General features: G+C 43.6%; 3 protein-coding genes across 4 annotated transcripts; 1 reads left to right on the top strand and 2 right to left on the bottom strand.

Annotated features, from left to right (window-relative positions):
• Positions 1–13,437: 13,437 nt before the first annotated feature.
• ZNF629 (zinc finger protein 629) lies at positions 13,438–47,828 on the bottom strand. Its single transcript, XM_087714686.1, has 10 exons — positions 45,175–47,828; positions 42,518–43,738; positions 39,570–39,696; positions 37,880–37,993; positions 35,466–36,103; positions 34,825–34,925; positions 30,843–31,078; positions 20,144–20,242; positions 17,815–17,884; positions 13,438–17,320 (listed from the first exon to the last, which is right to left on the bottom strand). The coding sequence occupies exons 2-10, from the start codon at positions 43,544–43,546 to the stop codon at positions 14,056–14,058; spliced, it is 5,679 nt and encodes a 1,892-aa protein (XP_087570812.1). The 5' UTR covers positions 43,547–43,738; positions 45,175–47,828; the 3' UTR covers positions 13,438–14,055.
• A 6,591-nt stretch (positions 47,829–54,419) lies between these two features.
• Positions 54,420–89,586, bottom strand: BCL7C (BAF chromatin remodeling complex subunit BCL7C). Of its 2 annotated transcripts, XM_087714104.1 has the most exons (7): positions 89,501–89,586; positions 74,624–74,708; positions 68,904–68,982; positions 68,720–68,816; positions 65,847–66,008; positions 59,305–59,390; positions 54,420–57,096 (listed from the first exon to the last, which is right to left on the bottom strand). In XM_087714104.1, exons 2-7 carry the CDS (start codon positions 74,650–74,652, stop codon positions 56,944–56,946), a joined length of 606 nt encoding a protein of 201 aa, XP_087570230.1. In that variant the 5' UTR covers positions 74,653–74,708; positions 89,501–89,586; the 3' UTR covers positions 54,420–56,943. The 2 variants fall into 2 exon arrangements, with proteins under 2 accessions (XP_087570230.1, XP_013932134.2); XM_014076659.2 differs by lacking the exon at positions 89,501–89,586 and having other exon boundaries at positions 74,624–75,434.
• Positions 89,587–90,833: 1,247 nt separating this feature from the next.
• CTF1 (cardiotrophin 1) lies at positions 90,834–102,818 on the top strand. Its single transcript, XM_014076661.2, has 3 exons — positions 90,834–90,849; positions 97,989–98,110; positions 99,550–102,818. Exons 1-3 carry the CDS (start codon positions 90,834–90,836, stop codon positions 100,000–100,002), a joined length of 591 nt encoding a protein of 196 aa, XP_013932136.2. The 3' UTR covers positions 100,003–102,818.
• Positions 102,819–118,345: the final 15,527 nt, after the last annotated feature.

The raw sequence follows: 118,345 nt of genomic DNA, 5'->3' as shown, positions 1-118,345 counted from the left end.
GATGGAAAACAGACCAGATAAATAGAATAGAATGGAAAATATGGAATAGAATACACTAGAATAGAAAAATGGAGTAGAATAGATTTATTTATTGGCCAAGTGTGATTGAACACACAAGGAATTTGTCTTTATAGATGCAGTGATTCATGAATGAGTTGCTTAAAGGTAGATGTTTACAATGAAATATGCTTTATTAAAACTCTTTAACAAAAGCTCGTAGGTACTAAAATCCTTAAATTTTGCTGTTCTTTTTTTTGTTTCAATTGTTTTAGCAAAATAAAGTCAATTTTTATTTAAGTTATGTGTGTGCCTAACATAATCTACATATAATCAATGGCTGCCCGTATAATTACATATACTTCACATACAATTTAGCTAAGTCTCATGTCCTGCATGGACAGGAAAGCTCATACACTATTTTTCGATCTTCCGATTGTAGAAAGTTAGCACCCATCCCTCAGAAGAATGAAAAATTTTGGGAAATACTAAAAAAGGCAGAATATTATATTTCTCCAAAGGGAGAAATGGAGAACATGTTTCTTCAGAGGCGAAAAGCAGCCTGCACTTTTCTTAACAGCCCACACCCGATGTCAGCACTTAAGACACAAAGAACTTATTGAAAGAAGCAAATTATTGAGATAGCTCTATTCATAAGCAAATCAAACACTCCAGGCAGAAATCTATTTTGAAACACCCTGCAGGAAAGTCCAAACAAAAGTAGAAGGATAAGATTAGAAGCAGCCCCTTAATAGGAATTGCCCAACATCCTTTCAGAACACAAGCCCCTTCATTGCATTACCCTAGATTTGGATTGCATAATCCAAACTTCACCTGGGAGCTCAGACAAACAATAAGCTAGAGGCTGACCAAATTATCTCACACAAACACCTAGGATTTGCAATTCCTCTTTTGCCTTTAGAGCCAGCTATAATTCCTACATATTCACATAGGAATCTGACAACAGCCAATAGGATACATATCCTTGCACTGGAACAGGAAGATCAAGTGCAAAGCCCAAAGAAGGTATAAAAACCTTCCATTCTCAACTTCATTTGGGCAGTTAGCCAGAACCGCAAACCTATGTTGTTCTGCTTCATGAATAAATCCTCTTTCCCTTCAGCCTCCATGTTTCCAGTGCCTTTCTCCCGGCTTGGAACTGAATCAAATGGATTTTTCTTCCCACACGATGCATTACCCTCATCAATATTATAGGATACCAGATATTATTGGACTTTGAATACAATAAAAGGACACCCAATTGTTGAAGATTTGGCTTGAAAGTAAATATGTGTCAGTCTCCCCGTGTATCCAAAATACACTTTTGAGCTATCCAAAGGACATAATGGCTAGCTGGCTTTAGACATTATCCTGCAGCATAACATGGTTCTGTTGGGATCTTGTTTAGTTGGCTGCAGGAACAAAATCACTGCAATTTGAAAGCTGGGTATGAGGTGTACTTGCAGAAGCCGCCATGCCGCCCCAACGCCAGAAGCAAAAGCTGCCCTGCCGCTGTGTCTGACATAGAGGCGGGACGCCTCTATGGCGGACACAGCGCCAGGCATCCAAAAGCCCTGCTTCTGTGTCCAACATAGGGCGGCTTTTGCCCGCTTGCCTCACCAGCCATAAACCTCACCACACATCACTGCTTACTATTAATGTACCACAATTCTCATTTGACTACAATTATTTGAACATGCTTTTACCTCAAATCATTCATACTTAAGGACAAAACCACATAATGGCATTCATTAGCTATTTCAAAAAAATCCTCCAATAACATTACACCTTTATAGCATCTTTTAAGTAAAAGTCAATTAATAAAGTTTCTAAGCCTCCCCCCCCTTTTCCCCAACTCACTGATTAAAATTTATATCCAAGTTACTTTTGCCAATACCATAGCATGTATATATTGTTAAAAATGGCCATTAACATTTCCTTGTTATTAATATGATTGGCTAAAAATCGTTTACTATTTATCTCCCATCGCCTCTCGTTGAGACCCCCCCCCAAAAAGAAAAAAACTTACAGCTTTATAACAAGATCTAAATAAAAATTTGTTAATAAAATTTTATAGGTCTTTTTCCCAAGTCACAATTGCAATTTATATCCAAATTTCTTTTACTAGATTACCATATATATATATATATAATTAAGTTGTATCCATTATCATTTCCTTTTTGTTATTATAGTTAATTGTTAGCAAATAAACATTTGATAACAATCTAAAACAATCTAAGAGTTACAAAATTCCTACTTATTAATCACCAAAATCAACTAATTTTTTATTATCAACTTTCATTGTCAACCTGTATCTTTCTAGTAACAAAACAGTTGTCAACTTCTAAAGCATTGCCATAACTATTATCAGGCTGGCATGGAAAGGAAAATTCCATGCATGCCTTCGGTCGGAGTCAGATCTCATGTCTACAGCCTAGTTGGAGAATATGGATTATGAAGCAGGACAGAAGGGAGGAGATACAGGGGGTAAAGTTCAAACCCAATTAAGTGAAAGCAGTTTTGGCCCCACAGGAATCCACGCCAGAATGTCAATCCTAATAAATGATTGGATTTCTTTTGAACTTTGTCTGGAGGCTCGTAAATTAATTAGGTCGCCTTCTGGGAACTTCACAACAGTTTTATCTCTCTTGCCAATTGTGGTGTCAGTCTTCTTTTTATCTCCTTTATAAGGTTTTTATAGACTTCTCTCCGCACTTTGTTGCTTGAAGGGTCTCTCACATAATCTCGCTGAATTTTGTTATGAGGTAATCAGCCTGGATATTTCTACTTTTCACCCAAGATGCTTCCGATAATGGGTAGCCCTTCCACTTGATTAAATACTGGAGTTGTCTCCTGTGCCACCTTGAATCGAGGATTCGTTAAACTTCATAATGGGTTTGCCCCCCTATGACCATAGGGTCCAGGGGCTGCCGGGATAGTGGTCTCACAGTGGATCCGATCAACAGAAATCAAAGAATCTGGGGCCAAAGTATGTCGGTCTTTCCCTATTGTGAAAATCATTAATCCTGTTTCTGTATGATTGGACTTATCAAAGCATCTTAAGCAGATTTATCCTGTGTTTCATGTAAACCTGTTGAAGCCAGAGCAACTTCTTCTTTCCGTGCGCCCCTATCTGCACCCTTAGCCCTCTTCTTATTGAGAGAGAACAACATTTTGAGGTTAAGGAAATCGTGGACTCCAGGAAACATAGGAATCGAATTCAATATCTAGTATCCTGGAAGCATTTTCCCCCCTCCCAGGCTGAGTGGGTTGATAAATCTCATGTTAGAGCTCCTAGACTATTACAGAAATTCTACGCTAAGTACCCCAATAAGCCTTGATTATATTTGAAATATACAATCTTATGTTGTCTTTTCTATTGTTTTATTTTCTTGCAGAGATTACTTCTTTCCCTGAAGGAGGGCCAGATGTCAGCCTCTGTTTCGCTATTTGCTTTCGACAGCCATTGAAATGGGGAGGGGGGCTGGTATTTGGGAGGGGAAGTTTCAGTACAAGAGAGATTTTTGTCTCACCGTCTATTGTACATGCTGGAGATTAGTGTTTGGTGTCAGTCAAGGCCGTCTTGCATACCAACATGATGATGCTCCCTGAAGATGGAACTCACATGACACCTAAGGGATTTGCAGATTGGACAGTGGGATGAAGGTTACCAGGGAAAGGGGATTTGGTCACATATTGATATGTATGATTTCGCGCGCTTTTGCCTCAGATCTTGCTTTGCTTAGCTGCTATCTTTTCATAACCAGTAAAAGTACTCTTAATTCTGCAAAATGGAGTTAAGTGGTTTCTTTCTTGGTTGCTGAGGGAGGCCGGCTTGACAGTTGCACCCAGATTTTCAGCCTTTTTTAAGGGAAAAAGTTCCATCTTATACTCCGAAAAATACAGGTATATGTGGAAGAGGTGATAGAATCATGTGCCATTTTAAGATAGTTGAGCTAGAATTAGCAATAATCAAAGTCAAATCATCCCTCCACTAATCTTTAGGGCAATTCCGTGAACCTGTATCAGTGGTGATCCAATTCCATCTGAGCAGGGTTCAGTCCTAATGAGCCATATTTAGGGAAGATGAAATATTCTTTGGAAAATCCAAGATGCCGATAAATCCAATCATGCTACAGGAGGATTCCTAAAACAATGTGAATGAAATATTTTGTCTTTTAAATTCCTTCCCCTATAGAAAATGTCCAAAATGATTTAATGGCATTAAAATTTGGGTTTTTTTTGCAGAGATCAAAAGGCATAATGAAACCAAATTTACCACTGTTAGAAAATGTAAAGTGGGGGCGGAAAGAGTTCACTGGAACCTAATTCAATTTCAGCTAGTCCTCGACTTACGACTTGTCAGAGTTTTGGCAATGTGACTAGTATTATGAGATAAACCCCAGGAGCACAGCACATAGCACACAAAGCCTTACTACAATTAATAGTAGTTTATATACAAAATATATACAGACATATACATGCAGAGATAAATCCCTTAACAGCTATGAACACAAGGAGAGAAAGAGATACACTATGAGAGAGAAACATCCTCTAATGACCACCTATCTATGTAGACTTGTGTGGGCCTCCCATCAGTTTTAAAAGGGTTATACTAGTGCTGCCATGAATCAGCCTCATTGCATCAGCCACATTGCATCATATTACAGATTACATTTTACAACCTTTCATCAGCTGGCAGCTATTAAATCCTCAGTACCCTGACACTCCTCCCATTTAAAGCTGTACAGCTGGTAAACCAAATGCTTTCACATATACTTTATACTTTTCTTACACACAGTTTTGTTAACGTATTTCATATAAGTTTCTCCTTTACAGCTTCTCTCGCCTTACAGTATGTCTACATTACATTAACATTTACATCTTTCACATTTACATATCTTGGGTATTACTAATATGTCCTGGTACTGTTGGGGTTCATACCTAACACTGTATGGTTTCTATTTCTATTGTGTCCTGGCCTCCTGCTTCAATTACTACTCTCACTGCTACAAGCACCACTGGTAGCATTACTACTATTGCTTCTTCTACGTTCATTATCTACCGACTCTGTATACTCTGTCTCATTAACCTCCATTACATCCTGTTTACCATCCCTTGGCTGGATATCTTTATTTTCTCTTTTTACTAGCTTAATCTCCTCGGTTTGGCTTATCTGCCTGCCTGTCTTTCTCTTTAACCCCGGCTTCCTCCATTTATCTCGTTGCTCCTTATGCAATGACCATAACTCCTGGTGAATAGGGAGTTCATTATGAATACCACCTACTTTAACCCCACTTGCAGTGAACCGCTCAGGAGGTACAACTTTCAGGCACCATTCAGGCCTCCTAGATGTAACACAGTTTGCTTGCCTTGCGTTTTTCCTACTCACAGGATACACCCTGTATTGTGCCTCCTTACAAACAGCGTACTCTAAATACCTCTTACACTGCTTGCTACGGCTTATGCCACCTAGCTGGGTCTGGCAACCCTCTGACCCTCACATGGTCCACCCGCCCCCATGCAACAGATGTACACAGTTGCTATGTGTGTGAGCATTTGTATAAGTTCGTGCACCACAATTATCATACCTTCCTAGAACATACGGACCATCCTTTTTAACCCCTTGTGCACATACCTGTCCACTTTTCTTAATGGTATACAGTCCCTCAGCAAATACAATTTCATAACCCTGCCTGTCTAACATGGATATACTTAACAAATTGTGCTCTAAAGCAGGTACATATAACACGTTGTACAATGTAGCATCTATTTCTGGTACATACACATTACCTTCCCCTTTTACAGCAGCTCTCTGTTCATCACCCAGACTAATCCATGTTTGCCTAGATGGTTTCAAACCTGAAAACACGTGTGAATCATTAACAATATGCTGGCTCGCCCTACTGTCCAACAACCACATATTCCTGGTGCGTTCAGTTGTTGACGCTGCTGGGGAAAACGACATTGGAGAACCGCTCCATATTTGCTGCTTAGATCCGCACCCTTGTCTCGCTGCTCCTCTGTTTCATCCTCTCAGGACATGTCTCTGGAGATGCTCAGTAGAACCACACATGTAGCATCTCTTCCCAAAATTAACTCTTTCAGGTTGCTCTGCCGGCATACTGGACTGTTGCAGATGCTGGTCTGTGCTGAACGCTCTCTCCTCCTTTTGGTCTCCTCTCCAGCTGTTTCTGCTCCTCCTCCAACTGACCAGTTAAATCTGCCATGTTTAAATTCTGTTCTTGCATGGACTCTAGTCACAAAAACATCCCATGAATCTCCAAGGAACTAAGCACCACATACACCTTGTGTGCTTCAGTAAATGTCATCCTCCTTTCTTCCAACTCAAGGAATGTCCTTCTCATATTCTGCAAATATGTGGACATACTCTCCTGGCTTCAGCTGTGCCTTATAGAGCCAGCAACTCTTTACTGCCAGCAATCTCTCACGTACACACTGCGCAAGGCCTCCCAGCAATCTTCCGCAGACTGGAGCCCTTTCACATGTACCAGCTAACTGTCTTCTAAAGCAAGAATTATGCTGGCTAATGCTTTTTCATTTCTTCTCTGGTCACCATCATCCAGGGCTGCTAGTGGATTAGTGACAATTGTCCACAACTTCTCCCTCTGCGGGTACATCTCCATCTTCACATTCCAGGAGAGGTAATTTGTCTCATTCAACAGAGACACCAGGAAACCTCCTCCCATTATGCCGATGGAGGTCATGCTGCCTGCTAATCACTATTTAAACCATTTACTCTGGTGCAAGCTCACACGGGGTTACTTCTCTAAGCTCTCTAGTCACTCTGGCCCTCCCTCTGGACTGGGCCCATAATCTGTCAGAGTTTTGGCAGTGTGACTAGTATTATGAGATAAACTTCAGGAGGCTAACACAGCACACAGCGCCTTAATACAATTAATAGTGGTTTATAAACAAAATATATACAGACGTATACATGCAGAGATAAATCCCTTACCAGCTATGAACACAAGGAGAGAAAATGAGATACACGATGAGAGAAATGCCCTCTAATGATTACCTATATATATAAATTGTGTAGACCTCCCATCAGTTTTAAAAGGGTTATAACGTAGCCTTATTGCATCAGCCTCATTGCATCACCTTACAGATTACAGATTACAACCTTTCATTAGCTGGCAGCTATTAAATCCTCAGTACCTTGACACGACTGTAATTTCTGTTTCTAAGCAAGGGAGTTGTTGAATGAATCACCCAATTTTATGACTTTTTTGCTAGTTAAGTGAATCACTGCAATTGTTAAGAGAATCAGGTAGCCGTTAAGCAAAGAGCCGAGGTGGCGCAGTGGTTAGGGTGCAGTACTGCAGGCCACTTCAGCTGACTGTTATCTGCAGTTCAGCGGTTCTAATCTAACTGGCTCAGGATTGACTCAGCCTTCCATCCTTCCGAGGTGGGTAAAATGAGGAGCCAGATTGTTGTTGGGGGCGATATGCTGACTCTGTAAAACGCTTATAGAGAGGGCTGAAAGCCCTATGAAGCGGTATATAAGTCTAACTTAAAAAAAAAAAATCAAGATCCCCCATTGACCAGTCATAATCCACTTTTTTCAGTGAGTTAACTTCAACTAGTCGCTAAGCAAATTGTTTGTAAATCAAGGATTATTTAGTACTTTATCCCTTTCAGGAAAACTTAATTTTTTTCTCCCACACTGTCACATTTGAAATTTTGAAAGTTGAAGTCCAGATGTCTTAAAAGTTGCCAAGAATGGATACCCCTGTCCTTTTATATGAAAAAAGCTAAATGACTGTTTTGTAAATAGCTGTTGTAAGAGAGTTCTTTTAGACAATTTCTATATGCCCTTCTATTTCAATAATGTCCTGGGCAGCACTTATTCCATAGTCTTAGAATGCCTAACTTATATAAATATATACATCTGCTAAGATTCACCCGCAAATTTTAGAACTGAATGCCAGGCCTAGGCAGATCCCTTTGGCAAGTCACAAATAAAATCTACCTTTTCCTCTTGTTAAGTATGTCCCTTTGTCTCGAAATCTTCTGGCTGGCAGTTGTTTTCCACCACTATGCATGTATTCCTCTTTGTGACACGTACAACGAGAGGGGAAACCATCCAGGAATTTAACAATTTTCACCCACTGAGCAGTGCTTTTAAAGGAATTATTTTCTATGGCTGACAATGTTATACTGGAGATAATCAAGGCTTATTGTGCATTTTTTCAGAGTATACGATATGGAATATTGGATTTAAGTTATAGGAAGGTAGATTCCAGCTAAATGTCAGAAAACAATAATATAGTAATAGAACCAATCCTCTGGAGAAATTGTGGCCTTCTATTTATTGCATGAGTCCAGTGGAAGTTGGAAAGTCATGCCCAGGTTGCTTTAGTTAGGATTCCTTTTTTGAATAGAGGGTTGGACTGGATGACCTCAAGCTTTATAATTCCACAAAGAAATCACTTGTGTGTTCGGACTGCAAGATAGGCACCATCTTATCCTCAATTTGTAAGAGACATACCTGAATATTCCTTACACCTTAGGGATAAATATTTGATTGACTCATGTGTATTTATGGTTTTTAAAGTGTAAACTCATTGTTCTTGCTTATAATGCTACATTATTATTTTATCTATCAATTTCTTTGGCAGCCATCTACAGTTTAAAAACATATGATGAAATGCCCAGTGACCTAAGTTTCATTGATTTCAATAGATTTTTCTTTACATGGAAACAATTGAGGAGGAAGGATAGATGGATAAAAATGCCAAAAACAATCTAAACATCTGATCGATTGTGCAATCAACCATAATAATATCCCAAATATATCAAAGTTGAAAGATTATGGAATAAACCATCTGAGGCAGTCCAGTGGTTATCGACACACAGGGTGCCAAACCAAAATACCTTGGATAAAATTTAGAAAAATTGATCATTGACAAAATTTACATCTGTAAATTGCAAAATGCAACACTGCTTAGATAAGAACATATATTATGACAATGGGGGAAGAATTCAATGCGTGTGAAGGCAAATACCAGCTAAAGAACTGACAGCCATGATTTCACATTGTTGGCTATATAATAATAACACAAAACAATTGAATAAATCAGTTTTCAGTTTGTATTAGTTCCAGGTTTGATCATTCTTAGTTTTACAATGAAAATTTGATAGGAAATCAATTCATTAAACAGAAACCAGAGGATTGTGAAAAGAAAAATAATATTATAGCTCCTCCAATAACTAAAATCATATTTATATCGGAAAAACTCCAACTATTACCACTTGGATGCTGAAGAAAGGTTTTTTTTTAAATTTATAGATATTGGATAAGTGGAGATTTGAGGAAAATAATATGTTAGCCCTGAGTTACAAAAGACAAGTGCTAAAAATAATCATTTTGCAAATGCTTATAAAGAGGAAATTTGCTGAATACAATGAATCTTGCTTCTGAGTAAACATACAGGTTGTTTTTTTTCAAATTTAAGGTCAGAAATCCAGTTTTCAGTGAAGCAGAGACCTGGAAAAAAAAACAATAGAGAGGAAGAAAAGGGAATGGGAAAGGTAGATAAAATTCAAATTGAATATTAGAACATCATTACAGCAGCACCCGGCAGATCAAGAGAAACTAGGCTGAACAGAAGTATCTGGAACATAGATGGAAGAACATAGATGGAACATAGATCCAGATATCCAGAAATGGAAGCAGGGACATACACCCAAAAAGCACCTTTGAAGTTTCCATGATGGACCAGTTCCCCATTGCTTCAATAAAACTGCATAGATGTTCCAGATAGTCAGATAAGGTAACACTGAAGTTTTCCCTTTTTTTTTTTTTACAACATTATCTACTATTTGGCTTCCTGGGGGAAGGGGAGTTGTGTTTGAAACAAGAATGGCTGAGGTTTGGTTTATTTGATTTTTATCCTGCCTTTATTACTTTATAAATAACCTAAACTGGAGAACATATTTAGTACTCCTTCCTCCTCCCATTTTCCCCATAACAACTCTATGAGGTGAGTTGGACTAAGAGAGAATAACTGGCCCAGTCACCAAGTTGATTTTCATGCCTAAATCAGGATTAGAACTCACAGTCTCCTGCTGATTGGCCCAAAATCTGTCAGCTAGCTTTCATGCCTAAGGCGGGACTAGAACTCAGTCTCCTGCCGATTGGCCCAAAATCTGTCAGCTAGTTTTCATGCTTAAGGCGGGGCTAGAACTCAAATCTCCTGCCGATTGGCCTAAAGTTATCCTGCCAGACTTCGTGCCTAAGGCAGGATTAGAACTCGGTCTATTTCTAGGCCTACACCTAACCACTAGACCACACTGGTTCTTTGGTTTCCTTGACCTCCTTAGTACGATGTTTCACATGGAGGCCACAAAGTTTTGGACACTTTCTTGAAGCACTTTAGTATCTGAGATACCTTCTCAGTTCACCTGTATATTTTTATCCACCCTTAACCAAGCAAATTAGATTTAATGTTCCCATTGATGGATAAAGGAATGTTCCTGGATTTCTGGCATGCCCCAGCCTTGGATAGGACCAGGAAAAGCCAGTTTCACATCCAGCCCCAAATTTTGATCCAATAATTCTTTTGCTCCAGCCGATTTCATAGGGTGATTTTTGTGAGGATAAAATAAAGGAACATTCAGACCACTTGAGTTCCTAGAGGTAACATGGCATATCAAAACCATAAATAACATTTTTTTTAAAAAAAACAAATTGCTATAGCCAAAAAAGAAGCACTGATACTATGCTTTGGGTTAAAACATTAATCCTGTGGTTAGAGTGTCACCAACAGAAGCAACCAGCCAATTTAGCAGTTTTTCAAAACTACCAAACCAGCCAAAGCCAAACCAGCTGAACCAGTTAAGAGGTATGAAATGGAAGCAGTCCCATAATTTGAGATCATTAATTTAAAATAATAATTATGTGTGATCAGATGTTATGAAGAGGATTCACCATCATGAAAAAATAATAATTGGAAGGTTAGAAATTCTGTATTAGTCTAAATTGAACAATTTAAGCCCTTGTTAACAATTATTCTGTTTCAAATGCTTTCTCTATGAATAGACTGATTTACAGTTCTTTCTGTGTTCTACTGCTTCTGCTGTGGCAACAGGTATTATATGATCTAACTTAAGATTGGTAAATTAAAGAACCAGTGGCTGTTTAATCTAAAATGTTTTCATAGACCATAAAATTCTATTATAAATTTAACAAGAATCAATAACTACGAGAATCCAGAGGATGGAGAAAGAAATATGAACATATGACTTGAAAAACTAAAAACTAGTCATCCGATCTCATAAGCAAAACATTTCCTCAGCTACAGGGGGAAACAACCCTACATAACAGACATCTATCCTGAAATTTCAGCCCATCTATTTTAATTCTAGACGTATTTCTTCTTTAAAAGTGTTTTTCAATCTTGGCAGCTTGAAGAGGTGTACTCAACTCCCAGAATCCTCCAGGCAGCAAAGTGACTGGGGAATTCCGGGAGTTGAAGTCCACACATCTTGAAGTTACCAAGGGTGAGATTAAAGGTTCCCCTCGCACATATGTGCTAGTCGTTCCCGACTCTAGGGGGCCGTGCTCATCTCTGTTTCAAAGCCGAAGAGCCAGCGTTGTCCGAAGATGTCTCCATGGTCATGTGGCTGGCATGACTAAATGCCGAAGGCAAACGCTGTTACCTTCCCACCAAAGGTGGTCCCTATTTTTTCTACTTGCATTTTAACGTGCTTTCGAACTGCTAGGTTGGCAGAAGCTGGGACAAATAATGGGAGCTCACTATGTTACACGGCGCTAGGGATTCGAACCACTGAACTGCTAACCTTTCTGATCAACAAGCTCAGCATCTTACCCACTGAGCCAACGCGTCCCTTATAAAGGGTGAGATTACACTGCTTTAAAAAATAAAAAGCCAAGTTGACTTTGTAGCAGCCTGAAATCGTATACAGATTATCAAGTTGTCTTGGGCCAAAATCAGTTTTTGTCCAAGATCACTCATCCATTTCTGGGGGGAGGGGGGAATTTAAATCATAACATTGACATTGCTTCCTGTGATTAGATTGACTGTTCCAATATTATTATTTTAAAGACCCACTATATTCATCAACTTTTAATTATAAATTCTGACTGCTGTACACTTGGATCAAGGGTGAAATGCTACCAGTTTGGACTGATTCGCCCAAAATGGTAGTAAAAATGCTACTGGTTCGCCTGAACTGGTAGTAAAAAAATGTTACCAGTTCCAGCAAACCGGTATTTCTGACGATCAGCTAATATATAGTTATATTAGCTAGAAAGCAGCATTTCCTGATTTCTACTTAATCTAAATTGTGTGGCACAGCGGATTTCCTGCCCCCTTGCTGTCCGCTTACATTTGTAAATACGTTCGGTAGCAGGCTCCGCCCACCTGCCCGGATGTCATCACGCCCATTTTTGACACTCTGCACATATGCATGGAAGGTCCTGCATATGCGTGGAGGTGGCCCATCCAAGCAATGTGAGCGTGCGCACATGTGCTCACATTGCTACCGAACCAGTAACAAAGGTAAGTTGATTTCACCCCTGACCTGGATCCAAATGAGGCATCCACCATATCTCTGAAACTGTCTGGAATAAGCCAACCATCATTTATTTACCATCTCTACAATATGAGACTGGCAATATAGAAAGACTGGAATATTCAGAACTTCATCAAGGAGATAAATCGTAAATGCTGCCTAGACCTACCCCTTTCAGCAAACAATCAGCATTCTTTGCTATGTAAGGTTTTATTCCAAGGAGCAGAAATCTATGGTGTGGGAGATGTGTTTATTTATTAAATGTATATATGCTGCCCATCTGGCTAGAAGATGCGTGCATCTGAGTATTCTGATTTATAGATACCATCTGGTGGCATGGAAGTAGCAACATAATCTTTGTCGAAACCTCCAAATTGCCATCAAATGTACAGTAAAACAAACCCGATCAATATAGAATGCAAAATTGCCAATGACAGGAAGCCATCATTTGGCGAGAAAGGGCAATTTTCATTTGACCAAAAGGTCTCTCTTTGTGATTTTCAAGAAATCTGTTTGCAGTGGGATAGGTTTTTCTGAGAAGCACTAAAATATGCCAGAAAAAGAAATGGATTCTTGGGGGGGAAAACTCATTTTCTTTTTCTATCAATTTTTTTCACACCCAGGGTTTTCATGGACTTCAATTCCCAGGATTCAATTCTGGGAGTTAAAACCCACAGATCTTAAAGTTGCCAAATTCGAAAAAACACTGCTCTAAACTGATCATGAATCCCAGTTTCAAGTCATTTCCACTTCTGTTCATCCATTACAGATGACAGAAATTTGAGTTCACATCATTCTTGAGTTTTTTGCCTGTTGGGAAGGAGGGAGGGAGGAAGATAGGAAGAAAAAGATAGAAGGAAGGAAGGAAGGAAGGAAGGAAGGAAGGAAGGAAGGAAGGAAGGTTGGAGGGAGAGAGGGAGGGAGGGAGAGAAGGAAGGAAGAAGATAGAAAGGAAGGAGGGAAAGGGACGAAGGGAAGGGACGAAGGAAAGGGAGGGAGGGAACGAAGATAGGAAGGAAGGGAAGAAAGGAAGGAGAGTGGGAGGGAGAAAATAAAAGGGGGAAGGGAATGAAATGGAAGGGAAAGGAAAAGGGAAGGGGAAAGGGAAAGGAAGGGGAAAATAAAGGGTAAAGGAGGAAGGAAAGGAAAGGAAATTTGCTTTATTTTATGGATAGAGAAGTATTATAAGGGTTTCTCATCTTGCATATCTGCCAAACAACACATTCTCTTTCAGTTCTGTTTTATCTCTACATCCCATCCATAGAGTAATGTCTGTGTCTTATCTCCATCAGAAGCAACCTTCCTCAACCTGGTGCTCTCTGGGACTATGGTTCCCATAATTCCTAGCTGACAACTGTCCTCTGATTGGCAGACTTCAAAAACCACAACTGCATCGAAGGGCCCCACAGCTCAATAGGCCTGTGTGCCAGGAGGGAAAGCATGAACATGGCCACTGCTACAAGTCATACTGACATGACCTGCAATTGCAGGGCATCAAGACTTCTCCACCGTGTGGTTCTGGAGATGGTGCAGCAGAAGTGAACTGTTTCTGGAAATCTTCCTGGGCTCAGAACGCACAAAATATCTGCCTTTATCTGGTCGTATGTGGTGCTGGGTCAACAGACCACCAGAGCAGGGAGATTTACCCAAGTCAAGATTGAAATAGGACTCTGAGGTCTCCAAGGCATCAGCCAAGGTCTGCTTTCCATCAGCTCCATGGTCCTTGGGCCGTAGCAACATGCTCCTTTCAGAGATATGGTTCTCTCTCTGCAGAAGGATGGCTGAGAACCCTGTGAAGTTCTCCCCAAGTTCTGGGCTCCCCCTGTCTTTGCTACAATTCTCTTTTGGGGATGATGATGGGTCATGGGCCCCTCTGTGTTTCTCCACCCTGTGGTCCATCTGGTGCTGGATCAGAGCCCACCTTTCCGGGAAGCCCTGCCCACATTCAGGGCACTTCAGCAAACGTTCCTTTGTGTGGCCGATCTGGTGATGAGACAAGCCGGAGGCAGCGGCAAAACTCTGCTCGCACTCGTGACACTTGTAGGGCTTGGTGCTCGACTGTTGGATGAGGGCAGTCATTACTGTTGATACCGGAGAAGACTTGTCTAGGATTCTACTCTTTGGAGAGATCCGAGCACGGATAGAGGCTTCTTTGAAAGAAGAAACATCTAAGGGACTCTTGACTCTACAGCCATCCTGTGGGTGCAAGCAGGACTCATCTTCTTGTAAGGAAGGAGATGAATGGCTCTGTGGAAGCCCACCAGAGGGTCCCACGGGGATTCTCTGAGGTTTATTGTTGGAAGTGTTGTCATCCGTGATGGTTCCTTGGTGGGCAGAAAGACCTGAGGAGCAACAGAACAGCTGACCTTCCAGTGGTTTTCCCTGATTGAAGCTAGAGAAAGCACTTTCACTGGAAGACTCTTCTTCTGTGAAGACTTCTTGAGGGTCAATGAGAGCTGTATCAGAAGGCTCCTGGGTCTGATTCTTCTGATGTACAGCAATGTCTAACTCAGGACTGGAAGCTTCTTTGGGTTGAAGACGTTCATGAACTTTGTCCCCCAGCTGCCTCTCCTGGCGGAGTGTAAGAGCTGAGGTGTCCACCACAGGCTGACCACACTCCAAACACTGATCCAGATTCCCACACTTCTGTTCCCTCTGGTGGCAAGTCAGGGCCAACACATCTCCAAAATCCTGTTCGCATTCAGAACATTGGTACAATTTCTCTTGCCTGAAATTGACCTCACCATGCCCTTGTTCAGAGCAGACAAGAGATCTCCTGTGACTCTGCTGATGACTCCCTAGGATTGAGACATCCTTGCAGCTTTTCCCACATTCAAGACGAACCCAAGCTCCCTGGGCTTCCTCTGGCTCCATGAGGTCTCTCTCCGCAACCTTGGAATTGATGCATGGCAGGACCTTGGGGGGTTCTTGGACCAACGAACGCTTCATATTTTCCTTGCCCTTCCTGCTTCTCTCATGCTGCCCCTCTCTTTTGCGGTCAATCAGTTTCACCCTACATGGCCTACTAATGGGCAGTGAATGGGTTTCTTCATGCTCAACCAGAGCCACACTATCCCTGCACATCTGTCCACATGTGCCACATATCCAAGATTCATGATCCTCCTGATGGCAAGCCAAGGTTCCGGCATCATCGAAGCTCCTCCCACACTCCGTGCAGATATAAGAAGTGTGGCTCTCCTCGTGCTGTGCTAACGTTTCAGCATCTTGGAAGCTCTGCTCACAGATATTACAAAGGTGAACAGCATGGCGGCTCTGAAGCTGCTCCACTCCTCCAGCATCTTTGCCGTCCAGACGACACATGGCACATGTTACGCTGCTGTTTTCTGAATGTTCCTGCATGGGGGTATCATCCTCAGGACTGCTGCCATACAGGTCCTCTACAGAGGAAACACTTCTGTCTGGTTCTTTGGCCTTTCTTTTCTCCTTGCACTTCCCATTCTCTTCCTGCTGGTGGCGCTGCAGTTCCTCCTCCAGAGCAAAGCGCTGCCCGCAGCCATGGCAGATGTGGGGCCGTTCCTCCATGTGGATGCGCTGGTGAGTGATGAGGTTGGAGCTTTGGGAGAAACGCCGGCCGCATTCCTCGCAATGGTACGGCCGTTCACCAGTGTGCGTTCGGCGGTGCTGGGTGAGGTGCGAGCTTCGGACAAAGGCCTTCCCGCAGTCCAAACACGCGTAAGGCTTCTCACCCGTGTGGATGCGCTGGTGGCGGATGAGGGTGGAGCTCATGCCAAAGCACTTGCCGCAATCGGCACATCGGTACGGTTTCTCGCCCCGGTGGATACGAGCGTGCAAAGTGAGGTTGGAGGCTAAGGAGAAACTCTGACCACATTCCCCGCAAGCGTACGGGCGGCTTTCGCTGTGGCACCGCCGGTGGCGCTCTAGTGCAGAGCTGAGTCCAAAAGTCTTGCCACAGTCTGCACAGCGGTAGGGCTCCACCCCCATGTGCAGCCGCTGGTGCTTGACCAGGGTGGCACCATGGCCAAAGCGTTTGCCGCATTCCTGGCACTGGTAGGGCTTCTCCCCCGAGTGAGTCCGCTGGTGCTGGATGAGCTCCGAGCTCTGGATGAAGGTCTTGCCACAGTCATTGCAACGGAAGGGTTTCTCTCCAGCATGGATCTTACGATGTTTGACCAAGTTGGCGCTCTGTGTAAATCCTTTCCCGCACTCTTCACACTTGAAAGGGCGTTCGCCGGTGTGTGTGATCTGGTGTTGAATGAGATCGGAAGAGCGGTAGAAGCTTTTGGGGCACTCAGGACAACGGTAGGGCTTCTCGCCGGTGTGGCTACGTTGGTGCTTGATGAGGTTGGTGCTCTGCGAGAAGGCCTTGCCGCACTCCCGGCAGACATACGGCTTCTCCCCAGTGTGGGTGCGCTGATGCTGGGCCAGGTTGGAGCTCCAAGAAAAGGCCTTGCCACAGTCCTGGCAGACGTAAGGCTTTTCGCCCGTGTGCGTCCGCCGGTGCTGAACCAGGTGGGAGCTCTGAGTAAAAGACTTTCCACAGTCTGTGCAGGTGTTGGGACGCTCGCCTGTGTGGATACGCCGGTGGCGCACTAGCTTGGACCACTGGCTGAATGCCTTCCCACATTCGCTGCAGGGGTAAGGGCGCTCTCCCTTCCCTCGGGAAACAGGGGCTACATTGACTGCAGGCACGTCGTCCTGTTCCATGTGGCTGCTGGGCTCAATGCTCAGGACAATCTCCCCTTCCTCTTCATTCAGGGGCAATGCTATAATCCACGGCCTGGGGAAATGTAAAGACAAGACCAGATAAAAATCAGAAAAACAGCAGTCTCGGCAAATTTAAGTTTTCCACATCCAACTGTGTGTCATCCAGAAGACCAAGCTGACTTGGCTCTCCCACTAGGGTGAGGACATTCTGGAGCAGAAGTTGCCTTGAACAGTCAGGCTCAGCACTATCTGCTAAAAGCCATAATGATAGCAGAACAGCGACTGGTGCCATCGTGTCATTCCACAAAGGACATAGATTTTCAACTGTGTCATGATAAAGCTAGTACATAAGGTGCGCCCTTTGCAAGATGACATCATGACTCATGTCATAATTTGCTCAAGTAATCTAGATTCCCAAGTATTGGGTATTGGTCTTTCTATACCAGGGGTCCCCAAACTATGGTGAACAGGCTGAATATAGCCCGCCAAAGCCATTAATTCAGCCCGCGCAGGACCTCGAGGCTGTCCTGCCCACATCTCCCCACCTACCCACTGGCCCCCACCCACCTTCTGGGGACCCAAGTATGGTATTCTACTTGTTTGGACTGGTAGCAGAAATTGCAGATGGCTCTGCGGCCTATTTAGGCCATTAATTTTGCCTAAAGCACATGCGTGGAAATGTGAGTCCACGCTCACATTTGCGAACCGATACAGAAGGTAAATGTATACTACCCCTGCCGAGGAGGCCAAAAACGGGATGCATGGAGGTGTCAGGGGGCCAAACACAGGCCTGCTTTTGGGTGGCAGAGTGGTTCTGGAGGCCTCCACATGGTGGGTGGGGGCCGGCGGGTAGATGGGGCAACGTGGGTGAGGCAGCCTCATGTCCTATGTGGGCTTGTTTAATAGAGTTAATCCAACCCACAAGGGATTAACTCTGCTAATTAAGTCCCTCACACACACCCCAAGGCAGCCACCCCCCAAAGTAGTCACATGCCTTCACTAACCTGCTTCCCACCCCCAGGAGCATAACAAATTTAAGTTTAATTTGGGTGTATTGTTTAATGGACTGCTACAGTGGCCACGCCCACCAAGTCACATGGCCACCTAGCCATGCCCACCCAGTCAGTCCAGCCCCGCTAAGTGTCTGAGGGACCATGAATTGTCCCCCTGTTTAAAAAGTTTGAGGAACCCTGTTCTAGACTGTGGCCGACTTGGGAATTCTAGGAGTTGAAGTCCACATGTCATTAAAGTCATAAAGTCATAAAAGTCCATAAATCATAGAGGGCTCATGGTTCTAAGACTCTAAGATTCTTCTGAATCAGCGTTTCACAATCTTGGCACCTTGAAAAGATGTGGACTTCAACGCCCAGAATTCCCTAGGAAGATGTGGGAGTTGAACCTCACATTATCTTCATGTCACCCAATTTGAGAAACATTGGTCTGAACACTTATAAGGCAGGGTAAGAGAAAGGTAGAGACCGGAGGTGGGTTCCTACCAGTTCGCACCTATTCGGTAGAACCGGTTCGTCAAATCTACTGAACCAGTTAGAAGAGGTTCCACCAGTGGACCCGGAAGCAGGCCACACCTACAGAAGAGGTTCCAAAAATTTTTGAAACCCACCACTGGTAGAGACAGTTGGTATCCAAACCCTTCCTTCAGTACCCGTAAGATTCCTGGTCATCTCTCCTGCATTTTTTAAAATACTATTTTAATTTTTAGAAAACAAAACATGAAACTGGTATGCTGCCAGATAAATCACTATGCTCGACCATCAGATTCATTTATAGAAATGGTCCATTATAGGGCAGAAAATATTCAGGATTACTCCAACTTCTGGTAAACAGAAATCTTACACCTTACAGTGATGACCATGGCGGCCATTTTATGAACAAATAAAACTTCCACAGCAACTGTTGTCTTTCAGTAGCCACCAGTTAAAATTCCAAACATGCTCTGACTCCTCAAAGTTGCCTCTGTATTGTGTTATTGTGTTAAAGAAGGTGCCAAGTTTGACAATATTAAGACTTGTGGACTTCAACTCCGAGAATTCCTCAGCCAACAAGGCTGGCTGGCTGCAGAATTCTGGGAGTTGAAATCCACAAGTTTTAATGTTGCCAAGGTTGGCAGCCCTGTGTCAAAATGACTCCTAACTAGACATTTGAAACCCAATTGTGTTTTGATCCACTGTTCTTGAAGTACCAGGCATCCAAGGCCACATAAAACACTCAACTCAGCGATTGTGTCTCATTCTGATTGGCTGCAGCTGCTCTCTCATCTCAGATTTAGCTCTTACTCATCTTCTGGTGGAACCTCTTCCAGCTTCATTCTAAGATAGATATAGATAAATAGATATAGCTATAGCTATATATAGAGGTAGGAGAGATATCTATCTACCGTATTTTTCAGAGTGTAAGACACACCTCCCCCCCCCGCCCCTAAAAGAATGTGGAAATATTGATGCATCTTATACAACGAATACAGCCATTTTTGGCCTCCTGAAGCCCCACCCCCACATCCCATTTTTGCAAAAATCGGGCTGGTGTTGTTGTTTTTTTGCAAAAACAGAGGGGTTTTTGCCTTCCTCCTGGCCCCAGAAGCACTCTGCAGGCTTCAGCAGGGCTGGAGCAAGGCAAAAATGCACATGTTTTTGTGAAAAACAGGCCATTTTCTGCAAAAATGGGAGCAGTTTTGCCTTCTCCCCCAGCCCTGCTGAAGCCTGCACAGTGCTCCTGGGGACCGGGAAGGACAAAACCTTTTTATTCCTACTTACCTCTTCAAAATCTTGTTGCGTCTTGTACACCAGTGCATCTTATGGTTCCTAAAATACGGTGTTTATCTATCTATCTATCTACCTATCTATCAATTTCCCCACCCCACCGTCTCTTTCTTTCTCACCTGCATAGGGGATTCTCAGGGATTCCTCTGTTTCCAAACTTCTAGGATCAGTCAAGTCTACCTTCTGGGATCCTGTGCAAGAAGCAATTTCTAGAGGAACTGGAAATACACAAGCAAAATGGTAAACTTGAAGCTTAACCAGGAGACTGACCAATACTCTTAACAGTTGGTCAAGGCTACATTGTGCCCTGAGAAGAGACCAGCAAGAATATCCCAAAGGTGCTTTTTCAGGAGGCAGATGGACTTTCTGGTCTTTCTTTGAAGACATTTCTCTTCTCATCCAAGAAGCTTCTTCAGCTCTGACTGGATGGATGGTGGGGAGATGGATGAGAAGCGAAATGTCTTCAAAGAAAAACCAGAAAGTCCAGTTGCCTCTTGAAAAAGGACCTTTGGGGCAATGACCAGGATGACTGAGAATCTCCATAGACATCAGCAAGAATAGAAACAAAGTCCCCTGTGGGTTTTCTTCCTACTATACAGCTGCAAGGAAATCTGGGCGGGTGCAGGAAGGGTGAGGGGCTTGGTTTTATTATTTATTTAATGCATTTCCATAATACTTCCTTGAAAAATGTAATTTCCAAGCACTTTCCAAAACTCACTCACTCACTCAATCACTCACTCACTCTCCCTCCCTCCCTCCATATATATATATGGTTGTCTGTCTGTCTGTTTATGTGTGTGTATGTGTGTGTGTGTGTTTTTCAGCATAACTCTGGAACGCCTCGAGCAATTTCAACCAAACTTGGTACACAGATGACTTACTCTCTGGGAAAAAAAATATTGTGGGGGTAAGACACCCCTAACATCGCTTGGGATGTGTATTCTGTTAAAATAGAGCCTGCTGGGCCTTAAAATGGCTTCTACCGTACTGCCATAAAACGGTTTCTACTGTACAGCGCCATGGAGTTGCCATGGTAACAGTTTCATAGTACTCCATAAGGGGGCTCCTTCTGGAAAGGGGGAAAAGTCAACATTAGAAATTACGTTTGGTCTAGACATTTTCAACAAAATCAGGGCTTTTCCTGTCTAATACAAGATTAGGATAAATCAGCTAGTAAAAAATAATATATGCTGTATCAAAACAATACAAAAACCACTCAATTAAAAAGGTGAACATGAGAGCCATTCATCTAATATTCATCAATGGGATATGGTCTTCATAGAATCATTGAAATTCTTTATTGGCCAAGTGTGATTGGACACACAACTTCTCTCTGGTGCATAAGCTTGCAGTGTACATACAGGTAATCCTCGACCTACGACCACAATTTAGCCCAAATTTTGTTTGTTAAGTGAGACATTTATTAAGTGAGTTTTCCCCCACATTTTAATAACTTCTCTTGCCATGGTTGTTAAGTGAATCAACCCACTTGATAAGTTACTAACCCAGTTGTTAAGTGAACCTCGCTACCCCATTGACTTTGTGTTTTCGGGAGGGGTGGGGGCTGCACCAAGGGAGGCTCATTCAATTTCATTGTACACATGTTGTGCATTGACAATAAAGGTTTGCTTTGATTTGTCAGAAGATCCCAAATAATGTCCCAGGGACACAACAAAAGTCATAAATATGAACTAGTTGCCAAGCGTCTGAATGTTGATCCCATGATCTTGGAAATGTTGCAAAAGTTGTAACCAGTGGTGGGATTCACTTACCTTCACTACTGGTTCGCAAATGTGAGTGCATTCACTAAAAAAATGACGTGACCCTTTTTCAATCTAACGACCCTTGCAGAATCCCTATGGTCACGACACTTAGTTACCTGCATTTTCTTAATCTACTTCTCTTCTCTTTCCCTTTGTTGTGGACCGCCAGCTGCCAGCAGAACTAGCGGCAGACTCGGACGATGAGGAGGTTGGGGAGGAACTTGGACCCATTCTGGGGAAGGCTCTGATGAATGTTCTGCATTGGACGCAGAGACAGAGCCAGGGCTGGAGAGGCAGCTGCCTTTGGAGGCTGATATAAGTGAGGAGGAAGAACAGCTGGGGCCTGTTCCAGATGCACATATGCACAGAGCAGAGCAGTTAGAAGAGGTGAGCAACGGAAAACAAAAGAATCAACTCGGGAAGCGAAGCACACGTGGATGCTGAATGGCCCTTCCCTGGCTGGGGAATAAATAGAAGGAAAGGGGAGTGGTTGTCATAGGAGACAACAGTTAGTATTTCTGAAGATTTTGCTCATTGTGTTTAGAGTCACAAAAACTCCGGCAGGCCTCAGCTGTTCCCCCCCCCCCCCCCGCGGCCCTAGCCTAGCGCAGCAGGCCACAGGCCAAATAAATTTCTTCTGCTGCCCGGGGAGGGCATAGTTTGAGGCCAGAGGGGAGTGGCGGCATGCAGGTGGAGCCTGGAGCAAGACCCAAGACGATTAATGGAGCATCCCTGGCCCCTGACCCAAGGGGAAAGGAGAGCAGGCGGCATTCTTACCTTTGCTGAGCTGAGCGGGCAAGGCACGGAGGCAAGGCGTGGGGATTAGCTGGGCTGTGTGGCAAAAGCAAAATATATAGGGCGGGGTGGGATGGGCCAGCTAGAGGTGGTATTTGCCGGTTCTCCAAACGACTCAAAATTTCTGCTACCGGTTCGCCCGAACTAGTCCAAACTAGGCTGGATACCACCTCTGAAGTAGTTCTACGCACATTGACTTAATTTCCTTTACAAAGGGCAGGATATAAATCGTACCAATAAATAGAGAACCTTTTGAAAGACAAATAGAAATAATCCCATGGGTCTTTTTTTTTTTTTCATTTTTATTTTGTAGATTGAATGATCAGTAGGTCTTAATTACCTATGGAGATTCTCAGCCATCCGGCTTACGGTTGTCCCAAAGGTGCTTTTTCAAAAGGCAATTGGACTTTCTTTGTTTTTCTTGGATGAGAAGCGAAATGTCTTCGAGGAAAAAACAAAGAAAGTCCAGTTGCTTTTTGAAAAAGCACATTTGGGACAGTAGGTCTTAAATTTCCTACGATCACAATCCTGGAACTACCAGATCTGCCTTGCAAAATAAAAATAAAAAAATATCCAATCACCAACATCCATGAGATATAGAAAACTATGTCTTTGCTGCCCCCAGTGGTTGGATGGATTTTTGCAGGTATGGTCATCCTAAACCCATGATAGCAAACCTATGGCACGTGGGCCAGAAGTGGCACGCAGAGCCATCTCTCTGGGTACGCGAGCTGTCACCCGTTGCTCTTCCGGATTCCAGTGTGCCGGCCAACTAGTCTTCACATGCGCAGGAGCGCAAAAAAACCCAGAAAACTAGCATCCGGGTGTGCATGCGCACACTGGGAAAATAATCTTCTGATTTCCTACGTGTGCATGCATACTGGCCATCTGGTCTTTGCATGAGCATGCATGCCAGAAACCGGAAACCCAAGTGGCCGGTGCACATGCACGTACCAGAAATCAGATCATCTTCCCAGCGCGCACATGTGTAACGGGCGGGTGCTCTTTTAGTTTCTGGAAAACGCACGCATGCGCACTCCCGTTACGGCACTTGGTGCCAAAAAGGTTTGCCAACTGTCCTAAACTCTTCTAAACATTTTTGACAGAAGCCAACATAGCTGACCTCTGTGCCCCTTGCCCTCCCTTTGCTGCAAGGTAAGTACTTAAATATAATAAACTACTGGAGGTAAATACATGCACAAATCCACAGGAAGCCCAGAAAACATGACAGATGGGAGGCCAAATGCTAGTGACATGGGAAGTTTTATCTCCCTGCCATGGTGCAATTCAGCAGAGCACTTTATTTCCCATCACAAGAAATCTTAGAAAATAATTAAAAGGATGTCATTTCAATTAGGGTGACATTAAAGAAATCCTTTGTTTTTTTTAAAAAACCTCCCTAGGTTTCTTCTTCATTTTCAGATACTAGCTTTCCACCATGAAGTTATGTTCAGAGTAGCTCAAAGCATAAAAATAATACAGGTAGTCCTCAACTTACAACAGTTCATTTAGTGATGATTCAAAGTTCAAGTGTGAAAAACAATTATAAGTCAGTGATGTTGTAGCACTGACTTATAATTGGTTTTTCACATTTGACCGTTACAGAATCCCCATGGTCATGTGATCAAAATTCAGACCCTTGGCAACTGACTCATATTTATGACGGCTGCAGTATCCCAGGGTCATGTGATCACTTTTTGCAACCTTTTTACAAAGCCAGTGGGAAAGCTAGATTCAGTTTACAACCATGTTACTAACTTAACAACTGCAGTGATTCACTTAACATCTGCGGCAAGAATAGTCCTAAAATGGAGCAAAATTCACTTAACTGTCTCGCTTAGGAAGAGAAATGTTGGACTCAATTGTGGTCGTAAATCGAGGACTACCTGTAATATACAAGTATAATAAAGTCTAGTATTAAATATGACAACATTGGGAACAGGCATTTGTTTTTAGGATATGTGTATCTAGCGAAAGTAAAGGTAAAGTAAGAAAAATACCATGTAGGTATCTTAGTCAGCAGTTTGGGTGTGGCTTTTCAACTGCCTATTTCCCAGAAATTTGTTTAATTCTGCAGTCTAATCGGGGGTTTTCCCCCCTAGTGGTCTCCCATCCAGCCCTGCTTAGCTTTTAAAGATGAGCCAAGATACACAGCATTTTCCATCTATTCAGTCTAAGCCAGAAATACTTGCATATTCCATTCCATCTTTTTTTAGACTTTTTTAATCCCATATTTTTTTATAAATAACTCAAAGCAGCGAACATACCTAATATAGGTTGTCCTTGACTTGCGACCATATTTGAGCCCCAAATTTCTTTTGCTAAGCAATAGAGCTGTTGGGTTTTGCTCCATTTTACAACCTTTTGTGCCACAGTTGTTAAGAGAATCACTGCACTCGTTAAGCTAGAAATTCGGTTGCTAAGTGAATCAGGCTTCCCCATTGCTTGTGAGAAGGTTGCAAAAGGCGATATGACCCCGGGACACTGGAAGCATCATAAATATGAGCTAATTCCAAGCATTCGAATTTTGATCATGTGACCATAGGGGACGCTGCAACGGTCATAAGTCAGTTTTTTCAAAGCTGTTGTAACTTGGAACGGTCACTAAACAAATGGTTGTAAGTTGAAAGCTACCTATACTCCTTCCTCTGCCTATTTTCTCCACAAAAACCACCCTGTGAGGTGAATTGGACTGAGAGGAATGATTGGCCCAATGTCACCCAACTGCTTTTTTATGCCTGAGGCAGGATTAGAACTCAGTGTCTCCTAGTTTTTAGCCTGCTGCCTTAACCACTAGACCAAACTGGCCTTAAATCTATATATATGTAATGGCTGTGTGGATGTATGTTCCAGCATAATTCTGGAATGCCTCAAGCAATTTCAGCCAAACTTGGTACACAGATGATTTATTCTCTGGAAACAAATACTCTGGGGATAAGATATCCTTAATGCTCTTCGGAGTGTGTGTTCTCTTAAGATAAAGCCTGTTGTGCTTTAAAATGGCTTCTACTGTACTGCCGTAAAATGGCTTCTACTGTACAGCGCAGTAGAGTTGCCATGGTAAGAGCTTCATGGTACTCCATAAGGGGGTTCCCTCTGGTAAGGGGGAAAATCCAACATTATAAATTATGTTTGGTCCGGACATTTTCCCCCTATAAATAAATACCCGGGCAACGCCGGGTTATCAACTAGTAATAAATAAATCTTCCTTAAATAATCCAATTGCCTCAGCTTAAGCAACTCAAAATAGCAAAAAAAGTCCTCAGCAAAATAGATGCACAAAGTCATGTCAGCTAACTCTTCAAAGGATATACAGTTAACAAGATTGTCCTCTTTCCTGCTTCTGTTTAGGAGGTTATTCTTAAAAGGGAATTGCTGCAAGCGAGATCTGTTGTTAATTTCCTTAGTAGAAGAGCCAAATCCAGATAAGGCATACCCAATTTTTAACACTGGAAGTAACTGCTGACAAATTCAGTTAATATCCTCCTTAAGAGTTACAGAAATGATTCTCAATAGTGCCATGAATGAATGTTAGAAGCAGATTGGAATGATTTTTCAAGTTTGGGAACTTTTAAGATCTGCAGATCCAACTCCCAGAATTCCCCACTATGTATGCAAGCAGTTTTGACTGGCTGCTCCTAGGGAATTCTGGGAGTTGAAGTCCATACCTCTTAAGGAGACACTGGTTTGAGGAGACAACAAGGGCAGTTACAGAAAGTTTAGTTAAATCCTTAAAGCGGATTAAAAATAACAGGATGCCTGTAATCTTTAGTGGATGAAGAGGGTTCCTCTTATGATGGGGGATGCAAATTATCCAACCCACCGCCTCTGTGGAACTTAAAGCAGGAAGGGTTTGCACTCTTAGCCTTTAGTCTAGCCCCACTTTGCAAGCAGAGGAAACAAAAATGAATCAAGCTGTCCCAGGGAAGAACAGCAATCATAAAAAGATTAGAAGGGATATAGGCAAGCAGACCAAGAGTCAGCCCGTCCCTGAATTTTGGCTTACTGGACCCCTGAACCCCATGCAACAGGTCTTAAAGGAAAAGAGTCTTGAAGACAACACGCCCCTCTGGAAAGCAGGGCCTCAGACTGAAGATTTCTCAAGCCCTGGCATCCAAAATATTTTGCAATTGGACTTTCTGGAAGGAAAACAGGGTTCTTTCAGCCTCTCCAAACAATCAAGACAGCAAGGTAAATGTAAAAAAAAAAAAAAAGCTGGATTGGCACTAATTGCAAGAACTTCACTGATCATTGAGCAAAGAAGGTAGTGCCACTGAAGGCACTGTCCTAAATTTTAAGTGTCTTAAGATTTGTTGTTCTTTTTAAATTTTATATTCATGTAAATGTATAAATTTTAACAGCAAAGAAAAACCCCAGAGAAAGAAAGGGGGGTGGGGTTTGAAGAAGCAAGAATGTTTAGGGATCCGACAAGCAGATCCTTACAAATGCTTATAATCCCGAAGGGTTTATATAATTGTTGGTGTGCAATCCCCATTTCAGTTAAAATTAAAGCAACATACTTTACAAACACCAAAAGCCCTCTAAAATTTATAAAACTTCAGAATCCGTACAGGAGAGAGAAACAAAATAGCCTTAGACACATACTATCAGTTACTATGAAATACAAAATTTTCTTAAGCAGTAGTCAGAAATCTTGCAAAAAAAAAAAAGTGCCCAAACGAGTTGGTCTTTTAAGTGTCTTCACTCCCACCCACCACCCACCCCCACTGGTCCCTGTTCACCAGGAACAAACATCTCACACCTAGGCGACCTCGCAGATTCCAGCAACTTCAGAAGCTGCCCCCAAATTTTCCTCTGTCCGTCTGTTGGGTCATGCCGTCCTGTCCCTTAACTATGCCATGGCACTGAAGTCAAGGGCAAAAACCACAGGTTATAAATCCCTTCGGCAAGGCACGCAACGGGGGGAAGGGAAGAAGGCTCCTTAATCCTTGCTAAGAGAACCGCTTCCAATCTCCTTCCTGCCAACTTTTCTTACAACGTCGCAACCGAGAAACCAACCTATTGTTTTCTTCGCTTCCTCTGCAATTTAACCAAGGGGAGCGCCGCCCCGACGAGACAGCCTTCTAGGCCAAACCCCCGTTGCAAATAAAAAACCGTGTACCCATTTCGCAGCTCTTGCAAAAAGGCTCTAATCTGACCCTCGCGGCTGCTGTGGCCCAAGGATTTGCACCGCTTTTGCAGAGATGCAACCAGAGGATATTCCCCGCATTTCTGCAAACTAGCCCTCTCCTCTTTTTCTTCCTCTACCCGCCGACCAGCCCTCCCCAAAAAGCACCGCTCGATGCAGACACCGATCTCCGCTCACCAGCAAGCAGGCTCAGGGTGACTGGGAGGGAGCGAAGGAAGTGCTTTTGGCAGCGGAGCTCCCCTCTTCCGCCGCTGCCGACTGCGAGGGGGAAGGAGCCCTTCTCTATGGTGTTTAACCATTTCCCCTTAAAGAGGCAGCGGACGGGGCTGCAGGACACGACGCTCCGAGCGCCACCGAAGCCGAATTGTGTGTGGGGGGGGTGTGTGTGCTCGCCAGGCTCCTGGGGAGGCTGTGCGTGACTCACCGCTCGGGTGGTGCCTCGAATGCACGGATCGCGAATCATTAAGGGATGCTTCATAAGGAATAATGGTGTATCATCATACCTACGGTCTGACCTAAGCGTAGTACACAAAATTGTCTGCTACAGTGTCCTGCTACTTCAGCTTCAACCACAATAATACACGGGCAAACTCAAACTCAAGGTAAACCACTCCAGCTCGATTGCAGAAAATACGACTTCAGCAACAGAGTGGTTAATGCCTGGAATGCTCTACCTGACTCCGTTGTTACAGCCTCAAACCCTCACAGTTTTAACCTTCAACTGTCTACTGTTGACCTCATCCCATTCCCAAGAGATCTGTAAGGGGCCTGCATAAGGGCACCAGCCTACCTAATTTATTTGTATCCATTCCCTCTGTTCTTATTCATGTTTATTCTTATTCCTGTTATCTTGTACACGAGTGACAAACTAAATAAATAAAAATAAATAAATAATGCATGGAAACTGATCATGGGGAGATTCAACCTAGAAATAAAAGAAATTTCCTGGCTGCGAGAACTATCCATCAAATGAGCAGCTTGCCTTTGTGGGAGCTTCATCACTGGAAGAAGAGACTGGACTGCCATCTGTCAGAAATGATGTAGTTGGGTCTCCTGCTTGGACAAGGGGTTGGATTAGATGGCCTACAAGGTCCCTTCCAACTCTCTTAAAGGTAGCGAAAGCATTGTGGGAAGAGGCACTGTGATGCCGGCGGGGAGAAACTGATCCGGGAGTGAGGCTTTGTGGAATGGAGGCTTTGAGATCTCAAAGATTCAGTGCCGACGCTTTTTGTCATTCCTATCCAAATCCAAATTGGAAACTCTGCTTGTCTCTATTCCATGCTTCTACAGGTGGCACGATATCACTGACCTTGGCAGTTCTCAACACAAGCTAAGCAAAGTCAGATCAAGTTATTATCTGGATGGAACACCACCAGGAGATCCTGGGACCGTACCGTATGAGCTGTTCTCTGAAACGCCCAAACTATTTTCCAAGGCATCTGAAGGCAGGATAAGAAGCAATGGATGGAAGCTAGTGAAGGAGAGAAGCAACCTAGAACTAAGGAGAAAATTCCTGACAGTTAGAACAATTAATCAGTGGAACAATTTGCCTCCAGAAGTTGTGAATGCCCCAACACTGGAAGTTTTAAAGAAGAGATTCAGACCACTTGTCTGAAATGATATAGGGTTTCCTGCCTGAGCATGGGGCTTGGACTAGAAGACCTCCAAGGCAGGGGTAAAATTCAGCCAGTTCTGACAGGTTTTGGAGAACCGGTAGCAGAAATTTGAATAGTTCAGAGAACCGGCAAATACCACCTCTGGCAGGCCCTAGGGTGGAGTGGAATGGAGATTTTGCAGTATCCTTCCCCTGCCATGCCCACAGAACCAGTAGTGGCAAAAAAAAACTGAACTTCACCCCTGCTCCAGGGTCCTTCTATTCCATTCCCACTCCATATTCCATTCTACTTTAGAGTGGTGGAATTCTGGGAGTGGAAGTCCACACATCTTAAGGTTGCCAAACTTTAAAAAATTGGAAGGTTGGTGTTATCATTGTTTTGTGGAATCATACTTATGTTGAGATATGTGATTGTTATTTAGCAGAAACATAAAGGATCTTGGGCCCATATTTTTGCAACTGTTTGGCATATAAATTGACTAATAAATATGACTTCTGGATATCATCAAATTCTGCTCTGTGACTATAAGGTTGCATCTTGTATAGGCCTTTATGGTTGGTTATAGAGCCATATTTGACTGGATGTGGCATTTTTGTCCATCAGTCGAGTCCTTCTCAATGCCCTAAGATAGGCAGATCTTAATAATATTGAGCTATTGCAGGATCTAAGCTGTTCCAAGAAAAAAGTACCCTTTGCAACTGATTATTCTTGTTATTTTACAGTTGCCTAACTACCAGAAGCAATTTATAGACCAGACTTTTTGAAGCAGATCAATGGAAACAGTCTGGAAACAGATACCCCTGTTGGATTTCTGGCTATTATCACATATGTCAGAGATGGAGAAGCAGAGATGCTTTCCGGGAGAGAGGATCTGCTGAATCTCCCTTGTTTGACTGGGTTCATGAACCAAGGTGAGCCATAATTTAACTGCAGTTTGTTGGAAGGAATAATCACATCAAATTAAACCATATTTGAACCTAAAGGTTGGGATTAGCCTTTCAGCCTGCTCCTCCTATAGTTTACCCGTGGGCAAAACCTATTTTTATCAGTTGATCAACGTGATATAGCATCATTTACATGTTTCCATTTTGAGTGTTAAAAACTGCTGTACTTTAAATATGTATCCCCAGGCTCTTTGTGTGTGTGTGTGTGTGTGTGTGTGTGTGTGTGTGTGTGTGTGTGTGTGTGTGTGTGTAGAAACTAATTTGTAATTACACAATCACATCTATAAGCACTCTCCAAGAGCATTTAATTATATTTTTACTTGATAAGCAGTTTGCTTTACACCAATGCCAAGGATTTCCAAACCCCAATGTTTGGCGAAAATACCTGTTTGACTCCACCCCTAACATTTTCCTAAATGCAGTGATTCGCTTAACAAATGTGGCAAGAAAAGCCATAAAATGGAGCAAACTCACATATCAAATTTCTCACTTAACAACAACATAAATGTTGGGCTCAGTTGTGGTTGTAAGTTGAGGACTTCCTGTATTGCCTTGAGTATCATCACTAGATGGGACCTCTGCTTGACGTTCTTCCAACAGCCATTGCAAATAGGAGTTGGTGGAGAGGGCTATGATGTCACCCTGCTTTAGTGGATTTTCTGATGTAGCACCAAGTGTATCCTCCTGATAGACAATGCCTACCATCCAGGTGCTGAAACAGATGCTCACTTGCACAGGTCTGAGGTTGCAAAATAGGTGAACCAACCCCAAAGATTTTGAATTGGAGCTATCATGAAAGACCATGGCATAGCCATTAGGCATAACCGAATCCAAAGGTTTTGCAAGAACTAGGGTGGTGCAGTGAAGTACTTGCAGGCTACTTCTGCTGTCTGCCAACACAAATCTCACCACGCTCAAGCTGGATTCAGCTTTCCATTTTCCCAAAGTGGGTAAAATGAAGACCCAAATTGGTGACTCTAAACCGCTTAGAGAGCTCTGTGAAGCACTGTAATGCAGTATATGTCTAAGTGCTATTGCTATTATAAGCTTTCTGGTTAGAGGCTGCGATTGCACACTGCGTCGTGAATTGTGTCACACAATTCATCCATTTATGTTACAGGTCAGCCTTAGCCTTCCTGCTTCTTCCAGAAAACTCATGGAAGTGAACCCAAAAAGTTTTTTTTTATTTTTCTTGTATATTATTAACTAGCCTAGAAACATCATTATTCCAAAAATACAAAATGTCAATTCTTCTCCATTTGGCTAAAACTGGATATAATTTACAGTACATAAAGCCCAGTCTGAGAGTACTTGGGGCCTTTTCATTGATGACCTCTGGCTCCACTAATACAGAAAGCAAGCTGGAGAGAAACAGTATGCAATACAGAAATATTACTGCAATGTACTCCTCCAGTATTTTTTTATAGTTCTAAAAAACTCCTCATTTGCATAAAGACCAGGAAGTGGCTGGGGAAGGGTAGCACTGCATAGACAATTGACCACTTTTCATTACCTTTTCTATGCACATTTTAAAAAACCCTGCAATTTTCCCAACCTTTGAGAGAACAGTAACAGTAATAGCATGGTTATACAGTCTGTGCAAACAGGAAAGGGCCTTCCTCAATATGCATTCTGTATTAGGACCCCTGACACAGGAAGTATTATGTGGCACTTATCCCTGTTCATATCATTTATTCCAGCGGTCTCCAAGCTTTTCAACTTGGCGGACCAGAGAGGTAGCAGCAACGTGGAAAGGGCTGGCTTCGTGTGTCTGCGCTCATCACTTTCACAAATGCAACTTCGTGTATGCACACACGGACTCGCCCACCATTCTGTAGTCCGGTACCAAATGGGCTACAGCCCAGCACTGAGTCACAGACCGAGGGTTGTGGACTCCTGACTTATTCAATCTGCCAAAACCTACACAATCAGTAGAGGGCAACAAGGAGATATAGAAAACCCTTGCTGCCACCTAGTGGCCATGTGGATGTTACAGTCCAGTTATGAAATGTTGACCTCACATCCATGTAAAGCTTAGTCTATATTTATTCAATGCTGGGTGTCTGAAGTCTATGGCGTTATGAATATTCTAACTGAAGACATCCGTGGCCTAAAGGATCTTGATTCTTTTCCCCATTTTATAGGACTGTCAACCAAGCTCCAGAGGTGACTTATGACAATCTTCCTCCAATTCTGATGGGAGAAAATAACAGTAAAACAAGTGATGGAAGTCACCTGGGTATTACAGGTTGTCTAATCAGGAATCTCCCACTGTCATCTAAACGTGAAGCAAAGGGTTCACCGACAAAAGGGCGAACGACAAAACTGCGCCCGACTAAACCGCGGTGACAAAACCGTGTGTTCTAAAGCGCTCCGACAAATGAGCGCTGAATCATGGCGACAACAGCGCGACGACAGAGCGCACTGTAAAACTAAACCTAACCCTAAACCTAACCCTAAATCTAACCCTAAACCTAACCATAACTCTAAACCTAACCCTAAACGTAACGCTAACCCTAAACCTAACCCTTACCTTAACTTAAATCGCTCCTCTGTTGACTGAAATCGCCCTTCTGTCTCTGCACTGTTGTCTCCACGCGGCTGTCGGCGCGTTGATGATGTCGCATTTTTAGCGATGCATTTTAGTCAGCGCGGTTTTGTCGTTCGCCCTTTTGTCGGGTCATGGAAGCAAAGCATGAACCAAAAACAAAATCACAAGATCTGGGACCACTGCCTGTTCCTTGAATATCTGAGGATGAACCTGAATAAATCTTTGGACTAGGAAACTATATACAGATTATTACAAGTGGGGGCACCTAGATTTTTAAGCTATCTGTCTCCTTTTTCCATTCTGCCGCTACTGAAGCAATGCTTTCTCAAGTCTAAAGATAAATATTTTCACAGCAGCAATTTTTAAAAATTTGCCATCAACCCACAAATCAAAATCAGTGTGGGTCAACCTAGACCAGGGGTCAGCAACCCATAGATCAAGAGCCACATTTAGCTTTCATCCCTCTGCTGCGGCTCCCTCCTTTCATCCCTCTGCTGCAAAGAGAAACGGCGATGGCCGATTCTCCAGCGCCTCATCCCTTGCTGGGACTCGTGAGTGTTTCTTCTGGCCCTTGTTGGTGCTGGGCGCACCTCGGGCACTTGGGGAAACAAGCAACCTGCTCTCCACCCTGAGACCCTGCCCGACCCTGCCACAGCCGCTGCCACCTCCATGACCTGCCGGCTGCTCTTGCAGCGTAAGAGTGAAATTTAGTGCGTTTCACAATGGGGGAGATGGGTCCCCTTCTCTTCTTGCAGCCCATTATGAACCGAAGCCACAATGCAGCCCTGGCCCACTTGCCCCTGGCAACAGCAGCAGGATTAGCTACGGCTCGGGTTGGGCCAGTCTCTCAGGGCAGAGAGCAGGCTGCACATCTCCTCGTGCAACCAAGGCACGTCCAGCACCAACGAAGGTCAGAAGCAGCTGCCCACTGTTTCCTGCTGCAGTCTGTCAAGCAGCTAGAGACCCAGCTAGAGATGAGGTGCCAGAGAATCAGAATCAGAGAGAAAGAGGAGGGACGGGACAAAGAGAGAGGCAGAGACAGAGATAGACAGAGAGAGAGCTACAGAAAGAGAGACAGAGAGAGAATGATTGAGACACAGACAGACAGAGACACACACAGAGTCAGAGAGAGAGAAGAGACAGAGTAAGACAGAGAAAGAGAATGACAGAGATAGAGTTAGTGAGACAGAGATGAGAGACTGAGAGAGACAGAGACAATCACACAGAGACAGAAACAGATACACACAGAGAGAGAAACAGAGACACAGGGAGACAGAGACAGAGAGACAGATACAGACAGACACACAGAGAGAAACATACACAGAGACACGAGACAGAGAGAGACATAGATAGAGACAGACAGAGACAGGGATACACAGAGAGAGGCAAAGACACAGAGAGACAGAGAAACTGGGAGGGATAAGGTGGGCCTGGGCAGAGCAAACAATTTAACAACCAGTTCTCTGTCCTAATGACCGGCTGGGTTAGGTGTGGCTGGGGGCAGATCATGCAACTGGGTGGGAATGAGTGACGCTGAGTTGGCCACGTACACCTAGTCATACCAGTTGTTAAATTATTGCCTCTCGGCATTTTCTTTTCTGTGGGAAACAAGTCCAAATGCCTCTTTGAGTGCTTAAGGTTGCAGACCCCTGAACTAGATCATCCATGTCAAGTATTTCAAGCCTATTATAACCAAGACTTCCTGAAGTCTAACTTGCCCAGAATCTTTTCACTAGTCGATAGGTTACCACAGTGTTTCTCAACCTTGTCGGTTTTAAAAGGCTGGCTGGAGATTTCTGGGAGTTGAAGTCCACACATCTTAAAGCCACCAAGATTTAGAAACAATGAACTACAAGATCATTGGCACAGATTCAGGTGAGAGGACAAAGGTATTCTGTACAGAAGCAAATGTCAAAACATGGAACTAGTCTTAGGCTTACTAGTGCTAGAATAGTCTCTGCAGCTTTATTCACATTTGTTACCACCAGAACGGATATTTGTCCATAGAAATCACTTGATGGTCCTCTAGGTTCTCAATGGTCATTATTTGAATACTGACTAAAACTTTGCAGACAATCCAGACCTGCGTAGTACAGTTGGACAAAAACACAAGCAAACTGATCCTGGGTTGCTAAGTTGGACAAACTAAAAGAGCGTCAGCATTCCCGAGATGCTTCAGGATGTTTCCTCATTATGGGTTGCCTGGCCTTGAGAAAAGCTGGAGTTCCTTACTGAGCATCTGCAGAGGATTATTCAGAAGATTCTCATGAGTGGATTGGAGATTTAGATTAGAACATTCACCCAATTGATCTGGTGCAACAGCTCTCCATCCTGGATGAGTCAAGAGTCATCATCTCCACCATCAAATCTCTCGCTCCATCTGCAATCATGGCTTTAAGATGTCAGGCATAGTCAGGTTCCTACAGCGACCCACAGATCAACACTCAGTTTATTGGGGAGGGAGGGGGGGGAGCAGACTCTACCCTTGCAGGAAATTGTTAGGAAGAAAAATAAATTCTGCCATCATCACTATCCCCTACCCAAAGCTCACCAACCTCTTTATTTCAGAGAACCCCAGCTCTGCTGCTATGCGCAATGCCCAACCTGACCCTCCATCGCTTCATTGGGTTTGGCCTCCCGGGTAAAGGAGCACCTCCTGCTTCCCTTGTGGCTGCCACTGATGTATCCGAGAATGCTGGATAAGGTTACAGCGGCGAGTGAATTGCCTACCACAGTCAGGACAGTGAAAAAGGGAATCTGCCGTGGTTGCTGGCTGGTTCTGGTTCTGGCGCAGGTTGTAGTTAAAATAGAAGCCCCTGTGGTGGCGGTGGAAAGGCCGCTTGGCAGAATGGATCGCTTGGTGGCGCGCCAGGCCAAAGTCATCCGTGAAGCGCTTCCCGCACTTGGAGCACTGGCACTCTCCGGGCTGGCGATGTTGCTGCTGGGCCAGTTGAGAGGGCTTGGCGAAGCTCTTGGGACAACTTCCATGCTGGTAGGATTGCTTTCTGGCATGGTGCCACTGGTGTCGAGCCATGTCCGAGTTGCTAAAGAACTTCTTGCCACAGTCTGGGCATGCAAAGCCTGGCATGGTTTGCTGCAAAAGGGACCTTGCCCTCTGCCTTCTGGGAGAGTGACCCTTGACAGTGGCATCACAACTCTTGAGAGGTCTTGGAGACGTTGGCGTGGATGGCAAGACATCTTTCATATCCTTTTGTGTCCGGGTTGCCAGCTTTTCCTTTTCATTTGAAAACTCCGGCTCTCCTTTAAAGGGGGAGGAAAAAGTAGGAATTATATTCAGCCTGGAGTAGTTTTTCCATTGGTTGATACTCTGAAATTCCAGTCAACACGAAACTAGATCCTGCTAGACCTCTACCTTCACATGCATGCAGTCCTCAACTTATCACCAGTTGCTTAGTGACCATTCAAACTTACGACGGACTTACCAAGGGACTACTTACTACTATTATTCTCAATTTCGAAGGTCACCCCTCCTTGCAGTTACGTGATTGAACTAGGTGCTTGGCAAACAGGCTGCATTTACAACTGTTTGCAGAATCCTGAAGTCATGTGATCTTTGTAAAGGTTCTGACTTCCTCAAAGAACTTCTTTAGTGGGTAAATCATATTGGCAAACTTTGAAGGGAAGCCAACTCTGACTCCCCCTCCCCCCAGGTTACAGTATAGTTAAAACCAGTAATGACCCCTTTCCCGTGTCATTAATCACATTGGCCAATTAAGTTAATTGGCAGGCTTCTCCTGTATTCCTTTCCTCCTTCCTCCATCGCCAAGGAGATAACCTTGGTTCTCACAAGAAAGCTCTATGTTGTGTATAGTAATACATTCCAACCTCCTCCCATACAGTGTGGCAAAGCTGAATCAGGAAAGGTTCAGTTCAGCATTGACAACCTCTTTTTACAACAGTTTTGCTGAAAACCACCATACTGTTCGGCAAAACACTGCCGGTAGCAAACCATTAATTTTAAAAAAAACTAGGCTCTACAATCTATCAATGACTATCTGTCATTTGAGAGCTTAAACAGGAAGAAAAGCAGTTAGTTCTCCAACTACGAAATAAAGGTAAAGATAAAGATTCCCCTGGCGCATATGCGCTAGTGGTTCCTGATTCTAGAGGGCGATCCACATCTGTTTCAAAGCCAAAGAGCCGGTGTCGTGGTTCCTATTTTTCTACTTGCATTTTTACGTACTTTCGAACTCCTAGATTGGCAGAAGCTAGGACAAGTAACAGGAGCTCGCTCTGTTACGTGGCGCTAAGGATTCAAACCGCCGAACTGCCGACCATTTGATCAACAAGCTCAGCGTCTTAGCCACTGAGCCGCCACGTCCCTTAACTAACAAATAGTGTGCTTAATTGGATAAATGCCCTGGATATTAATATATAGAAAACTTATTATATTCATATGAATCAGTATATTTTAAAATCTAATCTATGACTAAAGGAGCATCTTGGCACTCATGGTTAGGATGGTTGGTTGGAGGTTAGCAAGCCCGTGTTTTGAGACTTGTGTGATGCCCTGGGGTAGGATGAGCTCCCATCTTTGCTCCAGTTCCTGCTGGGAACATGAAAGGGGCCTCTGACTGTGCGTCTCAAGGGCAGCCATAATGATCCTTTCAACTAATCCTTTGAACTCAGAGGCACTTCCCGCTTCTGACACAAGTGCAGTGTGATCTATAATTTATATTTAATTTCTTGAATTCTTCAAATCTTACCAAACTGGTTACATATTTCCATCATACGTGTACCATGGCATTATGGGTGCCTTCTGTATAATTTTATTACTGTTATCTATGTGCTCCATGCCATACGCTAAATAAATATCAATTGCTTTGAAGATTTTTCTCCTGGAAGAGGTGCCATGCCCTCATGTAGCTGCTACACGTTCCAGTGGGGGTGGGCTTCCCGGTGTTGAGAAACTCGCCTGCTATTATACATTGTTTCACAAAGGAGCCCCATGCCCATTCCCTGATTTTGGGCACAGAAGCAAATCAAATCAAGAAGCAGAAGCAACCTTTTCCTCACCCGTGACTTCTGGAGAAGCACCTTCTTCAAGGTTCTGAATTTTATCCATGTACAGTTCATTGTTCTTGTTTCTCCCCATTTTGAAGACGAGATCTGGATTGTTGGTGGGAAATCCTACCAATAAAAAAAGAGAGGGGAGCGTGGGGGGGAATAGTAGAATTATTATTATTTTTTTTAAAGCAAATCATCTTAAAGACCATAATCCAGGAGAACAACTTACACAAAACTCAAACCTGCCTGCATGTCAAATTAAAATGTTTCAACAGCACAAATTAAACTCAGGGATGAAATGCTATCAGTTCGGACCGGTAAAATGCTACCACTTTGCCTGAACTGGTAGTAAAAAAAATGCTACCAGTTCAGGCAAACTGGTTTTTCCAAAATCAGCTGTGATGCGCAATTTATATTAGCTAGAAAACAAGATTTCCTGCTTTCTAGCTAATCTAAATCACGTGGCGTAGCGGATCCCTTCCCCACTGTTCGCTTACCTTTATAAGCCCGCTCGGTAGCAGGTTCTGCCCACCCGCCCAGACGTCATTTTGACGCTCTGCGCATGCCCAGAAGGTCCTATGTGCGCTCACATTGCTACCGAACCGGAAGCAAAGATAAGTGGATTTTACCCCTGGTTAAATCCAACTTCTGGTTTTCAATGGCAAGACTAGCTGTAGGGCTCAAACTTATGGTGAAGGAACCAATCAGCAGTTTCTCCCTTAGAACAGGGATCCCCAACCCCCAGGCCACAGCCCACTACTAGGCCTTTGACCATTTGGAACCCGGCCATTGGAAGTAGCGGGCGAGCGTGTGGCATCCCCACTTGCAAGAGCAGCAGGCAAGCACATGGATGCGTGCTCCATTCGCATGAGCGAATGCCCATTGTTTGTGCAAATGGAGCAGCCCGCACATGAGTGCCATCCCCTTCCCCATCCCGAAAAGGGGAATTGGGGAATTAGAAGGTATCTGGCTATGGTTTGCGGCTCAGTGATCTTATTATTATTGTGATGGTAAAAGATAGGCTATCATATATTTACTAATCAAATCTCAGAGAATTATAGCTCCTATGTTAACCTAGTAGGAAAGGATAAATAAATTCCATGGGAGGCTTTATTAAAAGCCTTTCAAACTTAGCCTGGTTAAACCTAATTTACACACTCTCTATCTTGTCTTGTGTTCATAATATAACAGGCCAAAGCTACATAAGCTCTGATTCTGCTTTTGCTTAGGACTGGTCACAAATGGCCAATGCTTTGCAGAGAACTAAGCCTACGCTGAACGTATCTGCATGCTTAATTTGTTATTAAGTGATTTGGTTAAGTGAGCCAGGTTTAGGCCACAAACATTATATATGACATAAGTCTCTTTCTGACAGTCCTTCAAAGTAGTCCCGATCAGGTAAACATTACTAATACTGTTCTAAGCTTTTGTGAGGTCATAGTAACAGAAACTTGCAAGTGCTTCCTTCCTTCCTTGACTTTGCATTCGAGGGAATGCAGAAGGATCAATCCTAAGAGACTTTCTCCCACGCCTGCCTTGGACTTAGGTTTCTCTGGCTGGGGAATTCTGGGAGTTGAAGTCCACACCTCTTCAGGTGGTCATAGTTAAGAAACACTGGTGTAGGCTTCAGCCCTTCCTCCTGTCCCTCAGGTTTATTCTCCCAGCCCATTACACTTCCCCAGTCCTGTCCAACTCTCACCCAATTCTCGGACATTCTCATAATTCTCCATCATCACTTTTGTGAAAATCTTCCTCTGAGATTCATCTAGGAGTCTCCATTCTTCCTCTGAGAAATACATGGACACCTCTTCAAAAGTCACCAGAGCCTGAAACCATTCAAATGTTGAATAATTGAGACCCCATCCTGTACAGATAGCCCTCGACTTACAACCAATTGGAGATCGTTCAAAGTTACAACAGTACTGAGGGGGGGAAAAACTTAGGACCGTTTTTCATACTTACGACCTTTGCAGCATCCCCAGGGTCATGTGAACAAAATTTGGCTGCTTGGCACCTGGCTCATATTTATGACAGTTGTAGTGTCCCAGGATCATGTGATCCATTTTTTAAACTTTCTGAAAAACTTCAATCAAGGGAGAAGCCATTCGCTTAACAACCGTGTTCCTAATTTTACAATTGCAGTGGTTCACTTAATAATTGTGGCTATAAAGTCATAAAATGGGGGGAAACTCACTTAACAACTGCATTGTTTAGCAATGCAAATTTTGGGCTTAACTGTTGTCGTATGTCAAGGACTACCTGTGCTTCCAAAGGAAACTGCTGAGAACATCTCAGGGGCTGCTACAAAGAAGAGGGAGTCAAGGTATTCTCCAAAGCACCTGAGGGCAGGACAAGAAGCAATGGGCGGAATGACCGAGAATCTCCACAGACATTTAGCAATGGCTGGAAACTAATCAAGGAGAGAAGCAACTTAGAACTAAGGAGAAAATAATCTGACAGTGAGAACAATTAATCAGTGGAATAACCTGCCTCCAGCAGTTATGAATGCTCCAACATTGTAGGTTTTTAAGAAGAGGTTGGATAACTATTTGTCTGAAATGGCATATGATTTCCTGCCTAAACAGGGGGTTGGATTAGAAGACCTCCAAGGTCCCTTCCTAAGTCGGTTATACTATTCTATTTTAACATGGGAATGATAAGTTGTTGCAGTTTGTCTTTGATTTACGACAATTGGGACCCAGATTCTCTGTTGCTAAGCAAGTGGATTGTTAAGTCGCACAAAATTTTATGATTTTTTTACAGCCATGGTTGTTAAACAATTCACTTTTTTTTAAAAAAAAGTTAAACTAATTAAATTGAGATCATGGATGTACAATGAGTTATGCTAAAAATGTCTGTGAAACCTTAAATGGCAAGAAAAAAATAAGAAAAATAGATGGATTACTCAGACCAGGGAATAGGAGAGAAGAGAGTAACAGAGGGTTTAATTGAAGAACAAGAATATAGAGGAAAAAAGAACGGAAAATGGAAAACAGCTAGAGGTTTTCATTGGAGTAAAATAGTCTAATAGATCAAACAGGGAATGATAACTTGGATTAACTTTGAAGGGGCACTTAAGGATATTGTAGATTTATTAAAAAGGAAATAAGGGTAAAATGGAAAATATGGAAAGAAAACAATAGAGCTGAAATTGGAAAAGAATTATGATGTAAAATGGATTGTGTACATGGTAAGATGTAAAAAAGAAAAAAAACACTGGACAACGTTTTGTTCATAAAGATGTATGTGTAACAAACAAACAAAAGGGGGGAGCCATGGTCGTTAAGCAATTAACTGCAGTTGTTAAATGAAGCACATGGTCGTTAAGTGAATCTGGCTTCCTCCATTGACTTTGCTTGTCAGAAGCCAGCTAGGAAGGTAACAAATAGCCATTACATGAGCCCAGGGTGTTGCAACCATCATAAATACATGCCAGATGTCCAGCACCTGAACTTCAATGTTACTGTTTGGATCGTATGACGGTCATAAGCATAAGGATTGATCTAAGCCCCTTTTTTTCAGTGCTGTTGAAACTCTGAACAGTCACTAAACAAATTTAGTCACAGACATGTCATTCTTTGAGAAGGCAGAAACTACGACGTTCCAAATGACAAAGATGTGATTTAAATCTTGCATTCAAATTAAGGAATAGCATGTATATTATTTATACTAAGACAGAATTACTAAATCATGCATATTTCCTCAAATCATTTCAATGACAAAAAATAGGAATATTGACAGAAGTCCAAAGAATACATATTTATCTATTATAGTCCTGCAGCATGAGAAAGGGAGAAAAACCCCTTAATTTTCAAACAATGTCATTTGTTTATGAATTTATTAAACCATCTCAGTGAAGGCTACTGTAAGCATCAGCGCACCCATCTGTTATATCAGCTAATTGGTATTCTGCTTTTATAAATACTTCAAGGCCGTGAACATATCCAATACGCCTTCATCCTCTTATTTTTCCTACAACATCAACCCTCCAAGGTGAATGGCTACTCATCCTTATTTCAAGAATCAATTGTTAGAAATAGGATGATTTGCCACAAAATGTTTTTTCTTCTCCTGCTTAGGCAGGGTGGGTGGGTGTTGGACTTGATGACCTACAAGGTCCCTTCCAACTATTAATCTCTGTGTGTGTATGTGTGTGTGTGTTTTCCAGTATAACTCTGGAACGCCTCGAGCAATTTCAACCAAGATGACTTACTCTCTGGAAACAAATACTGTGAGGATAAGACACCCTAACACCTCTCAGAGAGGGGGTGTTCTGTTAAGATACAGCCTGCTGTGCCTTAAAGTGGATTCTACTGTACAGCGCTGTGAAGTTGCCATGGTAACAGCTTCACAGTACTCCGCAAGGGAGGTCCCTCTGGTAAGGGGGAAAATCCAACATTAGAAATTATGTTTGGTCTGGACATTTTCCCCTTATAAATAAATACCTGGACAATGCCAAGTTATCAGTTAGTCTGTTAAAATTGAAGACCTGATCTTTGTTCTTTGGTAATTCGCTTTCCTCATAGATAAGTTGTTTTTCAACCTCAAATAGTGATTCTAACACCATCACCCCCTAAATATTGGGGACTTAGTGGGTCAATATTGAGACACTATGCCTCACAGTCAATAGCCTTTAAGATCCCTCACCTTTTTCCCATGTCTCTCAAGCAAAGAAAGTCCTGTCAGAAAGTTTTCCACCAACTCGACAGCCTGACCGCAACTTTCCGGGTGCTGCTGCCATACCCAATTCTGTATTTCTTTGGGCAAGGTAGCCAAAAATTGTTCCAGGACCAGCAGTTCTAGAATCTGTTCCTTACTACGTCTCTCTGGTTTCAACCAATGGTGGCAAAGGTCCAATAGTTGCCTGTACGCTTTTCGGGGTCCCTCACCTTCTGGGTAACAGTACCAGCGAAAACTCTGGCGGGCACTCTCCATGGCAATGCCTCCTTCTTTCAAGATGCTTGTCACTTCTCCCTCTTCTCCAGCTGTGAGATTATTACAAGCTGCCTCTTCAAGTTCTCCTATTCTGTCAGGTTCTGTTAAATGGATCATCCCTTCTTCAGAATCTCTTGGTTTGTTTTGGGAAATCACATTGGCCTGGTGATTGCCCCGTAAGGTGTCCTTGGATCCTTCTGCCTTCTGAATATAGTCCTCACAGATCTTAGCCATCTCCATCTGCGTGACTTCAGTTTGAGTGGCCTTTTCAACTTTGGAGAGGCCTCTACCTTTAACAGGTTTTGTGAAGTCCTTAGTCTTCCCTCCATCTGTGGCCATTAATGGGGCCTCATCTTGTAATTCTGGCACGGTGCAAATCTTGATATCATCTCTGAGCTCAATCCTAGATTCTGGTGAGGACTTCCCTTGGACTTCAATTTCTTCTTCAATAGTAATCACGCAATCAATTCCAACTTTCCCTTCAGTGTTGGCCTCCTTCTCTTTAAAGGAATCAGAAGAATTTTCAGAGGAAACCACACAAACCTGAATGTCATCCAGCATTATCTTAGGAGGGCTTGCATCTGTCTCTTTGTGCTGTGGACTCGGAAGGAGGACCTGCTGCCAGACTTCCCAGTACTGGGGCTTCACAACCGTTCCATTTAGATCCACACGGTCTTTCCAGGATGGTGAGCAACTTAGGAATTCCTTAATCGTCCCAACAGGAGGCGAACTCTTCTCCATTTCTACTTTAATTTAGATTTCTGGCTTTGGAAATGCGGAGAAAAGAAGCAATCGGCTTAGAATCTAATAGGAAGTCGGATTCCTCGAGAAGCCGTCGTAGTCACCTCTTGCTGATTTTTCGGAACTTAGTTTATGTTCGCCCCATGAACAGACATCCTCCAGAAAAGAGTTAAAGAGGATTCTTCCAGCCAGCTGAAAGGGGGGAGAGGGGAGAAAATGTACCTGGTCAGAAAAAGTTGGCAATTGTGAATCAAAGAAAAAAAAAATACAGGCAGTCCTCAACTTACAACAGCAATTGGGCCAGAATTTCAGTTGCTAAAACAATGTGGTCATAGAGCAAGACAGGGAAGGAGTAAGACAACGTGAAAGAGTGTGACAGAATGCATGAGAGGCATAGTGCAGGTTGGAGAGGGGGTGAGACCGTTCGGGGGGGGGGGGGCTGTACAAAAGATGCAATCCAGACCTGGGAGGGGGTACATGAGGAGCATGACAAAGGTTAGGAAGAGTGCGAGGGACGTACAAGAGGTGCAGGGCAGGTTTGGAAGGATGCATGAGAAACACAATGTGTTGGGAAAGGTGTGAGAAAATGTGCAAGAAGGTGTGATGCTGGTCAGGATGGCTGCACGTTGGCCACACAGGGCTGCAAAGATCAGGAAGGTGAATGAAAGGAGTGGCGTGGGTCAGGAGGAATACACAAGGGGTGTGGAAGAGGGACGGTGAGAGTCAGCAAAGGATGCATGAAAGTGCAGGGGAGCCCATGAGAAGAGGGTGAGTGAGACTGCATGGAGGTACACAAGAGGCACAAAGCAGGTTGAAAAGGTGCCATGAAAGTCTGGTGTGTGTGTGTGTGTGGTGTGTGTGTAAAAAAGACACAGCTCAGGAAGCGCACCAACCCAAAGATTTTGAAATGGTTTCTCTCCAGGGTGGAGCTGTCATGAAAGACCACTGGTGTAGCCATTAAGTAGAACTGAATCTAAAGGTTTTTGCAAGAGCTACAGTGGTTAGAGTGCAGTACTGCAGGCTACTTCTGCTGACTGACTGTAATTTGAACCTCACCAGGCTGAAGGTTAACTCAGCCTCCCATCCTTCTGAGGTAGGTAAAATGAGGACCTAGATTGTTGGGGGGGCAAAAGGCTGACTCTGTAAACAGCTTAGAGAAGGGTATAAAAGCACTGTGAAGAGGTATGTAAATAAGTGCTATTGTTATTGCACATGCTGAACGCATATGATAAAACTTAAAATGCCTCGAATCTGCCTCTTTTTAGCAGCCTTCTGATCTGGAATCCAAGAAACCCATCTCCACTCACAAAAAGCAATGTTTCCTTAAAGGCAATAGATCACTGATAGGTGTGAATTTGGCACTGGAGCCAATCAACATTTAAAAGCCTTGAGAATTTAGCACCTCTGCCTGCCCAGGAAGATCTTTTCTGATGAGGGAGATAACAGACAAAATATTTTCTAAGTCCTAAGACCATAAAACTATATCACACCTGGATTTCCTGTTTCTCGGTAACTATAAAACTTATACATCACACTCTTGTGAGCTCATATCTTAACACAAAGGATTTCAAATGACACAAAACCCCCACTAAAGTACCAGTCTGGGGTCAGTGCCCCCAAAAGCAAACCTTGTATTGTTTTTGGAATAATAAATCTTTTTTTTTTCCAAAAGCAGCCAGCCTCCGCATCTTGATTGCTTCCCAGCTCAGAAGGAACCCAGTGTCAGGCCTGGAAACCATCTTTTGCATTGGGCCTGCAAAATTCAATGCTGTGGGAAAATGGGAGGGGGAATTATATGGAGTATGGGAGATATATAGTCATAATAAAATTTATTTTTCAGACAGTCAAGGACATCTTATCTTGCACATGGAGGGAGGCATCTCCAGTTGGGACAGTGCCTGATTGGGCCATGTGATGGACATGTGAGTGCTGGACAGGGATTTGAACTTTCACTTGTGTGGGGAAAACCTGGAAACTTTAAGATTCGGATTTCCCCAGAGATGCCAATATGACAGCTCTAATAAAATGGAACTTTGAGGAAATCCAAGCCTCAGAGTTTTCTTTTGTTGGGGGTGTTACTTGGAACCCTGGCAGCCGCCTTATGTGGTTGTCTGCTAAGCGGTGACAAACTGCCAGGAATTCTGGGGAGAGGGAATTGTTTGGGGAAATGAACATCCTGCCTCACCCTATCACCCAGCTGGAAGGGGGGAGCCACATACCAAACTGCCCTTGGACTGAACGTTATAAAAACATCTTGCCTGAACCCAATTGGTTACACTGGAATGGACAAAGAGAGAGAGAGAGTTAAGGGAGGGGAAAGTAGAACTTAAGAATTTTGGCATGTGATTCTCAGTTCTGGCTTTGCAATATAGATAGTCCTGGGTTTAACAACAATTTAGTTTAGTGGCCATTCAAAATTACAATGGCATTGAAAAAAGTGGCCTGGGACCATTTTTCACAATGTGATTTACATTCAGATGCTCAACAACTGGTTCATATTTATGACGGTTGCAGTGGCCTGAGATCATGTGATCCCCTTTTGCAACCTTCTGACAAGCAAAGTAAAGGGGGAAGCCAGATTCACTTAACAACAGCATTACTCATTTAACAACTACAGTGGTTCACTTAACAAATGGGGCAAAAAAGCCATAAAACGCGGAAAAACTCACTTAACAAATTTCTCACTTAACATAAATTTTGTGCTCAATTATGGTGGTAAGTCAAGGGCTACTTGTACCACAATACACTTAGCCTCTAATAAACTATATCTTTCTCAAGAAATGGAGCCAAGGATCGTGTCAGACCGTGTAATCTTTGTGTGAGAATACTCAGATCTAGTTTTACTTTTGCTGTAACCACTTAACTTTAGTAAAAAAACCTAACACTTGGAGTCAAGAATCTTTCCTAAATGTCTAAGTCGGAGCAAGTCTATCATTAAGTTAGATCTGAGTATTCCCATGCAAAGGTTACACATTTTTCTCTTTCCACGGCCTTTCACTCTTGACCAGTTTATCAGTGTCCAATAGTATTCCTTTTCAATGTTTTGGGAACAGCTCTGATGCTAGGCACTTCTTGATGTAGTTTCCCATTCTATTCCCAGGCTGTGTCCTTGGCAACCGACTTATTCCACTTTTACACCTCTAGTCAGCTTGTCTCCCCACCACCACCACACACACACACACACACACGTCTACTCAGTCCCATGTCCAACCTTTGCTTCCCCCAAATTCCCCCCCCCCTTTTATGGCAGGATGCCAGCGAAGCGAAAGAAGCTGAAAATGGCAGACCTGACAGATCGTTTCTATTTACAGGTTTAAGTTGTGGTAGGTCCGACATTTTGCTTTGCCTGCCTTGCTTAGTGATTTGTACTTCTAGGTGGGCAAAGAAGCCCCTTTGCAAAGATAAAAGTCTCTCTCTCTCTCTCTAAATTCAAGGATCAAGTTCTTATTAACTCCACACCGGGGTGGTCAAATTTGAAGGCAACAAAGGGACCGGAACCAAAAAAATGGGTCAGCTCCAGAGAAAAACTAAATTTAGTAGCAGATGAGAAAATGCAAATGACATGGAAATCCCGACCTTAGCAACTGCTTTCACAGGAAAAGGAGGAGTCCAAGTTAAGATACACACAGAGAAACACATACACATACAAACACGCACATATATACCCTTAGCCTGATCTCAAATAATCAGAATAGAGCTGGAAGGACCTTGGAGGTCTTCTAGTCCAACCCCTTGCTCCAGCAGCAGATTCTGCCTATAACGTTTCAGAAAAGCGGCTCTCCAGCCTCTTCTTTAAAAAAAAACCTGAACGATCTCAATGGTCAGTTTCCAGTATTGCCCCCTGCGAAGTGGGGGGGAGAGGTGGGAGACGGGAAGGTAGGAAAGGGGAAAGAGGCTCGATTCCCGATCCAACATGAGATGAGGAAAGGGGCGAAGAGGGCGCAACGTCGCGTGCGGAAAAGCGGGCAGGGGACGAGATTGAGCAGGCGCCGCCGTTTCTTCTCCATTGGAGGAAAGGCGAGGCGGCGGGAAAGGCGTCCCGGTTCCTTGCTTTCATCTCCGCCCGATTCCGGGGAGGGAGGCGCGGCTGGGCGATCGCAAGCTTGGGATTCCGCGTGGGCAACGAGCCGTCCAAGCCAGGGGATGGGCAGGCGCGGGAAAAGGGAGCCTTGGCAGTAATGCCTCTTGCGCTCCTGGGATTTCTCTTTTCCAGCAGCCTCGGCGCTGACGGCTCCTTTCTCCGCTGCCTGCCACGCGAGCCCGCGCATTCCCTCCCGCGCGTCCCCGTGGGGCTGGGAGGGGGTGGGGGATGGGAATGAGGTTGTACCTGCGCCGGAGGAAAGCCGGAGTTGCTCACCTTCCCTCCTCCCCCTTGGAAGACGGGAGACTCCTTGGGGACCGGTGAATCATGCTCAAGCCCGGTCTTCTCTGCTTGCGTCGGGGGCCGCAGGAAGGGAACTCCCCAATCCCAGGAAATGCGCAATGGCCCCCCTCCGGATAAGACGCGGCCTGCCCTCCCCTTCCGTCTTGCTGCACGTGGGAACGGGGGTGGGATAAGTGGAGAAGAGGAAGGGAGGGAATGTCAGGGGTTAACTATTCCCGGGCTGTTTTGGTTTGCGAAAACGGAGCCGATCCGCCAAGGGTCCTTTTTCCTGCAAACCAGCCCCAGCTCATCGCTTCGCATTTTTGAGCGGTTCCTAAATTGCAGCTCCAAACGTTCACTTTCTCGGATCCGCAATTCAACCGAGATGATTCATATGGCCGGTTGCGAAAGTAATTTCTCAGAAATCAGACACACAAACAAACAAACAAACACAGATAGAGACACATACACATACATACACTATCAAGTTCTCTATCTCTCTCCCTCTCTCGTGCAAGGCAAGCCGTCATCGGTAGATGGCACCCTCGGCCTTTCCTGATAGAATAGGATTCTTTATTGGCCAAGTGTGTTTAGACAAGGAATTTGTCTTTGGTCCAAATGCTCTCAGTGTAGTAAGGAGAATAAAATACATTTATCAAGAATAAAAAGGTACAACACTTAGTGATAGTCAAGGTTACTAATAAGCTATCAAATCGTACTAGGAAACAAAACCTATAGAATTGAAAGATATAAGCAATGTGGTTATAGTCATAAGTGAGGAAATACTAGGAAGGAAGAGACCAGTAATAGCAATACATTCTTAGTAAATTATTGACAATGTTGTGGGAACTAGTTGTTAAGCAGAGTGATGGTATTCGGAAAAAAGCTGTCCTTGTGTCTAGTTCCGTGATGGTGAACCTATGGCAAGTGTGCCACAGGTGGCACACAGAGCCATTTCTGAGGGGACACAAGGCATTGCCCTATCACCTGCAGCGAGCTGATTTTCAGCCTTGATTGTTGGCTGTTTTTTGCCCTCCGGAGGCTTCCTAAAGCCTCTGGAGGGTGAAAAACCGCCCAACACGCAACCCAGAAGTTTAGGAACAGAACTTTTGGCACCTGAGGTGAAAAAGGTTCGCCATCACTGGTCTAGTTGTTCTGGTGTGCAGTGCCCTATAGTGTCGTTTTGAGGGCAGAAGTTGAAACAATTTATGTCCAGAATGTGAAGAGTCCGTAGATATTTTCACAACCTTCTTTTTGACTCGTGCCATACACAGGTCCTCAATGGAAGGCAGGTTAGTAGCAATTGTTTTAATGTCTATGGAGATTCTCAGTGATTCAGGTGATGATTGTCCCAAAGGTGCTTTTTCAGGAGGCAACTGAAGTCTCTTGTTTTTTTCTTTGAGGATGTTTCTTTTCACATCCAAGAGGCTTCTTCAGCTCTGACTGGATGGTGAGGAATGGAAGGATTTACATTCCTTGCAGACAGATGGTTGTTTGTGTTCTTTTTAGAGAGTTGTTGAGGCCACTTGAAGGGTTGTCTGTGTTCTGAGGGTCACTTGAGTGATTCAGATGAGTGTGGAACCTTCTTGGAACTGCTGAAAGCATTGTGTTGTGGAGGTATGTTTTCTGCAGGTTGTTTTCTGCCCTGTTCTCCATTGTTTAAAGAGTGCTTTGCCATTACATTGTACTGATAAAGGAGAACATTTGCAGCTCAGGGTTGACATAAGGGGTCCTTGGTGCTCTCTTAGCTTGGTTGTTTTTTGCAAATGTTTCATTATTCAACTAGGTAACATCATCTGTGCTGGCATCAGTGATAAATTTAACTAGTTGGCTAATGAAAGGACTGCAAGAAAACAAGTTTCCTGCCTAGGCAGGGGGTTGAACTAGAAGACCTCCAAGGTCCCTCCCAACTCTGCTATTGTATTGTATTGTATTGTATTACGTTCAGAAACCGCCAAGAGCCCCATATTACACCATAGTCTAGTTCAGTGATAGCTAACTTTTTTGTCGTGGCATCCCTAAAGTGCGTCGTGTACGACAGCATGCCAGCACGCATGCCAGCACTCATCATGCTATGGATGTGTGATACAACCTCCAGTGCCTGGCCCCACGTGCATGTACGGACGACCTCCATGGATGGGTTCCGGCTCTTTTTACTGCCAGTTCGCTCATGGATGCACTTGGGTGCACTACATGCACATGGTCAGTAGGTTAAAAAAATGCTTCTCCACATACGCAGAAGTAAAAAACAAGATGGCGGTGCCTATGGCAGTGCCGATAGAATCGGTTCAGGGGCGTGGCCAGCCAAACTGGTAGGAATTCACCTCTGGCGACCCCCCTATATTCCCCGCCCTCTCACACATGCATGCATGACCCACACACACACACCTTGTTTTGGGCCTAGCAGGCCTCCCTGTAGCCTCCTGAGATCAAAAATGAGCCGGGGGTGTGCTGCATTCCCCCTGCCTCCCACACATACACACACAACCCCATGCACCTTGTTTTGGGCCTAGCAGGCCTCCCTGCTGCCTCCTGGGAACAAAACAGGCTGTGGGGTGTGGTGCCACACTTAGGCCTCCTGGGACCCAAAACAGGGTGGGGGGTGCCACATCCCCCACCCCTCCCCCAAATATACCCGTGACCCCCCTGCACCTTATTTTAAGCCTAATAGGCCTCCCTGTAGCCTCCTGATATCTCAGTCAAAACAAGGCACATTCCAACTGATATGCCCGAGGTCGTCTCCACGGAAACCCACAGTGACTGGAGGGAGTTCCTGCAGTCTTTTCGGTTGTCCTGGGGCCTTAGCTCAGCTTTTCATCCGACTACCAATTTGGGGGGAGGGGAGAGAGAGGACATTTAAACGCCATGATAGAGCAGTACCTGAGGTGTTATGTGAACTATCAGCAGTCCAATTGAGTGGACCTCTTGCCTTTCGCTGTTCACAGTAGCATGGGCCTAACCATTCAAAATAGTGAGTGGCATGGACTTTGTCCCAATGCCAGAATACCCAAGGGATCCCCCCCCCTCAATTAAATTGACAGGGTCTTTTGACACTAAAAGCAGTATGGGGAAATGTCAAAAAGGCGCTAGCTAAAATGGCACTAGCTAAAATGGCGCAGACCTATAAGAAACAGGCAGACAAACACTGAGTCCCACAACGACCATTCCAGCAGGGGGTGGAGTCTACCTTTCTACAAAATACTTGAGGTTAAAACTCCCCAGTAAGAAGCTGGGGCCCAAGTTCATGGGGCCATTCCCCATAGTGGAAATCATAACCTAATCACTGTGCAATTAAAATTGCCCCAATTGCTAGGAAAGATATACTCAGTATTCCATAGCAGCGTCTTAAAACCCGTGGTCATGCCAACCCTGAGACCACTACCCCATGAGTCTCCGGACCCGGTGGTCATAGAGGGACAAACCCATTATGAGGTGCAATGAATTCTCGACTCGAGGTGGCACAGGAGACAGCTGCAATACCTATTCAAGTGGAAGGGCTAACCCTTATCAGAGGCATCTTGGGTAAAGAGTAGAAACATCCAGGCTGACCGCCTCATAGCTAAATTCCACGCGGACAACACAAACAAATCTGGTGTGGAAACGCAACCCTAAAATCTATACCTGTACTTGAACCGTCTTTGTTTTGGACAGGAAGTGAGGGGAGCTGAATGTCAACTCTCAAAGCATCCATGACCTGCTCTCGAGTTGCCATAGGCAAGGGGGATGAGAAAGTGAACCTTGCAGCTGCATCAAGGAACTGGTATCGGAGTGAAAACAAGCCACATTCCAACAGATACACAGAGGTCGTCTCCACGGAAACCCAGTGGCCAGTGGGAGTGACTTTTACAACCTTGCTACTTTGGGTAATGTGAGTGACGACACATATTGTGGGGAGGGGGAAACAGGATCGGAGGCAAAGAACGAATTAACTAAGATCAGATTTGAATCCACCTGGTCTGTGCCAGCATGAAGCTCCTAATAAACCTTTGAAGCTTGGATTGAGGTTCATGATTTAATTAGGGAATCTGAACCCTGACGTAGTGTCTGCATAATGTCTCCTGATAAGAGAAAGCTTGTTCGCACTAATTTTGCATCTGGTTAGTCTTGTGAACTGCAGACAACTTTTTGCTTTTTAATATCCTAAAATGTATGCCCCTTCTGTCATCATTTTATGATGACAGAACATGTGTGATATTATGGGATGCAAATATATAACCTGTTTGACTGCATGTAATTGATTATCTTTGCAAAGGAAAAGTTACTTTTGTTCTGTCCAATCAACTTTTCTCTTGCATTTTCTCTGATGTCTTAACTATAAAAAGGAATGTAAGATGGGTCTTGAAGTTCTTCCTTTTCACAGGGCGATCCTACTTTATTAGAGTACTAGATGATAACCCAGGTATTTATAGACTTCAAAGCTTTTGTCTGACAGAACCATTGAAAGGGGCCTTTCTTCCCGCTACCCCAGTGCCCATCATCCCTGCCCTCTCCCTTCTTCCTCCCATGCGCTCTTCTTTCCTGCCTTATCTACGGTTCTTGGAGGCAATAGTGCAGCAATGAAATCTATTATGAAATGCAATCAAGTAAGCTAAGGGAAAAAACAAAATTGTTTCGTTAAAATTATGAAGTAATTACATCCATTTAGAAATTTAAAACTTTATTAGAAATTTTTATTTTTCACCTCTTCCCAACAGAGCTACACTATTCCTGAACTGTCTGGTGTGCTCGGTATAAAAATGCAGCACCCTTTTGACATCCAAAAAATGCCAGAGCCGTTCTTTAGAGTGGACAGGGTTCGGGGCACAACAATAGGAAAATCTGCCACTACCACCCATTTTACCATTTTCTCAAACTGGGCCTGGGACTGGAACATAAATCCCTGAGCTGGGCCATGCTGCACCTCCTCTACCCCCTGCTGAAATAGGCCTGGGTCTCCTCCGTGGCCTCCATACCTGTTTCGCCTTGGTTGGGATGGTCCCGTCCTTCACGGCGATGATTTGGGGCGAAGGACGATCCTGGGAACACCGGCCAAAGTTATGAGGTAGGGGCACACTCAAAGGCCTCTGTACTGGCCTAACCAAGCTCCCTTCACTTCGTAGGCCGACTGTGTGAGGGAAGCCTAGGCCTAAGTTTGGGTGAAGGATGATCCTGGAAACACAGGCCGAACCTGTTTCCTGTGAGATTGAGCTGCCGCGATGAGGTGGGAGTGTGCGATCCGCTTAGGCTGTGGCGTGTCTAATCAAAGGCCTCTACTGGTGTAATCAGGCTCCCTTTGTTTCGTAGTCGTACTGTGTGAGTGAGGACTAAACCTTAAAGGCCCACTGTGTGAAGGAGCACAGTCAATCAAATGCCTCTGTACTGGCCTAATCAGCTTCCCTTCATAGGACTAGTGTGTGAGGGAGGCCTAGTCCTTAAAGGCCCACTGTGTGAAGGAGCATGCTCAATCAAAGGCCTCTGTACTGGCCTAATCAGGCTCCCTTCGCTTTGTAGGCCTACTGTGTGAGGGAAACCTAGGCCTGAGTTTGGGTGAAGGATGATCCTCGGAACAAAGGCCAAACCTGTTTCCTGTGAGATTGGGCTGCTGCGGTGATGTGGGGGTGTGCAATCCGCTTAGGCTGTGGCATGTCTAATCAAAGGCCTCTGTACAGGCCTAATCAGGCTCCCTTTATTTCGTAATCATACTGAGTGAGGGAAGCCTAGGCCTTAAAGGCCCACTGTGTGAGGGAGCACAGTCAATCAAATGCCTCTGTACTGGCCTAATCAGTCTCCCTTTGCTTTGTAGGCCTATTGCGTGAGGGAAGCTTAGGCCTGAATTGGGGTGAAGAATGATCCTGGAAACACAGGCCAAAGCTGTTTCCTGCAAGATCAGGCCGCCCCAGTGAGGTGGGGGTGAACAATCTGCTTAGGCCATGACATGCTCAATCAAAGGCCTAAATCAGGCTCCCTTCCCCCCCCCACATGACATCATGAACAATTACCCCTCTAGGATGCCATACTCGCTCTCCTGAAAGGCCCAGGCTTTCCAGAGTTATGCTGGAACACGCGCACACACACACACACACACACACACACACACACACACACACACACACACCAAGGAGTGTTGGGGCGTCTTATCCCCACAGTATTTTTCTCCAGAGGGGTAAGTCATCTGTGTACCAAGTTTAGTTGGAATTGCTTGAGGCCTTCCAGAGTTAGAGGATAATAAATTGCTTTTAAATGATCTTCCAACTTGGTTACTTATTGGAAAAGGTAAACTGAGGCAGAACCTAGGGTCAGATTGGGCCATCACCCTCTAGCTATCCCTAAAGGTCCAAAAATGGAGTTTTATGACGGAGCTCACCCAGGCCCTGCGAAATATGGCCTACCTATTCCAGAATTTGAGAAATGAGAGGTCATTTAAAAACTAGTCTTGGCAAAATATGTTCCATGCATGCAAAAAATGTTGGTTTTAAGAAATACACACTTTTTCTTTCAAGACAAAAAAAAATCACCACAGATTTCTGAATGAGGAATAAGAGTTTATAAGTTGTGAAAATTACAATGTAAAATTAAACACTTATAAAATCATAGATATAAAAATGCTAGCATGTTATTGCTAAATCAAATAATACTGCACTTTCACTAGCTAATACTGCCTTAACCTTTTATGAATGAATATCTTCATTCATGATGTGTGAATGACTTCACACATGAAAAACCTCCATTGAGAACTCAGGTGCATTTTAGAAATTATGCAACTATGCCCTATGGGTCAAATTGAATGGATACAATGGCATCTCTTCCTTCAGGCAAATCCACAATTGGTGAATGACTGCCTAATGCCACATACATTTGCACACAAGTGTATCTCGTCTATATGGATTGTCAGTGTGGATTGTCACAATTTCTGGATCATAGTGTTTCAAACATGCTTGGAGAAAATATATACACTTGAAATTTGGCCAATCTTAAGAAGAGAAAGCCCGAAGGACAAAAATGCATTCACATGAATTCTAATGAATATTGTATGCTTAGTAAGCAATCTACAAGGTTCTTTTTCCTTTCTAAAATGTTAGAAAGCATTACTATTTTTATTCTCCAGTTGCAACTCTGCACCACTAGTATCTGTGAGAGCTGTATGACATCACACGTCATGGTGCTTTACAGACAGTGCTCGACAAGATTATGCAAGTAGTCCTTGACTTATCTCCACAATTGTACCCAACTTTGCTGTTGCTAAGCAAAACAGTTGTTAAGTAAACTTTGCCCCATTTTATGACATTTCTTCCCACAGCTATTAAGTGAATCACTGCCGGTTAAATTAGCAACAGGGTTGTTAAGTTAACCTGGCTGCCTCATTGGCTTTGCTTATCAGAAGATAGCAAAAAGTGATCACATGACTCCAGGAAACAGCATTATCATAAATATAATAAGCCAGTTGACAAGCATCTGAATTTTGATCATGTGACCATGGAGATGTTGCAACAGTCATAAGTGTGAAAAGCAGTCACCGTTCAGTGCCATTGTGATTTTGAACGGTCACTAAATGAATAGTTGTAAATCAAGGACTACTTATACTAGAGTGTGAAATTTCTCTCATAAGTCAAGGACTACCTGGTTGCAAATGATTCGAATGATGCAGTTGGTGCAAATGACATAATTACAGCATGACACTATAAACATGGCTCTTAAACATGCCTCAGCCCTACATGTTCATTTGGCTGAAATTATCCCTTAGGAGAAACCATAAGCAAACTTGATTTTGCCTGTTATTATCCAACAAATTATAGCTTTGCACATTTCCCCTGGGATCCTTCATCTCCTGAGCAAAGGCCAGCTGTTGGTCTGCCTTGTTTGCCTTTATGTACCAAATTAGTCTTTGCAGTGGGCATAAATGGGGCATCTTTGAGATGGCAACTGAATCAAAGCAGGAAATCTTTCTGTTATAAGTGGGTTAGTGTTTTTTTACATTCTACAAGACTCCTGGATTTTCTAATTACCCCAACCCCAAGTTTTCAACAACAGAAATAACTATAGGGGGAAATTTCTCCTCAGAATATAAAGCCCGGTGTCCCAGATGCATACTCTATAAAAAGTCTTTAGAGCAGTGTGGGCAGCTATAGTCCCTTTTTGGCCTATAGACTTCAATTCCCAGAATTCCTACATGTCTGGCTCAGGAATTCTGGGAGTTAAAGTCCATGGTTCATAAAGGGGCCATAGTTGCCCATTCCTGCTTTAGAGCAAATGTTAATCATTTCAATTGAGGCTTAATTCCAGGCCTCATTTGGGCCTTCACATCAAAGTTCAATCTGTTTTCTCTGCTGGCAAAGCAGCATTGGATTTGTCATCTGCAAACAGAGAACATAGAATAATAGAGTTGGAAGGGATCTTGGAGGTCTTCTCATCCAACCCCCTGCTCAAGCAGGAGATCCTATGCCAGCCAAATGGCTGTCCGTAAGAGAATCCTATCTTGCATGCCTTTTCCAGTATGTTTTTAAAGCTTCCTGAACCCTAAGCTTTAGCATTATTAAATAATTAAATTGTGCAACTTGCTCTTTTCCCAAAATATGTGTTTGGTGCGGCAAAATTTGGATTTGGAATGGATATAAAATTTTAGCCTTGCTTTTAAACTACAGGCTACTCTTTCATGCTGAAAAAACTAGGCTAGAAGGTAGAATCTAGGAAGTTTTTGACCTTCCTAATGTGTGCTTTAAAACAGACCTTTACTTTTACTCACTCATATTCCCAATATATAAATCACATTTCTGCATAAGTAAGGTAAATAGCATTTTTCTCATTTCTGCAAGTCTACGTGATTTCTTTTGGTTCTAGCCCTCCCCTCCTACAACCATGTTTCATTTCCATGCATGCATAAAACATGAATGCTTCATGTAAACAGTGTTGTCACAAGGGGGCAGCAGGAAGTACGATAGCAATCACATGTTGCAGACAGGAGGTTTGAATGCACCATATTTAGCTAACATTATGTCATGTTCTCCCACATAGATCCATCTATCAGAAGAAATGGGAAGGACAGGCCTGAAACTTGAGGTTAAACCTCAGAAGATGGGGTAGGCTGCAAAGCTTGTTCCTCTGTACGGGTCCGCTTCGGGGAGGGACCTTCTAACAAGAAAGATTCCTCCACTTCAGATGTTCGTTTTTCCACAGCTGTGGTGGGTTCCAAGCAAGTTGCTTTGTCCGTAGCCTGGAAGACAAGCAAGGTAAAGTAAAGGTAAAGGTTCCCCTCACACATGCATGCTAGTCGTTCCCAACTCTAGGGGGTGGAGCTCATCTCCGTTTCAAAGCCAAAGAGCCAGCGCTGTCCAAAGACGTCTCCGTGGTCATGTGACCGGCATGACTAAAAACCTATACTTGCATTTTTACATGCTTTCAAACTGCTATGTTCGCAGAAGCTGGGACAAGTAATGGGAGATCACTCCGTTACACGGCGCTAGGGATTCGAACGGCTGAACTGCCGACCTTTTTGATCGACAACCTCAGCGTCTTAGTCACTGAGCCCACCTCGGCCCAAACAATCCAGCAATTCTGAGACGTTCAGCTCTCTCAAAGAACTGCTTTATTGAGTGTGTCATTTCGGCACTTTTGAAATGCCAAACCAGCTCTGTCTATTTCCCACACTTTCAGTATTGCTAAAGAATAGGCAGCTCCCTCCCTCCTTGTCACAGGTCACATTGTCCAATTAGGTGTTGTGGTGTTTCCTTGGTAACCCCTTCCAGTCTCTGGCTAGCACCCGTTGGGATGACCTTGGTTCCCACGAGATAGTAAGTTGTTGATGTCTGGTCCGACATTCCAAAGCTTTCTCCTCTCCCACAAAGTGCGTCAAGCTGAGAAACGGAGAAAATGGCTCCAACAAGCCAACCCGTTTCAAAGTTGACGGTCACCTTCTATCTCAGATTTTCCAGCCTAAACATGTCTCTCAGATAAAGGGAAAAACCACAACATTGTGCTCAATATCTGATTCCACATTTGTGCATCTCGAATATTCAGAAATTCTGCTTTGGAAATTCTGTGGGAAGGGATTCTCTTCTTTTATTTTTTCAGGAAAACAAGAGAAAAACTGGAATATGCAATTCTGGGCCATGGGAGTACAGGTAGTCCTCAACTTATAACAATTTGTTTAGTGACCATTCACTAAGAACCATGGTGGCGCAGTGGTGAGCAGGCAGTACTGCAAGGCTAACTCACTGCTCACTCCAGGAGTTCGATCCTGACCGGCTCAAGGTTGACTCAGTCTGCCATCCTTCCAAGATCAGTTAAAGTGAAATGAGGATCCAGATTGTTGAAGACAATATGCTGACTCTGAAAATTGCTTAGAGAGGGCTGTAAAGCGGTATATAAGTCTAAGCTCTATTACTCTTCAAAGTTACAACAGCGTTAAAAAAAAAGTGACGTATGGCTGTTTTTCACACTTGCAGCTTCCCCATGGACACGTGACCAAAATTCAAATGCTTGGCAACCTGCATGCATTTATGATGGTTGCAGTGTCCCAGAGTCATTTGATCCCCTCTTTTGACCTTCACACAAGCGAAGTCACTGGGGAAGCCAGATTCACTTCACAACAGTGTTGCTAACTTAACAACTGTAGTGATTCGCTTAGCAACGGTGACGAGAAAGATCATAAAATGGGGAAAACTTACTTGCTTAGCAACAGAAAAGTTGGTCTCAACTGTGTCATAAACTATCATAAGCGAGTTGTATAGAATTCAAGAGGGCGTTAAATATTTTAAAACACCAAAGTGGTAGATCTCACTGATCATTTTTAATTTTTTTTAAAAAGTTTTTAATTGTTAAAATTGTAGGATGCAAAAGAAAGCAAGAAAATGGCTAAGACAGAACAAAGAATACTGTATTTGAAAGACACCTGATCAGAGATGAATACAGGTGATATTCAGTCAGTTCTGACCGGTTCTGGTGAACCTGTAGCGGAAATTTTGAGTAGTTCCAAGAATTGGCAAATACCACCTCTGGCTGGCCCCGCCCCATCTATTCACTGCCTTCCTAGTCCCAGCCGAATGGAGAACGGAGCTGGAAAGCGGATAAGTGGGTTGGGGAGGGAATGGAGATTTTGCAGTATCCTTCCCCTGCCATGCCCACTAAGCCATGCCCACCGTCACACCATGCCCACCAAGCCATGCTCATAGAACCAGTAGTAAAAATTTTGAATCCCACCATTGGATGAAGTGCAATACTGTATTGTAGCCAAGAGATGGTTTTGCTTCATTGTGAGTACAAATTTCTGATAGCATTTTGTTCATAATAATTTCCTCATTTTCACACATTAAAAAAAGGCTGAGGCTTTGATAGCGTGGTGATGGCCATCTTGAAGTTTTTTATTTCCTCCGCCCCCACTTCCCCAAATTCTCAGGTTTTTTTCCACAATCAGCACAATTACCTGGAAATCAGATGCCATGAGATCTGGTTCTTCTTTATTAAGCTTGGGAGGGTCATCGGTTCCCTCAAGAAGGGGCACTCCAGAATCTGTACGCAGAAAAAGAATCAATCAAAAACAGGCAAATCCCAGTACATTTTCTGAAAAATATAGCCTTTCTTTCCCCTGTCCTCCATCATCTTATGAACATCCATCCTCAAAATTTACTTTTTGCAGACTTTGGAGAAGAGATTTATGCTAAGGTTCAAAACTGAAAATTTAGCTAATCAGTAGAAAAGTTGGATAGGATAACACAGTAAGAAAGAGAGTGTTGTGGACTGCCAATGGCCAGTGGAGCTGGCAGCAGATTCGGACATGGAGAAGGTTGAGGAGGAACATGGCTAGTCCTGGAGTCTGGGGAAGGCTCTGATGAGGGCTCTGCATTGGAGGCAGAGATGAGAGATAGGGCCAGGGCCATCTGACAGTTATCAGCTGCCTTTGGAGTCGGACCAGAGGTGGGTTGTTCCCAGTTCGGTTTGGATTGAGCAAACCAGTAGTAGTGGCGGCGGGAGGCTCCATCCACCCATCCAGATGCTTCTGCCATGCACAGAAGTGTCGCGCACATGCAGGGGATCACGCCCGAACCAGTGGTAAAAAAATTGGCAACCCACCATTGAGTCAGACATCAGTGAGGCAGAAGAACAACTGGCGCCTGTTCCTAGTGTGTGCAGGCGCAGAGCTGCCAGGGGAAGAGAACAGCTAAGGAACAAGGGTCGACTTGGGAGTAAAGCCACAGGTGGACAATGAAGGGCCCCTCCCATAGGGAATAAAGAGAAGCAAAAAGGAAGGGGAGTTTGTAGGAGACAATTACTTCAATTCATTAGGATGAAGATCTGTTCCTGACTTCTTACCAAGTATTGTCTGCTACAGAGTGGTGTTGGGAGGATATCAGCCTGGAAGCTCTCCAAGCCTGATAAAGGTCTGCAGTTGTGAAATCTCTTGAAAGACTGTTGGACAGGACTTTGCTGGAGAGGAATTCACTTTAAAAGGGGTTTTATCAGGACGAGGAGTCGGCTTTGTGCTTTTGGGAAGCTTAGGTCAGAACAGAGAAGCTTAAATATAGCTGTGGAACAATATAGAATTTTATCAGAGCATAATTGCATTCTCGCTAAGCGTTAAAAATTGGGAAGAACTTCTGGAGGAAGGGAAAATGAGTTACAGGTTGTCGACTTACAACTATTCGCTTAGAGGCTATTCCAAGAAGTTACAATGGCACTGAAAAAAGTGTCTTAAGACTACTCACACTTTACAGGATCTGTGTGGCCACATAATCAAAAACTCAGATGTTTGGTAACCAGCATGTAGTCACAAGGGTTTTGGGTTACAGGATCATCATTTGTGACTTTCCCTCTGACAAGCAAAGTCATTAGGGAAAGCTAGATTCACTTAACAACCACAGCAAACATGGTCATAAAATTGAGCATGCCTCACTGAACAATTTTGAGGGGAGTTCCAGGCTCAATTACGGTTATATTGTCAATGAATACCAGTACACAAAAAAATTGTTCTGACCTAGGCTTCCCCAAAAAGCACGAGGCAGAGTCCTGGTCCCAACAAAACCCCTTTTATTAAACAAATGTGAATTCCTCTCATTCACATTCAGCAAGGACTGGCAAACAGCCTTTCAAAGGAATATTTATGACTACAGACCTTATCTATCTTGGAAAGCTGCCATGTAAATATTTCTCAAATGGGGTGCTGTGCAAGACTTGGCACAGAGTCTCTGACATTCACGGACAGATTTTCACACTGCTGAAACGAATCTAACGACCGACCGACCGAATTATTTCCTGCAAATGCCCACTCCCCTTTCACTCCGCTTTTATTTTGTATGGGAGGAGACAATCATCTTCCACCTGTGGCTTTATTCCCAAGTCTACCCTGATTTCTGAATCGTTCTTTTCTTCTGGCAGCTCTGCGCATGCACACACTGGGAACAGGTTCCAGTTGTTCCTCTGCCTCACTGCTGTCTAGCTCCATAGGCACCTGATCACTGCAAGACAGCCTCGGCCTTGTCTCTGCCTCCGATGCACAGCCCTTGGCTGAGCCTTCCCCAGCCTCCAGGACTGGCCCATGTTCCTCCCCAACCATCTCACTGTGCGACTCTGCTGCCAGCTTTGCTGTTCACCGGCAGGCCACAACACCTATTTCTCAAAGCATCATGCCAGTTTACCACACGTAGAAGGTTTTCTGGGCCTTCTGCATATGGAACTCCAGAGATAGGCAAACAAAGGGCACAAATTTTAGAAGCAAATAATCCTTTTTACCTAAAACTAAAGACAGCAATGGAAAATTAGCCATAGGCTTAGCCTAGATGAAGACCAGAGTTTTAAAAATAGAGAAATGGATTGTGAAAAGGTCAGAATTTGCTGAAATAGCAAAGATAACTACTGGGTCAGAGGAGAAAAAAACAAAGACCTTTTTTTTTAAAGGCTGGAAACCATATAGGGATTTTTCTGTTGAAAGGAGGAAAAAAATAATATGGTGATTTATGGCTTTGAAGCTGGAAAAATGTGGATTTAAGTGTGGGACTGAAGGGATTTGTATAGCATCCAAGAAGGCGGAGAGGCGATAAGATTGTAAGATTGTCTACTGAAAAGAAGGGGGGTTATTCCATTTCATACCTTTCTTTTCTTTTCTTTTTTTAATTATGCACTTTTAAAAATTGTTTTTCTCTCTTTAGATCAGTGGTGGGTTACAGGCGGTACACCCCAGTATTGGCGTACTGGAGCCTGCCTGGAGCACCGGGTACCGGGTGCCTGCCCGCCCAAGCTCCTTACCTGTGCTTTAAGCCTTTGGCAATAGCAATAGCAATATAGCAATAGCAGTAGACTTATATACCGCTTCATAGGCCTTTCAGGCCTCTCTAAGCGGTTTACAGAGAGTCAGCATATTGCCCCCAACAATCTGGGTCCTCATTTTACCCACCTCGGAAGGATGGAAGGCTGAGTCAACCCTGAGCCGGTGAGATTTGAACCGCTGACCTGCTGATCTAGCAGTAGCCTGCAGTGCTGCATTTAACCACTGCGCCACCTTGGCTCTTGGCACTTCCGTGCGTGTGCATGCCGTGTAGGGCGCCTGCGCAACGCTCTGCCGAGCAGCTGGAGCGTCACAGAGGCTTGCGGAAGCAACACAGGCAAGTACGACACATACGCGCACCGCACACATCCATGTGGGTGACGCCGGGGCCGTTTCAACCGTACCAGTTGGAACAGAATTCGGAACCCACCTCTGCTTTAGATATTTTTACATAAGGTCTGAGGTGGGATTCACTTACCTTCCCTACTGGTTTGCAAATGTGAGTGCACTTGTGTACTGCCTTATCTGCGTATGCGCAGTGCTCATGCATTACAGCGAAGCGGGTGGGTGGAGCCTCCAACAGCCACCGCTACCGGTTCGCCTGAACTGGAGAGAACTGGCTGAATACCACCTCTGCTGTAGGTACGATTCTCAATGCAACTAAAATGATTTTTAAAAAAGACCAGGGATCCAATAAAAGGGGGCAAAATAAAACATGGTAGAATGCAGAGTTTGAAGCACAGCAAGGAAAACAGCTGAGCTGAGGTTTGAAAAGTTGCTTTTGAGGGGGAATACCCCAAATTCCTGGGATTGGAGTCTATTCTCCTGCTAGCCTCATTTGGAAAAGCAGGGATATCAGCCTGGTGACCAAATATAGGTTAGTCCGCTCTATCGTGTTCTCTGTAGCTACCTATGGTTGTGAAAGTTGGCCCTTAAAAAAGCAAGACAGGAAGAAAATCAGCTTATTTGAGCTATAGTGCTGGAGAAGGCTCCTGCATATTCCTTGGGCAGCAAAGGTGACTAATAAGCAAATATGGGAGAGTATAACACACCAGACATGTCAATGGAAGGCCAAATTATGAAACTGACTTCACTTACTTTGCCCACATCATACAGGGGAATTCCCTTGAGAAAGAAATTATGTTTGGAAGAGTTAAGGATAAAAGGAAACTATGTCATCAACCAGTGGTGGGTCCGGATCCTATTGCAACTGGTATGGTGCAATGGGGCCGGGCGTCTACCACATTCACATGTGCAGCACATGCACAGCGCGCACATGCGTATCTACTGCCTGTGATGCTCCAGCTGCTCAGCAGAGCGTTGCGCAGGCACTGTACACTCCGTGCGCATAAGCCCCGATTGGCTCAAGTACAGGTAAGGAGGGCAGGCAAGCGGGTGGGTCCACCAGAGCACCGTACCAGAACGATACCTGGTGCTCCCAGTAGGCACCACCACTGCTGTCAAGGAGCATGGTGGCTGGATTACCATCAAGACTAACAGCAGGAAAAGCCTACAAAACTCAAAGAAGTAGCATAAGATTGGAAGACATAGAGAGACCTGGCCCACAGAATTGTGAAGAGTTGAACATGATTGAAGAGATAATAACCTCATCTATCCTCCAGAGCTCAGCCTTATGGATCCTCAAAGTATGATTTTGCTTGAGGCGGGATGGCTGCTATCAGTGGGTGCAGGCAGGGAGTGCTGGGGGGCTTGCTGGGTCAGCCAGGATAGATCACTAGCTTCAATCTTGGTCAAATCACGAGGACTACAGGTAGTCCTCGACTTACAACAGTTCATTTAGGGATCGTTCAAAGTTGCAAGAGCACTGAAAAAAGTGACATGACCATTTTTCATACTTAACGACCATTGCAGCATGCCCCTCAATTTGGATTCTTGGCAACTGGTTCATATTTATGACCTTTGCTGTGTCCCAAGGTCATGCAATCCCCTTTTGGGACTTTCTGACAAGCAAGGTCAAAGGGGAAGCCAGATTCACTTACCAAACAGGTTATTTATCAACTGCAGTGATTCACTTAACAACTGAGGCAAGAAAAGTCATAAAATGGGGCAAAACTCACTTAACAAATGTCTCACTTAACAACAGAAATGTTGGGCACAATTGTAGTTGTAAGTCGAGGACTACCAGTGTTGTGCCCAGATGCTCCCAGCTCTATAGTTGCCTTGCAAGGTAGTCCACACAAGAAGCACGCCCAGAAGTATTAGCTCTAACTTTAATGTAAGATTACTGTCATAGTTCCGACTAACAAATCCAAGCAAATCAGAACTCTGATGCTAGAGATTTCCTGAAATAATTTCTCTATTGGATACATCATATTGGCATAATCCAATGCAAAACCAACCCAAAATATTTCCTGTGGTTTCAGTATAATTAAAATAAGAAATAACTCCCTCCCCAACAGTCTCAGATAATATTGGCCAATTGGCAGGCTCTCCAGGCACTCCTCCTCAGCTCTATCCATCACTTGTAGAGATGACCTTGGTTCTCACGAGAAAGATCTGTGTTTTGTCTAGCAAAGCATTTCATCCTCCTCCCCCTCCCAGCTGTATGGCAACCGGGGAATAGAAAAATGGCTTCTGCCAGCTTTGATTTGAAGTTGACAGTTATATTAACAGAATCTTGAAAGTCTGAAAGTATGCTTCTTTCCCCTTGCCTTTACAATGAAAGTAACTAGGGAGGGTCCCTTCTGAGACATTTTCCACAGATCCATTTATTCTGCAGACTCAGCTGCCTGAAATCTAACTTTTGCATGGCGCTTTCTCCTGTCTCCCAAAGGTATTAGACTTTACCTCAGAGTTTCTCAGTCTGGGCAACTTGAGGTGTGGACTTCAACTCTCAAAATTCCCTAGCTTGGAGAATTCTGGGAATTGAAGTCAAACAAATCTTCAAACTGCAAAGGCTGAGAAATCCTCTTCCTCCTCTCCTTCCCATTCTTCTCTACCACCATCACCTCCTCCTCCTCTCCCTTCCATTTCTCTTCTCCTCTTCTCCCTCCCATTCCTCTCCTCCTCCTCTCTCTCCCATTCCCTCCTCCTCTTCCTCCCATTCCCCCCTCCTCCTCTCCCTCCCATTCCCCTCCTCCTCCTCTTCCTCCCATTCCCCTCCTCCTCCTCTCCCTCCCATTCCCCTCCTCCCCGTCCCATTCCCCTCCTCTTCTCCCTCCCATTCGCCTCCTCCCCGTCCCATTCCCCTCCTCCTCCTCTCCCTCCCATTCCCCTCCTCCTCCCTTCCATTCCCCTCCTCCCCTCCTCCCCTTCTCCCTCCCATTCACCTCGACTCCTCCTCCCTCCCCTTCTCCCTCCCATTCCCCTCCTCCCCCTCCCATTCCCCTCCTCCTCTTCTCCCTTCCATTCCCCTCCTCCCCTTCTCCCTTCCATCCCCCTCCTCCTCTCCCTTCCATCCCCCTCCTCCTCTCCCTCCCATTCCCCTCCTCCCCATCCCATTCCCCTCCTCTTCTCCCTCCCATTCGCCTCCTCTCCCTCCTATTCGTCTCCTCCTCCTCTCCCTCCCATTCCCCTCCTCCTCTTCTCCCTTCCATTCCCCTTCTCCCTCCCCTTCTCCCTCCCATTCGTCTCCTCCTCCTCTCCCTCCCATTCCCCTTTTCCCCCAATAAGTCCAGCAAGACCATAACACAAGGCAACGTGGGCTGTTGCTTAATGCCACAAGATCTATCCTCAGATGAACCTACCTCCCTCTTGCCCCAACAGAGGTGGCTGCAAGTCTTCTGTCTTCAGCTCTCCTAAGAGGGTGGGAGTCACCGTCTGGCTTCGATCCGGGGTAGGGGTGGGGCTGGTGTCACCTCCTTTCTGCAGGGACGTCTCCGAAAGAGAACTCTGGCTGCTGTTCTCATCTGGTGGAAAACAGAGACAGGGCCATGAAAAACTCTGTCTGGAAATTGGGGAAAAAAAATTTAAATCACTGCCTGGAGACTCCAGGTCCAGAGGCAGTGTACATTGGATGTCTTATGAGGGCCTGAGTATCCACTGATGGAACCAAGAGGTGGAATGAAAAAGGGTGAAACTCTGTTCTGAGCAGCAATGACCAAGTGAGGCAAACTGTAATTTAAGTTAAAGGTTCCCCATGCACATATGTGCTAGTCATTCCCGAATCTAGAGGGCAGTGCTCATCTCCATTTGAAAGCCAAAGAGCCAGCGCCATCCAAAGACGTCTCCGTGGTCATGTGGCCGGCATGACTAAACGCCAAAGGTGCACGGAACGCTGTTATCTTCTCACTAAAGGTGGTTCCTATTTTTCTACCTGCATTTTTACATGCTTTTGAACTGCTAGGTTGGTAGAAGCTGGGACAAGTAATGGGAGCTCACTCCATTACGCAGCGCTAGGGCTTCAAACTGCCAACCTTTCTCATCAACAAGCTCAGAGTCTTAGCCACTGAGCCACCGCATCCCTTCAAAAACTTCCGTTTAGCGGCATTTAAAAATCCAAAGGATTCAGAACCATAAAGCAGAAATGTACAGGTAGTCCTTGACTTACAGCCAAAATTTCTGTTGCTAAGGAATACAGTTGCTGAGTGAGTTGTGCCCAATTTTGCTACCTTTTTTTTGTCAACATTGGCAAGCAAAACACTGTGTTGTTAAGTGAATCACAGTATTCTTAATGTCACACCTGCCCCAGTTTGCTCTCTCAGGAAAGTAAAACTTGTGACTCCATTTATTTGAAGCATAGGAACTTTTACTGAAAGAAACTGATTGCAGCAAAGTCAGGCGGAATCAGGTGTTTACGTGCAAAATAAATAAAACTATCCTTTCCAACTCGCAATCTCTCCCCCTCATGACCAGTCCCCTGGTCAGCCAACGCTGACGTGATGTTTTGAGAAACTCTGTGGTTTGAAACTGATAACATTCCATTCTCAGGGTAAACGGCCTTGAAGATTCTAGTATAAGCCGGTTTGGTGATCTAGTCTACTTCTGTTATCACCTCCCCATTTCCCACCATTAGATACAAAGTTGTGGATTGCCCCAAATGCCTCCCCCACTCCCTTTCCCTTTGAGGGGAGGGAACCCAGCAAGGCGCCAGGCCGAAGATAAGGATCCTGACAGTTAAGCAAATCTGGCCATTGACTTGTCAGAAGCCAGCTGGCAAGGTCGCAAATGACGATCAGATGACCCCAGGACAGTGCAACCATTGTAAATACCGTATTTTTCGGAGTATAAGATACACCATTTTCCCCTCTAAGAGTGTGTGGAAATGTTGGTGCATCTTATAGACCAAATACAGCAATTTTTGGCCTCCTGAAGCCCTGCCCCCGCATCTCATTTTTGTGAAAAATGGGCAGAAAAAGACCGTTTTTCGCAAAAACAGAGGTGTTTTTCCCTTCCTCCAAACCCCAGGAGCATTCTGCAGGCTTCAGCAGGGCTGGGGGGAGGGGAAAATACTTCCATTTGGCGAAAAATGGCCCATTTTCTACCCATTTTTCACAAAAACCCATTTTTGCCTTTCCCCAGCCCTGCTGAAGCCTGCAGAGGGCTCCTGGGGGCCGGCGAGGACAAAAACTTTTTTTTCTTACTTATCTCTTCGAAATCTTGGTGCGTCTTATACACTGGTGCATCTTATAGTCCATAAAATACAGTACATGCCACTTGCCAAATACCTGAATTGATCGTATGACCATGGGGATCTTGCCAATCATCAAAAGTACACGTTCTAAATTACATTTTTTGTGCCATTGTAACTTTAAATGGTCACTAAACAAATAGTTGCAAGCCGATGACTATATCCATGATAGAGAACCTGTAGCATGCATGCCACAGGTGGCACATGGAGCCCTCTCTGCAGGCACATGAGTTGTTGCCCCAGCTCAGCTCCACTATGCATGAGAGCGCACGCCTCCTGCCGGCCAGCTGATTTTGGGGTCTCTGCCACGCACGGGGGGGGCACATGCAGGAGACGCATGTGCATGCATGGGGAGGTGGCGGGCTTGTGCATGCATGCATGGGGGGAGCATGGCAGGGGGTGTGCTCTGATGCCTCATTTTTGGTCTGAGGAGGCTTCAGGAAGGCCTGTTAAGTCCAAAATGGGGCATGGGGGTGATCACGGGTGCACGCACAAGGGGGGAAGGCACACAAGGGGTGTCACACGCGCATTGCATTATGGGTGTGTGCATGTGTGCATGTGCTTTCGCTCATCCATCCATGCGTGCATGCATGCTTTTGGCATGGGACGACAAAAAGTTAGCCGTCACTGATCTATATCATAGTCGAGTTGAAAGCCAGACGCTCGGCAACTGTTCATATTTACGACAGTTGCAGCATCCTGAGGTCATGTGAGGATCCTTTTTTTGTGCTCCTCTGATGAGCAAATCTGGGGAAGCCAGATTAACTATTGTATTGCTAACTTAATGACTGCAGTGATCGACTTAACTGTGGCAAGAAAGGTCATAAAGTGGGTCAAAACTCACTTAACAATTGTCTCACTTAGCAACACAAATTTTGGGCTCTGTTGCGGTTGGAAGCCAAGGTCTGTATCCTGTACATTAGGGAAGGGCTGGGATGCCAAATTTGACAAGGCCCTTGTCAAAATGCTCTTTCCTGTCCCAAAATCTACCGTTCAGGTCCAACATGAGCAGAGCAGGGTTGCTTCGAGAAAACCTTCTCTCTTTGGTGGGCTGCTGCTCTTTGCTACCTCCCAGGTGTCTTTTCTCCTGCAACAGAAGAGAAGGAAACAAAACAAAAACTAGAAGTGCTAAAGGCGAAAGTCCTCATGAGAAACCAGCCAGCCTCTTTCTCACCTCGTCCCGAGGGTCCATAATAGGTACCCACTTGTAGATCCGTAAAGAGGTGTCTCCCACCGTCACCCAACGCTTTTCCCTAGAAAGAGAAAAATGGTAGGATAAAATGAGACAGTTTGCATGGATTCTCCACTTGTGACCTTTGGACAGTGGTGGGATCCTGCCGGTTTAATAACCGGTTCGGTGATCACATGCTCCGTGCGCATGCGCAGTTTTAACAAAACTTACCTTCTACTTTGCTTCTGGGGAATAAAACAGTGGAGGCGTGGCAATCCACTCTGCTGCACGAACCAGCTGAGAGGATGTAGGCAAGTAAAGCGCAGGGGCGTCTGGGCGGACCCCCCCTGATTGTCGGAGCAAACCGGTTCACTCCCAGCTACCAGTTTGCCCGAATCAGTCCAAACCAACTGAATCCCACCCTTGCCTTTGGCAGCATTGGATTTAAAAAGGAAAATCTTTTCTGAACCAAGCTTTATAAAAGGTAAAGTTTTCCCCCTGTCCAGTTGTTTCTGATTGCGGAGGGGGGTTTGCTCATTTCTATTTCCAGCGAAAGGAGACAGAGTTGTCCTAAGACACTCCCATGGTCAAGTAGCCAGTGTGACTATGCACTGAGGTACACCAAACACTGTTACTTTCCCAACAAAGTGGTACCTATTTATCTGCTCGCATTTCCATGGTTTCGAATTGCTAAGTGAGCAGGAGCTGCGACAAGAATGGAGCTCATCCCATCACGCAGTGCTTGGGTCTTTAACTGTCAACCTTTTGGTCAACAAACCTAGAATCTTAACCGCTAGTTGCTGATAACTTTGTGATGTTGATGTTTATTTTATTTATATGCTGCCCTTTTCCCCCAAAGGGGACTCAGGGTGGCTCACAACTCAACTAAGGGAGGGGGATACAGACAAAAATATTAAAACAACGCGCAACAATACATAATTTAAAACACACAACAGTCATACCATTCGAGAAGGGGGTAGAAGCTTTTTAGCCACAGGCCTGTCGGAATAGCCAGGTTTTAAGGGCTTTGCGGAAGGTCTGGAGGGTGGTGAGGGTTCGAATCTCCATGGGGAGTTCGTTCCAGAGGGTCGGAGCGGCCACAGAGAAGGCTCTCCTCCGAGTAGTCGCCAGTCGACACTGGCTGGCGGATGGAATTCGGAGGAGGCCTAATCTGTGGGATCTAATCGGTCTAGAGGAGGTAATTGGCAGCAGGCGGTCTCTCAAGTACCCAGGTCCAATACCATGAAGGGCTTTATAAGTGACGACTAGCGCCTTGAAGCGTATCCGGAGACCAATAGGCAGCCAGTGCAGCTCGCGGAGGATAGGTGTTTTGTGGGTGAACCGAGGTGCACCTACGATCGCTCGTGCGGCTGCATTCTGGACAAACTGGAGTCGCCGAATACTCTTCAAGGGCTGCCCTATGTAGAGCACGTTGCAGTAGTCCAGTCTAGAGGTCACAAGGGCGCGAGTGACTGTAGTGAGGGCCTCCCGGTTCAGGTAGGGACGCAACTGGTGCACCAGGCGAACCTGGGCAAATGCCCCTCTGGTCACAGCCGACAAGTGGTGTTCAAAAGTCAGCTATGGGTCCAGGAGGACTCCCAAATTGCAAACCCTGTCTGAGGGGCGTACTGTTTGACCCCCCCAGCCTGAGAGATGGAACACTTGGCCAATTAGTAGGAGGGAAACACACCAGCCACTCGGTCTTGTGAATGCAATCATGTAGTATTGTCAGAATGAAGTCATTCTCCTACTTTTGTCTTCTTTCAGAAAATCCCCCCCCCCCTCAATTTTCCAGACTAGCTAAGACTCCTGTGATTTTCTAGTGGAGTCCTATTCATTCACTAACCAAGTATTTATTTATTTTATTTATTTATTTTATTTGTCAATCGTTTACAAGATAATAGGTATAAGAATAAGCATAAGTATGAATGAAATGGGTACGAATAAATGGGGACAGTAGGACAGGGATGGTAGGCACGATGGTACGCTTATGCATACCCCTTACAGACTCTTAAGAATGAGGTGGGGTCAATAGTAGAAAATCTAAGGTTAAAGTTATCGGGATTTGAAGATGTAACAAGGGAGTCAGGTAGCGCATTCCAGGCATTGACCACTCTGTTGCTGAAGTCATACTTTCTGCCATCAAGTTTACATTGTGTTTGTATCTGTTGCGTGCTCTTATATTATTGCACTTGAAGCTGAAGTAATCTTTGACTGGCAGGACGTTGTAGCAGATAATTTTGTGTACTACGCTTAAGTCCAACCATAGGCAGGGTAGTTCTAGTATTCAATAATTGGTCTGGCAAAGGTTTTGTATGCCCTAATTAGCAATACAATATTACCGAAAGAGAACCTTCGTAAGATTAGGTTAACAACTCTTAATGCCTTTTTGGCAATGCTGTTACAGTGAGCTCTAGCGTTTAAATTGTTTGCTATGAGTACTCCAAGATCCATGACAAAGTGAGGGTTGTCTACGAGGTCGTATCTGTCTAGCTTGTATTTGGTGTTCTGATTTTTTTTTAACCAATATTTAGGACAAAGCATTTGTTGATTGAGATTTGGAGTTGCCACTGTTTTGACTATTCAGATACAAAGTCAAGGTCGCTTTGAAGGGCAGTAGCATTGTCAGTCTTGTTGTATATTTTTACTTCATCAGCGAAGAGGACGCAGTTGCTTATAAGACGATCTCAAAGGTAATTTATGTAGAGCATAAAGAGTGTGGGTCCTAGAAAGCTGCCCTAGGTGACACTGCTATTAACTGGTGCATGGTTTGATAGGGCGCTCCCTATTTTGACTATTCATTGTCAAATGCAGGAACACAGCAATCATACTGCAATTTCTTTGGGGTGTTTTAAAATATTATCCTAATGTTATATAACTTCCCCAACAGCATACAAATCCTCTTCCATCTATCTTGATTTTCCAATATTTTTCTGACAATCCAAGGATAGTGTGGGAAGATACCTTTCCAGGGAGAAGATGAACCTGATCAACACACTGTTTTTAAACCTTGGCAACTTGAAATGTGGACTTCAACTCCCAGAATTCCCCAGCCAGTCTCCTGGGGACTGAAGGCTAAAACATGAAGACTGGTTGCAGGAACTAAATATGTCCAGTTTAATGAAGTGGAGGACTAAGGATAACAGGATAGCAGTATTCCAATACCTAAAGGTAAAGGTTCCCCTTGCACCAGTGACATGCAGTCAGGGGAGGCAGAGCCTCACCACTGTCATCATGAAAAGAAAAATAAATGTAAAAGGAAAAAGGCAAGAGCTGAGGTCAGGCTGAGCTAGTTGCTGCCAGAGTCACTATGGATGACTCTGCTTAGTGCTTAACTGTTTTAAAAAGCTTCTAAAAAAGCGCCTTCTACAGGAGAAGGCAGGAGAATTAATTGCCTCATCCAGTCTGACTTTTGGCGTTTTATGATCACTCGTGCAGAGTTAAGCAAGGATTAAAAGCCGAAAAATTCCTGACATAGATGAGGCACGTCATTCTGCCTCCTCGTGTAGAGAGTGCTTTTTAAGAGGCTTTTTTAAACAGTTAAGCAGTCATCCATGGTGACTCTGGCAGCAACTAGCTCAGCCTGACCTCAGCTCTTGTCTTTTTCCTTTTACATTTTTTTTCTTTTCATGATGGCAGGCAAGAGCAGAGTTGAAATCCTCTCTGAAATAGCTGGAAAAGGTATGTGTGAGTCGGAGGGAAGGGGAGAATTCAAACTTCATCCTACTGGTGTGCGGCTTTGGGCAAAGGCTGGAGGGAAGTGCTCTCCCTCCCCAAGTGTAGTTTGATTGCAGGCAGAGCCACTGTCTTTTCAAACCTGTAATCAGTGAAGCTGGATTGGATCCTTCCTGAGGAAAAGTGTGTGTGCTCCATTATGGCTCTTTGACTGGCTTCCTGCCTCCTCCTGTGATCTTCCTGACTCCCTCCAATCCAACTCTGTGTGTGTGTGTGTGTGTGTGTGTGTATTTGAGAGGGGGGAAGGGAGGGAGAGAGGGAGGAAGGAGGGGAAGGGAGAAGAAAAAGAAAGAAGGAAACTTATTTCGCAAAGGAGAAAAACAAATGCTGCCGCTTTAAATCGGAACTGAGCATGTCTGGCTGTGGAATTCTGGGAGTTCAAGTCCACAACTCTAAAAAAAATTGTGTCAGTGCCTCACCAGCCATAAACCTCACCGCACGTCACTGCCTTGCATATATGTGCCAGTTGTTCCCAAATCTAGGGGGCGGTGTTCATCTCTGTTTCAAAGCCAAAAAGCCAGCACTATCCAAAGACGTCTCTGTGGTCATGTGGCTGGCATGACTAAACGCAGAAGGAGCACAGAACATTGTTACCTTCCCACCAAAGTGGTCCCTATTTTTCTACTTGCATTTTAACATGCTTTCGAACTGCTAGGTTGGCAGAAGCTGAGACAAGTAACGGGAGCTCACTCTGTTAGGCGGTGCTAGGGCTTCGAACCACCAAACTGCTGACCTTTCTGATCGACAAGCTCAGCGTCTTAGCCACTGAGCCACCGCGCCCAATATCTAAGCAGCTGCCAGAAGGAAGAGAGGGTTAACCTATTCTCCAAAGCTCTTGAGGGCAGGATAAGAAACAATAGATGGAAATTAATCCAGGAGAGAACTAAGGAGAAATTTCCAGAGAGTGAGAACAATTGATCAGTAGGATGACTTGCCTCCAGAAGTTGTGGGTGCTGCATCATTGGAGATTTTTAAGAAGAGATTGGACAACCATTTGTCTGAAATGGTATAGAATCTCTTGCTTGAGCACGGTGTTGGATTAGAAGACCTCAAAGGTCCCTTCCAACTCTTATTCTGGAAGTTGAAATTCACATCTTCAAGCTACCAAGGTTGAAAACACTGCAGTATATCAATACCACTTCATGGCCCGTCATCTTATTCCTTTAGCTTTCTTTCCTCTCTCTCTCGCCTTCCTGGCAAACTGTATGGACTTCATAGGTCATGTGAAATCATGACAAAGCTGAAGATCGCATTTACCAGAAAGCAGAAACAAACAATTTTGATAATTTCAGATTCAATAGAAACAGAAAGCAGCCAGACGATATTCTCCCATAGCCGGAAAAGCTGCTGGCTTTCAAACCGTTATGTGGCTGCAGCTAACGCCTCTCGCGTGACAATTTGATGAGGAAAGGGGAAGCATCACGCAAGGCAAAATTTACCCAAAATATGACATCAGGCACTTGGATCAGCTGCTCGGTGGAAAAGGGAGAAGGAGGAACCATTTCTAGAGATCCCTTCCAGGACACAGTAACATTTGACCAGTCATCCGGGGTGCAACCATCCTACCCCACCTTCCTGGGCAGATAGCACTGAGATCAAAGCTATAGAAAAACATCTGGCTGTCTAAATTGCTTTCAGCACACCTTCCAAACCATCTAGATTAGTGTTTTACAAGCTTGGCAGGTGGGCTTCATCTGGGAATTGAAGTCCACCTGTCTTAAATTTGCCAGGGTTAAGAAACACTGATCTAGAAGTACACCTGCTGTGCAGACGTGGTGGAAAGACCCATAATCAACACCCCAAACCAGCAGTCGCTTCCCCCCAAAACAGGCCTTCGTGGTACCCTCCAAATGTTTTGAGATCACCCACCCTGTGCCATCCTGGGACCTTCCTAAAGGCAGTCAGAACTGCACGGGGCAACCTGTTGCTTTCTCCCCATAGTCCTCCCCCGGTTACCCACCCCCCCTCAATCCCCAAATTGTTCTCACCATCTCCGGACATGTTCAATAGCAGCCATCACTTTCTTGATGTCATCTTTTGCCCGGCTCCTCGTCTCGGCTCGAATGGCACGTCCTGACATGAGATCAGAAGTTTGGAGAGTCGGAAAGCTGCGATGGATGGAGAGGGCAGACGATCGGGAGCTTTCTCTTTGGGCTGCTAGTTCTGAGTTGTGCTCTTTTGTTCTCCTTATCCCATTTCTCTCCCTCTTTCTTTCTTTGATCGGTTTCTCTGCACCCCCTATCTTCTTTTGCTCACAGAGATGATTGGATGCTGGAAAGATTCTGAATGCACATCCCTTTGCTATTAATCCATCAAATTTTGCCTGCCACCTGTCTCTGTCTTGCCATCCATCAATCTTCCTGCATCAGTTTATTTCAGTTGTTGTTGTTTTTCCCTCTGCCCTTGTTTTCTAGTGTTTCCTCCTTTTTTTCCCTTCTCTCTATCTCTATCTTTCTTATCTCAGCCTTCATCTACTTCTTCCCTCTGTTGGGTCTCCACCATTCTTCGTCTCTCTCTGTGTGTGTTCGGCTTCTTTGGCTGTTCTCCTTTTGCCCAAATAAAAGGAAGAGGAGAAAGGAGGGGTAAAAAAAAAACGGAAAAAAAGCAGTTCGCCAACGGAAGAACTATAATATAGTTCTTTCAGGTTGCTTTTTTTTTAAAAAAAATAGATATTTCAAACTTCGTGAGCGCCCTCTAGTGACTGGGAGAGCTGGAAAGTGTACAGTAGGAACACAAAGTTGCATCTTTTCGAGAAACGGCCTGGTGTCCTGAGAAATGGTAGGAAGTTGGCAAAACAGGAGAACAATCAGTGTAAAACAAATTTTAAAAATCAACGGAAGGAGATTATTTTACATTATCATCTTCCTTGGGGATCCAAAGAGGTGACATATTTGAGCTGCGTGCTTTATGGGAAAATTCACTGGGGGTAAAAAATTATGTTTATTAGAACAGAAGGATCAATTAGCAATACAGCAAAATCGTTCAGTAGTTTTACCATCCAAGAGTGGGGATCTTCTTTGGGTAAATCTACATTATTGTTTTAAAGTCAAAATGATAAAATAATTGCTTATTATACATATCTACCCTAGTGTCCTGACTACAAAAATATTTTTTTAGAAAAACAAAAAAGGAGAAAATAAGAAGGAAGGTTAACCAGGGCAAGTTTGCCCATAACTTGGAAGTTGGCCTGAAGTTTATCTGATGCAAGATAACGTGTTAATACCATTTGGTAAGGCCACACTTGGAATACTGCATCCAGTTTTGGTCGCCACGATGTAAAAAAGATTTTTAGACTCTAGAAAGAGTGCAGAGAAGAGCAATAAAGATGATTAGGGGACTGGAGGCCAAACCATATGAAGAACGGTTGCAGGAATTTGGCATAGCTAGTGTACTAAAGCGAAGGACCAGGAGAGACATGATAGCAGAGTTCCATTATCTCAGGGGTTGCCACAAAGAGGAGGGAGTCAAAACTATTCTCCAAGGCACCTGAGGGCAGGACAAGAAGCAATGGGTGGAAACTAATCAAAGAGAGAAGCAACTTAGAACTGAGGAGAATTTTCCTGACAGTTAGAACAATTAATCAATGGAACAACTTGCCTCCAGAAGTTGTGAAGCTCCAATAGTGGAAGTTTTAAAGAAGATATTGGATATCCATGTGTCTGAAGTAGTGTAGGGTTTCCTGCCTAGACAGGGGGTTGGACTAGAAGACCTTCAAGATCCCTTCCAACTCTGTTATTCTATTCTACTCGACTCTATTCATTTCCTACTCTCTTTTGGTCAAAAACATCCAACCTTTGTTAGTTTGAGGATCTCACACCAATACTGGGTGGGTCCAGGGCCAATTCTGGAAAGCTACAGTTAGTCCTTGATTTGCAACCACAATTGAGCCCCAAATCTCCGATGCTAAGCAAGACAATTGTTAAGTGAGTTTTGCCCCATTTTGTGACCTTTCTTGTACAGTTGTTAGATGAATCACAACAATTAACAAATTAGTAACATGGTTAAGTGAATCTGGCTTCCCTGTTGACTTTGCTTCTCAGAAAGTCATAAAAGGCCATAAAACACCAATCATCACACATACATTCCAGTTACCAAGTGTCCAAATTTTGACCATGTGACCATGGGAATGCTGCAAGTGTGAAAAGGGTCATAAGTGTGAAAAGGGTCATAAATTACTTTTTTAAAGTGCCATTGTAGCAATAACCATAGTGGCACAGTGGTTAGAGAGCAATAGCAGTAGCAATAGCAGTTAGACTTATATACCGCTTCATAGGGCTTTCAGCCCTCTCTAAGCGGTTTACAGAGTCAGCATATTGCCCCCAACAACAATCCGGGTCCTCATTTTACCCACCTCGGAAGGATGGAAGGCTGAGTCAACCCTGAGCCGGTGAGATTTGAACAGCCGAACTGCAGAACTGCAGTCAGCTGAAGTAGCCTGCAGTGCTGCATTTAACCACTGCGCCACCTCGGCTCTATGTGAGCAGTACTGCAGGCTACTTCTGCTGACTGCCACGTGCCTGCAATTTGGCAGTTCAAATCTCACAAGGCTCAAGGTTGACTAGCCTTCTATCGTTCCAAATGAGGACCCAAATTGTTGGTGGCAATATGCTGATTCTGTAAAACGGGGCTGGAAAGCGGTATATAAGTCTAAGCACTATTGCTATTGCTAACAGCACTTTTACTTACATACAGTTCTACAATGCTTTACAGTGCTCTCTAAATAGTTTATAGCAGTACCAAAATGGGAACATGTATGTGTGTGCATGTGCATGCCATAAACCAGAAGAGCATGCATGTGTGCAGAAAGACCAGCTGGCCAGTGTGTATATGTACACTGGAAACCGGAAGAGCAACAGAGGATCTTCCAGTTTCTGGCCCACCTGCGCGCAGGAAGACCAGATGGCCAGTGTGCTGGAATTTGGAAGAACAACAGGCGACAGCTTGCATGTCTGGAGAGATGGCTCTGCATGTGACTTCCAGCATGCGTGCCATAGTTTCGCCATCACAGATTTATAGTGTCAGCATCTTGCCCCCAACAATCTGGGTCCTCATTTTAGCAACCCACCACTGAAACTAACAGTTGTACTTGGACTCCCTGTACTTGAGGACTTTTAAAGGACAAAGTAATGTGTCTTTTTTTAAATTGTTTTAAATAAACAAAAACACACAAAAAAGAAACATCCTTCATTACATCCTGTCAAAAGCGTGTTGATTGGTTACAAACAGTTTTATTGCGTTTCTATCATAATTATTCTATATATTTCCTTCCCATTGAATAGTACATTTTACATCAAAAATCTTCATGTATTTTACTATCAATACACCGCCATTCTCATTTAACTGAAATTATTTAAACGTGCTTTTATCTGATATCATTTGCATTAAAAAACACAACCACCCACTGGCATTCATTGACAATCTCAACAAATCTTCTGTAGCATTACATCTTATCACATATTCTAAAAGAAAAAATCAATTAATAGAATATCTAAGCATTCCCCCCCCCACACACTTTTCCCCTCCTCCAAATCACCATTTAAAGCTTTTAGTAATGGGTGTCTTAAGCGTCTGGGATTGACTATTGTGTCGTGTAAAGCTTTCCAAACTCCAAAAATGTGACACAGGGCCCCATTTTTCCCCTCTCTGTTGAAGTACTCTAAGGACCACAAAGGATAGATACATGAGATCCTTTTTGTTCTACAGTCTTAAGTAGTTTCTTTTGAGGGATTCCCCTCACCTTCCTAGCCATAGGCTTTTACTACAATATTCAGATTAACTGCTTACTGCAGATAGTCCTCAACTTACAACCACAATTGAGTCCAAAATTTATGTTGCTAAGTGAGAAATTTGTTAAGTGAGTTTTGCCCGTTTCTTGCCATGTTAATTAAGTGAATCACTGCTGTTGTTAAATTAGTAACACAGTTGTAAAGTGAATATGGTTTCCCCATTGACTCTGCTTGTCAGAAGCTTGAAAAGGGGGAATCACATGACCCAGGGACACTGCCACTGTCATAAATGTGAGCCAGTAGCCAAGCATTTGAATTTTGATCATGTGTCCATGGGAATGCTGTAAAGGTCATAACTTTGAAAAAAAAGTCATGTCACTTTTTTCAGTGCTGTTCTAGGTTTGAATGGTCACTAGGCGAATTATTGTAAGTTGAGGACTACCTGTATATCTAAGGGAGAAAGAAAAACTGAATGAGAAGCTGAAATTCCCAATTCTTCAGTTTGGGGCAGTCTTAGAGTCAAAATAACTCAGCTAAACTCTTAGATGAACTTGCAAAGCAAGTTCCCCTGAATCAGAGGTGATATACAGCAGGTTCTGACCAGTTCTGGAGAACTGGTAGCGGAAATTTTGAGTAGATCAGAGAATGGGTAAATATGACCTTTGACTGGCCCCACCCCATCTATTCTCTGCCTCCCGAGTCCCAGCTGATCGGGAGGGAATGGAGATTTTATAGTAACCTTCCCCTGCCATGCCCATCAAGCCACACCCATCAAGCCATGCCCATAGAACCGGTAGTAAAAAATTTGAATCCCATCCCTGTCCTGAATGTGAAATGTACATCAGAGCAGACAAATGGAGTGGAGTGGAGTAGAATAGAATGGAATGGAATAGAATAGAATAGAATAGTTGGACCTTGGAGGTGTTCTAGTCCAACCCCCTGCTTAGGTAGGGAAACCCTACACCACTTCAGACAAATGGTTGTTTAATATTTTCTTCAAAATTTCCAGTGTTGGAGCATTCACAACCTCTGGAAGCAAGCTGTTCCCCTGATTAATTGTTCTAAATGTCAAGAAAATTCTCCTTAGTTCTAAGTCGCTTTTCTCCTTGATTAGTTTCCACCCATTGCTTCTTGTCCTATTCAGATCTCATCATCCCTGACCACCAGTCCTAGCAGGAACTGGTTAAACTGGGTTCTGACAGCATGCTAGGCTTGGCCAAGTGGGTAGTTTGTGGATGAGCAAAGTATGTGACGTCCTCATCCCTTTTTTTGCAGATTTGTGATGTAGCCGCTGCATTTGTAAAGCTGTTTTTAAAGGGTTTAGCAAGACTTGGGAGTCTGCCTTTGATCTCACTCCCATATATTCTTCCTTTGGAATCAGCCCCTTTTCACCCAGAACAAAACTGGATTAATTTGCAGGAGAGGGCGCTGCTCATCCAGTTATTTTGCTAAATGGAAAAGAGACTACTGGCCAGGACAAAGGCATCATTATGGCTTTGCCCTGAGGGTTTATGCGTTTCTGCATGTTTTGAAAATACAACTGCAATTAAATCTGTCTCTGGCCCTGATAAGAATAAATAAGCTTCCTTATCAAAGAAGGAACAAAGCTGAAGGAAACACAACCTTCCTTGTATTACCAAAATAGAAACCAATTGGAATAGTCTTAATTAGCCAGCAGAACTGTCACAAAGTTTCATTATTAAGTGTTAGAAGATCGTTCAAATTTTAGATCTTTCCTAGCTAGGAATTATACTTCAAGACATACCAGGCAACACAACCTGGTAACTCCTTCAGTGGAGTGGATCAGTGTAGGTCTGGGTGAACTCATCACAAAACTTGATTACAGTCACAGAGCAGAAAGCAGAGGAAAAATCAACATAATGGCAATTTTGAAATAGTAAAACTATTACGTATAATCGGAGAGCATAGCAAAAAGCAGAGATATCACCTTGCTGTCTATATTGTCAAAGTTATGATTTCCCCAATAGTAATGCATGGCTATAAGAGTTGGGCCTGTTGGAAGAAATGTCCATCCGGGTTCAGTTCCAAGTGGGAAGAAAGACACTGGAAACATGGAGACTACTTGGAAAGATGGTTTAATGGTAGACAGGGTTACATGGTTTGAGGTTTGAGGAGGGGGAGAGAGAGAGAGCTTTGAATTTGGGCTTTGAATTTGAGCTTGTATTCTGATTGGTTGTCAGACACCCATGGGGCCATGCAGGGGCAATTCTGTGGGCTGTCCTGAGTCCCAAGCTTGGTTGACTTTTGCTGGGTCATGTTGTAATGAAAGGGCTTTGGGCAATTCCTATTATGGTTCTGTCTGAAGAAGGTAGATCTTTGTTATGTAGAATAGAGTGACCCAGGTCTTAATGGCCCATTAACAAAGGGGAGGGGGCTGAGTTTCTGCCTCCGTTTTAAAAGAAATATTCTGCTCTCTTAATATTTCCTAAAATATTTCATTTTTCTGGGAGAGGGGTGAGTATTAATTTCCTACAGACAATAAGGAAGGTTGAGCACAAAAGAAGTCATGCATTCAAGTTGTGGTGGTGGATAAGACTCGAGAGTCCCTTGAATTGCAATTCTATTTTTTTCTGGAGTATAAGATGCACCAGAGTATTCAATGCACCAAGATTTTGAAGAGGCAAATTTTAAAAAAAGCACTCTGCAGACCTCCCAATCTCGGCCCTTTTTGAGGTGTGTCTTATGCTCTGAAAAATACATGTATATCAAATCAGTCAATCTTAAAGGAAACCCAACCCCGACTGTTGTTTGGAGGGACAGATCCTGAAACTGAAGCTCAAATAGTTTGGCCATGTAATGAGAAGGAAAAGATCCTGCTTTAGTGAAAGAGAGAAGACAAAAGGAGAAGGGAAAGTCAAAAGATGAGATAGTTAAATAGTGTTACCCACGCGATGAACCTGAATTTGGGCAAAGTTTGGGAGATTAGGGGACTGGAGATTAAAACATATGAAGAACGGTTGCAGGAACTTGGTATGTATATCTAGTCTGATAAAAAGAAGGACTAGGGGAGACATGATAGCAGTGTTCCAATATCTCAGGGGTTGCCACAAAGAGAAGGGAGTCAAGCTATTCTCCAAAGCGCCTGAGGGTAGGACAAGAAGAATGGGTGGAAACTAATGAAGGAGAAAAGCAACTTAGAACAAAGGAGAAATTTCCTAAGAGTTAGAACAATTAATCAGTGGAACAACTTGCCTCCAGAAATTGTAATTCTCCAACACTGGAAGTTTTTAAGAAGATGTTGGATAACCATTTGTCTCAAGTGGTGTAGGATTTCCTGCCTAAGCAGGGGGCTGGACAAGATCCCTTCCAACTCTGTTGTTTTATATATATTTTATTTCTACAGTGTGGGACAAGGGAACCTGGCCTACTATGGTCAATGGGGTCACGAAATGTCAATAGCAATAGCAATAGCAGTTAGACTTATATACCACTTCATAGGACTTTCAGCCCTCTCTAAGCGATTTACAGAATCAGCATATTGCCGCCACAGTCTGGGTCCTCATTTCACCCACCTCGGAAGGATGGAAGGCTGAGTCAACCTTGAGCCGGTGAGATTTGAACCGCTGAACTGCAGATAGCAGTCAGCTGAAGTGGCCTGCAGTACTGCACCCTAACCACTGCGCTACCTCGGCTCTAAGTCAAACGTGACTTAGTGACTGAACAACAAGAACAACAACAATCACATCCACAGCAGGTCATTTATCATTGTCCCATTTGTATTTGATCTTTCTTGTCCAATAAAAATTAACATTTCTACAGCACATCATTAAGCACCTATGGGAATCTCACACATATAAAAAAGAGATGGGCTTGGATCACACAGGTGTGGCTGCAATCTTGACTTTTTTGACCTTCCCAAGGACATTCCTCTGAATGACTATCCTTATTTCTGCAGCCTAGAAGATCTGGAGAGTCCACGATAAAATTATACTTATTATTGTTGAGGAATTGACATCACATTCTCAAATCCTAAGAGGGGAGATTTTCCTAAAGGGAAATGATTTGGATCAGAAGGTTGAATATTCTTTTATGTTTTTATAACCTATAAACCAAAAATATAAATAGATAGTTGCTAGTGTTACTATTTTATAAGTAGAATGCTTTGGCTTTATCTAAAACAATTAAGCAAATTGCTAGATAAAGAAACAATAGAAATAGTTTCAATATTTCACTTTCGTTTCTTGGTTAAACAGCTTCTCAGAACTTTTTCCAATGTAACAACGTAATAAAATAATTTCTCATAAGAAACTAAAGATAAAGTTATCCTCCAGTTGCAACCATTACTTAGTGTGACCATTTGAAATGACAATGGTACTGGAAAAAGTGACTTAAGACTATTTTTCACACGACCATCACAGCATCCCCATATTCACATGATCAAAATTCAGGTGCTTGGCAACTGGCGTGTACTTATGACAGTTGCGCTGTGCCGTGATCATGTGATCACCATTCGTAACCTTCCTAGCTGGCTTCTGACAAGCAAAGTCAATGGGGGAAACCAGTTCCACTTAACAACTGCATGATTCCTTTAAAAACTGCAATGATTCACTACAGCTTCAACTGTAGCAAAAAAAAAAAAGGTCATCAAATGAGGCACAACTCACTTAACAACTTCCTTGTGTAGCAACAGAAATTTTAGAGTCAATTTTAGTTGTTAACCGAGAACTACCTCTATATCTAATCCCTCATTTGGGGATAAGCCTTAAAAAGCCAACTGGCTGAATTTAATATTACCAAAATCTCCAGTTATCTGCTTCAGGCCATTCAAATTTAATTGCTTTAGAATAAGTTGCTCAGATAGGGAAACAACAGAGAAATAGGAATTTTAAATGTTCCCTGGAGAATGAGATCAAAAGTGCTACCAAGACAATCCACAGGATGCGTTCCCTTCTTGTGGGGTAACATTGGCAGCTTTAGATTCAGGCCTGAAGCCCCACTGAAGTTTTTCTGGGTTCCCAAGAGGACTGCTTGGTATTATCCAAGAGTTGACACGCATAAATGTCGAAAGCATGTGTCTTGATCATCCTTGATCAATTAACAGAGTTGGAAGGGACCTTGTAGGTCATCTAGTCCAACTACCCACCCAAGCAGAAGACCCTATACCAGTGATGGCGAACCTTTTGTGGCTCGCGTGCCAAAAGCAGCGGGAGCGCAGGAGGGTCGTGCGCGGGCATGCCACACCCATAATGCTATGCACACGACCCCAGCACACAAGCACGCACAACCAGCGCTCCCCCCATTTTTGATGTGCTTTTTTGCCCTCCCCAGGCTCCAGAGGTTTTATAGGAGCCGGGAGGGGCAAAAACACTCCCCCAGAGGCTTCAGGAGCTTCCCTGAAGCCACCGGAGTACAAAAAACCGGCCCTAGGGGCAAATTGCAAGTTCAGAAATGTATTTCCAGTTTGCTCGTAGGGCCGGTTTTAGACCTTCAGAGCCTTCAGAGCCCTTCAGGAAGCTTCCCTGAAGGCTCTGGAGGGAAAAAACAACAACTGTACAAACAACCCTGAAGTGACTTTCGGTTTGCTTGTAGGGTCATTTTTTGCCCTCCGAAGGCTTCAGGGAAGGCTCCTGAAGGCTCCAGAGGGCTAAAACCAGCCCTACAAGCAAACCAGAAGTATGTTCCCAAACTTCCGGTTTGCCCATAGGGCTGGTTTTTCACATTCTGGAGGTTTCAGAGAAGCTCCTAAAGCCTCTGAAGGGCGAAAAATAGCCTCAAAAGAAGGCCAAAGTCAGCTAGCTGACAGTGCAACACCTCACATGCCTGGACAAATGGCTCCATGTGCCACCTACACAGCCCTATACCATTCCTTACAAATGGCAGTCCAATCTCTTCTTGAAAGCCTCCAGTGATGAAGCTCCCACAACGTCTGAAGGCAACTTCTGTTGCATTGGTTGATTGTTCTCACTCAAAATTTCTCCTCATTTTCAGATTGAATCTCTTTGTTCGGTTTCCATCCATTATTTCTTGTTTGGCCTTCGGACACTTTGGAAAATAGCTTGACCCCCTTCTCTCTATAGGTCCTTAAGGCAGCCTGAGATTTGTATCTTATTTATTTGCTTGTACAGGTACTCCTCAATTTACAATAGTTCATTTAGTGACCGCTCAAAGTTACAATGGCACTGAAAAAAGTGATTATAGACCGTTATTCACAGTAACAATCTTTGCAGCATGTCTATGATCATACGATCAAAATTCAGATGCTTGGCAACTGTGTCAAAATATTCATGAACCAGCAGAGACATGGTAACAAGGTCAGCCAATGAATAGGGCTTAGTAACAAGGTCAACCAATTGGAACTGAAACAGTTTGAAGCCTGGGGATGGTTTAGCCCTGAAGCTCTGAGTGCTGTGCTGAGAATTGAAACTGAAACCAGTCTGTCTGCTTTCTGAACTCTGAACTATTACAATCTTTCCTCTCTACCACGTTGGAAGAATCTGCTATTGGTATTGTACATTTATTTTTTATGTATATAGCAATAGCAATAGCAGTAGACTTATATACCGCTTCATAGGCCTTTCAGGCCTCTCTAAGCGGTTTACAGAGAGTCAGCATATTGCCCCCAACAATCTGGGTCCTCATTTTACCCACCTCGGAAGGATGGAAGGCTGAGTTAACCCTGAGCCGGTGAGATTTGAACCGCTGACCTGCTGATCTAGCAGTAGCCTGCAGTGCTGCATTTAACCACTGCGCCACCTTGGCTCATATAAAGAGTTAATGAATCCTGCTGAATCAGTTATCTGTGTATGCTTTCCGGATTTGATTTCTATTGCAAACACTGACAAACTGTTTCATACTTATGACCATTGTAGTGTCCTGGGGTCATGTGATCCTCTTTTGAGACCCTCTGACCAGCAAAGTCAATGGGGAAGCCAGATTCACTTAACAATTGTGTTACTAATTTAACAACAGTGGCAAGAGAGATCATAAAATGGGGCAAAACTCACTTAATAAATGTCTCACATAGCAACATAAAGTTGGGCTCAATTGTGGTTGTAAGTCAAGAACTACCTGTATTCCAGTGGATTTTGGATGGTGAACAGTTGCCCAAGGGAAAGAACCATGTTATACAAAGACTGGGAGATGAATGGGCACCCTCTGTTCCTCCATTCATATTTCCACACTCAAATCTGAAGTGCTGCCCAGCAGGATGGCTGAATTCTTCATGTTTTAATGCATTTAAATTTAAATTAAAGAATCATTTCTTAGAACTGCTCTCCTGGTGTCAGTCTATCGGCTCTTTTTTGTTTGAAACTGTTTTATTTCATTTTCATTTTCCTTTATATACAATCACTTATATACTGTGCAATTAAAAAAGCAATAAACACAACTCATCTTCTATTCCACCATGGAAAACCAACATAACACTTCGATCCTCCATACACCCTTTCTTCTCCCCCTCCAACTTTCATTTCTCCCCTCCAGCATTCCCCTCTTCTACTTCCCCTCCCCCTCAAACATTCCTTTCTCCCCTTCCCTCCATCTCACCCCCCTTACATTCCCCTCTCATTCCCTCTTAACTCCTCCCTCTTCTTTCCCTCTACTCCTCACTTCGGTGTATTTCTACTATTCATTAATCTATTCAATTTGTATTTTACACTAAAATTATAAGAAAAGAGAAAAAAAAGGGAAAAGAAAAGGAAAAGAAAGAAAAAAGAGCAACAGTATACAAGTGCATTCTTATTGTTTTGAAAATTGAAACTATCTCTCCACCCTCCCCCCCCCCATGAACCCCCCCTCCCTAGCCCCCTTCCGACTTCCCAGATCCCATTCCCGGCATAACTCTTTATCAAGCACAGTCTGGAGTATATTAAGACCAAATAGATTAAGAATTAGAAGATTAAAAATAAAGAAAAAAAAGGAATAAAAAACAAAAAACAAAAAAAGAAAAAAAAGGGGAAAAATCAATAAACTCTCTACATTAAGCTCAGCTTCCCATCATTATTAAAACTTAAGCAATGTGCATCATTCCTAATCTCAGTTAATTTATTACTTGCAGGATTTCAAACTATGTTGAAACCAAGTGAGTTAATCAGATAAAATTCTACTGTAGCTAGGGGCCTTATCTCTTTATCTAAATATGTGTCCATTTCCAAACCTTTAATTTGTCCCTTTTACCTCCTTCTCTATAAAGCAATTTAAACACCTCAAATATTTCTCACGGTTTCCATTCTAACTCCTCTCATCCTGCCTCTAGCCATGTCCATATATATATTTTATATCATCTGTACTCCTCTCATATTTGCTCCGCCTTCCTTCAAACTCCCTGAGTATATCCTTCCAAGCATTATATTCAAATACCATGACAATTTCTATAAAAATCAACACTTTCTGGCTCCGAATCTCTAATTGAACCTTCACTACCCTCCCGTCTGCACCACACTTCCCAACTCCATTCAACCTAAGCCACAATCCAGAAACATCACAATCTCCGCCCTCCTCACCCTAGAGAATAAATCATAAACAATTTATATAAAAGTTCAAAGTTATCCATCAAGTCTTTTTTTTTTAAGTCCCATACAGTATATTTTCCGAGAAAATCAGCATCATTTCTTTCAACCTTAATGTCTCTTCATCGGTATATCACTATATCATTTTATATAAGACAGAAGTCACAAAGTATTATTCAACTTAAAATTAAGCAGATGTTTTGGAAGCAAAACTAAATCCTTGTTCTCTGCTCTTCTGCCCTTCCAGAGTGGAAAAACGATACCTCCCGCCTTGTAGTTGTGTGTTTGGTTGTTTCTCTTCTACTTCTCCTTGTCTTTCTCCGTGTCCGGGTGATTCAGGAAGTCCCGCCTTCAGGATCTTGTAGTAAAAATCTCGGGCTTCCCAAACAGAGTTGAGGCGATGTTTCTGGTCATCAAATGTAACCGTAATACCAAATGGCATCTCCCATCTATACTCTATTTGATTATTTCTGAGTTCTTTGGTTAAAAAAGCATAGTCTCTCCTGGATCTTAACATTTGGGGTGGTATTTCTTTGAAGACGATCAAATCCTGTCCATCAATTCGCAGCCTGTTATTGTAAAACTCTTGTAGTATCACATTTCTGGATTCTTTTGTAGCAAAATATATAATTATATCTCTCGGAAGCTGTCTCTGTTTTGCTGTCCACGAATTATGGCGGTAAATTTTTTGGATCTTCCAATCAAAGTTGAGTCCCGGACTTCCCACCAAATGACTGAAAGCCTCAGAAAAGGTCTGTTTCAAATTCTCCTGTTCATTTTCACGCAATCCCCTAACTCTTATTGCAAACGCAGTCTTTTTATAATTTGTCATAACAAGTTGCCTTTCTGCATTTTTAACTTCCCGTTGCAACATTTCAATTTTAGATGTCAAATTAGAATTAGCTTCTTCCAAAAGTCACAGTTTATCTTCCATTCCTGCAATATAATCTGTCATTACATTTATAACCTCGATCATATTCTCCTTTGTTTGAGCAATCTTGGCATCAAGTTTATCACATAATTCCGAAACAAGTTGCTTCATTTCTGATCTAAATTCTTTAAGAGTTTCAAAAAGAAATTCTTTCGTTAACAAATCTCCAGTAGAGGGCGAGTCTATTGGCTCTTTTATATAGCATAACATTTGCAGCAGTGGTGGGATTCAAAAATTTTTACTACCAGTTCTGTGGGCGTGGTGTTGCTTGGTGGGTATGGCTTGGTGGGTGTGACAGGGAAAGGATACTGCAAAATATCCATTTCCACCCCACTCCAGGGCAAGGATACTGTAAAATCTCCATTTCCAACCTGCTCCAGGGCAAAAATCCCCATTCTCTCCCCAACCCACTAACCTGCTTTCCAGCTCCATTGTCCTGTGCAGGGTAACAAAAGACCCAGCCGATCAGCTGGGACATCAATCAGCTGAGACTCAGGAGGCAGTGAATAGATGAGGGCGAAGGCAGCCAGAAGTGGTATTTGCCGGTTCCCTAAACTACTCAAAATTTCTGCTACTGGTCGCCAAAACCCGTCAGAACTGGCTGAATACCACCTCTGGTTTGGGTTCCACCACAAAACCGCGTTCGACTAAACCGCGTTCGACTAAACCGCGCTCGACTAAACCGCGTAGCTGACGTCATTAACAGGGCGACAACAGCGCAGAGACAGAAGCACGCTGTAAATGCTAAACCTAAAATTAACCCCTAAACCTAAACCTAACCCCCCTAAACCTAATCCTAAACCTAACCCTAAACCTAACCCTAAACCTAATCCTAACCCTTAACCTAACCCTAAACCTAAACCTAACCCTTACCTTAAGTTGAATCGGCTTGCTTTCAAAGCGCTATTTAAAGCGCCCTTCTTTCTCCACACTTGCTGTTGTCACCCTGTTGATGATGTCAGCGATGCGGTTTAATCGGGCGCGGCTTAGTCGAGCGCGGTTTTGTCGTGCCACGCTGGTTTGCAGCTCTCATTTAGTGTTTATGTTGGTCTCAATTGTGGGAATTTGAAGATACATGGACTTCAACTCCCAGAATTCTCCAGCTTGGGGAATTCTGGGAGTTGAACTCCACACATCTTCAAGTTGCCTAGGTTGAGAAACACAGGTCTATACAATGAGAGAAATATGGCATGACCATGGAAGGCTAGGCTCACACTCCATCATTGAACAGATTCACAGATGACACCAGGCATAAGGAATTACATGATTTATTTAATTTGGCTTTATTTTGCTATGTGAAACCTTATTTAATGCAGTTTGGCATGAGTAAGGCAGGGCTTGGCATGACAGGTGAACTACATAGAAACATTTTGTGGCATTTCAAAGGCATTTGAATTTATTGGGGCATAAAATTCTACATTCCTGCATCTAATTAAATGGGCTGCAATCTAGGAAAACCTCCTGCCATTAAAATATGTTGTTTTTAAAACCTCGAATGGCTTTTTGTGGTCCCTTTCCACTTTGTGGTAACATATTAAAAGTTATTGATTAGGATTTGCAATTTTATCTTGTTTTCATATAGTGAGTCATTGCTCCAATCCCTTTAGCAATGTGGGTGAAAGGCAGGATGTGAGTACAATATAAAAAGATAATTTTATTATCTACCAAGTTCAGTTAAGGTGAGAGCATAGACAGGTTTAGATAATATTCTGTGCAGGAATTTATTTTTTTATGACTTACCGGTGTCCCATGACCTCTTGGTGTTTTCCCATCCAAGTTTAAACCACTCAGCTTATATATTTTTTCCTGCTGTTTCCGTTTCTATTTTTAGCATTGGGAAAACAGATAAAAGTATACTATCACAAGAGAAAATATATTGCCATCTTTCTTTTTTGATTCTTCCCAACCCAAAAAAATTCAATTTACTTGAAAGACTAACTTTTCCCCCATAAGAAAAAGATGATTTTCCTCTTCTTCTTCTTCTTCTTCTTCTTCTTCTTCTTCTTCTTCTTCTTCTTCTTCTTCTTCTTCTTCTTCTTCTTCTTCTTCTTCTTCTTCTTCTTCTTCTCCTCCTCCTCCTCCTCCTCCTCCTCCTCCTCCTCCTCCTCCTCCTCCTCCTCCTCCTCCTCCTCCTTTTTCTTCTGCTACTGCTACTGCTACTGTTTCTGCTGTCAGGCCTGCAGCCATCTTTTCTTTTGGATCTTTGGCCTGCCAATGTCATACACACACACACACACACACACACACACACACACACACACACACACACACAGTATTTCTTCTCTTCCTCCATCTTCCCTGAGTCTTTACGCTACCCTGCCCGGGCTCAGGGAAGATGAAGAGATGAAAGGGGTGTGTGTGTGTGTTTGTGTGTGACAACTACATCTTCTACTACACCTTCTTCTACGTCTTCTATGTTTTCTAGTCTTCTTCTATGTCTTCTACAATTTCTTCTATGTCTTCTTTTACATCTTCTTCTGCTGCTGCTGCTGCTACTACTACATCTTCTACTACATATTATTCTACGTCTTCTTCTACATCTTCTACATGTCTTCTATATCTTCTACACCTTCTACATTGTCAACATTTCCTCCTCCTCCTCCTCCTCCTCCTCCTCCTCCTCCTCCTCCTGTCCTTTGTCTCACTCTCTGAATTCTTACAGTCCATAGTCCACAATTCTTAAATCCGCAGTTAACCGCTCAATAAAACAAACTATTTCCATTTCCCTCCTGGCAAAGAAACGAAGCCACAGTTTTCTTCCTAAATCTCTCCAACGGCGCCCTTTTCCCACCGTCTAAGCAAGCCTCACATTCCTGTCCAAAGCAGAGGTAGATGAGTGCGTGTGTGTGTGTGGGTTTGTGTGTACGTGAGGGTGAGGGTGAAGGGGCGGGGGAGAAGAGATGAAAGGACAGGCGCCGGTGCGGATCCAGCAGGAGACAGGCTGTTAGGTGACCTCAGCCTGTTGGAATCCCCAGCCCCGGGCCGGCGCAAGGACAGGGGGCGTGGTGAGCAGCTATAAAAGGTCCGGCGAGGAACGGGACGAGCCACAAAGTGGCGGGAACAGGCGCCGGGGATGGAAGTGCTGTCAGGTACGGCAAAAGTCCACAAAAAAAGCGGGGTGGGGGAGGAAGGGAGGAGAAAAGCGAGGAGAAGCAGGTGCTTCTCCAAAGTTTTCTTCAGAGTCCCCAAGTTTCCCTCCACGAAGGGGGGCCGGGGAAGGGAGGGCGCGTAAATTCGGTTGCAAAAGGATTCGAAACCAACCTCGCGTTTACCCACCGCTGTTTGCCCGGTTCTGGAGGGCTCCCATCTCGTGCCCAGCAAGCGTAACAGCTCGCTCAAGAAAGTCACGAGGAAACAACCTCTCCAAGGGCATCGCGAGGGTCCCATCTGCTGCCACCAACGCCGGCTCGGCGCGATCCCAAAGGCTCAGGTTGCGCTGCGAAGGTCGAATCGAAGCGGGCTGGGGGGTAGCGGAAGGCAGATGGGTCCTTCTCGGGCGGAGTCCCCCCCCCCCATCGGCCGCTTTCGTTCCCTGTTCGTCTGGCAGGCTGAAGGGGAAACCCAAAGGGGAGAGATGGATGGATGGATGGATTGACCGACCATGCTCACCCACCTCACCAAAAAGGCAATTCTTGGGGTGAAAATGACTGGAGATTGGATCCTTCTGTCAGCTCGGTGGCCGAATTCACACAACCACCAAGTGAACCATTCTCTCCCTAACTGACCCTATTGCTTGCATTTTCCACTTATTGAACTGCCAACGAAGTCACACAGCCTGGTTTTTCATGGTAGAGACCGCCAAGTACTCAATTTCTCTTTACAGAGTCGTGGGAATTGAGCTCCTTTCCTCTCCCTCCCGATACTGTTTGACAATAACCAATTTTCGGGGTGGTGAGGGGAGTGTTAGAATTGCTTTGTGTAACAGACAGAGACCTGTGCTTTGGTTTCTCTCTGAAGTTATTTAGGAAGGGGGGGGGGGACTTTACCGGTAGAACCACTACCTTTCCTGCAAGCAGGTCAGCGCATGCAGTCACTTCTTGAAAATAGCAAAGCTTCAAATACGGTTAAGGATTATGGCTGTTATAAATTATCTTTTGCTGGTGGGATGAATCCAGGTCAGTGAGACACAAGTGTTGGCAGGAAGATGGCCCAGCTGCTTTTTGGGTTGAAATGTATTTCATGTATGTAAGATTGTTATGTTTGGCTTCTGTGTGTGTCACTCATAACTCATGTACTACCATAGCTGCATTCACACACATTACCAAGCTGCAAAGCCTTGTGTTAAATTTGTGCTTAATATTTTGTTAACCAGGAGCAAAAGTTTATTCAGAGGAGACCTGAACCATTTATGGTTTACTAAAACAAACCATAATTTAGCAGCCATGAAGTAGATCAACTGTGCAACAAAAGTCTCAAGGTTCTGTTCCTAATGTCATAATTATTGCTGGATTACCTTAGGGGAGCTACCTCCATTTCCCAGCTGTAGTAAAAATTTAATCTTCGCTAATTTGCAGGGCTCTAGGTAATATATCGCATTCAACTTCTAGCACTGTTGCTGGAAAACTTTATAACTCATAGCTTTTTAAAAAAAATCTTCTGCAAATAATTACAAACTTTTTGCTAATGATAAATTTTGCATCATCCCTCTATCTCCCAAGAATTCTGAACTTTGATAGTGTTGAGCTGAGAAAACAGTCATAATCATTTGGATGCACCAGGGGTGGGTTTCAACCGGTTCGCGGCGGTCCCCGCGAACCGGTTGGTCGGCAAACCCGGAAGTAAGTAACTTCCGGGAACGGCGAAGGGCCCACCCGCCCGCCCGCGCTCCTTACCCGGTTTTGACGAGTCTGCACTTCCATGCATGCGCAGGACACATACAGCGCCTGCGCGATCCTCCAGGAGCAGCTGGAGCATCGCGCAGACGCTAGTACGCATGCGTGCACCGCGCGCATGCACGAGGACACCGCCCGCCCCATTCCAACCGAACCGGTTGGAACGGGGCGAGAAACCCACCCCTGGGATGTACCCAATGTCATAATCCAAATGATACGTTTGCTTGCTTGGTTTCTGTAAATTTGGGTAAATTTGGGTTTATGATTTCTAGTGTAGGCTAAACCACTGGTGCACTGTGAAGCAAACCATGGTTTAAGATGTTAAGTGAACAAAGCATCTCTTGTTCCTTCTCTTAGACTTTTGTACATTCAGGTTTCCACAGGAACTGCAGAGTGAATTAAGAATGAAGGAGCCAACTTCTAGGGATTCACATGACATGTTAACTCCCATTGCCTGGTTCACACAGGCAAAAAAGATAGTTTTGTTTGCTCAGCGTTTGAAAAGCCTTCTCCCTCAATAGCAGTGTTTTCCTAACCTATTGCCTCCGACTAGTGTTGAATTGCAACATTTTGTCAGTGTGTCCAAAGCCAACTTCTGGAATGTTCTGCTCTCTTCGTTCTTCCTTTCTGCCTCCACCACCCCCGCCTCAAAGATCAAGAGATGTAAAGACTCTGGTGACCTCACATCTTCAACTTGAAGGTGGAGTTAATCATTGATCTTGGATGGTAATTTTAAAAGACATTTATTGCTTGGTAGTTAGAATGCCTGGCACAAAAATGTACCATTTGCATTTAGAATAGCCAGGAAGAAGATTTGGTATTTCCAGATAAAACAGCAGAGCAATTCAGCAAACATGGATTTTCCTTCATCCAACCAAATATACTTCCCTGGTCTTGTTTTCTATGTCTATGCCAGTCAGATACAGTGCTTTTGAATATAGAAGCTTCATTTAGTTATAGTTAGAAACTGGATAGATCTGTCTGCTGTGTCCTATTTGAAACCTTTGGCAAGGTTTCCTCCTTTTTTTTAAACTCTTCATTCCATTCTCTGCAATGGAATAAAACATTCTCTGCTTCATTCCATTCTCTGCTTCTCAGCTCAGAATTCTGCTAGTTTCAGTTCTAAATCTTCTAAAACGTTCATGATTTCCAACTTCTGAAGTAAAGACGCTCCATCTGTGTCTTGATTGTAGTTAGGCCAACGATGGATAACCTTTTTGCCATCGCGTACCAAAAGCGGGGGGAGCACAGGGAGGGTTATGCATGGACGTGCTCACACCCATAATTCTATGTGTGCGAGCCCCGCCCTCACGTGATGGACCTGCCCTCGGGTGATGGACCCATTTTTCACCTTCCTCAGGTTCTAGAAGCTTCCTAGGAGGCCCTCCGGAGGGCGAAAAACGGCCCAACACGCAAACCGGAAGTTCAGGAACAGATTTCTGGGTTGCCCTTAGGGCTGTTTTTCGCCCTCTGAACACTTCAGGGACGCCTCCGGAGGGCAAAAAATAGCTGAAAATGAAGGCTGAAATCAGCTGGCCAGCACTGACAGGGCAATGCCTCGCGTGCCCTAAAAAATGGCTCCACATGCCACCTGTGGCATGCATACCATAGGATCGCCATCTCGGTGTTAGGCAGTGTTTCTCAACCTTGCCAGTTTTAAGATGTGTGGACTTCTACTCCCAGAATTCCCCAGCCACAGCAAGGCTGGATGAGGAATTCTGGGAATTGAAGTCCACCCATCTTAAAGCTGCCAAGGTTGAGAAACTGGTCTGAGGTGTCTTTTTCTAATAGGGAAACCAGAGCTATTATTATCATTATTAGTATGTGTTTTAATATTTCTTTCCTTGCTTTTTTGTAAATGAGGGTAGGAAGAATGGACAACATTGTTATCAAATAAAATTATATAAGAAGTTTTACTACTCAGTTCCACAAATATCTTTCCCTAGGTAACTAGGAAAAACACATGCAGCCATTATATTGCTGGCCGATGAAAAATCCTGTGGCTCACAAAAGCTTATGACCTTTAATAAAACATGTTAATCTGAAAAGTTGCCACCGGTTTCCTTCAAGCTTTGGAGTTACATCAGTAACCCATGATTCTGAGTCCTTCCAAACTGCATAATCCATCAGAGAAAGAAAATAACTAAGGTCAACAAGGGAAAGGAGGGAGGAAGAAGAGGGAAAAGAAGAAAGTATAAAGCAGAGGATGTAAGGGAGGGGAAGTAAGAGTAGGAGAGGGAGCAAGAAGAAGAAGAAGAAGAGAGGAGGAGTGGGGGGAAAGGGAGTTGAAGAAGAAAAGAGGAACGAGAGGAGGAAAGGAGAAGGCAGAGGTTGAGAAGACGGAAGGAGTAGGATTGTTGCAAAACAAGATGGAAATACAGGGTGGCAAGAAAATAACCCCAACGGTGTTTACTATACTTGCAAGAAGATTGTGATAAATGTCAATAGTTAATAGAAAATATTAATAATATTTACAAGAATGTATATTTGTGAATGTATGTGAAAGGGAAAAATAAAACTTTATACTAAACTGCATAAGGGTGTCTTGAAGTTGGCAATTTAGTGGAATTAAGTCGAAGGAACTTAAAAGGGAGGCATTTTAAGGAAAGATTAGGAGCTTGGCACAATTTTGCCTTTGTTAGGTAAAACAATCTGCATAGAAATTATCTCAGTGGGAGACTTGGACTCTGATTAAGAAGGAAGAGAAATCTATTGGTTTTTGCTGTTTGTACACGTCAGCTTTCTCCAACTTGTTCCTCCAGATAATGTAATGACCTTTCTGTCTGGAACAATGAATGTTCTTGTCCATCCATCCAAGGGTCAAGAATAGCCAATGACCTTGTATCTGCAATATTGGAAAAATGAGAACCCTCCATTAGATAAGGATGCAATTCGGAAAATATTAGATTGTGCAGAAATGGACAGATTAAAAATAAAGGACAAAGATGACACAGAATATTACTTAACATGGAATAGACGTTACGAGTGATTAGAGATAAGAGTAGAAATTAGATGAGGAAAGATTATTGCTATGTATGAATTAAATATAAATTATTTAAATTATACTTATATAATTATAAATATGCTAATATAATCAACAGAATTACAAATAAACCAATATAAAGAGAAATCTAGTTCTATTACGCTATTATTATCATTATTAGTATCTGTTTTAATATTTCTTTTTGTTCTTTCGTTGCTTTTTTGTAAATGGTACGCTCTGACAATACACTGTATTCAAAATGTTTATGAATTTTAAAAAAAGAATAGCCAATGGCATTAATAGGATCAACCTTTTCTGTTTTTCTACTGAGAGATGGGAAAAAATGGTGAAACTTCATAGCATAACTTCAGAGTTTTTCCCCATGTTTTGCACAGAAAACGATGAATTAGTTGGGATTTGGGTTTTGCCTTCATTCAAAGGATAATCTTCAACAGGCTGTCAACAGAAGTTCCTCCTCTGTACTATTTTAGAAGCTTCTGGACCAGATGATAGCGGCTGTAGGATATCCTGGAGTCAGTGGAGAAGTTCTAAAATATACCTCCCTGGTCTTATTTTCTACAGTGCTTTTGAATACAGAAGTTTCATTTAGTTATAGTTAGACACTGGATATAGCTGTCTTCTGTAAACCTTTGGCAATCACCCTCCTTTTTTTCTTTACTCTTCATTCCATTCTCTGCAATTCTAACTCTTCTAAAAAGTTCGTGATTCCCAACTTCTGAAGTAAAGACGCTCCATCTGTGTCTTGTTGTTAGTGTTAGGCATTGTTTCTCAACCTTACCAGTTTTAAGATGGGTGGATTTCAACTCCCAGAATTCCCCAGCCATAGTAAGACTGGATGGGGAATTCTGGGAGTTGGAGTCCACCCATCTTAAAGCTTACGGATATCCTGGAGTCAGTGGAGAAGTTCCCTCCATTCTGTATTTAGCAAGTGTCCTATACTTCAGAATGATTTGACAATCATTCCTGGTTCTTCTAACCACCCTGCAGTTTCAAAATCCTTTTCCTTGAACATTGATACAGAAGTTAAAAAGAAAAAAAAAGGTGCTGAAATCTACAGGTGTGTCCAACAGGTCATGGGAAGGAGGATACATTCCAAAGAAGAATGAAGTCTATATTTTTTTCAAGAGTTTACATGCCAGCTACATCTGCATGGCATAAAATAACATATCTCTTAACAGGATTTTTTTAAAAAAAACTCTTTTAGAGTTTCTTTTGAAAACACAGCCATGCAAAAAGGCCAGGAATTTTCTACCTGGCTGCCTTTTTTTTTTTTTTTTTACAGCTTTGAATGTTGCCCTGAGAACATATTTGTTGAACGGTCGACCAAGATCTTTATTTAATGACAGTTGCCAAGTTTGCAAGAGAACCGCCTGAGTGATTTTTGGGACTGGCAACTTCAGCATTATTGTATTACTTCACAATTCTGTAGGCTGCCTCTGGAAAACTGTTTGGATCTCAAACTTATTTCAGACTTCTTCAATATTGCTGCCCTTTTTTGTCTACTTTTTATAAGGGAGTTGTAAGGTTGTTGTTTTTTTTAAACTGTGAATAGGAGGCATCCCCTGGATTTGTCTTTGAAACGCCCCAAGATGAGCTTCCACAGGATAGGGGCCATTGATATTATAGGTGGATGCAGGTAATCCTCGACTTACGATCACAATGGAGCCCAATGTTTTTTATGCTAAGTGAAACATTTGTTAAGTTAATTTTGCCCCATTTTATGAACTTCTGTGCCACAGTTGTTAAGTGAATCAATGCAGTTAAGTTGGAAACATGTTGAGCCCGTTGACGTTGCTTGTCAGAAGGTCGCAAAAGGGGCTCAAATGACCCCAGGATGCTGCAACCGTCATAGGTATGAGTCAGTTGCCACACATCTGAATTCTGATCACATGACCATGAGGACGCTGCAACAGTTTATACATGTAAAAAAACTATCATGTCGCTTCTTTTCAGTGCCATTGTAACTTCATGGTCACAAAATGAACTGTTGTAAGTTGAGGACTACCTGTACTGCATAGAAGTGCTTCTCAACTTTGGCAACTTTAGTATGTCTGGACTTCAACTCCCAGAATCCCCCAGTTAGCCTGCTGGGATTTGAAATTCATACATCTAAGAATTGCTAAGCTTGGGAAACACTGCTCTATAGTACTTTTCATTCTTTCTTACTTCTGATGATGCTGTACTCTAAAATTTGAGTTATTATTTAAGATGAATTGATTTCCTTATTCTGTCTCTTAACTCTCTCCACCTACTCTGTTTTTCTTCTGCAGATTCTGTGGCCTTCCAAAAAAAAAAAAAGCAGGACAACATGCATAGTGTTATTGATACAAATATTTGAATATTTATTTACTAGTTCTTGGGTCTAATGGTCTCCTCTTGATTCTCTCTGCAGTGGATTTGCCAATGTGCTCTGAACGCTCTTGGACCCAGCAAAAAATAGCCGTAGAGATTGAAAGGACACACAAGCTCACCCTCAGCATGAAATTCAGCTCAGGACAATTGCTGTCAATCTATGTGAGTCCTAAAGATAAATGGAACAAATTAATGGAGGGTGTGGGTCTCTGTCTATAGCAGGGGAGGGAAATGTATTTTATTTAATTTAGAAAGCTTCTAAGGTAGAAAAGAAGAAGGGACTTTTGTCAATGCAAATTGATAATGATTTGGATCTCCTGAACGAAGGACCTGGGCATTTTTCTCAAAACAAATGTTTTACTTGATAAGCCAAGTAAAAGCTGTAGTACCATTGGGATGGAATAGAATAGAATAAGAATTGAATTGAATTGAATACTTTATTGAGGCAGCTTGTTAATAATTCTTGGTTTCTCAGACAAAGATGTGTAATCTATTGGACTGGTTTTTTTTCTACAACAGCACTGGAAAAAGTGACATTATGGCTATTTTTCACACTTAGGAATGCTGCAGCATCCCCATGGGTCATATGATCAAAATTAGGACACTTGGCAATTGGCATGTATTTATAATGATTGTAATTTCCCGGGGGTCATGTGATCACCTTTTGCGACCTTCTAACTAGCGAAGTCAATGAGGAGGCCAGATTCACTTAACATCCAGATTACTAATTTAATAACTGCAGTGATTAACTTAACAGCTGTGGCAAGAAAGGTTGTAAAATGGGGCAAAACTTGCTTAGCAACTGTTTCGCTGAGCAACATAAAGTTTCGGCTTGATTGTAGTCATAAGTCAAGGACTACCATATTTTTCAGAGTATAAGATGCACCTTCCCCCCCCAAAAAATGGTGAAGGGTGAAAATCTGGGTGCTTCATATACACTGAATACAGCATTTTTGACCTCCCAAAACCCTGCCCCTGTGCATCCCATTTTTCTCAAAAATTGATGTGCAGAGAGTTTGGGAGGCCTACAAAATGCTCCTAGGGGTTGGGGAGGGCAAAAATGAGCGGAAAATGGGCTATTTTTGCCGCCCAGCCCCCAGGAGCACTCTACAAGCCTCCCAAATTCTATGCATGTCCTGTTTTTTGCATAAAAATGGGTCCGTTTTGGCTCCTAGCCCCCAGGAGCACTCTACAAGCCTCCCAAAGCCCATGAATACCCTTTTTTTGCTTTAAAAGGGGGCCCGTTTTTGCCCCCAACCCCCAGGAGCACTCTACAAGCCTCCCCAAGTCCATGCATGCCCTGTGTTTTGCAAAAAATGGGCCCATTTTTGCCCCCAGCTCCCAGGAGCACTTTGCAGCCTCTGCATGTCCCATTTTTCACAAAGGTTTGTGAAAGGTTTTGGGATGCCTGCAGAGTGCAAAAACTTATTTTTAAAAATTACCTCTTCAAAATCTTGGTGCATCTTATACTTCGATGCGTCTTATAGTCCAAAAATACAGTACTTGCAATTTAGTCCTAATTAGATTGTGTCCATTACTTTTTGAAGATCTAAGAATCCATTCTTTCAAAGAATTGATGGTCTGGCTTTTTTCTGTTTTAGGTGCATCACCAGGGTGTACCTTTTGGTGACCCCAATTTCAACCCAATCATTCAGTCCTTTCCAGGACTCCCGCTGCCAACTCTGTCTCCCGCAGATTGGCTGGGTCTCACCGACAAGGAGCGGCTGCAGCAAAACGCCTCCGCATTCTCCAATTTGCCGGTGTACTTAGCCAGTGTGAAATGCCAGCAAATGGATCTGAATCCATTGGAAGATGAATTACACCGTCAGTTCGATTCTTCACGCCTGCAATGTCTGGGTCTGGCGAGTAACCTTAAATCCATCATGTGTTCCCTGGGCATTACGCCAGTTCCAGATGCATCTGCTGAGCGTCTGGAACCTGACGACGCCTTCTTTATGAAACTCACAGGCTACCACATTTGCCATCTCTTTCAAGACTGGGTCAACAGATGTGAAAAGGACATCGCCTTATTAGCTAAGAAATATCCTGTCTGAAAATGCTTCTCTTTCCGCATTGGCCGGTGGCAGGGCTGGAAATGTGGAGGGTGCACAACACACTCCCCATATTTCACTAAAAATGGCTCAGATCAATCCAGTGGTGAAATTCATTTTTTTTTAACTACGGGTTCTGTGGGCGTGGCTTGGTGGGCATGGCAGAGGAAGGATACTGCAAAATCTCCATTCCCACCCCACTCCAAGGGGAAGGATATTGCAAAATCTCTATTCCCACCCCACTCGAGGGGGAAGGATATTGCAAAATCTCCATTCCCACCCCACTCCAAGGAGAAGGATATTGCAAAATCTCTATTCCCACCCCACTCGAGGGGGAAGGATATTGCAAAATCTCTATTCCCACCCCACTCCAGGGAGAAGGATATTGCAAAATCTCTATTCCCACCCCACTCTGGGGCCAGACAGAGGTGGTATTTGCCAGTTCTCTGAACTACTCAAAATTTCTGCTATTTGTTCTCCAGAATCTGTCAGAACCTACTGAATTTCACCCTTGGTTTAATCTATCCATTTTCTTCAATCCACACAAAATATCCAACGTGAACATGCAGCACCTTTAACCACTGAGTCAGTTTCAAATCCAATGCTTACTGTCAGACCATGTACTCAAACTTGCTTAGCTTTAAGCTAGTTTGTTTGCATCTTACCCTGTTGTGCAAATTGGCTAGCTTGGGTCAGCTTATTACATGTGCTGTCCAAGAAAATTGGTTTATTTAGTAACCAGGTTAAAAGGGAGTTGCAGCTATTGAACCTGAGTGCACGGCTGTGGTTTGCCCAACTGTTAACAGCAGGGGTGAAATTCAATTTTTTTTACTACCAGTTCTATGGGCGTGGCTTGGTGGGCGTGGCAGTGGAAGGATACTGCAAAATCTCTATTCCTACCCCACTCTGGGGTCAGCCAGAGGTGATAGTTGCCGGTGATCTGAACTACTCAAAATTTCTACTACCAGTTCTCCAGAACCTGTCAGAACCTGCTGAATTTCACCCCTGCTGTTAACATATTTTACACAAGCCAGGCTGAAAGTTAACAACCCAAAGAAAGCACATCTTCAGATCAGTACGATTAGGAAACAAGGACTTTCAATTAAGAATCTATATACGTGTGCTGTTGGAACAATTACTGGCAATTCTTGACTTACAACCATTTCGTTTAGTGACTGTTCAAAGTTAAAACACTCCTGAAAAAAATGACTTATGGCTGGTCCTCACATTATAACTGTTGCAGCATTCCCACAGTCACATGGTCAAAATGCAGGCATTTTTTCAGCTGGCATGCATTTAATAACTGCCCTGCTTAGATAGAGAAATTCTGGTCCAGTGGTGGGTTCCGGATTTCCACGTGCGGCATGCGCATACGTTGTAGATGCAAACGATGCTTCCGCAAGCCTCCGCAATGTTCCAGCTGCTTGGCAGAGTATAGCGCAGGCGCTGTATGTGCCATGCACATAAGCGCCAAAAGCTTTAAAGCACGGTAAGGAGCTCAGGTAGGCAGATGGGCCCTCTGGAGCACCGTACTGGAACCGTACCCAGTCCTCCGGGCAGGCTCCAGTACGCCCATACCGGGGCGTACCACCTGCAACCCACCACTGTTCTGGTCCCAATAATAGTCATAAGGCAGGGACTATCTGTATACACCTTAGAGTTGTTTAAAAGCTCTGAAATGACACATCAACCTTGTGTGGTGGACAACTTAGCTTATTTGTCCTCTACCATCCTCATCCATTTAAGCTCATGCTGACTGCTTCAGTGACTCCATCCAGCCACCTCAATGTGATTGGTTGCTGTTTTCCTAAATCGGCCATAAGAGGGAGCCAGAATGACTGTTAGCTCTCTCTCTGTTTCGTTAGATGCTGAACTGATCTGATCTGAGTGTTGTGGAAGCTGGCTGTTAGAAAGTGCCATAAGCTATTGTAAGTTTTGCAACTGTTAGCAAACTTTGGGTACCGGACTGATTATATGTTACTGGACTATGTTATTTGGATTATCCCTTAACTGAAATACATTGATGACTGACTGTCTTATCTGTGTATGACTTGGACTGTTTGATGGACTCTGATACTTCTATTTCCATGAAAGTAAAAGCCTATTTAAACTGCAGTGTCGCTGTATGCTGGTTTATGTGTTCTCCAACACAACTCTCACAACACTTACCTAACAGAAGTATAATTCAGTCAACTTTTAAAATACAGAGCAAACTCAGCTTGCTAAGGTGATAAGAGTTTTAGTAGTTTGCTTAAGTTTGGATTTTCTGAAATGAGTCCATTCTCCCCTCTGAATCGGTGTTTTTCATCCTCAGCCACTTAAAAATGTGTGGACTTCAACTCCTAGAATTCCCCAGTCAGCATAGGAAATTCCCCAGCATGCTGGCTAGAAATTACAAGTCCTACACACCTTAAACTGGTTGAGGTTGAGAAACATTGCTCTAAATAATACCAAATATTTAGAAACTAATCCTCAATGTTAAAATACTTGAACAGTTTATGGTCCTTCACTGATACTGGTTCTTTCTCATTAGCATTATCCTCTTTTAATGATAAGTTCTCACATAGGGTTGTACCATCTGTTGGGAGGATTTTCTTATGTTTTAATGTTTGCTATATTCTTTACAAATTCCTCCAAGACTATTAGCATTGTGAATTTTTATCTTTTTCAACTAAAATTCCAGTTGTTGAGCTTCTTTCCTCTATGATGTATATTCCTAGCTAAAGAGATATTTATTTCTATGTTTTCTAATTATATATGTATTGTATACAGAACAAAACTTAAATTTATAAATGTAATAAATGTATTTTAGTAGAATGTATAGGTTTTTTTGTCTTTTTTCCTCCTCCTTCTGTTTTAATATACATATGATTTACTAGATTGACTTGCTTTTAAGAAGTCAATCTCTTCTGGTGTCAAGAAATCTTCATGGTTGTATAAATAAAATAACCAGAAATTAGTTTCAGAGTCTCCTATGTTGAAAAGTTCACCTAAATGAGAGTACCTAGCTAATCCTGGCAGCTCTCCAAAAGCTACATAAAGGTGAATCTTATTATTATATGGATGGGAGACCACTAAGAAATCTCATGTCAATTGGGCAGGCCAAACAATGTCATCTGCTGAAGGTCAATGAATGATAGGTCTGTATCAGTAATTGGGAGCTAAGCTGGATTTGAAATTAGAGTTTTAAAAATATGTTTTACCCAGAGTTAATGGATTTGAAATTAGAGTTTTAAAAATATGTTTTACCCAGAGTTAATAAAGCTCTAATTTAAGCCATAATTAAGTGTGATTTATTTTAATTGATTTTCATAGCCACCCATTTCAACAGGTTGATCATTAAATATAAAGACAATTAAAAGCAATTAAGAATAGTTGTTGCTACCATTGCCTGGATACCAGTGGTAGGTTTCAAATTTTTTTAGAATCTCTTCTGTAGGTGTGGCCTGCTTTGTGGGAGTGGCTTGCCAGCCATGTGACCAGTGGGAGTGGCTTGCCAGACATGTGACTGGGTGGGCATGGCCAATTTGTAAAATGTGATGAAACTCACTTAACAATGCTCTTGCTTAGCAACCAAAATGTTGGCTCAGAATCTCTGGCATTTGAAGCACGCAAGTCTTAAAGCTGTCAAGTCACAAGACCCTTGCACCCCTAACCCTTTAGGAAAAAAAACCCAGGGGTGTTCAAACTTGACAACTTTAAGACTTGTGGACTTCAACTCCCAGAATTCCTCCTCCAGTCATGTTGGCTCAGGAACTCTGGCATTGAAGTGTGCAAGTCTTAAAGCTGTCAAGTTACAAGATCCTTGCACCCCTAACCCTTTAGGAAAAAAAACCCACGGGGTGTTCAAACTTGACAACTTTAAGACTTGTGGACTTCAACTCCTAGAATTCCTCCTCTCGCTCTTCATCTTGATGATGTGCGGATAGGCAGGGGAAGGGAGTTGGAACCAGTTCTAAATGGCACTGTAGATCAGTGGTGGGTTTCAAAAAAATTTGGAACCTACTTTGTGGGAGTGGCTTGTCAGCCATGTGACCGGGTGGGAGTGGCTTGCCAGCCATATGACTGGGTGGGAGTGGCTTGGCAATCATGTGACCGGATGGGAGTGGCCAAGACAATGTCACTGAATTCTTTGCCCCAATGGATGATCTACAAAAAGAAGATATAAAAAAGGAAATTTATTATTTTGTGCATTTACTACTTAAATAAGATTGAAATAAGTACACAAAACAATAAAAGAGCTACTTACAGAAGGTAAGTAGCTTACTACTTACTACTTGTATTTCAAAGGGAATAAATACATATTTAATTTTACACATGTTAATAGCTGTTGGAATTGTGTTTGCACAACAGTGGAAAAAACAAAGATATGAAAATGAATAAATATTAGAATGTGCAGGAATAAATAAATTGACAATTAAAATCAAGAAAACTTCTAATACTTTTTCATGTGGGATTTGGTTTATCAATTGCTAACTAACAGAAACAGCAATTAGAAATCTAAAAGTATGAAAGAAAACACCAATTATGTAAAGAAAGGTCACTAAAATGTATAAGGAAATATTATTAGTACTTGATCATTATTAATGTGTAGATAACTGCGGAACATTACACACCCACACACACAAACAATGACAGTGCCAGGAAAACACCAAAAAATAACAATTTCCCCCCAAAAGACTGCAGAGGAAACCAGTTTTTTTCCCTAACCCTAAGAACAGGAAAGAGAAAGCCACTGGAATAAAAACCATCAAGGCATTGTGGGAAATTATAAATGACAGTTCCAGGAAGCTCACAGAACCAGCAACCACCTCACAATTACCTAAACAACCAGGTATCACACAGAAACACACAAAATCTGGCAAAGCTGCCTTGCACCAACCTGGCATGCTCATAGAAAAGCAGCCACCTTGAGACACATAAACCATGCACCAACCTGCACACTTAAAAGCAACATATTGCATCACAAATAAAACATTTGCAGAAAGGAATAACATTTATTGTAACAAACATTCTATAAAAATAAATAAAAATTCCCTAAAAATAATTTAAAACCACCAAGTTTAGAGAACATCAAAAGACCCCACAGTCCTCTCCCTCCTTATCTTTTTCCTTTTTGTCCTATCTTTCTCCTCCTTCTCCCCCAACCCCACTCCCTTCTAGCTCTGATGATGTTACCTAGTTTGGTAATGAAATGTTTGTAAGAAAACCACCAAGCTCAGAAAGCAGCAACGATTCCACTATCCCCCCCACCTCCTCTTTCTCCCTCTCTTTCTCCTTTTTGTCCTTTCTCCTCCTTCCCCCCCAACCCCATTCCCTTCTAGCACTGATGGGTAGAAGGATCATTACCCCAAACTAGGTAATGAAATGTCTGTAAAAAAAAAAAAACACCAAGCTCAGAAAGCAGCAAGGATCCCACTGTCCCCCACCTCCTTTCTCCTCCCTCCCCCCCCAACCGCCCGTTCAAAGTATTCTAAGACACCTTTTTTTCCTCCGCAGCAAACTTGTGGCAGCCGCCTGAGCTCCCTCCCCGCGCCTTCTCACCTTGCCTCAGGTGGAACTTGCTCACGCTCACCCTCCCTCAAGGCTCTCAGCTCCTCCGGGGATGCCTTGCCACGGCGGCTCGACAAGCTCCGGCTTCCTCCTGCTGCTGTTGTCGCTGCCGTCTGGCTCCAGCAGAACGTGGCACGGGAGGGCTTGGGGACGCAGTGCGGCCGGCGCAAAATACTGTCCGTACCGCACCTAGAAAGTTCTAGGAGACCGGCCGTGCCTCATAAGCTCCCCGCCCTCGCTCCTGTGCCCATGCTTTTTTGTGGCCTGGCATCTTGGGCAAGCCTGGGGACCTTGCAAAGGCCTTGAGAGGTCCTCAAACTTGTCCAGGATGCTGGCTATGCCGCATAAGCTCCCGCCCCTGTGCTTTCTGGCGGCCCTGCGGCCCTGCGCTATAAGCGAGCCCGGGATTCTTGCAAGGCCGCAAAAGGTCACTGGACTCGCTTATAGTTCAGGGCTGTGGCAGGCTGCTCCCCCCTGCCCCGCGCTTAGATGCAGCTTACTTACCTCCTCGGAGTCGGCAGGCAGCAATAGAGTGCCAAGCAGGAATAGTAATACCAATAGCAGTTAGACTTATATACCGCTTCATAGGGCTTTCAGCCCTCTCTAAGCGGTTTATAGAGTCAGCATATCGCCCCCACAGTCTGGGTCCTCATTTCACCCACCTCGGAAGGATGGAAGGCTGAGTCAACCTTGAGCCGGTGAGTTTAGAACCGCTGAACTGCAGATAACAGTCAGCTGAAGTGGGACGATTGGTGAGCCAACCAATTAGTGAGCGGTGGGTGGGGCTAGGATAGTGCGGATGGGCAGGGGGAGCGAGCATGGAGTGGCTTCCAGACAGGTGGGGGCGAGCGAGCGACAGGGCCGGGGCAGACGTTCCAGAACTTACTTCCGGGTCCGGTAACGAACCTGTTCGCGAGAACCGGTGCGGACTGGCAGCAACCCGCCACTGCTGTAGATTTGTGGGACCTCTTCTATAGAAGAGGTTAGAACTGGCAGGAACCCATCCCTGCTGAATGCCCTTGAACCATTAAAGTCAGGTTGAAAGAAATGTCCTTCTGGATTCACTTTCAAGTGGGGAGAAAGACACTGGAAACATGGTGGCTGTTTGGAAAGATGGTTTTAATGGTGGACAGGATCACATGACAGGGCAGAGATGCTGAGAGTACCTGAGTTTTATACACTTTCTGGGCTTTTGAATTTGAGTTTGTATTCTGATTGGTTGTCAGACTCCCATGGGGCCATGTAGGGGCAACTCTGTAGGCTGTCCTGAGTCCCAGGCTTGGTTGAGCCTTGCTGGATGATGTAACCTTCCCAGGTGCCATGTGGTGAGATGGGTAGAGGGCTAATCCTATCTTTGTTGAATCTTGGGTGGGAGCATTTGTCTATGAATAAACCTAGCTATCTTTTTATCTCTTAAGTGAGGACATCTGCTGTGGGCTATTGAGGAGGGTGGGGCTATTAAGAGTGAGTCTGTTTCCTGCCTAAAAACATGTTTCTCCATTTCTCATCCAGGGAAATATAAAATTCTACCTTTTTAAATATTTCCTAGAATGTTTCATTTTTCTAGGAGAAGGGTGGGTGCTAAACTCCTACAGTCAACTCCTACAAGCCAACGCTGTAGTGATTTATGGAGTTCCTGAATAATTACTTCCACAACTACAGCGCCTCAATCCTTATTTCATATATTTATTGCTTTCCACCCAAGGGGCACATCTGTTTACATAAGGTGACCAACTTTTTTACAATGAAAAGGAGGACAAATAAATTGGGAAAAAATATCATAAATAAAAGAAATATTTTATTCACTGCAACAATAATACACTATAATATGATATATGCATAATAAAAACATTTGTAACATTTTATATTGTAATTATGCTTACATGCCTGTTGATTATTATTTAAATGAGTACTTTTCCATTGAATTAATATTTTTTGTCAATGTATCATCTTCTAACAATATATTGGAAATATCTGAACAAGAAATATCCTTCATATTGAATTTTACGGTGATGAAAGAAATGCCCTTCTGGGTTCAGCTCCAAGTGGGGGAAAAGACACTGGAGACATGGAGGCTGCTTGGAAAGATGGTTTAATGGTAGACAGGACCACATGGCTTGGGTTCCACCACAAAAGCGCGTAGGACAAAATCGCGCTCGACAAAAGCGCGCTGTGACGTCATCACAGCGCGACGAAAAAGATCGAAAAATGTAAAAATAAAGCGAAAACCTTACCCTAAGCCCCCCAAACCTAACCCTAAACCTAACCCTAAACCTAACTCTTAACCTAACCCTAAACCTAACCCTAAACCTAACCGTTAAAGTAACGAAAAACCTAACGCTAACCCTTATCCTAACCCTAACGCTAACGCTAACGCTAACGCTCTAAAGCTAACCCTAACCCTTAACCTAACCCTAACCCTAACCCTAACCCTAACCCTAACCCTAACCCTTACCTTTATGTGAATCGGCTTGCTTTAATTTAATTTTTATTAATTTTTATTTGAATTTTTCGATCTTTTTCGTCGCGCTGTGATGACGTCAAAGGCGCGATTTTGTCGATCGCGCTTTTGCCGTCCGCGCTTTTGACGGGTCATGATGGCTTGAGTCCTGAACAGAAAAGATGATCACATGCTTTAATGTTGGTGGAGGAGTAGAGAAGGGCTGAAGGAGGGGCTTGCTAGGCTTTTTATAACCTGTTCAGTCCCACCCCTCTGTTTCCTGTTCCTGTGTAAGAAATATATTCTGATTGGTTGTCAGACTCCCATGGGGCCATGCAGGGGCAACTCTCTAGGCTGTGTTTTGAATCCAGGTTTGGTTGAGTTCTCAGATGCCATGTGGTCAGTTGAGTAAAGGGCCAATATTATCATGCTTTTACTCCCATCCCCCTGCAGCTGCAGTGGAGAAGCCTTTATTATGTAAAGTGGACTAGCTTGGCCTTCTTAATGGCCCATTGACAAAAGTGGGGATGGGCAGGAAGCTACAGGCAGCTATTCTGTCTTTTAAAACATGTTTCTTTCTTTTTACATCCAGAGAAATATTCTGCCTTTTCAATATTTCCTAGGATATTTCATTTTTCTGGGAGAGGGCTGGGTGATAACTTCCTACAACAACAAGTGCTGCAGCTAGAGTATCAACATTAAATCTTGATTTCTCACTTGTCCAAAAATCATCGGCAATTGAAAAAACTCTTTCAACTGCTGCATTAGTTCCAGGGCAGCACAATGTAAATTGAACAAGAATAAATAAATTTTCAGATGGAATATGTTCATTTTTGAAATGGCTGAAAATATCACCCATTTTTTATCAATTTCAACCTGTTGATTTTCCCATTGTATTAATTTTTCAGAATTTAAATATACATTCAGTCTTCTAATTTCTTCAAAAAGACTATTGTCGTCTATTTTAACGTCTGGCATTTCTTTAGATAAAAACTCAACACAAGATTCAATATCTGTCCAATATACTTGCGATGAAGTAAAAAAACACCATTGAAAACTGTTATTTCCCGTGATGTTTATTTCAGGCCGTTCTTCGATATATTGAAAACATGTTTAGTAAAAATTCTGCACTTCTTTGATAAACTTTTCCGTTATGCCTGGATTTGATTCCTCTAAGTCTGACAATTTTCTTTTTACAATTAAAGGAAGACATTTATCTTCAAATCGAGATTTATATTGAAGGATAAAGTCATTCAAAATAAGACTAACTTCTGTACCTGAAATGTGTTCACCTTCAATCTTTTTGAATCGTTTTGTAAAAAATAGATGCTTGATTATGTACAAAATACATTAATATCTCAGATATTTCATTATTGAAAAACAATTCCAGGATTTTAGGACATTTGTCTAAACTTAAAAAATATGAACGGAGAGGCTCAAATAATTGTAGAACACGCTCTACAGCAGGCGTTAGAGCAAGCCATCTAATTTTTGAATATCCTAAAAGGTTTTTGTACTCAACATTCGCTTCTTCACAAAATGGTTTTAAAGTAGCCAAACGAACGGTAAAATGACTAAAATACAAATAAATTGTAGTTATTATTACTTCTACATCAATTGGCATGGCACATGATGCCGGGTTGATTGCATTTGACAAAATATGTGCACTACAACCTATTCCTAGTATTTTCTTTTGGAGTAAATCTTGTAATTTTACATACACATTATTCACCCCTTTGCGTCTTCACCCACCAAAATTTGTGTTTGTATTATCAGCTGTTAGCGCAACAACTTTGGATTTCAATTTGTTTTCATTTATTACTCTGTATAGATGGTTTGACAAAATTTCAGCAATTTCACCCTCAATGGATTCTAAATTTAAATTTTTTTACTTGAATACCCTTGGTAACATTGAAATATCTTACTAGTATTGGATACAATTTGGTTTCGTTATGATTTGGTGCATCAGATAAAACCGTTACAAATGCTGCAATTTTCAAGTCTGCTGTAAGTATTTTATCACAGTAATTTTTAAATACTGATTTAATAATAGCCTCGCATTTTGTCCTGGCGCATGAAAATTTAGCATTGTGAAAAATTTTCAATAATTTAGTTGTACAATCCACACTACGAAAACTTTGATTGTGAATTATGGTATGAAATGCAAATGTTCCCTCCATTGCAGCTGTTTTTCATCTTCAGAATAATTTGAAGTTTTTTTAAAAAAACTGTTATTGCTTAATGATTACTTATATATTTTGGTGGACAAGTGTTTTGTTATAGCTGCTCTGCCCCCAACTGCAATACAAAATTCTCCTCTGCAAATATTGCAGAAAACAATGGCATATTTCTTTGATATGAGGAATGGAAATTCCTTTTTCAATTGATCGTTGAAATGGCATTTCCTCTTTTTTGATTTTTCCATCCCTTAAATGAAATTTAAAATTAAAAATAAAATATAAAGCTACACGAACGATGCAAGCACATTGTGAATAAATAAAATTAATTAATTATTCATAATTAATTATGAAACTTTATTAACATACGTGAATAAACTTCACTAAAATTTAAATTATTTTACACTTCTGTTGACAACAGGGTTGTATAAACTTGTAAATAAAATTATACAAATTTGGAAATTATTAAATAGATAATGAATTAATAAAACGTGAATTGTACTTACCTCTGTGTAATTGAATATTCACTGAGAAAGAAATAATTACCGTGAGTCATTCAATTGCCGAAGTGCCGTGAGTCTACTGCATGCATATGTGCCATGTCGTGTTTCAGTAAGAAGTAAACAAAGCCACTTGTGCACGGCGCTCACTCTCAAGGTCTCCCGTGCGGAGCACATGCGCCTCATAATCGCATCTTATACCGCATTATACCGAGCCTTGACAAATCGTCATGTCTAATACAAATACGTCAACGCGTAACAGATTAGTCTTCAAATACTAAAAAGGAGGAAATGTAGGAGGACATTTTTCAAGGGAGGACAGAACTTACAAAAGAAGGGCTGTCCTCCCTAAAGGAGGACATTGGTCACCTTAGTTTACAGCACAAGCTAATTTCTGATGCCTGCCTGCAGAATTAGAGGCTTCTAGTTTGCGGGCCAAATGGTTCCACCACAAAACCGCGTTCGACTAAATCGCGCTCGACGAAACCGCGTAGCTGACGTCATCAAGAGGGCGACAACAGCGCGGAGACAGAAGCACGCTGTAAACGCTAAACCTAAAATTAACACCTAAACCTAAACCTAACCCCCCTAAACCTGACCCTAAACCTAACCCTAAACCTAACCCTTTACCTAACCCTAACCCTAACCCTTAACCTAACCCTAAACCTAACCCTAAACCTAACCCTAAACCTAAACCTAAACCTAAACCTAACCCTTACCTTAAGTTGAATCGGCTTGCTTTCAAAGCGCTATTTAAAGCGCCCTTCTTTCTCCGCGCTGGCTGTTGTCGCCCTGTTGATGACGTCAGCGACGCGGTTTAATCGGGCGCGGCTTACTCGAGCGCGGTTTTGACGGGTCACGGGGCCAAATGACCTACCCCAGTGGTGAAATCTATTTTTTTTACTACCGGTTCTGTGGGTGTGGCTTGGTGAGGCGTAGCTTGGTGAGTCTTGTGACTATGTAATGGGGATCAAAAGACAAAAGCTCACTTTAACAATGACCTGCTGGAGCAGGGTTGGATTAGATGACTTCCAGGTCACTTCCAGCCCTGGATTATCCTCTGAAGCTGCGTTTAGGGCCAGTTTTGTAGTTCTTCCTTCCTCTCCTTTTTCCCTCCCTCCCTCCATCCTTCCCTTCCTTTCTTTTTTTTCTTTCTGTTATTTTCTCCCTTCCTTCTTTCTTTCTCTCTCTATTTCTGTCTGTCTGTCTGTCTGTCTGTCTGTCTGTCTCTCTCTCTCTCTCTCTCTCTTTCCTTCTTTCTTTCTCAGTACCCGCCTTCAGGAAGCCTGCTGGGAGCAAAACCAGACCTCCCCCCCCCTCACCCGTTTTTGGCTGTGCAGAATGCAATCATCGGAACTTTTCTTTTAAAACTTTTTTTAGTATTTTTTATTAACAGTTCTGCGTACCAGTAGTATTTTTTACTACCGGTTCTGCGGACCCGTTGCATTTTTTACTACTGGTTCTGCAGACCCATAGCGTTTTTGCTACCGGTTTTGCAGACCCATAGCATTTTTTACTGCTAGTTCTGTGAACCCGTAACATTTTTTGCTACCAGTTCTGCAAACCCCTTGCATTTTTTACTACCGGTTCTGTGGACCCATAGCATTTTTTACTACCGGTTCTGTGGACCCATAGCATTTTTTGCTACCGGTTCTGTGGACCCATAGCATTTTTTGCTACCGGTTCTGTGGACCCATAGCATTTTTTACTACCGGTTCTGTGGACCCATAGCGTTTTTTGCTACCAGTTCTGCGAACCCGTAGCATTTTTTACTACCAGTTCTGCAAACCAGTAGCATTTTACTACCAGTTCTGAGAACCAGTAGCATTTTTACTACCAGTTCTGCAAACCAGTAGCATTTTTTACTACTGGTTCTGCGGGCCCATTGCATTTTTTGCTATCAGTTCTGCGGGCCCATAGCAATTTTACTACCAGTTCTGCAAACCAGTAGCATTTTTACTACCAGTTCTGCAAACCTGTAGCATTTTTTACTACCAGTTCTGCGGGCCCGTTGCATTTTTTACTACCAGTTCTGCGGGCCCATAGCATTTTTTTCTACCGGTTCTGCGGACCCATAGCAATTTTTACTACCAGTTCTGCTAACCAGTAGCATTTTACTAACAGTTCTGTGAAGCCATAGCATTTTTTACTACTGGTTCTGCAAAACTGTAGCATTTTTACTACCAGTTCTGTGAACCCATAGCATTTTTTACTAATAGTTTTGCGAACCAGTAGCATTTTTTACTACCGGTTCCAGTGAACTGGCCCGAACTGGTAACATTTCACCCCTGATCTACCCTCAAATTAAAACATCACAATCTTAGACATAGGTAGCAATGCCAAGTTGTGTCAAAAAGGAGTGTTTCCAGATTCAGGACAAGAACATGGTCTCCTAAATATCTGGATGCAGCTCTGAGAGACTATCAAGTGTTTTATCCCCGTCTAATATCCACAAATATTCATTGACCTACAACTTTTTGTTTAGTCACCAAACTTAAACAGCATCAAAAAAAAGTCCTTTATGACCATTGCAGCATCCTCAAGGACACATGATCAGGAAGCTTGCCAACCGTCATAAATACAGGTAGGCCTCGAGTTATGACCACAATTGAGCCCAAAGTTTGTCTTGCTAAATGAAACTTTTGTTAAGGGAGTTTGCCCCATTTTAAAACTTTTCTTTCTGCCGTTGTTAGGTTGATGAATTCCCCTCCCCGCTCGACCTGTGTGGTTGTGTGATTCTTGGCTATTTTTAACTATTGTATTGTGTTCTATGTTCCCCTTTTGAGTTGTTCGCCACCCTGAGTCCCTCCCAGAGAAGGGCGGCATACAAATAAAATAAATCTCACTTTTATTATTATTACTGTTGTAACTTTGTGTTTTAATTATTTCGTGAGGACTGCTTGAGTGAGAGTTTGGGTATGATTGATTCGGAGGACCTGCCGGGGTATGCGGGGGTCACCGGGGTGGTTGGGGGGACCACAACCACAGGAGAGGGTCGGAGCATCGCGGTCATAACAGGGAGAGGCAGATATGGCGGGGACTTTAGGGCAGGCCATCATCGGGGAAGGAGGGCTCGCTGTGTCATAGAGATCCCTCCTTCCGGCCCTAGGAGTCCCACTCCAAGGTCAGATGGCGCGAGTATTCAGGACCCTGGTCTCAGGCTGCTGTCGCTAAATGCCAGGTCTGTTGTTCATAAGGCCCCCCTCATCCGGGACTTGATAACTGATGAGGGTGCAGACCTGGCATGTATTACTGAAACATGGTTGGGCGCGGAGGAAGGAGTCCCCCTCGTTGAGATGTGCCCAGCCGGATTTCAGGTGCTACACCAGCCGAGAGCCCAGGGAAGGGGTGGCGGTGTGGCTATTGTAGTCCGGGAGTCTTTAGTACCTCGTAGGATCCCTGCTCCGGAGCTTGTCGGGTGTGAGTCCCTGCTAGTGAAGCTGGACCTCAAGGGTCAAGTGGGTCTGCTGCTTACGTACCTGCCTCCCAACTGCGTTGCAGCAGCCCTCCCCTCACTCCTCGAGTCAGTAGCCGAGCTAGCGGTTGAGTTCCCTAGACTTATAGTTCTAGGGGACTTTAACTTGCCTTCGCTCGGTGAACACTCTGATGGAGCGCAGGAGTTCATGGCTTCTATGACAGCCATGGGCTTGACTCAAGTAATTCGAGGCCCAACTCACTCAGCGGGTCACACGCTTGACCTCGTATTCCTCTCGGAGCAGTGGAGTTACGATCTTGGTCTGAAGGGTAATGAGATCATACCCCTGTCGTGGTCAGACCACTACCTACTGAGGCTAGACTTCCGGAGGCCAAACCCCCACCGTAGGGAGGAGGAACCGACCAGCTGGTTCCGCCCCAAGCGACTGATGGATCCTGCTAGGTTCCAGACGGAGCTTGGGGTTATTCCTGATACCCTCGCCCACAGTTCGGCGGAGACCCTCGTCGCTGCCTGGCACTCGGCAGCTTCGGAGTCTCTAGACCGGATTGCGCCGCTACGGCCCCTCCGGGTCAGCGGCCCCCGGAGGCCTCCTTGGTTTACTGAAGAGCTCCGGGAGGTAAAGCGCCGGAGGAGACGCCTAGAGCACTCGTGGAGGTCTGATAGGTCCGAGTCGAAACGGGCACTTTTAACAACATGCACCAAGGAGTATATTCGGACCTTAAGAACAGCAAAAAGAACATACATTGCCTCCTTGGTAGCATCCGCCGAGTCCCGCCCAGCTGCCCTGTTTAGGATAACCCGCTCCCTCCTAAATAGGAGGGAGACGGGGGACTCCCTACAGGGTAAGGCTGAGGAGTATGTCCAGTTCTTGGCGGACAAAGTTGCCCGGTTTCAAGCGGACCTGGACTCCACCCCAGTAGATCCAGCCGAGACACAAGGAGAAGACTTGGCAAACCATCTCTGGGTTGAGTTTCAGGAAGTTGCCTCTGGGGATGTGGACAAGGCTATGCGAGCTGTGAGTGCCTCCACCTGTATACTGGACCCGTGTCCCTCCTGGCTGGTTGCCAACAGCAGTGAGGTGACACGAGGCTGGATCCAGGCGGTTGTTACCGCCTCTCTTCGGGAGGGGTACTTTCCCACCGCGCTCAAGAAGCGGTGGTAAGACCCCTCCTGAAGAAACCGTCTCTGGATCCAGCTGTTCTTAATAACTATCGTCCAGTCTCCAACCTCCCTTTTGTAGGGAAGGTTGTTGAGAAGGTGGTGGCTCTCCAGCTTCAGCGTACCTTGGAGGAAGCTAACTATCTTGACCCCTTCCAGTCTGGCTTCAGACCCGGTTACAGCACAGAAACCGCTTTGGTCGCATTGACTGATGATCTCTGGAGAGCTAGGGATGGAGGCCATGCTTCCATCCTAGTTCTCCTGGACCTCTCAGCGGCTTTCGATACCATCGACCATGGTATCCTTCTGCGACGACTGCGGGAGATAGGGGTGGGCGGCACTGTCTTGCAGTGGTTCTCCTCCTATCTCTCGGACAGGTCGCAGTCGGTGTTGGTGGGGGGGCAGAGATCGTCCCTGAGGCCCCTAACTTATGGGGTGCCACAGGGGTCGGTCCTATCCTCCCTACTATTCAACATTTACATGAAACCGCTGGGCGAGATCATCCGAAGGCACGGGATAAAATACCACCAATATGCGGACAATACACAGTTGTATCTGTCCGCCCCGTGCCAACTCAATGAAGCAGTGGACGTGATGAACCGGGGTCTGGAAGCCGTTAAAGACTGGATGAGAGCAAACAAGCTGATACTCAACCCAGACAAGACCGAGTGGCTGTTGTGTTTCCCTCCCAAAAATGTGACCAACATACCATCACTCAGGCTGGGGGGACAAAATTTACACCCCTCAGAAAGGGCCCGCAACTTGGGAGTCCTCCTGGACCCACAGCTAACTTTTGACCACCATCTTTCAGCTGTGACCAGGGGGGCATTTGCCCAGGTTCGCCTGGTGCGCCAGTTGCGGCCCTACCTGAATCGGGAGGCCCTCACAACAGTCACTCGAGCCCTTGTGATCTCCAGGCTGGAATACTGTAATGTGCTCTACATGGGGCTGCCCTTGAAGAGCATCCGGAGACTTCAGCTAGTCCAGAATGCGGCCGCGCGAGTGATCGTGGGCGCACCACGGTTCGCCCACTTAACACCGATCCTCCGTGAGCTGCACTGGCTACCTGTCGATCTCCGGGTGCACTTCAAGGTCCTACTCACCACCTATAAAGCGCTCCATGGTAGTGGATCTGGCTATTTGAGAGACCGCCTTCTGCCAATTACCTCCCTGCGTCCCATCAGATCGCATAGAGTTGGCCTCCTCCGTATTCCATCCGCCAGTCAGTGCCGACTGGCGACTACTCGGAGGAGAGCCTTCTCTGTTGTGGCTCCGACACTATGGAACAATCTCCCCGTGGAGATTCGTACCCTCACCACCGTCCAGGCCTTCCGCACAGCCCTCAAGAACTGGCTAGCCCGTCAGGCCTGGGGATAATCTTATTTTTGCCCCTCCCGAATGCTGAGTGAATGTTGAGTTTTACTGTCTAACTTACTTTTGTGCACATTTCTTTTTTGTACTGTTCTACACTCCCTTTCCTTTTTTATTGTAAGCCGCCCTGAGTCCCCTCAGGGAAAAGGGCGGCCTATAAATATCTAATAAATCAAATCAAAATCAAATCAAATCTAAATCTAAATCTAAAAAGAACATAAAAATAAACGTAAGTATTCTTCTGGTTGTAGCATTTTTTTGAGAAGTCCGTGCCATAGCACAATTCTGACGCAATATTGTATGAACCCAAAGATAAACAATTTCAGCTTATTTACAAGATACATTTGGCATTGTTCTTCCTTATCTTATAAATACATTTGCTCTGGGAGAAAAATACACCAGACCCAGAAAAGCCAATATATAAAAACGGCTGTTAAAACTTCAAATGGGAATTCATGATTTGTTCAATTCATCTATTTCCTGGTTAAACCTATTTGTTGGGAAACAGTCCAGGTAAAAAGGTTTAAAAAAAAACCACACACACACACACACACCAGGTGGCTTTGGGGAAATGAAATCCATTCCAGATTTCCTGTGAACTTTGGTTTTCTTCATCTGTGAACACTTGTGGTTTTTTTTCCATTTTAACACTACATCAGTTGCCCCTGTTGAATTTCTGCCCAGAAAGGCAAAATTAGGACCCCATCTCTTCCAGTTTAACTCCACGCCACGGTAGAAAGTCAGCGCCTACCCCCGGAAGAATGAAATATTTTGAGGAATATTAAAAAAGGCAGCAAGATATTATATTTCTCTAAAGAAGAAATGGACTAACGTGTTTTTAGAAGCAGGAAGCAGCCCCCAAGTCTTTCTTAATGCCCCCCCCCAAGCAGAAACTGAGGAGGCCAGTTTTTAGAAATGCAGATTTGGCAATCCATTCAAGACAGGATATTTTGAAACAAAGCCAGAATGCTAGGATGAGAAGCAGCCCCTCACCTAAGATCCAACACAGCAGCAAAGCCATTAGGCACAAACGGAATTGTCCAACACCCTTTTAGAACACAATCCCCTTCATTGCATCATCCCACACCAGTCCAAACTTCAAAGTCACAAACCTTGGAACAGATAAGGAACAAACAAAAAGTTGACAATATTAGCTCAGACAAACACCTAGGATTTGCATTTCCTCTTGACAGCAATAATCCTTACAAACCCCTACGTGACCCAAGTGGGGAAATTCAAATTTTTTACTACGCATTCTGTGGGCGTGGCTTGGTAGGCGTGGCAAGGGAAGGATACTGCAAAATCCCCATTCCCTCTCCACTCCTGGGGGAAGGGTATTACAAAATCCCCATTCCCTTCCCACTCTGGAGCCAGCCAGAGGTGTATTTGCCGGTTCTCTGAATTACTCAAAATTTCTGCTACCAGTTCTCCAGGACCTGTCAGAACCTGCTGAATTTCACCCTTGACATGACCCCCATGGGAATCTGACAATAGCCAATAGAATATTAAACGACATGTTCTTGCACAGGAACAGGAACCCACCCACCCCTAGTCTCGACTCCATTTTTGTCAGCTGTCCCTGAATCACATGTGGTTCTGCTTCATCAATAAACCATCTTTCCAATCAGCCTCCATGTGTCCAGTGTCTTTCTTCCAGCTTGGAACTGAACCAAATGGATATTTTTTTCCCCATGCCACCAAGGCCGGGAGA

Source organism: Thamnophis sirtalis, unplaced genomic scaffold, assembly GCF_051295495.1.
Source record: "Thamnophis sirtalis isolate CommonGarterSnake01/CBP01778 unplaced genomic scaffold, rThaSir2_p1.2 scaffold_4, whole genome shotgun sequence".
NCBI classification, from domain to species: domain Eukaryota; kingdom Metazoa; phylum Chordata; class Lepidosauria; order Squamata; family Natricidae; genus Thamnophis; species Thamnophis sirtalis.
The sequence above is the reverse complement of the archived record's forward strand: the minus strand, read 5'-3'. Positions and strand labels throughout refer to the sequence as shown.

What these genes read in the sequence shown, in the direction of transcription:
- ZNF629 (XM_087714686.1), bottom strand. Translation starts at nt 43,546, where the DNA reads ATGGAGAAGAGTTCGCCTCCTGTTGGGACGATTAAGGAATTCCTAAGT. An exon ending in TTGAGAGACATGGGAAAAAG is followed by an intron (nt 39,697 to 42,517) that starts GTGAGGGATCTT and finishes GAATGGTTTCAG; the next exon opens with GCTCTGGTGACTTTTGAAGA. An exon ending in ATCTAGTGATGATACTCAAG is followed by an intron (nt 20,243 to 30,842) that starts GCAATACAGGAA and finishes GTGTATTTCCAG; the next exon opens with TTCCTCTAGAAATTGCTTCT.
- BCL7C (XM_014076659.2), bottom strand. Translation starts at nt 74,715, where the DNA reads ATGTCAGGACGTGCCATTCGAGCCGAGACGAGGAGCCGGGCAAAAGAT. An exon ending in TTATGGACCCTCGGGACGAG is followed by an intron (nt 68,817 to 68,903) that starts GTGAGAAAGAGG and finishes CTTCTGTTGCAG; the next exon opens with GAGAAAAGACACCTGGGAGG. An exon ending in TCTGTTGGGGCAAGAGGGAG is followed by an intron (nt 59,391 to 65,846) that starts GTAGGTTCATCT and finishes TTCTGCGTACAG; the next exon opens with ATTCTGGAGTGCCCCTTCTT.
- CTF1 (XM_014076661.2), top strand. An exon ending in GACAATTGCTGTCAATCTAT is followed by an intron (nt 98,111 to 99,549) that starts GTGAGTCCTAAA and finishes TTTCTGTTTTAG; the next exon opens with GTGCATCACCAGGGTGTACC.